Source organism: Sarcophilus harrisii, chromosome 2 (genome assembly GCF_902635505.1).
Source record: "Sarcophilus harrisii chromosome 2, mSarHar1.11, whole genome shotgun sequence".
NCBI classification, from domain to species: Eukaryota; Metazoa; Chordata; class Mammalia; order Dasyuromorphia; family Dasyuridae; genus Sarcophilus; species Sarcophilus harrisii.
Window position 1 is genome coordinate 324,011,831 of NC_045427.1, and position 144,179 is coordinate 324,156,009.

The following is a 144,179-nucleotide window of genomic DNA, read 5'->3' on the forward strand; positions in this document are numbered from 1 at the left end:
TTTCCTCCATTAAATGTTATGCTTTATAATGGAGAATAGCAGCAGGATTGCCATGATACTTGGGTAGCAAAAGACTATCCTTCTCTATCCCTCATTAAAATCATATTGTGTCGCCTGAAAAGTGGAACGCAAGAGAATTCCAGTTGGATATTGTTTTTTTTTTTTTTAATAAATGCAATACCTTGTGCTCCTATTGTCATTGGGATAAAGGTTTTACCAAAGGAACTAAAGGTTATTATGTCCTATTAAAATGCCAAGACCTTTCAGTAGTAGGTTAACATGGCCAGAAACAAATTCAGAGTTCCAACATAGTCAACCAGAGCTAGGCAGAGAAAATCTGAGCATTTCACAAGAAATAGCACTTATTACACTTCAAAACTCACTTTTGCTCATTTTAATATATCAAAGTATTTGTGGAGGATTGTAAGGTTTGTAATAAAAAACAATAACAAAAATAAAGCTTTTATCATGAATTTTACTTTTTGCCTTACTGTGCTTATACATTAACTATTAAAGTCATTATAGACAGTAAACACTTGTCAAGTGTGTGTGTTTAAAAGAGAGACAGTCGGACAGACAGACAGACAGACATAAAGAGAGACAGAGAGAGATGCAGAGAATTTGTATGCACTTGTGAGTATATTTATATTTTGCAAAATATGTGATGACTGTGGGAATAAAAAATGTCCCATGGAAATTTGAATGTGACAAGTGAGTTTCTAGTCACTTGAATTTTCAGTGCTATCACTCCTAAAAACAGCTTATTTCTTGCTAGTTACCCAAACTATAATTAGTGTGAACTGTCATCATATGGAAAAATAGTACTTTGGTTGTAATCTAATGGTCCGATTGGGCTTCCCATAGATTTTATAAAATGAAACAAAGAGAAAAAGACATTTTTGACTTATTTAAAAACAATTCCTCTTTCTTAATTAAAACTACAATTCATAAATGTTTATAACTCATTAATTACCAAATTTAAAAATAACAGAAGAAAGTTTAAAGAAATACAAATACCTATGGACAATTAGGTAGCTCACTAGTTTTATTTTTATTATCATCAATAATTGCTAAGCCCAGTTTTCCCTGTATGTTTGAGTAACAAAAAAAGAACCTATTCTTTTAACTCATTCTAAATGTTATAATTAAGCTTTATTTGAAAAGATTTTGCTGATAGCTTCTCTCTAACTTGTTTCCTTATTATATAATTGTCACAAAAGATCCCATTTGCTCTACTTAAAGTGTTAACTATTGAGAGAGATAGTTGTACCTGATATTCCCAGTATTCCCTGGTCATTTAGGAGGACCTTATCTGGTTTCTGGAGAAAAGAGGAAGATCACTGACTTCCTTTCTGTAAAGGAAGAAAGGGAGAAATGAAATAAACATAATTACTAGTGGTATGATACTATATATTTGATTCACCATGGTGACTCTCCACACTTCCACCAATTAGTTTCCAAGTCTTTCCAACCTTTCCTTTTGATGGTTAACTAGACTTTAAGTAATGGTTTTTTGACATACATGCTCCTATACGTATGCTTTGTTGTTTTTCATCCTTTGTTTTAAAGTAGGACCAATGGCAAAGAGGACAGTGAATTGAATATAAGTGAAGAAGTGTTGCATGAAGTCATCAACTTCTCTCTCCCTTCCTAAGTCATCAAAGTCCAGTGGCAAAACAAAAATCAAGATGACTGGTGATGATCCAGGATGAAATGGATGACCGTAGTATCATTGATGTCCGATCAAACTCTAAAAGCTCCACAGTCTCTGTTTCAGATGCTTTCTTGGTTGTTAGAACAAATTGTTCCTATCTACTCATTCCCCTGGGGGACTCTTTATATACTTAGGGTAGATACTCCCTTAACTCACCAGGGTTTTGAAGCATCTTGATGACCTCAACTTGGTTTAGTTTATCTGCTGAGACAGTTTTACTGTGGTATAGCCACTGCACGTACTATAGCTTCTTGAAGCTAGAGGTGAGGAGTGGGTGACAAGTGGACACCAAAGGTGGATGAACAGCCCTAAGACGACTACACCAGAGGTGCTAGTCCTCCTGAACATTCCATACATCTATGATTAATATAGAATTAAATGTAAAACTTTTCTGTTAAAGGCTTTGGAATGAACAGGAAACAAAAAGCAAACTATCATAACAATTAAGTTGGCTCACTGATAGAGAACTGGGCTCAAAGGTATAAAACCTTTTGTCATTTCTTGAGATATAGTAGTTTCATAGTCCTGGACACATCATTTAATCTTTCACCAACCCCGAACAATTATTAAAAACTAAAAGTTTCAGATATTTGAAATTTCTCATCAGTAATTCCATACATCATTCACAAATCTGGTGCCTAAAAATTAGTAGTTGTTTGTCTCTTATACTTGAAGAAGATCAGTGACATCATGATATTTGGGTCAGAGTATATAATGTGTTCAACTGTGACTGAAAAATTGATACTATCACCTTTTTAAAACAATTGAAGCAGAGCAAAACTTTTTAACAGTTATGAAGCAATTTCCCTATATGCCAAGAATCCTATACTCATAGGAAGCTAAAGAAAAAAAAAACATATGTGAGGAAAGTATGTTTACTAAGGCAATAGGCAACTACTCTGAAATTTACTGCCTTAGACAGTTGCCTGGGGCAACTGAGTGGTTAAGTGTCTTGTTCAAGGTTACAGAGCCAGTATATGTAAGAAACAGTGCTGGAACCCAGATCTTCCCAATTATGAGACCAGCTTTATGTCCTATTGCCTCCCACATGAAGATATCAACTACAGAATTATGAGATTGGAGTAGATACTCTCTAAGGTTCCCTCCCCTCATCTAAAATCCTCATATCTATATTTATCACATTGTTTGCATTTTCCACACTAGTTCAGAAATAATCTACATGGTAGGTTGTCCAGTTTTGTAATCTCTCAATTTTTCTTGACTAAAGTCACATCTATGATTGACATCAAATCATACTCAATTAAAGGTTCTTTTCCTCTTTTGCTGCTGGCAAATATGACATTGATTATAGGTTATTAGCATCCCACCTCTTCAGATTGAAAATGTACTAGAAGGTTTTATATGAATACTAATGACAGCACTAACAGCAACAGTGCGTACTTTGAATTGCTTTTTAAAAATTTTGGGCTCAAGGTCAGTTCACAGTGTATTTTATTATAGCTATTCTTGGTCAGAGATTTCCTGGGAAGTTGAATAATTAAAAAACCCTACACAGGACCTTTTCTCATGCAGAAAATAATTTAATTCAGAGACTTAGTGGGATTATAATTATTAGCTGGGGATTGAGATACCTGGTTCATATTCTCATATTTTCTTCTTCTTATAATGGGTTACTTGAACCCATTACAGACAAAAGGTTCTGCAGAGCAACAGTCACAAGGCCATAAAATCCCAGAACTAGAAGGACTTTAGAGGTCAACTGACCCATCTCCCTCATTTTACAGAGGAGGTCCTTTTCTCATCCATTCCTTTATTCAAGAAGGACTTGTTGAAGAGAGTATGGAGTATTTAGGGAGGACTAGGACCTCCGGTATGAGGGCTTGCCATGACTTTTTCTAGGTTGCTCATTCACCTTTGGTGTTTACCTGTAACCTCACACTTACCTTTGGCCCTAAAAAGCTATATCATGCACAGAGGTCCAATTCTGTGCTACACCAGGTTGAGGCTAACCAATGAGCTTCAATTCTCTTGGTAAGTTAGGGGGATGTCTATCTCAACCATGTAAAGACTTCCCCAGTGGAATAGGTAGTTTAAGGAAATTTGTGCCAGTGGCCTTGAAGGTAGCTGAAGCAGCCTCTGTGGGGCTTTTTGAGATTTATCAGGCATTAAAGATACCAACATCATCCACTGCATTTCGCCCATCACCAGGCGGCTTGACTATTATCTTTCCACTGGACTTTGATGCTTCTGGAAGAGAGAGTGAGACTGATCAATTTGTGCCACATTGCCTTGCTTAAGCAGTTCACTCTCAAGCCAAGACATTTCCCCATGATGTCTTTGAAAATGAAGGACAAACAACATGATGAGCACATATTTGTGTGAATATAAGAAAAGTATAATATGATTATAAAACAATGAGAGTGATTTTCATAAGCTATACATAAAAATCCATGAGAGGCAGCATGGTGGATGCAAAGAGGGAGATGTTTGTTGTCAGAGGACTTATGTTTGAATCTCTCACAACTTACTGGCTGTGCAAACTTGGGGAAGTCTTACTTTCTAAGTATCAGTTTTCTTACTTTGAAAATGGGGATGTTGAACAAGATGATAACTGAAATCTCTTTCATTTCTCAGCTCTAAGTATGTCATCCTGTGATCTCATTGCCTTTATAGCATGGGTCCCTAGCCTAGGAGCTTCCTGTGATTGTGAAGTCCCATGTAATAGTATTTACTCTGTTTCTTGGGACTACTATATATCTCATACTTAGTAAACTATCATCTCCATTCACTCCCCTCCATTCTGCTGTAATACAGTCTTAGGGACCATTGGTGATAACCCCTTAGTGATATAAAAACTTGATGGAAATAAAAAGAAGCTTCTGCTAATGAAACATTTGGGGGAACTTGTTTAAGCAAGAACAGATGAGTGTTCCTGCTGCCCCTTTACATTTTGCCTTCTGAACATTTACTTTTTATTAACCAAACTTTTACCAGTTTTCTCCAGACACCAAAACTACTTCAAATTGCTTCCATCAACATATCTGATGGCAGTTTCCCTCTTCCTCTAGCTGGCTTGAGAACTGGAGAAATCCCTTTTCCCTTTAGTTCAACTGAAAGAACATTGGAATTTTTTCCAAAATAAGCTATACAAATATAAATAATAGCAAACCAAGGAAAAGGAAAAATGAGTTTATTCAATGCAGGTTTTCTCTCATCCTCATTCTTCTCAGCTTTTTTTCCTCCTCCTCCTCCTCATTATTGTTATTAACCTAAACCTGGCTTTACTAGCATTGGAATTAGGAAGAAGTATGAAGTTGCTTTCTTGGGCTTCAGTTTTTTTTCTAAAGAATTCTAATCAGAAATCTTATTTTATGTCTTAGAAGTTTTCCCCCTTCCTCATTCTTTTTTTCTGTGTCTCTGTTAGCCCTCGTCAGGTCTCCTAGATGTTGCTAGACATTGAAAGGTGACATGAAATAATGGAAAGAGAACTAGATTCACATCCAGGGATGTTTAGAATAGTAGAATATTTAGATATTTGGAATATTTGAATCTTTCCTCTGACACCTATTATTTGCAAGATCATAGAAATGCCTTACTCTATCTGAACCTAAGTTTATCTGCAAAATGGAAATGATAACATGGAGGAATACACAAATGAATATTTCTTGCAAATTTTAAAAGACTGTGTAAATACTAGTTATTATTAATTGTATTATTATAAATACCATAATCACAACAGTGCTGCTGCTGCTGTATCCAGAACAATTTAGTAAGGTATTTCCTTCATCCTTGTGAGGTTTCAAGGGTCACTATCTCGTGCCTAAGTCCCTAAAGTACAGACACATATCTTATAACTCGTACTCCTATCCTAAAGTAGCTTACAATCTAGTTAGAGATATTATATACTGACTCAGTATGTACCTTGGACAGCTCATGATATATTCCTTCCCCTCCCTGATATTGGCATGTAGTTTTTAGGAAATGATTCAGGAATCTTAGATAAAGGGTAAAAGTACTCTGTCTTCCACTTTCTTGAAGGCCTTTGTGTTAGTATCCATTAGGCAGAATAGTTTTTGCAGTCTATTTATCAGAAATGGCCGACTCTCTATAAAGATAGTGCTCAAAAAGGCACTATTTTTTCTTTAAAGAATTATTGTCAAGCTTGTTAATGGCTATTCTTTTTTTTTTTTTTTTTTTTCATATAGCACACTCAGGTTTCCCAAGGTCTTCTTTTGAAAAAAGAGTTTCTATTACTTTGTTCAATGACTCCCTCTGGGAGCTTTGCTATTTAATCAATAATGGTTATATGTATTTAGAACTTGAGGACACAGGTGGAGCAAGTAGTCAAGGTTGCATTCAAATTTAAGTCCTGTGACTCTAGAGAGTTTTTCTATGGCATCAGATATTTATTAACTGAGTGTGATGTACCAGGCCTCCTACTCAGAAAACATTCCCTGCCCTTGAGGAGCTTATTTTGTTGTAGGAGATCACAACATGTAAATATAAAAAAATAGAAAGATAATAATTTGCTGATGGAGAGAACACACAATTAGGGAGATCAGGAAAGGCTTGGGGCCCCATCAGAGATGGCTCATGAGCTGAATCTTGAAGGAAGCCAGGAATCTTTAGGCATGAAGATGTGGAAGGAAAGCATTCAGGCATTGGGTAGATAGGTTGTGAAGAGTTTTGGAGAGAAGAAATGAAAAACCAAGTTCAGGAAATAGCAGTCAGGCCAGTCAGAATGGAATGGGAAGTACTTGAAGAGGAGTAATAAGAAATATAATGAAAGGTAGACCACAGTAAGATTGTGAAGGACTTTAAAAACCATTCTGAGTATTTTTTATTTAATCCCAAGGACTGTAGAGCACAGATTCTTAAACTTTTTCCATTTGCAACCCCTTTTCACCTGAGACATTTTTACATGACCTTGGGTATGTAGGAAATAAAGTAGGTATACAAACCAAACATTTACTGATAATAAATCATATAATAAATAAAGAAAAATAAATTTAATGATCCCCACATTCAGTTATGACTCCTATATGGGGTTGTGAACCACAGTTTAAGAAGTTTCACATAATATAGAGAACCATTTACTGAATAGAGGTGAATGATAGGGGTCAGACTGTATCTGGCTTTTCACTCTCCAAGAAATGTGATATTTATGTTTCTGACCTTGGAAATGAAGCATAAGGAAATCTTCTTTAATGAATATTTAAATAGTATTGAAACATGAATAATCACACTTCTACTGACAACAGGTTGGAAATTTAGAGTAGATTAGATTAAAACAGGGGTTCTTAACATGTGGTCTACAGATCCCAAAGGACTCCATGGATAGGGTTTAAGGGATCTGTAAACTTACCTTTTAAAAAAATATTTTGATGATTCTTTGCTAGTATGTTTGGTTTATTTGTAATCCTATGTATTTTATTTCGAGCATTTAAAAATATTCTAAGGATAAACACACAAGCTTCATGAGACTTCCAAAGGGGACAACCACAGAAAAAGGTTTTGAACCCCTTAATTAAAAGGTCTTTTCCATCTCTAAATGTTTGATTCTATGACTGGACATCAGTTTAGAAAATGGAAAAGGACTTCAAGAAAATCCATCTTAAAAAACTTTATAGGAAATCCAGGATGCTTGAATAAAATGCTCAATTTAGTTAAAAAAACAAGTATCAGATAATTCTTATCCATAATACCCTACTAAGTAATCTATATAATACTGATTTACTGGGATCTAGGTTTCTCAGCCGAACATTGATTATCCTTTGGATAACACTTTTAAGATTTTATGGATTGACATTCAATGCCATTTTCAGGCACAGTAAATATTTGTCCTGTCAAACTACATTTGGTATCCCATGAATCTTGTTTAAGAGAAGTATGTCAGGGATTTCTTTCCCCTCAAGAACTACAAGGAAACACAATACACATCAATATTGTTCTCACTTCCCTAACAACTGTGAAACTCCAAGATAAAGACTAATATCTTCAGAGTTCTCATATCCTGATTGGGTTTGTGTCAAGTCAAAGGGAAATCAACCCTGGCCCCTACAATATACTGGCCATCAATATTGTAGCATGTTCCAGACCAGAAGCAATTTTTGTTCAGATGTGTCTCTCTTGCCATCTCTGTTATTAAAAAGTTAAGGAAAGGAGAGAGGGGAGGATCAAGATTAGATCTTGCACAGATGAAATTACAAAATGAATGGTGCTGAGCAATCTGTTTGGAGAGGTAAGGAAATCGACAATGACTTTAGCCCAGAGGGAGATATAAGGAGGCAGTGATTTGTTTCAGTGGAAAGGATTGAAAAAGGCAAAAAGAAAAGAAAAGAAAAGAAAATCTCTCTCCAGCTGCAAACTGACATCCTGTATCAAGGTTACAGGAGTAAAAGGCCACATGCCATTGAATTGCAAATGGGCAGTAGAAGATTGAGTCTGAATAGAGTTAAATTCTATTTACTGCTGAATGGAAATTAATTGAACATTCCTGGAACATCTTATGAACATCTCTCACAAATAACTATAAAAACATATTAGTGCAACTGTGCCCATTCTACAGACAGAAGAAAATGATTTTTTTTTTGAGTCCATTTATTTTTCTGCACAATAGTTTATCCCACCATAAGATGTAGATCCTGATCTCCTCTGGCCTTTGAGGGCTATTCTCAATTTTAATGAAATGCATAACTCTGGTGAGACAGTTGGAAATTTTTCAGATGAAAGGAATGCTTATTATATGCTCATCAGTGCCCTCACTATCACCATTATGATGAGAAAGGTCAGCTAGTGATGAAGGACTATATCTGAATTAAAACACAAGGGAGCCAGGAATATCAGATACAGATTTTCTGCTTTCAGCTTGAGTGACCTCATTTGGAAGGTTTAGAATATAAACATTTAACATATATTTATCAACTTTCTCATCTGGTAATTCTCATCTCTATCTTCTGGTTTCCCTAGTTTATTTCAGGTCCCAGCTAAAATCTTACATTGTCCAAGAAGCATTCACTCTTCAGTCTCCCCTAATATTAGTGAATTCTCTCTAAAATTGCCTCTATTTGATCCTATATATGTTTTATACACATTTATTTATATGTTGTCTCCTCATTAAACTGTAAGCACCTTAAGAGCAAGGAATATTTTTTTTGCCTTTCTTTGCAATCCTAACACTTAGCACAGTGACTGGCATATAGTAGGTGCTTAATAAATGCTTGCCTACTTGTTAACTTCCTTTTGTGTATGGATATATGTATCTCTAACTCTTAAATCAAAACACAGTTATGGCAGGGCTGTGGGGATTTTGCTGCAGGACAATTTATTTAGGCTAGTTTCGAGGGTGTCCACAACATTCTGACTTCTTGCTCAGTGTCTCTGAATTGTTTTTTCTCTTTCCTCCTCCACCCGAGGATTCTGCCTGTCTTCCACCTTAAATAGGGATGTGAGTCATGACATTTGAACCTAGCATGACTTGTGGTTTTTGCTTTGGGTGAAAAAATTTTAATTACAGTTTAGTGTCTAATCATTTCAGAATCTGAATCTCCCAGCAGTTTCATCTCTCCAGTGGTATGGTAAGCCACCATAAAAACTTAGGTGTGAAGGTAGAAGCAAAAACAACAACACTACTCCATATTAGCTAAGAAGGATCTTTGACCTTCAAGCAGCAAAATATGTTAATTAAAAAAATAACAAAACAGCACATGTATTGACTTTATGAGCCGCATCTTCTCCACCTGTGTATTAAGGTACAGAACACAGTAAGTTCTTAATAGGTAGGCCTTGTGCCTTACCCATGCTTCTTCAATACTTAGAGCAGTCCCTTGTGCCCAATAGAAGTTCAGTAAACAATTCTTGACGATTTGGATGATAAAATCCTCTTAGTCTTCTCATTGCTATGCAATAGCTCTATTTCTTTCCATTTTGTATTGATTCTTCCTTCCTCCATCTGTATGGAGTGGAGGTGAAGGCCGTGGTCCCTTGACATTAGCTTCCATTTGTTATTGTGTATGTATATGTGTGTGTATTTCTGTGTGTGTGTGTGTGTGTATGTGTGTGTGTGTGTGTGTGTAGGAGTTATGTGGCATTCCAATAGTCCTGAAGAAAAGAGCCCAGTATCCTTAATTACTTCTCATCCTTAGAGAGCTCAAGGATGTGGGTTGGATGTGGTTATGATATTAATAGGATTGCAGGGGGGAAGATTGAAATTTTAAATAGTTGACTCAGGGTTGACTCAAATGTGGATAAACAAAAATCCATAATGTTCAGAATACTCCTTATGGTTTCTTGTACTTTTTAGAAAAGTGATTCTATAAATGCCTAATCATCTAAAAATCTAACATGTAGATGAAGCTTATGAAAGTTTTTTGGGGGGAGTCAAATTGAATTGTGTTGGGGATGGGTTAGTAAAAGAAAGTCCATTTTTATTCGGAAGCAGGATTTTGGGGGATTCTGGATCATATGACCAAAATGGAAGACTACATATTTTCTCTGATCCTCAACCTGTCACAGCTTCCCAAAACAGAAATTATGCACCAATGTTAAAGCAACTTCAGCTACCTCCATGGTCTTGGACATATAGAATCTTTAAGAGAAAGTTAAATAACCCATGAATTAATGTCTTCCCTCAGCTCATGCAATACTCATTTCCTTACAGCCCACCACACTACTGACAATAAGGCTGCATTAGCCAACCAAGAATCTTGACCCTAAAATATTACCCCAAACTGATCTCTTCTCCCTCCTTCCAGAACCATGGAGATCTAGACTCCCAGGAAGTAGAAGTTTGCTAACCTCAGTGATTAGCAGAGCAGCATTCTTTGGGGTAAAAGAGTGGAGGAACAGAGGGAAAGGGGTAGGACACATGTGTAAGCTTAAAATCATGCTCAACCTTATACCTTCCCCCACCCAGAGCTTTGGAGATCCAAACTCCAAATGGTGAGACAGTTGGAAATTTTTCAGATGAAAGGAATGCTTATTATATGCTCATCAGTGTCCTCACTATCACCATTATGATGAGAAAGGTCACTTCTGGTTTCAGTGTCACTGTTGTGCCAACAGAGAATAGACAGGATGGGGCAGAATACTTTGTGTGTATTTGCATGTGTGTGTGTGTGTGTGTGTGTGTGTGTGTAGGAGTTATGTGTCATTCCAACAAGTCTGAAGAAAAGAGCCCAGTATCTTTTTGGGGCCAGTTTTGTCAACTTAAGAGTCATTCAAAAGCCGAAACCTAGGCTGGTGAATTACAAATTGCCCAGCACAAGAGGAGGCAGAGACACTTTGAGATCCAGCCCCCAGGGAAACCACTATTAGAGAAGAAGGAGTCAGAAAGTGAGCAATAGGTAAAATGGGATGGGGAAGGGGTGTGAGACAAAGAGAGACTGAATTTAATCAAAGATTTTAGGAAGATTAAAACTCAATAATCTTGAACAGAAGCAGATAGTTCAATAGAGAAAACATTATTAGAAGAAGAAAACATGATCTCCAGATTTAATAAACAAGCTTGGGTATCTATGGATAAATAAAACAAAACAAAGAAAAGCAATTCAATACCTGATGAAAGAAAGTACTCTGTGGAACTGGAAATACTGTATATAAGTGATTTAAAAGAGAAATGAGAATAAATAGAACTTATTTCTTCACAGCAAAAAAAAATTGTCTGATAATGATGATGAAGCTATGATAAGTCTCACCAAAAAAAAGAGAGAACAATTGATTGCTAAAGGATAACCCAGAAGAGGAGGGAAAGAATAATAACATTAAAAGAAAATGTGCTCTGTAGCCAAATAAAACATGCTTATCTTGAAGACAGGCTTATAGATCTCCCAGAAGAATACAAGTCCAAAAAATCTGAATACTACAACATAAGAAATAACATAAAAAACAAGAAAAATAATGTAAGAAATAAAAGGATATATGAATACAGAAATAGAAATACTAAAATATTTATAGACTTCCCTCACCCTCCCCCCAAAAAACCTGAAGCTTCAAATTCTAAGACACATAATTGTTAAATTTAAAGATTCTATTCTGAAACAAGAAGTTCTGAAAGTAGTCAGGTGAATGACTTTCAAACAGAAAGGAAAGGAAATATGATAAACACAAGACTATTCTGCCCCCATGTGAAAACACAGGAAGGGATGGAATAATGGGTTCCAAAGATTAATGGACCTGAGGATGCAGCCAAAGATAACCTGTCCTATAAATCTGAGCTTAACCATAAATGAAAAAAAAATGGATCTACAATAAAGAAGTCTTTAAAACATTCTAAGAAAAGAAAAACAGACCTGGATAGATTATTTGGTGCTAAATATCTTGGTCAACAAAAAATGCAGGAAAAATGTGAATGAATGCAGTAGCTAAGGACAGCAACAGCAATCAAATGACAAAAGAAGTACCAGTAAAAGACTTCTTCCCTAAATATACACATAAATATATACATGAAGACAGAGGTGAAGTTTGAAGTGAAGAGACAGGCTTGACCTTTGAGACTCTTTCCCTTGAAATGAATTGATATTTTGGGAGGAGGACTACTATATTTATGGAGAGGATTGCTACAAATGGAAGGATGCATGAAAAGGAGAAGGGAAGAAGGATAGAGAATGTATGATGCACTTAGGTGAAACTGAGGGATAGTAATAAGAGATCAGGGATTCTTGTGGTTTCTTGAGAAGAGAAGAGCCTGAAAAGAAATGGGTAAGGAGGAAGGGTAAAGGATTGAAAATGGTGGTGGTAGGTGGGAAGGAGGCTTTGCTTTGGTGGTAGTATAGGGTTCCATTGATGAATAATTCCACACAGGTGAAAAGAGATATTCTATGAAGGAAGGCGAAAACCTTATGCTAGGTGTTGTATGGAGGATTTAGTACTGAGTAGGTATTCTCATCCTACCTCAGAAGAGGAGAAATTGGAACTCTTTGAGTCAAATAAGGCCTGAAAGAGTGGAATGACATGGATGAAGGGCTATATAATCATGGACATAGAGTGGGGTATCCTAACATAGGGAAATGTCCTCTTTGCCACCAGAAGGCTTTGGTATTATTCTGGGAGGGAATACATAGGGTAAGGTCTACAAAGAAGAGGCAGAAACTATCTAGAGGGAAGAGCCCAGAATGGATAATTTAAAAGTTTTTATTTCATGAGGAATACAGAGGGACTAGATAACTTTAGGAATCAGAGGATGAGGTTGGATAATTTTTTTTTCTTTTATTTTTAGTAAACATTTATGTTGGGAGAATCATGAGACAAATCAAAAGTAAAGAGAAAAATCACAGGAGAGAAAAAAATATTAAAAAGAAGTGAACATACCATGTGTTGATTTACATTCAATCTTCATAGTTCTTTTCCTGGATGCAGATGGCATTTTCTGTCCAGAATTTATTGAAATTGCTTCAGATCATTGATCTACTGAGAAGAATCAAGTCTTTCATAGTTGAACATCGCACATTCTTATTATTACTATGTGCAAGGTATTCTTAGTTCTGCTTGTTTCACTCAGCATCAGTTCATGTAAATCTTTCCAGTCCTTTCTAAAATTAGCTTGTTAATTATTTTTTATAGAACAATAATATTCCATTACTTTCATATACTACAATTTATACAGCCATTTCCCACTTGATGGATATATACCCATTTTCCAATTCTTTGCTACCACTAAAAGAGTTGCTATAAACATTTTTGCACATGTGAATTCTTTTCCCTCTTTATGATTTCTTTGGGATACAGATCCGATAGTGGCCCTGTTGGGTCAAAGGGCATGTGCAGTTTTATGGTCCTTTGGACATAGTTCCAAATTGCTCTCCAGAATGGTTGGGTTATTTTACAATTCCACCAACAATGCATTAGTGTTACAATTTGCCCACATCCCTCCAATGTCATCTTAACTAATCTGAGAGGTATGAAGTAGCACCTTAGAGTTATTTTAATTTGCATTTTTCTCTAATCAGTAGTGATTTAGAGCATTTTTCATATGCTATAGATGGCTTTAATTTCATCATCTAAAATTGTCTGTTCATATCCTTTGACCATTTATCAACTGGGAAATGACTTTTACAAATTTGACACAGTTCTTTTTATATTTTAGAAATGAGATCTTTATCAGGAAAAACTGGCTATAAATTTCTGCCCCCTCCAGCTTTGTATTTCCCTTTTAATCTAGTTTCTTTTGGTTTTGTCTCTGCACAAATTTTTTAATTGAATGTAATCAAAGTTGTCTGTTTTGCATTTCATAATGTTCTCTAGTTCTTCTTTGGTCATAAATTTCTCCCTTCTTTAAATATCTGTTGTAAATTATCCCTTGCTCTCCTAATTTGCTTATGGTATCACCCTTTATACCAAAATCATGTACCCATTTTGACCTTATTTTGGTATGAGATGGTAAATGTAGGTCTATGCTGAGTTTCTGAACATATTATTTTCCTGTTTTCCCAGAAATTTTTGTCAAATAGTGAGTTCTTGCTCTAGAAGTTGGAGTTTGGTTTTTTGTTTGTTTGTTTTTTTATCAAACACTAGCTTACTAAAGTCATTGATTATTGTGTCATGTGTATCTAACCTATTTCACTGATCCACCACTCTGTATCTTAGCCAGTATCAAATGGTTTTGATATCTGTTGCTTTATAATATAGTTTAAAGTCTGGTACTGCTAAGCCACCATCAAAAAGATGGTTACTTAAAAGAATGAGGAATCTGGAAAGAGGTATCAAATGAAATTAAACCAACCAACAAACAAATGAACAGGACTAGTTAAAGGGGAAGAGAGAAAGGAAGAATCTTTTGATTAATTGAGAGGAAAAAAAGGGAGAAAAATTGAATAGCCAGACAAAAGCAGAAAGGAAAAAAGAATTAATAAAGAAATTTCCCCAAAGGAAAGGGGTAGTAAATGAAAAAGATGAGATCAGAGATGAGGGGGAAATAGTCAATGGGAATAGCATCATTTAAAAAAAAAGATTAAATTTAAGTAATTGAAGAGACATGATATCATGTTTACAACAGACAAGGAAGGAAAAAATAGGTTGGAAGTAGGATTTCGGAGTTTTATAAATAAAATATGCTAGGTTAAGAGAGGCAATAATAGGATAATTTAATAGCAATTTAGGGCTTGAAGGAACCTTAGATATGATCTTGTCTAAGTCCTTCATTTTACAGATGAGGAAACTGAGGCTCAGAAAGGGAAAGTAACTTGCTTTGATAGTTCTATGTTCTGTAAAATTCAAGTCTCACCTATATAGCTTTTGCTTCTAGAATATCTTGGCTTATTCAGGGACCTATATGACACCAGAGTCGTGGGATTTGGTTATGATTTCCCCATTGTTGTATCCTTTCCTTGAACTATACTATGGTTACCATTTTTTCTCTCTGCCCTGAAATTTTTAGGTTCAATTCCTTTGCTGACAAAGGCAAGTTCATAACATAACAGAAACATAATGCTGGTATTCATCCAAGTCACTTGGAATCAATTAAAATCAATCACCACTTTTCCCCTTTCTAGACCTCATTTAGATTACCTTAACTTGTTTTGATATTAAAAAGTTAATATTGCTTACTGAGTGTCATGCAGAACACAATAACTATGCCCCCAAATCCTTGTTCCTGAAGCCTAGGGGGAAGTGTATAGGAGGTGCTTCTGCTGAGTTTCTCATTTCTCATAAATGTTAATGGCTAGTTCATTTTGTTCTTTCAGAAAAATACAACCAATGAACCAACTTTATTCTTACTTGTTAGTGAGCCGATACTCTCATTTTATAGATGGTGGCATAAAGGGAATATTGAAACCAGAATGGCTTAGTACAATTCTGACTCAAGATTTTAAGGATGATATTTTAGGAAGGGACATTTTGAAATTGGAGCAACTCTGTAAAGGGCAGGAACTTTGTATGACTGATTTAATCCTATAACAAGGTGTTAACTCAGTGGAATTAAGATGATGATTCTCTAGTTTACATGTTTTTAGTACTTAGTATAGTTCTACAAGATTGACACCTACTATGATGTACTCAGAATATATGAGAGTTAAGAGATCTGGGAGGGGAGACAGACTGGAAGATAAAGAAATTAGACTTATTCTGAGTAAATTATTCAGTGGATAGAGTAATAGACCTGGAGCCAGCAAGATTAGACTTGAAATCTGTAGAAGGTCACAGTCAGTGGGGAAAGTCTGGGTGAGGTTTAAGACCCTTCAGCCCAAAGGGAACCTGCTGACAATGTCTAGTTCAGCTCCCCATCTCCCCTAAGGGCTCTCTGCCTTCCTGAGAAGTCAGGGGGTGGTGACAACCTGTTGTGATTGAAGCAGAATGAGACCAGGTGGAAGAGTGATACCAGGTGGCAAATTACATACAATAGCAAGTTGTTTATGTGGTCCCATGTGCACAGTGTTGTTTTTGTTACATAATAAAAAGGGGAAAGCCCTTGAAATAAACGGACTCCATTTTTCCACCCTCCTCAGGAGTCCCACTTCAACACTTCTCCACTAGGAAGGTATTATTTTAATCATACCAGTGTGGGGGCTCTAGAAAGCAATGGTATGTTTTGTCACCCCAACTTGGGGGCTCTAGAAAGCAGGACACAACACAAATGAATTTCAGATATTTAATAACTTTGTGACATTGGGCAAATCATCTAATCCCTGTTTGTCTCAACTTATCTATCTGGAAAATGGAGATAAAAATAATATCTCCCTCCCAGGGTTTTTATGAAAATCAAATAAGATAATTTTGCAAACATTAAAGTACTATAATTTATTATTAAACATTAGTTATTAATTATTAAACATTATTCTGGTTGACTCTAGGGGGATACAGGGCCAATAGGGAAAAATGACAGGGGGCAAATTTTGACTGAATAGTAAGGAAATAACAATAATAAGTGTATAAAAATGAGATGGGCAATTTTTTTGGGAAGGATGGATAGGTTCTATTCTGTGCTGGTTTGAGGTTTTTTAATAGATAAGGAATAGGTAGCTTATTTCTATATAGAAAGAAATGCTGATTATGAAAGTATCACACCTTTCATCTCATTAACAGAATTAATTAGTTTAACAGGATTAACAAGATTAGGAAAGAGTAAATTTCTTGTTACTGGAGTGTTTTAAACAGTGACTACATGATTATTAGAGATGTACATATGGTAAGGGTTGGATTCGATACCCTCAGAAATCCTTTCCAACTTTGTTATTCAGAGAATCATAGAATCTAAATCTTGGAAGGTAATTTAGATGATAGCCAGTTGACTCCTTAACTAATAGAAAATTCCTTCTCCCAAATTTCCAACAAGTAGACATTTCATTTTTGTTTGAAAACATCCAAGGAAGGAGAATCCACTATCCCAAGAGGCATTACATTCTTCTTTTGGAAAGTTATAATTGATAGGAATTATTTTCTACATCAAGACTAAATTTACTTTCTTCCAACTTTTACTCATTACTTCTAGTTCTGCCCTGTGCTGCCAAGCAAAACAGATTTGATTCTTTTTCCATATAATAACCCTTCAAAACTGTCACCCTTAAGTCCCTACTATACGTCTCTCTGTCTTCACTTTTTCAGGCTAAATATACAAATTCCTTAATTTTATCCTTTAGCACATTCTCCAGTCAGTCATCTTACCATTTTGCTTGTTCTCTTTGAGATGTGCCTCCCTATTAATTTCCTAAAGCATGATGCCAAAAAAAATTTATTATAATCTTTATTAAATGGAATTGAATGTAGTTAGAGTGCAGATTTCTTCTGACTTGAACAAAATATAGTGAAACTATTTTTTATTCTGGGCATTATTGTTTTCAATGAAATCTAGTGTATCATATTTTGAGTGGTCATTTACTAGCTAATTATCTCTTCTCAAGAAATTGTGCTCTAGCTCTATCTCCTCCATCTTGTGCTTGCAAAATATATTTTCAAAAAACATCAAATTGTAGAATTTTACATTTAATTTTATTTAATTTGTCTCATTATTTTGGATTTTCAAAATGTTTGGCTCCTACGCCATCAATCTAATGTGTTAGGAATCCCTCCAAGACTCGTGTTACTTGAAAATTTGATTGGCACAGATGCCCTTTATACCTTCATCCAATTAATTGATAAAAATATAAAACAACATAGGGCTGAGGACAGATCTCTGGGGCACTCCACCAGAGAACATCTTCCAAGATGAAATCAATTCATTTTAATGCTTGTCTTTGATTCCAGTCACTTAATCTGTTCCAAAATCATCTAACTATGTTACTATCTAGCCTCTGTCAGGTCCACTAAGTGGCTTGAAAAAAGATGTTGTCATGATTCCATACTTCTCTGAAGTATATTTTCTCAAAGTTGAGCAACCACTAAGCCCCAGAGGACAAAATGTGTTTTAGAAAACAGATTCTGCAGAACCATTTGGCAAGGTATGCATTGATTACGTAATAGGAAATTTGCCCTGACCCAACCTCCTGAAGTTTTGGTCTACAGAAGACACTTTGCTTCTTTTGCAGTTTCAAAAATAGCTTCCCATCTGATTTTTTAAAAATTATTTCTTAATTTTATTCCCCTGCCTTTAAAAAGATTGTTTCATCAAGACCTTTTTTTATTAATTTATTTTATTAAAAAAAAAAAGAAAAACAAAAGGAAAACAAAACAGAACATTGTCACATGCCCAACAGAACATCAGGGATGTTTCAAAATATATACAATAAATGAGCAGTTCAAGAAAGGATATATAATAGAAGAAATTATATTCATGAGTGTCCATCTTTTCTTTACTTCCTTGTAAGAAGTTCTTTAGTTCTCTGCTTGTACTTTTAAAAAATTCCCTTTTCCTCCTTTCATCCCCCCCCCCCTTCCCCCAAGGAAGCTATAGTCGAGAGGATATATTTATATATACATATATGGATAAATATACATACACATGCACACCTGCCCTCTTTTCCCCCACATATCTTTCCTATCCCTGATAACTCTTTACTAATTCTCCTCCCTAACTTGTCACACTACTACCTAACTTCCCTTTATCCATGGATCCCATCCTTCCTTCTTCCCCCACTCATTCTACTTTATTGATGATGTCAATATTAAACATATGTTATACATTTCCATGCTTAAAAACATAAAGAATTTGTCCATGTGAAGTTCCTTGAAACTGTTCTTTGTTATTGGCTCTTACATATTAAATTTTCTATTGAGTTTGGATTTGATTGATAGTCCTGAAAATCTGTAAGTTCGTTGAAGGTCCATTTTTTTCATTCAATATTATGGATAAATTTGCTGAACATGATATTTTTGGCCACAAGCCTAGTTCTTTTATTGCCAGTATGGATGATTCTAGGGCTTATAGTCTTTTATTGTGTCTTCTGATTAAGTTCTATACAATTCTGATTATAACTCCAATGTATTTGAATTCTTTTTTTCTTGTTTCTTGTAAGATTTTTCTCTTTGATCTGTGTTTTTAGATATTTGGCAATAATATTTCTATGTATTTTCCACAAAAATTTCTTTGAGGTGTGATGGGTGGATTTTCTTTTTCCTATTTCTACTTTCCCCATATAGTTTATGACTCCAGGACAATTTTCTGGGATTATTTTTTGCATTATTATGCTCCTTTTTTCAGGAGCTCCTTTTTTGGGCACAGCTTTCAGGTAATCCAATTACTATTATATTTCCTTTTCTTAAGAGATTTGTTCTCTAGATCTGTTGTTTTTCTTATAAAGTATTTTGCTTTTTTCCCCTGAGGCAATTGGGGTTAAGTGACTTGCCCAGGGTCACTCAGCTAAGCCCAGTTAAAGTGTCTGAGATCAGATTTGAACTCAGGTCCTCCTGACTTTGGGACTGGTGCTCTATTCACTCTGAGACCTAGCTGCCCCCAAATTTTTCACATTTTGTCCTGATTTTTCATTCTTTATATTCTATTATTTCTTGGTCTCTGATAGCTTCCCTGGCTTCCCTTTCTCAATTCTAATTTTCAAAAGTTAATTTCACCTTTAAAACTCTGCATCTTCTTTTCTAGTAGTTTAGCTTTATTGTTTTTATCATAATCTTTTTGTTTTTCTTGGATGGTTTTAATTTTTTCTCAATCTCATTTGCTTTTAAAATTCTTTTTTGAGCTCTTCTATAAATCTTCTCTGAGCAGGGAGAGATTTAATGCTATTCTTTGGGGTAGAAAAAGCTTTTTATTTTTATTTTTTTTACTTCAGTGTCCTTCTCTGAAGATGAACCCCTGTCTTCCCTATTCCCATAGTAGATTTTTGTGGTTGGGTTCTTTCTTCTCTCTCCTTTCATTTTGTTTTTTAAAATGAGAAGTATTAGTTTAGACACTTATGATTGTGTGTGTGGGATGATGATATCTCTAGTTTCAATTTGGCTCTTTTCTCTGACTTGGAACCTCAAACTATGAGCTCCACTCTCCAGCAAGTGCTCCCAGCCAGCAGTGTCCTTGCCCCACTGTCTCTGCACTCACTGTGTGCTGGTTCCTTTTTGCCCAGAGCAGTGACTCTGCAGTATAGCTAGGCCTGGCATTCCCAATCAGCTGCGATTTATTTGGTTTTCCTGCACTCAGATTACCAGTTCTGCATGCAATCTGGGAAGTGAATGTTTCTGTGATTCCTGCTGAGGCTCCAGACAAACTCAGCTCATCCCTGCTGTCCTGGGGCATGGAAACATTTGCACTTTACACTGATTAATCTCCAGTCTGGGGTCTTTCCTTGGGTCTTCTTAGGTTGTATCAGGAGGGCTCCAAGTTTTCTTGATTTTTTCACCAGTCTATGTTTACCTTGAGGTGCAAATTTGCTCTTTTTTTTTTTTTTTTTTTTTTTTTTTTTTGAGGGGGAAATCTGGAGAGCTTGAAATTTATTGACCTGCTTCTCCATTTTTCCAGAATCCTTCTCAAGACGTTTCTTATGTAAATCACTATGTCAATTATATTTCCCACTCTTTCTATCCCAAGTCAATCTTTGACAATTGTTTAATGGATTGTACACACAAAGGCGTAAGAGAAGGGAAAGAAAGGAGATGTTATTAGGAGACTCTAGGATCCTTTCCAGTCTTTCATTCTTATTTTCATATGACTGGTTGAATAAGCATTGAATATATGGAAAAATATGGGTACCAGGGAATAGGAGAAGAAAACAAAATTAGAAATATGTATTTTAGGAGAGATATACAGAAAAGGCAAAGGCCCATTAGAGCTTACAAAAAACCAGAGAGAGATCTGAAAAGAGTCAGAATGTGAGAGAATATAAATGACCTAGACTAACAAATCATAAAACAGAAACTCTAAATAACTTCATCTTAGAAAAAAAAAATTGAACAAACCATTAATAAACTCCCTGAGAAAAAGTCCCCAGGGCCAGATAGGTTTCTGAGTGAATTCTACCAAACATTTAAAGAACAATTAATTTCAAAACCCTATAAACTCTCTATATAAACTCTACTTGGAAAATAGGTGAAGAAGAAGCCTTAACAAATTCCTTTCGACATAAATATGGTGCTAATACCAAAATCAGGAAGAGCTAAAACAGAAAAAGAAAATTATATATAGACCAATTTCCCTAAGGAATATTGATGCAAAAAATGCGAACAAAAAATTAGTAAGGTGATTATAGCAATAGATCACAAGTATTATACACAAGATCAGGTGAAATTTATATCAGAAATGCAGAGTTGAACCAACTCTTTTTTATTAGTAAAACTATCAAAAAATTGATCATATGAATAACAAAAACAACAGAAATCACAGGATTATCTCGATAGAAGCTGAAAAAACTTTTGACAAAATATAGCACCCATTCCTATTAAAAAACCAGAAAGCATAGGAATAAAAAGAGTGTTCCTTAAAATGATAAGCAGTATTTATCTAAAATCACTATAACTGATATCTGTAACAGGAATAAGCTACAAACCTTCCCAGTAAGTTAAGGGTGAAGCATTGATGACCATCATCACCACTATTATTCAATACAGTACTAAAATGTTAGTAATAGCAATAAGAGAAGAAAAAAATTAAAGGAATTAGATTAGGCAATGAAGAAACCAAATTATCACTATTTGCAAATGATATGATTTTACTTAGAGAACCCAAGAGCATCAATTTAAAAATTACCTGAAATAATTTAACAACTTAAACAAAATTGTAGAATATTGGATAAATTCACATAAATCATCAGCATTTCTGTATGTGACAAGCAAAGCCTAATAGTAAGAGATAGAAAGATAATTTCCATTTAAAATAACTGAAAAAAATATAAAATACTTAGAGATATACCTTCCAAGACAAACCCAGGAACTATATGTCAGATACTGTGTAAGTTTTGGGGATAAAAAGAGAGACTAAAATAAGGTCCTTGTCCTCAGGCAGCTCACATTCTAATGAGAAAGACAACATAAAAATAACTAGGTACATACAAGATTTACTGTGTAGATGAGATGTAATATTAAAGAAAAAGACTTGAGAATCTGAGGAGACTAGGAAAAAGTTGGAAAGGTTTGGAAAGTGGGATTTGAGCTGAAATTAAAGTAAGAAGTGGGGGACAGCCAGTGGAAAAGTACAAAAATGGAGTTTTATGTATAGCAAGCAGCCTGATGTAGCTGGATAACAAAGTGTGTACAGGGGAGCCAGGTGTGAGAAAGATAGGAAAGGGCCAGGCCACAAAGAGCTTAACTGCTAATTCTTTCAACAAATCCGTACATAATAGAAAAAGAAGTATTTGATTATCCAAGTTCTCCTCTTCAGGAAGCCATCCTCATTTTATTAGATTCCTTCCTAAAATAGAACTGAATTCTCACCTGTGGTCTGACCAGGGAAGAGTCCAGCTGAACTCTCTACTTTAGCTCTAATCATTCTTGCTCTCAATGTAGCCAAAGACTATTAGTTTTCTTATGTGATGTGTCACACTGTTGACTCATAACAAGCCTGTAGTACTTTAATAGTAATACTAACACTTATAGAGTACTTTCTATGTACCAGACACTGAGCTAAGTAATTTACAATTATTAATTCATTTGATCTTCACAACAACCCTGGAAGATAGATGATATTATTCTTATTTTACAGATGGGGAAACTGAGGAAAATAAGAGTGAAGGGACTGGTTAGGATCCCACAACTTTTAAGTATCTGAGACTACATTTAAACTCTGGACTTCTTAACACAAGGCTTGACACTCGTAGGGGTCCTCCAACTATGGCCCATGGGCCAGATGCAGCAGCTGAGGAAGATTATTCCCCTTACCCAGGGCTTTGAAGTTTCTTTATTTAAAGGCCCACAAAACAAAGTTTTTGTTTTTACTATAGTCCGGCCCTCCAACAGTCTGAGGGACACTGGCCCCCTATTTAAAAAGTTTGAGGACCCCTGAGGAGTCTATTTACTCTATTGCCTTTTTAAAAACCCAATAATCTTTTCAAGCAAATTAGCCATCCTTATTGTTTGCTTATGAAACTGATTTTTTAAATTAATTATAAGATCTTGCCTTCATAGCCATTAAATTTATATTTGAGAGGCAGAATGATGAAATAGCTAGAAATCTAGTTTCATTTTTAGATTTAAGTTCTCCCCTGACTCTTGTAAGGTGATATACAGGGCAAGTCCTTTAAATTCTTATTGTCTTCAGGCCATTCTGTAAGAATAAGTTGCAAAAGAGGTGCATGTATGTATTGGTAGAATTTCTGCAAATGGAGTTTCTCATGCTAGTTAGAATCATAGAGTTTTTCCAAAAGGAAAAAAAAAACTTAATAGATTCAATTTAATGTTTTAGTTTTAACCTCCTTTCCCTAGAGCTACCAGTCTATTTTATAAACTGCTGTGCCCTTGGAATTGTTTTTTAACCCGCAAGATCTTTATTTTTTCTTACAATATGGAATTCCCAAGGCACCCTATAATCTTAGTTTAGATGCAATAATTTATAAATTAGCTTCATCAGTTTCTTTTAGATGTGGCAATTCACAAAGCCAAGAATTCACTTCACAGTGTGTGTTCAGCTGCAAGGAACAGAGCTTGGTTTAGTAACTGCTCCATCTGCCCCTCTGGTACAGGTCATAGAAAATTAAGTCTGTCCCAATAAAGCCTGATTCTCATCTTAGATATATTGGTCAGTATAAAGGACAAAAATGTGCTTCTCCTTTACTTCTCTTTTTTTTTTTTTTTTTTTTTTTCTTGCAGCCCTTTTCTTTTTTCTCCTTTACTTCTCAAAGAGAACTTGTCCCTTGAGCAGAGAAAAAGAATGACTTTCAAGGACTGGTTGCCATTTTAGATTGAAAGCTGAGAAAATGCCCCAGATTGTTGCTGTTTAGTTGGACTGCCCGTGTGCTCCTGTGATTTCATTTGCTGCTTCTGGCAGTTTCTGGGGAGCAGCTGCATTCATAGTTTAGTGTATGAATATCTCTGAGAGCATTATTCAGTGACTGGGGAAGTGTGAAATGATAGATGTGGTACTAAGGCACCAGGGAAGGGAGGGCCAGGATAAGGTTTCTTGAGCAGATAGGAGAAAACATTTTGTACTGATTTGGAAACGCTTTTCCATAGCACCAGGTCCCTGGTGGCCTGGCATAGGAAAGCTTCTTACTGATGAGCAGGATGCTTCTGCCCATGCACAAAACACACTGGGATAGACACTGCTGGCCATACCCACCCCCATTCCCACTAAAGCAGAAGTTTCAAATTTTTCTTCTTTTAGAATGGGGCTGCACAAGCCTGCTCCTCTAAACTCCAGGTAGTTTAAGGAGGGAGGGACAGCTGAAAAAAGTCTGGTTGAGGATGAAGGGTAGAGACCTGAGTGTGCACCCCAAACAGCTTAGAATGTGCATGTGTCCATAAGGTCCTTGAGTATATAAAGAGAATTCATGTTATTTCTTTGGAAATCAGAGGAGCTGAATACAAATCTTGATTTTTTCCTCTATGATCTTATAAGTCAATTAACCTCTCTGAGCCTCAGTTTCCTTCTCAAGAGAGAAGGGAGATTTACCTTATAATCTTTAAGGTTTCTTCTAGTTCTAAAACTATTATCCTAGGATGCTTGTGGATTTCTGATTTTGAACCTAATGTTGCTTCTGTGCTACATACTAATCTTGGCCCTTTTCTGCTCACTGACTTGCCTGCCCTGTTCCTGGTATTGGTTTACTAGATTATGTCTCTGTTCTCCATTTGAGTCATGTCCACTTGTCCTCCCTTATACTTTTCTTTTCCAGAGGGAGATGGTTTAATTAATGTCCTACATCATGCCATAGTCCTTGCTCAGCCCAGGAGCCAGTACATTCCTTTTATAAAATTAATGGTATTTTTTTTAGAGTGGTTTAAAATATGAATGGGAAAATTTCAAGACTGCAGGTAAGATGGACTTTGGAAGTTCAGAAAGAAGCAATAGAAAGAAAGATGGGGGACTCAGAGCAAACTACCTTCTTTACCAATATGCAAATCTCTGAATCCCAAACAAAAGATTTGGTAGCAGTACAAGCCAGGTTTCTCAAAATGTATCACTTCCTTTTCCATATAATGAAAAAAGCTAATATTTTTTACTGTCATAGTCTTAATGATAGTGAAGAATGAAAGGGCTGTACATGGGTCATGGGTCAGGGAGTGGAGCTTAGGTTAACCTTTTCTCAGTATAGATTAGTATACCTGATCATCTTGGGGTAGAGTAATTTGGGGGCCTATTAGAAAATTGGTCTTAAATGAGTGATAGATGCAAGATGAAGAAACTACATGGATTATGGTATCATAGTATGGGGATATAGAGGGAATGTGACTTAAGTTGACCTTTTCTCAGTATAGATTAGTAGACCTGATTATCTTGGGGGAAAGTAGCTTGGTGACCTTTTTGAAAATTGGATCTAACATGCTTAGCATTCAATTGCCTCAAAAAATTTATTTCAATATCTATCAGGCAGAGTGATCTAATCAATGGTTAATCAAGAAAGATGTTCTTATTCAGGCTTTTTTTTTTTAAATAAAGAGTAGGAAGACAAAATAGTATTGTAAAGAGATCATTGGGGATTGGGCTCATTCCTGTCTCTGGGAATGAGAGTCTTGCTGAAAGATTTTGGATGGGGAGAAGCCCCCCTCCCTTCTTTAGGACTTTCATGTGGTTCATAAATACAGGGATTGACTCTTTTCCTTTTTGTATTTGTTCTTTTCTGTTCTTTTTAGGTGAGGGTTTATTGTAAATCACGATTTTATGTTTCAGAAGGTCAGAGTAGTGGGAGCTGGATTCCATGCTAGGATTTGCCAGATGTCAAGCACAGGTAAGGCAATAGCAGAGGCCTTGACCTAATGCATCACTAGGAAGTGATGATAACTATATATTTGGAAATAATTTGGAAAAGAAACTGATGAGTGAATGCTTGAATGGGTAAACTGCTTTAAGTTTAAGTCTCTTATTTCCCAGGGACCAACTTGGTGTAGGGGATGTTTGCCCTAAGCATTTGGGAGCCAATGTTTGCAATCTTATTATTGTTACACCTTCACAGTAAATAGTCCTTTATAAAGGTTGTTATTGCTTTTAAATTGAATTAGGAATCAGAAAATTTGCATTCTAGTTTTGAGACTGTTATTAACTTTCTATATGATCTTAAGCAGGTCATAACATCACAGAATCTCATTAATATTTGTGGACTTTAGCTTCTTCAACTATTTTGCTATCTTTTGGATAAGGGCTCAAGATTATTGTTTTAGGGAAGAGCTTCCACCAATAAAATTCAACAGCTCCTAGGCAAATTCTAGTCTTTGAGAGTTGCCTAGAACATTTAGAGGTTACATCAATCAATCAATCAACAAGTATTATTGGACATGGGCTGTTGCTATAAAAAGATGAGAATGTGATAATTTATACTGTTAAGGACTAATAGGCCTGGTATTACTCAGACCTGTTTGGTAGTTCAGATTCAATATTAGAACAAAATGAGACACTCATAGATGGTTTATTGGTTATCAAAAGGATATTGCTTAGCCATAGCTGGGAATGGATATTCAAGAAAAGGATGTCAAAGGATATAGTAGTGGCTCAACTGGGTATAGCTTCCCTGCTTTTCTTTTGCCCATGTTGGTCCACCAGTCAGAAGCTTGAGGGAGAAATGGAAAACTCCTTATGTCCTCCAGTTTTTGTCCCTAACTATCAGGAAGTTTTATTAACAGCCCAACTCACCTTTGAGCCAAATAAATATAACAGTAAAATACTTTTTAAGGAAAAGAATATTGCTTCTGCTGAAAAGAACAAGGAACTCAATTATGTTCTATTCAGAGAAACATGCACACTGATAGGTTGGAACAATATCCCATAGGGCCATGTCATTTGCTCTGGATTTGCTTTTCCTAGGTCCCTATTCCATGAGGATTAGAAAATTAATTGATGCAAGGTACTAAGGCTTGAACTATTAACACTAATCTAAGTACAAAATCTAGCCCACAAAGAGTAGGGAGTGCTTGATAACCAATTGCTGAGTCAGGAGTGTATATTATCAAGAAAGTCAGCATGGTTAGTGCAGAGGCAGAGGAACTTTACCCAAATGAATTAATGCTATATCCTTGTTAAATATCTTTTCCATGCTTTCACTACGTAAATTTTCTTTTGTTAGATTATGTATGAACATCTCATTTTGTTTCAATCCTGAACCTGGACCATCAATTTAGCTTAAGTCATGTATGGCTTCCAACTACTTCCAAGCAAATACAAAATAGATACCAAGATAAATACAAAATAATTTTTTGGGGGAATAGTTAGTACATGATGATTGTGGAGGGAAATCAGGAAATTTCTCATTTTGTAAGAGTAGATACTATATATATAATATTTGAATCTCAGCAACTAGCACAATGCTTCTCATCCAACAATTACTTAATAAATCCTTATTGATTGACATAGGAAGTTCAAGAAGCAGAGATGAGGAAATAAACTCAATTCAGTTCAATAAACATTTATTAGGCCCCTACTATGTGCCAGGAATGGGGATATGAATTTGGAAAAAAAAGGACAGTCCCTATCCTCAAGAAGCTTATAATACAATGAGAGAAAACAACATAAAAAAGAACGTTGGAAATCAGAGCATGACCAACCAGAGCTGCTGTGGATGCAGAGGAAGCATCCACGTCCAGTTTCTTTCTTCCCTAATGGAAAGCTCTGGGTGGAATTTAGTGCTCTTATTAGAGAGTAGAGGAGACTGAAAGAGTTGGGAGGTAAATACATTCCAGGCAAATTAAACAGCATTTCAAGGAAATTTCTGATTTATCCTAGGAGAAGCATCTTGGAACAGAAGTGCAAAGGGTGGGGTGGGATGGTAGAGCCTGAACAAAGACACAGAAATGGGAGATAGAATGTCATGTACTAGGGTAAGTAAGGAAGGCAGTTTAGCTTGTTGTTGAAATCCTGTTTGACCCTCTATAACCATGGGGTTTTCTTGACAAAGATACTGGAGTGGTTTACCATTTCCTTTTCAAGTCGATTAAAGCTAATTTTAAAAGTGATTTGTTCAAGGTGACATCCTCTTGACTTCAGGCCCATACAGCTCACTGAACTACCTAGTTGCTATGAAGGTGAATGATGTGGAAGAAGTCTAGAAAGGTAGATTGAGGCCACATTGCAAAGAGCTTCAAATGTCAAACAGAAGAGTTTCTATTTTAAACCAATGGCAATAAAGAACCTCTGGAACTTCTTCAGTAAAGTGATAGCACAGCAATATTAAGCAAAATTAAGCTATTGTTAGTAAAATTAATGGAATTAAAATATAACCAATAATATTAATATAACATAATAAATGCAATAATTATTCAGAATATTAGATAGCTGTACAGAATAGAGATTGGATGGGGATAAACCCGAATCAGGAAGACCAGTTAGGAGGTTGTTCAATCATCCAGGACAGAGGTAATTAGGACATTCCTAAGATGGTTGTTTAAAGAGGATATGTGCAAGATATGCAGCCAGAACCACTGGCTAGACAAAAAGGGAAGGTGAAGGAGAATGAGGAGGTGAGGATGGCTTTAACGATGAGAACCTATATGGCCAAAAGATCATTACCTTTTGGGAGCATAGATTTAGAGCTGGAAGGGACCATAGGGAACATCAAGTTGAATCTCCCTTTACAGGTGGGGAAACTGAGGCACAAAGAGGTCTGAATAAAAGAAATGGTTCAGAGTCATCAGGATGGGTTATTGGCATCCTTAGGGGTTTGGCTTCAGGATGGAGTCCTTCAAGGGCTGTAGGCAGCTCAGGTGAGGGGAATAATATGGAGAGCTGATGAATTGTCATATTTCTCCTTTCCTTTCAGGAAGCTAGGCCAGGACACATGTGGAAGGAACACAATGTAATTCTATTTTTCTCTACCTTCGCAGACATGAAAGGGACAGGCTAGGATAGTAGTACAGAATGGCATTTCTCTCTACTCCTTGCAATCAAGAGACTCGCAGGCAAAGAGACAGGTATGAGATGGATCTGAGGGGTGTGTGTGTGTTTTCCTGTAGATATTCAGGGTCTCTAGAAGTCAGGAAGGCGCAAAGCCAGTATGCATTGGAATAAGGTACATTCCACTCCATTCCCTTCCATTTATGAATTTATTATCATCATTAAGCAATCACTGAATTCAAGATCCTACATGAACTTAACAAACCTGAGAAACTCACTATTTTTCCTCCTCAGAAGTCAGGTAAGCAGTTAAAAAAACCAAAAGAAAAATGAGTCCTTTGGTTGGTAAATGCCTGTGTAATCAACCCAAAGGCCTCTGAATTTGCTACAAAGAGTCAATCTGGTGGTTTAAAAATATCCTTTTTTCCTGAATATTTAAAGAACTTTTGTCAGTTTACAAACATTTGTTCCAAATAATCTACTCCTCTTGCCAATACTTTCTGGAAGTAATAAAGTAATAAATTCCTTATGGAATGTGTTTAACCTTGTGATGGAACTACATACTTTAATGTTCAAATTTGGATTGTACAAAGTACTGTATTCACTTAGGAAGGATCAAAGGATCACAGATTTATAGGCTGAAAGGTCCATAAAGTCTATCTAATTCAATACCTTTATTTTACAAATAAGGAAACTGAGTCCCAGAAAAGTTATGACTCAAGATTATGTAATAAGTGGCAGTATGGAAAATTTGAAATGATGTCTTTTGTCCACCTAAATACAAGATGTTATCTATCACACCTTGGTTGCTACATTACTTTTGCAAACATCTCTTTTATTTTTCCCCTTTTCTCCTCTGACACTGTCACTAACCTGGTGCTTATCATCTCACATCTGAGCAATTGCATATCTGTTTTATGAATTAAGTTCGGAGAAGAAAAATCAGAGCAAAAGGGAAAAACCATGGGAGAGAGAAAAAACACAGAAAAAAGAAGTGAACATAGCATGTGTTGATTTACATTCAGTCTCCTTAGTTCTTTTTCTGGATATAGATGGCACTTTCTGCCCAAAATCTATTGGGATTGTTTTCAATCACTAAACCACTAAGAGGAATCAAGTTTTTCATAGTTTATCATTGCACATTTTTACTGTTATTATGTACAATGCATTCTTGGTTCTGCTTGTTTCACTCAGCATCAGTTCATTTTCCAAGCCTTTCTATAATTAACTTATTCATCATTTTTATAGAACAAGAATATTTCATTACCTTCATATACCACACCTTATTCAGCCATTCCCTAATTGATGGGCATTTGCATTTTCCCATTCTTTGCCACTACAAAAACAGCTGCTAAAAACATTTTTGCTCATGTGGGTCCTTTTCCCTCCTTAAAGATTTCCTTGAGTATTCCACCCTTTACAAATCTGATTAGTTCTCTATTATCCCCAGGATCCCCAGGATCAAATACATAATTTGGCTTTTAAAATTTTTCCTAACTTGGCCTCTCTTACCTTTCTAGTGTTCTTACACCTTATTGTCCTACATGTATTAATTATGCAATCAAGTGACACTGGTCTCATTGCTATTTCCTGAACATAAGACACCTTACTTCTTGACTTGATATTTTCACAAGCTGTGAAAAATCCCTGGTTTTCTGCATTTCCTGATTTCTTCAAATCTTAGCTTAAGTGCCATTATCTGCAAGAAGCCTTTTCTGGTCTTCTTTTAAGGAATATTCTCAATTTATGGTATGCATATGTTGCTTGTGTGTAATGGTTTGCCTGTTGTCTCCATAGTAAGACTGAACTACTAAAGGAATTACATCTTTTTTCCTATCTTTGTATTCTCAGTGCTTAATACACAGTACTTAATAAATACTTATTGATTTGACTTCTCATGTCATAGCATTCAATATGTATTTAACTCAGGGGTTGTCTCCCAGTGATAAAAATTTCTTCATTGTATTCTTCTTTATTGCTCTATAGACAAAATGTCAATCTTTGTGTATACTATGTAAACAAATGTGTTTTTATAAATTAATGTGCAATTAATTATGGGAAAAAAGAAAATCAAAGGCCTAAGCCTTTTATAACTAGCTGGGATAGTGAGACAATGGAGGAAAATAAATTCTAGTATTTGTGTTTTGCAGGGGAAGTGGCAAGGCAGAGAATATTTTGAATCTAACAAAAGAAGATGCTCAGGGACATAAGAATTGGCAGATTGACTCAGTGAACAGTGGCAGAAGAAGGTAGACTTGAAGACAGGAATTTTTATGACTACACCAAGGTGATGTTTTTATATGGATGGAGGTATGAATTTGAAGGAAGGCCACTAAATTAGACAAAAGGGGTTCTCCTTCTTTACTGTCTTATTTCTTTGGTGAGAAAGTTGGAGTAAGAGAGAAAAAGATTGAAATAGAGAAAGATAGAAAAGGGAGAAGAAAAAAAGGAGGAGAGGAAAAAAGGGGAAGAAAGAAGAAGAGGAGGAAAAGACATAGGAGAAGAGGGCCAGAGAAGGATCACAGAAAGAAAGGACTGATTCAAGGAGCCCAACTTTGGGTGTGTGCATAATATTACAACTCACACCTGAAGTCACAATTATATTTTGATTTATCTCATATTGTCAAACCCCAAATACAACAAAACAATTCTACTTCTGAGCCATTACTTGGCTCCCACAGGCTCTTTCTAATTGATCAGTTGTCTTTTCCCCCAGAGTCCATGTGGTTATTTGCCCATCATTTCCCTTACCTTGTATATAGGTATTATGACTCACTTCCCTAAGGCGACTATTTTCTGTGAATTATTTTTGCAGGGATCCAATCTCTCACTGGAGTTATTCTGTAAATAGACAAAATGACTCATCTCTCAATTAGTTGGTATAGAAAGATTTTTTCTGCTAATTTGTATGTTTGCTAAACACTAAGGTTTTTTCAGCAAGACTGTTACCTGCTAAAGTTCTTAAAAATGAATACAAACATCACACCATTATTTGTTTTTGTTATAGCTTTTTTTTTTTTTGAGAGGAAGTCATGGTTAGTGGGAAAGGTTTTTTTCAGAGAATTTTACTTTGCTGTAAGAATTTACATCTTTTCCATTTTCTTGGATTCCAAAGCATAAATCAATAAGCAGGTATGTTTCTTGACCAAACATCAGTAAGTATTGGATAAAGCCTGTGGTATAATTTCTGGTGGAATTGTACTCATGTACTAGAAATGCCATACACTGACTATGCTGAATTTTCTGAAAAGGTCTCAGTGTCTCTGGCATGTTAATCAATGTGTGATTAAAAAGTTCAGGGGATAGAATTCCTTGGTGATGATGTGGATAAAAATTGCCTTCACAATGGTATGCTATAGTACTAGACATACTGATGCCTGTCAAAGCTTTTTTTTTTTACCCTTGCTTTCTCTTGGAAAGGTTAGGAGTCAGTAAGGTGAATTTATGAGTTTCTCCTTGGGTACATATGACCTGCTACTATTGCAATGAAAAATACACTTATCTTCCTGCTAGACTTCTTTCTCAACTAATGCTTTTATTCTTCAGGCACTGGAGGATCATCAAAATAAAACTTTTCAAGATCTAGCATAGAGCAGTCCCCCCTTGAAATATTTGGCAACTATTAATAACAAGAAGAAAGATTGTAGCAAAGCACTAATAATAAGAGAAAAATCAACTAACTGAAATTGTATCTCAAAGTAGCAAACAAGACAAAAATGAGAAAATGAATATTGGAGGGATTATGGAAAGACAAACATATATTTAGGCTATTTGTGGAACTGTACATTACTTCAACCATTTATGGAAAGCAATTTGGAAGGAACCTAAGAAAGCAATTAAAATGATCATGTTCTTGGATCCAGAGATTTCAATGCTTTGCTTATATTCCAAAGATGTCAGGGACAGAAAAGCCCTATATTCATCAAGACATACTTAGCAATACTTTTATAGCAACAAACAAATTAGATGCCCATTAATTAGGAAATATAGGGATAGTAGAATATGTATAGTATATATGAAGGAAATATTATGATGCTGTGACAAAAATGAATGTTAAAAAAAAGAAAAGCATGAGAGGACATATGATTTGATGCAAACCTAGGTTAGTATAACTATTAAAACAACATATCTAGTTTACATGAAAAAAAGCAATAATGAAAAAGGAAACTAGATGCTGTTTAATTATCTGAACAAAGAACCTAAAGAAGAAATGAGAAAATGCTCTCCCTGTCTTTTTCAGAGGAGAGAGACCAGTTGGAAAGCTACATATATTATCAAATTTGATAGTTTGCTTTGCTGACTTGCTTTCTTTTTCAAGTCTTTTTTAAATAGAACACTTTATTGGATAGTGGAGAGAATATAACATTCAAAGATGAAGGTAAAATAAAAAGCTATCAACAATAATTTTAATATCCCCAAACAACAAAGATTTCTTTAAACTTTTTGCACTAGCTCCATGAATGGTCAAGATATGCAGATGTTAAGATAGATCCTGCTAGCTCTTGACGAAACTTGAATTGATTTCAAATGATAACATTTCAGAGACAATTATCATATCAGATGTATCAGAGCCATACTGTTGGACTCCATCATTAATATCAACCACTTTATTAAGAAACTTTAACATTGCAGACAGAAGCATATTTTTAAAACTTTATTTTTCTTGATTTTTTTTTGCACATAGCTAATATGGAAATATGTTTTGCATGATTGCACATAACTAATATGGAAATATGTTTTGCTTGACAGGACATGAATATAATGTACATGAAATGCTTTTTTTCTCAACAAGGGCAGATAGGAAGAATGGAGAAAGACAATTTAGAATTCAAAGTTTTTAAAAAATGAATGTTAAATTTTTTTATTTTTAATTGGAAATTGTAAATTCAAAAAAAAAAAAAAAAGAAACCTTCACATTTACTTGGATATATCTCAAATATAGGTACTTTAAAAATTACTCAGTCTAAGTCTATCTGTAGTTTGTAAAGATATTTTCCTCCATTGTTTTTAATATAATTATTGGAATACAGTAATAACTATCATTTATATAACACTTCTTACATGCCAAGCACTGTGCTAAGCAGTCTAGTAATGGTAGACTGCTCTCATTCAGATGAGGAAATTGAGGCAAAAAGAGATTAAGTGACTTGTCCCAGATCTATAGCAAAGTTTTTGAGGGTGGATTGAACTCAGGTCTACTTGATTCTAGGTCTAATACTACCCAGCTATCCCTAGTCATTTGAGATCTGAAGAATGGCCTTAAATATGTTTTATAAAATTAAATAAAATTTTGTTTTTATGGCATCTAGATTTCTCACTGTACTCTTTTTCGTTTTCTAGAGAACCATATAGTTCTGTTATAGTATAGAATTTTTTAAAAAAAGAAAAAAGGGAGTAGAGAAAAAATCCATAAAATTTGTCAATGCTTTGAAAAAAATTGATATTATATGACACATCCATGGGTATCCCCCTCCCAACTCCTATCTTTTATCCCCACACTTTTATAAAGAAGCAGAGGAAGATTCCCTTTCTCCTCATACCTCTTCTTTGGCTACACATATATTCTTTATAATTTTGCAACATTTAGTTTTGATTTGATGTTATTATTGTTTTTTAATTTCCCTTGTCATCATTTTATATATTCTTTTTCTGGCTCTACTTGCTTCACATCGCATTATTCTTTTAAGTGTTTCTATGCTTCTCATTTTCATAATTTCTTACAGTAAAGCAATATTCTAAGACATTCATGTGCCACAGTTTGTTTAGCTCTTCTTCAATCTATTTTGGGATTTCTTGATCAATGACTTCTTTTTGCTATAGGCCTGCTACTGGAATCTTTGGGTCTAAGAATTTCATTGTTACTTGTGCATGAGACCCAATGAATCTAGAATAAATGAATTTATAAACCACTGATGCTGTCAGTTTTTTGGGGAAAGATTGATCTCTCTATCTCTGGACACATCTCTGTTGTTTAGAATTCATCTTCTGGTCAATAAACTCTATATTCTTTTTTAAAGAACATCTACCACTCAAGGGCACCTATCTATTCAAACTATAGCAATAGCAAAAGATAGTTCTGAATTTTTGGTTGTTCTCTACTATTATTATATCAAATTGTGATAAATTCTATCTCCCAAATCCTTTGCCTTTTCAAATGGAATAGCTTTGTCAGTTTCATTTCTCAGTAGGTTTTCTGTAGACTATTGTCTTGCAGTTTTTGAGATAAGCAGAGGTCTTTTGCTTTAGTTTAGTGGTCCATGAAAGAGAAGATGTTTCAGAGGTAGTTGAAGTTAAATTTTCCTGAATCAGAAATCAGTTCTCAAAATTTTCTATTATCTTTAGGAACTGGACACAATTCAACTTTCATAATATCTAGCAAATATCCTTCATAGATTCTTGTGTCCTTTTTAAAAATTTTAGTTTTAATTTATGGAATAAAACAAGTATTTCTATAACATAGTACAATAAAAATGTGATTGAAAATGAAACTGCAAATCTGTAATGAAATTTTCTATGCCTTTCAAATATACAACAAAATTATCATGTAAATTTCTTTTTGTTTTTCCCCTTCTCTTCCTGCCTCCATCTTAGATATGGCTATCATTAGACACAAATAGGTATATATACATAAAATTATTCTATTCTATTTATCAATTCTTTCTCTGGATGCAGACAGAATTTTTTTATAAGTTCTTTATAGTTATTTGGTTTTTATAATAGACAAAATGACTTCTTTTGCTCAGTTATTCTTAAAACAATATTGTTTTTACTGTATACAATATTCTCTTGGTTCTGCTCATATATTCTTTATTATTTTATACAAGCCTTTCCATGTCTTTCTAAAATTATTGAGCTCATCATTTTTATAGTACAGTGGTATTCCATTCCAATCATACACCATTCTCCAATTTATTTCATATTCATATTCAAAATTATAATTGCCATTGTGAATCTCTCTCCACTTTATTTTCACAAACTATTTTCCTTCTTAGTCTCTCTTTTCACCCTCTTCCTATTATCTTTTTCCTTTTGCTCTTATTTCCTTGTTTTGCCCTTTCTTTTAGAAATCATTCCCTTATCTATATACTCTGCCATCCTAATTTTAATTAATATGCCTTTCTAAAAGTTTCCTCTTTCTTATCCCTCAGTTTTCTCACCTCTCTAGAAGCTTAGATATAATTGTTTTCTCCTATTCAAACTAGATAAAAGTAAATTTCCAAAATTACCAGCCCCCAACCCATCTTCTTTCTCTGTATTAGTTCTTCTTTTATGCCCCATCTTTATGAGCTAATTTCTCCTTTTTATACCCAATTTTGTTTTTTTTTTAGAATTATCTCATTATACAAAACTTAACTTCAACATTTCTTTTAAACTACCTTAGTAATGATAACATTTATTAAGAGTACTATTACTAATAAAATAATGATAATGGCTAATCATATACATAAGTAAACAGTTTGATCTTAAAGAGTGCTTTATAAATAGTTTTTCATGATTTCCTTATATTTCTTCTGGATCTTTAATATTGAATTTTCTATTGAGTTCTATTTTTTTTGTTATAAATACTTGACTTTCAGTTCATCAAATATTCTTTTTTTTAAATTCAGAATTATTCACAACTTTACTGGATAAGTTATTTTCAGATGCAACAGTAGCTTCTTTGCTCCTCAAAATATAATGTTCCATATCTAGTAAGGAAAAACCAAAAACAAACAAAAAAAAGAATCTGACCATAGAAAGTTATAGTTACAGGGAAGTTTAAGATACAACCTCACAAGAGGATAACAGTCAAAATACCTATGGGCAAAACCTCTAAGAAAAGCAGGAAAAGTTTTTAAGCCTAGAAAGAACTCATAAAAGAGCTTTTTTTTTTTTTTTAAAGCCTAAAAATCATATAAGAGAATTATAAAAAAAAGACTAAACAACTTAGGAAAAGAAAAGAATTGCTTTAAAAAACCACATGGAAAAGACAATACAAAAATATGCTAAAGAAAACAACTCCTTCAAAAATACAATTGGCCAAAAAGAAAAGAAAATACAAAAATTAATTGAAAAAACCAATTCCTTAAAAGTTAGAATGGAGAAAGTGGAAGATAATGACTATGGGATATCAAGAATCAATCAAATAAATTCAAAAGAACAACAACAACAACAAAAAAGATCCAGAATAGACAGTATAAAATCATTAGTTTACCCGACAGCCATAATCAAAAGGAGACCTTGGACAGCATCTTTTAGGAAATTATCAAGGAAAACTGCTGTGATATTCTGGATTCAGAGGGAAAAATAATCCTTGAAAGAATCCACTAAACACTTAAATAGAGCCCCAAATAAAAATACCAAGCAACAATAAAGCCAAATTTTAGAACTATCAGATTAACAAAAAAATACTTCAAGTGGTCAGAAAGAAACAATTCAAAAATTGGGGAGACACAATCAGAATTACATAGGACTTAGTAACTGCAACATTAAAACATCAGAAGTCATGGAACATAATATTCTTGAAGCAAAGGAGCTAGGACTACAACCAAGAATCTGGTGAAATTAAGCATAATACTTCAAAGTGAAAAAATGGTTTTTTAATGAAATAGGTAGATTTCAAGATTCCATAAGGAGAAGACCAGGATTAAAGCAAAAAAAATGATCTCTAATATCAAGACCCAAGAGAAGCATAAACAGGTAAAAATGGAAAAGAAAACATGAGGGATTTAATGGAAGTAAACTATTTACATACCTACAGGGAAGATGATACTTGTAATTCTTAAAAACTATACTGCTAATAGTACAGATAGAACATATATAGACAGAGAGTACAAATATAAGGTGAAATTGATGAAATGACCCTTAAAAAAGAAGGAATGAGAAAGTAGAATGCACTGGATGCAGAAGTAAGGCAGGGATAGAATGGGGGAAATTATTTCTTGATGACAGGAGGATGAAGGGCATTGCTTGAAACTTACTCTCATCAGTATTGGCTCAAAGAGGGAATAATATACACAATCAGTTGAATATAGAAATCTATCCTACTTGATAAGGTAGGAAGGGAAGAAAATAAGTAAAGTGGAGGTGGGTACTGACAAAATGGAGGGCAGATCAGGGGAGGTGGTAGACAGAAGCAAAATAATGGTGAAAAGGAGAGGATTGAAAGATGAAAGAGCACAAACAGGAGAAGAATAAGATGGAAGAAACTACTAAAGTTAGTAATTATAACTGTGAAGGTGAAGGGAATGAATTGTCCCATGAAATGGAAGCAGATAGCAGAGATGATCAAAAACCAGAATCCTGTAATATTTTGTTTACATGGAGTTGATAAAGACCCAGAATCTTAAAATATGTTGTTTACAAGTAATATACTTGAAGCAGAGAGACATATACCAAGTCAAGGTAAGGGGCTGGATCAGAATATATTATGTAAAGTAAAAAAGTAATAGACATAAAAAGCAGGGGTAGCAATTCTGATCTCAACCAAATAAAAGCAAAAATAAAACTAATTAAATGAGATAAGGAAGGAAACTACATCTTGCTAAAAGATATCATAGACAATGAAAAAAATATTAATAATAAACATATATACACCAAATTCTTATGAAATATAAAATAGATAATTTCAATTATATCAAAATAAAAAGCTTTTGTACTAAGAAAACCAATGCAAGTAAGATTAGAAGAAAAGGAGAAATATAGGAAACAATCTTTATAGCAAGTGTCTCTGATAAAGAACTCATTTCTCAAATATATAGAGAACCGAGTCAAATTTATAAGAATACAAGTCCCCAATTGAGAAATAGTCAAAGAATATGAACAGATAGCTTTCAGATAAAGAAATCAAAGGGCCTATGAAGCAGGATTCTAAATCATTTTTAATTAAAGAAAGGCAAATTAAAACAACTCTGAGGTACCATCTTACACTTATCATACTGAACAATATGACAAAAAAGGAAAATGATAAATGTTGGGGAAGATATGGGAAAATTGGTGCACTAATGAATTGTTAGTGGAGTTTTGAAATGATCCAACTATTCTGGAGAGCAATTTGGAAGTATGTCCAAAGGACTATCAAACTATGAATACCCTTTGATCTAGTAATACCACTACCTTATATCCTTATAGGGGAAAGAATCTAGATGTGCAAAAATATTCACAACAGCATTTTTCATGGTGGCAAAATATTGGATATTGAGTTAATGCTCATCAATTGGTTAATGGCTGAACAAGCTGTATTATATGGATGTACTGGAATCCTGTTGTACAATAAGAAATGATGAACAGGGAGATTTCAGAAAACCTGGAAAAGAACTGATAGAGCAGAACCAGGAAAACATTGTACACAGGACCAGCCATAGTGTGTGATGATCAATTATAAATGATTCAATTATTTTCAGCAACACAATGATCCACGTCAAGTACAAAAGGACTCAAATGCTATCCACATACAAATAAAGAACTGATAAGTTCTGAATGCAAATTAAGACATTTTTCCCCACTTACTTTATTCTTTCTCCTGCTTTTTTCCCCTGCTTTATCTGTTTCTTCTTTAACAATTGTAATTAATATGGAAGCATATTTTATATGATAACACATGAATAACATTAAATTGCTTACCATTTTCAGAAGAAGAGAGGGAAGGAAGAAGGGAAGAAGAAAGTTTCAAAATTCACAATTTTTATGAAAGTGAATGCTAAAATTGTTTTGACATAATTAGGAAAAATACTATTAAAATTATTCAAATAATTTATTATAATATTGAATCTAGATTTTTTTGACTATAACTTTCAGGTAGTCCAAAAGTTCTTATATTGTCTCTCCTTAATCTATTTTTCTGATCAGTTATTTTTCTAATGACATGTTTCAGATTATCTTCAATTTTTTCTAATTTTATTATATCTTGGTATTTTATAACATCATTTGATTCCACTTTCTTAGCTCTAGTTTTCAGACTTATTTTCTTTTTTTAAGATTTTGTTTCTCCTTTTATAATTGATTAACTTTTCATAATTTTCTTGGATTGCTTTTACTTTTTCCTAATTTTTCCTCATTTTCTTATTTGATTTAAAAATATTTTTATTTTCTTCCTTAAAATTTTGTATCTCTTTTTTTAATTGGTTAACTATTCATGATTTTTTGGAATTGCTTTATTTTTTGTCTATTTTTCCTAATTTTCTCTTATTTGATTTTTGAATTTCTTTTAAAGTCTTTTCAAAATTTCTTTTTGGGCTTTTGCCCATTTGGCATAATATTTTAGTATTAGAGTAGTTTTTTTTTTCAACCTCATTCCTCTGAATATGACCCCAGATTCTTTTTTACACCAAAATAGCTATCAGTGGTCTGATTCTTTTTTTTTTTTTTGGCTTGTTCATTTATATTTTGGATTTGTCTTATTTTCTTTTTAGCAGCTTGGTATTATTATTATTATCAAGCTTTAGTCTTAATTTGTGGGTAACTGTCTAGAAGCTCAAATTCAGGAACTCTTCTTTTCCTAAGATCCAGCCATGCTGCCATGGAAATGCTCTTGCTCGCTGCATTAGCATACTCACTAGGCTTGTGCTTACTCTTCTTCACCAAAGCTAAATTGGAGATTATACCATTAGGTTTAACTTTTGGAAACAGCAGGAGGTCCTTCAGATCCCTTTTGGGATCTGCTATTCTTTAGATGAAAGTTGGTGAGCTAAAAGTTACATGAAAGTTTCTGTGGCTTGAAGCCATGGGGCTTCAGGAGAGTCACCCTTTAAGTGTTTACACTTCACTCAACCAAAACTCAGTCCCAGGAGTCTTCTCTGATCCTTCCAAGATGTCTTAGGACAACTGCTTTATCCCTTCATTTTTGCTTTCTCATGTTTGTTTTTGGTGGTTTTTCTGTCTGTGGAGAAAATCTGGAGAGCTTGGAAATTTCTGATCTATTTTTCCATGTTTTCAAAATGCATCCTTGTGTTCTTATAACTTTTACTCATTTGTCTACTTGATTGATTTATGTTTTTGCTACTAACCTCTGTCATAGGCTGCTCTACTATGTTATAACCTTAATTGGCATTTTTCCTTGTTACTATTTGGCATACACACACACACACACACACACACACACACACACATTTTATCTGCCTCTAAGATTTTGTCTTTCTAGAAATTGCAAGCAATACTGATCTATTATTTCAGGATTTTTGGTTCAGGCTCTGAACATATGCAAATGGTCTCTTTGGTGATTTATACCAAAATTTTCCCCTACATCAGTAAGTACCCTAGTTTTACAGCCTCATGGACCATCCAAGTTTCTTCTGATTCTTCCCAGGGAAATTTGAGAAATTTCCCAGCTTTCAATATTTACATCCTTGCGAGGGAGGGCATTTAGAGTCAGTATTCTGTGTAGTTAAAGTCGTCTTTTCTTGATTTAAGCAAGCCCCTAAGTTTTCCTACTGGAATATATTCTATGCCCATAAGGGCTTTAATGGTTTTTTTATTTTTAAATTAATTACTCCTTCTTGGTGGGAAAAGGGCAGGATGCTAGAATGATAAGATCTGCTTATTAATTTCTAGGCCCCATCACCTACTGTCACTGTATCAGGAAATCTTGAGTGATCAGCTGCATCTGGTAATTCACAAAAAATAGACTGAATGTGTCCCCTAGTCTCTCCCTGCTATTAATCATTGTTCAGTTTTCCAAATCTTTTGCAGCTCTCTTCAATGATCTCACGCAGTTTTTATTTTCACACTTAGGGTCTACTTCTAGGATCAAGAGAGACAGCCATTATATCAAAAACTTCCCCAGCACTGTGGCCTTCATTTTATTCAAGTATTCTAAATTTGCATTTAAGAAATCAGTAATACACCAAATACACAGAAGCATCCAGTAAAGGATCAGGCAAATGCAATTAAAATAGTTACAAATAAACAAAATAAAAGTATGCAAATAAGTGATTTTATAAAGCAACAAAAAAAACCATGCTGCTATGAATAAATATAACATACAAACAATTGACATATGAATAGGCAAATACTGTCACTGTTACTAACCTTTTGGAATCTGTTTCCTTATTTTTAATTTGAGTATATTAGTAGCACAGATTTATTTTGAAGATCAAATAAAATAACTTATAGGAAGTGCTTTGTAAACTTTAAATGCTACTTTCTGGTAGAAATAGTAGCAATAGTAGTGATGGTGGTGGTGGTGATGGTGGTGGTAGTAGTAGTAGTAATAGTAGTAATCCCCCCCCCCCCCAAAGAAATTCTCATAGAAAAGCAATAAATGAAAAAATCAAAAATTGGGATTCAGGGAAAAAAAACAATTCTAGTGAATGAATAAGACATTCAAAATGTATATAACAAAAGGAAAAGGGGGAAACCAAAGAAAGCTTTCCAAGGGGGAAAAAGGCTGAAATTACATTTAGCTCAAAATTACAAATCATCAAAAAATTCTTTTCAAGGTGACTGTTCTCTTAAGATTCCAGAGACCGTAGGTTTTCCTGAGGATGAAAATCTCTTCCTGAGCATTTTAACTATCTCCAGGTGGAGAAATGTTAGTGAGGGAAGGGATATTAGCTTTGTCTGAGATTCTTTTCTAGATTCCTAAGCCTTAATCAATTGGGAGAAAGTACCTCAAGGTCCAAGGGTGGAACGGTGCCTTTCCTTCCCTTACTGACTAATAAGCATTTTTTAGAAATTGCTAGTTCAGGTGCTCTAGAAAAAAATCTCTCTTGCTCTCTTTCCTGAGAAATCAGCATGCACATCTAGATTTGCCACTCAGCTCTTGTCCTGTCTGGGCTGCTGCTGGAGGTATGCCTGAAAATATCTATTTGAGCACAGGGAATGATTATTTTCTGTGGCTGGCATGGTCCAGAGTATTCACTATTATATCTCTTCTCTCTCTTACTCCCCCAAACTTGCAGTAGGGAGTTGTTTAAAGACAAAGGAATCTAAAACTTTAAATTTTTGGAGAGGTGGGTGGGGCAGGGGCTTTTAGCTTTCCTATCATTCCTTCAGTTCCTCACCGATAATTTCCTAGAAAAAATATAAAACTTACAATATATCAATAATGCCTGTTAATATATACAGCTGAAGAAGGGAAGAGAGGTTTTCTAATTTAGTTCAAAACCTTGGTCAAATTTGGGCATTATAATTATATAATATTCAATTTCATTTTATTTTTCTATTGACATTGTTTTAGTCAGTGGAGCCATATTGAACCAGCTCTCCTGATCTGGTTGTTAAATTTTCAGAGTGAGCATTTATCCCTCAGAACTTGGCAAATTTTACAAATCAGGGCTTAATATATGGTTTTCTTGATTGTCAAGGCTTATGAAAGTGATGGAGAAAATGTTAGTAATGTTAATTCAATTAAAAAATGTTAATTCAAAGTAAAATTCAATCTTTTAGTAAGATTTTCAAATATGTCTCAGAGAATTAATTATTAAACATTTACCAGCACAACTCTGGTTGTAACTCTAAAACAACTTTCTTGGTTCTGTTTACTTCATTCTGAATTAGTTTAAATAATTTTTCCTATGCTTTTCTGAATCACACTGAATTTGTTAAATACCAATACTGTATAAACCATGCCTACCACTCAGAATGCCATTTGGTTCATTTGCTGAAAGATTTGTAAACCAAGAAATTGAGTACAGATCATGGCATATGCTTCCTACTCATTACACTTAACATTTTCATTGTACACTGTCCTTGGCAAATATGAGAGTGTTAGCTATCTGTTACTACAAATTTTTATGATTGTTTAGACTTTAAAAAGTGACAGAAAAATCTTAATAATGCAAATTAAATTATCTTTAAGTACCAGCTAGAGATCCTTTTAAATTTCTTAGCTTCCTAGGCATAGTTAAGTTCACTTCTTTCATTGTGGGGCAAACTAGCTTGGAAGAGAATTGTTATATCAGAGAGAGTAATTAGTGTAACAAACGAAAGATTTTCATTTGCTTTTGTCTGTCCTTTCCAGTCAAAAAGCCTGTGGTAAGTGCAAGAAAAGTCAGACTTGGCAAATTATCTGTCCTAGTCCTTTCTGTCTGGAAGAATACTTACAATTCTAAATGTAAGTGGAAAAACTACAGGAAGAATGAAAAGCCAACGTAATCCCAAAAGACTGACATCAGAAGTTTTAGGGTCTCCAATTTTGGCTAGTAACTCACTGACAAAAGGATGAAGAAGCAAAACTAACAGGAAGAAAATTATGTTTGTCAGTATTTAGTTCCTGAAAAATGCAAAGAAGTTGATGCTTTCAAAATATCTCCACGAAATGCACATTGTTAAAATAGAAGTACAATAGTTACATATATTTCTCAAACAGGTCATTTTAAATTTCTATTTTGTGCTTGACATACTGTTTGATGGAAAGAATTTTATGCTTGTTTCCTTGACTCATGAACATGACTGCAATCAAGTTTATTGTAAATACCAATTCCTAGTAATTCCTATTGCAATCTTTCATCAGATGTCTCTCAGAACATTTGGCAAACCCTTGGTGATTAATTTTCACAACAATCTTTCAGATTGAATTACCCTCCTTATTTCATAAATAGTAAATAGAGGATATGACTTTCTTGGGGGGTATTTATGAAAACAGAATTTAACTGCTTGAATACTGGGTTTCCCAGATATCTTGCTAGCTTTTGAGCTGGCAAGATCCAGAGATTGATATAGATAGATTATGGATAGATAGAACATTTGTTAAGTGCTTATTGTTTGTCATCTTGAGAAATATGAATTTACTTTGTCACAAGATCTTGAAGTGTCAAACAATTCTCCCTAAGGAATTTGTGTGCAGAGGGATTGTGTAGCCTAAGTTTGGATGGATGTTTCTATAACTACTGTCTTTATGATATTTAGTAAATATACCTTTTGTGACAGCTAATTGATGTTAAATGGATGATTACAATTGAGAAGCATAGCAGCTGAGGGCTAATAAGTGACAGTTCTAAAAACCCTAATCATTTGGGGCTAGCCTTATAATTTTGTAGGGGAGAAAAATTAATCAGCCTTCTGGTGATATAACCTGCTTGTTGGAATTAGTTGGGAAGGTGAATACAGAGGGAATGTTAGATAAAGGATAGTTCACAAGGATAGTGAAAAATGGAAGGATATGTTCAGAAATGAAGATGATATCTATATGTCTATATCTAGATCTCTCTCTATATAGATATATATATATATATCCTTGATGTTAAAAATCTATTTTGATTTCAAAAACATCAAAATTTTTTAGTGAGAATATAAAATAATTATAAGGCAGACCATAAATGGTGAACTCTAAAACATAAACCAAGCATTACAGGATTCTCCTATTCCATGTGCTTGCTTCATGAATTCCTGTCAATTAGAATGCAGATTTAGCAGCTAATTCAAGAGGATACTCTAACTTTACATTGAAAAAATGAAATGTGTACACTGGCAAGAGCAAAAAAAAAAAAAACAACAAAAAAAACAAGGGGGGAGAGACAAAAACAAAAAGACAAGAAAAACTTTGATGAAAAGTCAGGCTAGGTTAAAAGCCTGAATAATTTCTTTTTGTTAAACAATAGTTTTTTATTTTCAAAATACATGCAAAAATAGTTTTTTCAACATTCACCCTTATAAAAGCTTGTGTTCCAAATTTTTCTCCCCCATCTCCCTCTCCTAGACAGCAAACAATGCAATATATGTTAAACATATGCAATTCTTCTACATGTTTCCACAATTATCATGCTGTACATCAAAAATGAAAAAAATGAGAATAAAAGACAAGCAAAGAACAAAAAAGTGAAAATATTATATTGTGATCCACATTCAGTGACAATAATCCTCTCCCTGGATGGACTCTCTCCATCACAAATCTTTTGGAATTGGCCTGATGGATCTCATTGTTGAAAAGAAGCACATCCATCAGAGTTAGCTATCACAAAATTTTGTTGCTGTGTATAATGTTCTTTTGGTTCTACTCACTTCACTTAATATCAGTTCCTGTAAATCTCTCCAGGCCTCTCTGAAATCATCTTGCTGATCATTTCTTATAGAACAATAATATTCCATTACAGTCATATACCATGACTTATTTAGCCATTTCCTAACTGATGGGAATCCACTCAATTTCCATTTCCTTGCCATTATAAAAGGGGATGCTCCAAACATTTTTGCACATGTGGGTCCTTTTCCCGGTTTTATGATCTCTTTGGGATACAGACCCAGTAGTGGCATTGCTGGATCAAGGGGTATGCACAATTTGATAGCTCTTAGGGAATAGTTCCGAATTGCTCTCTAGAATAATTAGATAAGTCCACAATTCCACTAACCATGAATCAGGGTCCCAGTCTTCCCACATCCCCTTCAATATTTATCATTATCTTTTCCTGTCATCTTAGCCAATCTGAGAGGTGTGTAATGGTACCTCACAAATATTTTAATTTGTATTTCTCCAATTAATATCACTCATTTCTTTTCTCACTTTTTTCTACTGCTCTCATTTGATTTTTAAATTCTTTTTAAAGCTCTTCCAGGAATTAGTGTTTTAACTAGAAATGGTTTTAATTTCTTTGTTTGAAAATTGTCTGTTCATATCCTTTGACCATTTATCAATTGGAAAATGAATGTCTGAATAATTTAAACATTTTATCAGTGTTTCATTTTTTTGATTTGTTTTAAAATTTAGTTTGTTTGATAATCTCCACTCAGGATTACTTACAGGAGAAGTGTGCTGTTTCTTTTGTCAGCTGTGTTTTCTTGTAATTGGCCACAAACTTTCTTTTTTATTGCTTTGACAATTGATTTTGAATGGAAAATGCATGAAAAGGTTTCCATTTTGATAAAGAGCAAGAAGAAGAGGAGAATTAACTTAAGAAACAAAATTTTTTGAAAGTTGTGTGCCTTTTTAGGGTCACTTAAGACAAAAACATTTATTAAATGCTTACTATGTTTCAAGCTGGGTGGCTAGGAGCAGTGGATAGAGCACAAATCCTGAAGTCATGAAGGTTAAGTTAAAATCCAACCTAAGACACTATTTGTGTGACTTTGGTCAAGTCATTTAACCCATATTTGCTTCAATTGCTCATTTGTAAAAATGGGGACACTGGAGAAAGAAATGGCAAACCACTCCAGTTTCTTTGCCAAGGAAACCCCATGAATAAAATCCATGGGGTCAGGTAGAGTTGGACTATGATATCATTCTTTATATCTAAATCATGCATCCATTTTGACCTTATATTGACATATAGTGTGAGATGTTGTTTTATACCTAATTTATGTCCTATTGTTTTTTAGTTTTCCAGTTTTCCAGTGTCAAATGGTGAGGTCTTATTACAAAATCTGGGGACTTAGAGTTTATCAAACACTAAGTTATTCTTGGTCATTGACAATTGTATTTTGTGTAACAAGTCTATTCTGAACAACAGCAACAGCAGCAACAATCAACCACAACTATGATAATGTTCTAAGCTCTGTGCTAAGCACCAGACATGCAATAAGAAAAAAAAGGACAGAAGACAGTTTTTGTCCTCAAAGTGCTCATAGTGTAATGGGGGAAACAACATTTAACAAACTATGTACAAACAAAATATATACAGGATAATTTGGGGATGATCTCAGAGGGAAGGCACTAAGATTAAGGAGAACTGGGAAAGACTTCTTTTTATTAATTAATTTAAATATGTGCAATTCTTTTAAACATATTTCCATATTTGTCATGTTGTGCAAGAAAAATGGGATCAAAAGGTAAACATCACAAGAAAGAAAAAAAAACAAGCAAAAAACATAAAAAGGTGAAAATACTATTCTTTGATCCACATGCAGTCTTTCTGAATGCAGATGGCACTTTCCATCATATGTCTATTGGAATTGCCTTGAATTACTTCAGTGTTGAAAAGAGCCAAGTCCATCACATAATTTTGTTGTTACTATGTAGAATGTTCTCTTGGCTCTGCTTATTTCACTTAGCATCAGTTCATGTAAGTCTTTCTAGGCTTTTCTGAAATGAGCTAGCTCATTATTTCTTATAGTACAATAATATTCCCTTCCATTAATATACCATAATTTATTCAGTAATTCCCCAACTTCCTTTTTTTTTAATTACATAATTGATCATGTTCCAAAGGAGGAAAGTCCATGAAAAAAAATACAGAATGTATGATACAATCTACATTGAGTCATTGACTTTTTCTGGAAGTGGACAGCATTTTTTGACATGAGTCCTTTGGAATTGTCTTTGATCATTGAACTGCTAAAAATAGTTAAATCACCTATAGCTGTTCACTGTACAGTATTGCTGTTACCACATACAATGTTTGTTTGGTTCTGCTCATTTCACTTTGCATCAGTTTATATAAGTCCAGATTTTTTCATAAAAAATAATGCTATACATATTTTTGCAAATGTTGATCCTTTCCCCCATTTTATGATCTCTTTGGAATTCCTGTCTAACTGTGGTATTGCTGGGTGAAAGAGTATGCACAGTTTGTTTGCCCTTTGGGCATAGTTAATTGCTTTGAAGGATTGTTGTATCAGTTCACAATTCTCTCCATTAGAATCTCAATTTTTCCATATCCTCTCCAAAATTTGTCATTTTCTTTGTTGTCATATTGGCCTATGTGATAGATATGTGAGGTGATATCTCAGAATTGTCTTAATTTGCATTTCTCTAATCAAAAGTGATTTAAAGCATTTTTTGTGACTATAGCTTTGATTTCTTTATCTGAAAACTACCTGTTCATATCCTTTAGCAATTTACCAACTGGGGAATGGTTTGTATTTTTTGTGAATTTGACATAGTTCTCTATGTAATTGAGAAATGAGACCTTTTATCAGAGATACTTAATGTAAAGATTGTTTTCCAGCTTTCTGCTTTCCTTCTAATCTTGGCTGCTTTGCTTTTGTTTATCCAAAAGTTTTTAAATTTAATATAGTCAAAATGGTCTATTTTGCATTTTGTAATACTCTGTATTTCTTGTTTGGTCATGAATTTTCCCCCTCCTAGAGATTTGACAGGCAAACAATTCCTTCTTTTAATTTGCTTACGGTGACACCCTTTACATCTAAATCATGTATTTGACTTTATATTGATATATAGTGTGAACTGTTGATTTATACCTAGTTTGTACTCTATAATTTTCTAGCTTATCCGGTAATATTTGTCAAATAACAAGGTCTTATCCCAAAAGCTGGGGACTTTGAGTTTATCAAACACTAGGTTATTTTGGTCATTGACTATTGTGTCTAGTATTTATATAGTTCTTGGGTTTGTCTTGGCAGGAAGACTCCTAAGTATTTTATGTTGATTTCAATTATTTTGGATAAAATTTCTCTTTCTATCTCTGACTTCTAGGTTTTGCTTGCCATATAAAGAAATGCTGATGATTTCTGTGGATTTATCCTATATTCTGAGACCTTGTTAAAGTTGTTAATTATTTCAAGTAATTTTTAAATTGATGCTCCGAGGTTCCTTAACTATATCATCACATTGTCTGTAAATAAGAATAGTTTGATTTCTTCATTGTTTATTCTAATGCCTTCAGTTTCTTTTTCTTTTCTTTTTTGCTATTGCTAATATTTCTAGTACTAAACTGAATAACAGTAATGTACTTGTTGTTACAAAATAGAGTCATCAGTACAATACAGCCAATATTTAGTTTACATAATTGTGATATTCATGACACATTTGGGAGACCATCTTTTGAAAGTGAGATTCATACAGGAAGGATAAGACTATGAACACCTTTCCATATTTCATTCTCAGCTTTTCAGTTGTAGCATCCTTCCTACTTCCCCTGACTCATTCTCCCTTTCATATTGGTGGGCAATGTCTCTAGACAATGTCTGATGACTTCTTTCCCCAGGGTTCTACAGATAACTTTTAAAGTTTGAGGTATTCTACTGCTTTTGTTCATGGGCCCTCATCAGATATACTCCTCCAATATCAATAATGCAATTAGCATAAATTAATTTTTACAGAAATTATTTACTGAGAAAGTCTAATAAGAATAGAAATTACAAAAACAATTCCTTAAATTGGGAGGCATGCTCTTTTTTTTTTTTTTTTTGAGGTGATAAATTGAATACCAATGAGTGACATGGACTTTCCTATTTCATAGAATTTTGCATTGCAAAAAAAATTCAAGGAAGAAATTAATTCAGTGTTTTAAATGATGCATGCTAACTTGCTTTGTATATACTCATAAAGGCTTTTGAGAAGAGAAAGTAATAACAAAAGTTATAATGACCCCAGGGTCAGCTCAAGCTTAAATTAGAAAGTAAGGTACCCATGCAGGGAATTTATGTGACAGAGAAAGACCCTCTGGCACTAGATGTCCTTAAGTGCTGGAATGAATGAAAAAGATAAGCAAATAGGAAGTAGCAGCAGGACTATGTTGTAGTGATATTTTAGGTTACATTAGTTAATCTAAATTTAGAGTGTCAGCACAGTTTTATAATTCTCCCCAGTTCTGAATGTTTTCTATATGAATAAGAATGAAGGAGGTAGATAATAGGAGTAATGAGATTAAGGTTTGGCAAAATGCTATGGTAAATATGATGAAGGAGGAAGAGATTTGAATAGACATTTTGTAGAGCTAAAAGTATTTCACCAATGGATCAAGATTAGGAGGGGAGGAGTGTATAGCCAGAGGAGGTATGATAATACTAAGGGATGGAATAAATGGTAGTCATGATGAAAATAAAAAGTAGGAAGAGTGAGGTATAGGGACATATTAAAAGGTAAAATACTGTGACAAGATGAAGTAATTTCAGATTTCTTGAGCATGAAAGCAGAACTCTTGTGGTTGATGGTAATGTCAGGGATATTTATATATGAGGGTAGCAGAGATGAAGCATAATAGGTGTTGTAAGTTGAATAAATTGAGAATTGGAATTAGAGTATATGAGGAACCACAACCTTGTGCATTCAAGACCCTAGAGTAGGGAAGGAAGTTGGGGGCAGTAAGAGAAAGGTTGTGACCAGGCAATGCCATTAAGAAAGGAAGATATACTTGGGGTGTATAAATAACAGCTATCAGAATATAGATTTGTTGATAAATTTGGATTTAAAGTTCCTCAAAGGAGAAGATGTGGCTGAGTGATGAAAGAAAAAGTCTAAAAGTGGCAATGGAGAGCTAGAAGCATTTCAAAAGTGAATGGATTTGGGGGGATGGTGGGTATAAATAAAAGTGCCATTGGTACTGGAGATTGTGGCAAAGAAATCATTGTCATTAGTGCAAAACCAATGCTAAGATAAAAGGAAAACCATTAAGTGGAGTATCTATAACCCTATAACAAAGGGTAAGAGATTTACATAGAGAGAATTAATACAAATATCTAGGAACAAGAACCATTTTCCAATGAATAATTGTGGAAGGATATGAAAAATTAGTTCTCAAATGAATTGTAAACTATTAACTATATGAAGAATTGTTCTAAATAGATCAGTAATAATAAGATAAATGCAAATCAACATAATTCTGATGTTTTTCCTCAGAACAAATTGGCAAAATGACAAACAAAGGGAATAAACAAGGTTGAGGGAGCGAGGGAAGACTTTTCTGTTGGTGGAGCTGTGAATTTGTCCAACTATTCTGGAAAGCAATTAGACAGTGTGCTTAGAAAGAGATTACCATGCCCATACTTTTTGACCCACAAAACAACTTACTACTGCTATTAAGTTTTACTACAACTACTATATATATAACATTTACTGTGTTCTAGGTACTGTGCTGAATACTTAACAATTATTGTCTCATTGGATCCTCACACCAACCCTACAATGATAGTTATTTTTGTATGTTTTTGTATATTTGTATGATGCTTTTAAGGTTCATAAGCATATGGAATAAGGAAGTGAGTTTCATTTTGTTTAGCCCTGATCTCAGCTGTACTTCTTTCTTTGGCAAAAGAGGATAGTCATTAAATTCTCAAGCCTCCCTGTCCAGGCCAAACAAATCCATATAATGGCAGCCTATTAAATAGAATTTCCACAGATGGCAGACAATTGATGATTTATTCTCTCCTTTGAGTGGTGCAAAAGGACACATTGTTCCTATAGACCATAGCTTGTCCTAATCTTTCTTTCCTCCTATTTCTCCTTAGATTTCTGACCTTTAACTTTCTTCTCTTCTTTCCCTTCCCCTCTTCAACTCCTGTGGGTTTGTTAATGTTAAAAAAACTTCTTAAGGATAGGAAATTCTATCCTTCTGTATTTAGTTTACTATTGATCATCATATAGTATTGATAAAAAGATCTATAATTATGGCAGTAATAATTGTGTCCCATGCTGAGATAAGACATTTGAACTCAACATCACACTCTGAAGAAAACTACAAAAGAAGTAAATACATATATAAAGTAAATATTTTGATGATATATTCACAGTTTAGTCCCAAACTTGCTTAAGCAAAAATCCAGAGGGAGATATGAGAAAAAATATAATGACATATTGTCTCAAATACTCAAACCCCACAAATATCTCTCTTTCAATAAAAAGTAAATTAAGCGTCTTTCATAGATTAAGAGAGAATACAGGGTGCTTCTCTACTGTAAAACAAACTTGTGTTTAATTACTTTTTTGGAAATCTCCTGACTCCTCTAAACTGTGACTCTCTTGAGTACTGAGTTTATTCATGATTTTAATACCTAACCAAGGAGCAAGATGGTAGATCCAGGTCTCTTTAACTCTATTCATTCAAAAAATTGTTGGAGGGAAGCTATGCATAAGATATAAAGCAATTATAGGACAAATCAGAGAGAGTATCTTGACAGGATAAAACCCTTATGAATGAAAACTGGAGAGTTATAATTCTAAAAGTATTCATTTAGCATTTCTTCCTCATCAGCTTGCATGGGATGCAACAGGAACATAAGTGTTCTCATAAGTTGACTCAAAAACTTGTAACTAGGGCACCCTTTTTGAATCTTTCTCCCCCATACTACTTATACCTCAGTGACATCTCTCTTCTACCTGTATACCAGTATTGCCTTGATATCAGAAAAGAGGGAAAGGCTAAAGATGTGCTGATTTCTGTTTGGAACCTATTCCTAGGTTTTAGACCTTCAAGGCAAAATATAATCTATTTGGGATACCTTCCTTTCCCTCAATATACCTTACAAAAACAGTAGAAGAGGCTGATTAAGCCCCAAAAGAAAATGAAAGGAGGAAAACTAAAGGAAGAATTGAGATATGGTTTTTTTTTGTGTGTGTGTGTGTGTGTGTGTGTGTGTGTGTGTTGTGTCCAATGGACCTGAAAGAAAAGGGGACTTATATATATTTGGGAATCAATCCTATACATCTCCAAAGAATATTTCTGGTAGAGAAATGTTAGTGAATCCTCCAAGGAGGAGATTGAAGCCACCTGGTAGCTGGTGATATACTCACCTGCAAAAAGGGAAGAAGCAGAAAATGAGTGACAGGGAAACATATGCACACACACACCATCAGTGAACCACCAAAGATTTTAATGGGAAAATCCTCAATAAAATTCAGAGTACAAGGAAGTAAGTCAACAAAGCCAAAAGAAAGGATTTATAATAAATTCTCAAAGAGAATATAACAATCTTTTAACAAATACCACAGAGAAAATTAAAGTGAACCAGTCTAATGAAATTTGGAATTTTGTGAACTCCCAAGAAAACATGTAACAACAATAACAAGAAAATCCAGAGCAGTTCAAGAAAGAAATTAAATCTATAAAAGTGGGATTAAGTATATTTGTGAGAATTTAGTGAAGATTTAAAAAAAAATCTCTCAATTGTCAAATTAGGGGAAAAAAAGGAATGTGGAATGGAGAGTTTCAACATTTGGATGATTTATGAACAGAATTGGAACACAAAAATACAGAAGTGGAGGAAAATCTGGCAGCAGGGAAGCAAAAAGCAGTAACATTAAGAGAATCCATAAATTCTTCAAGGAAAAATAGTTAAAAACAGAATATATAGATTAAATTTAAGGTCCTAGGTATTCTAGAGGATTCAGAAAAATAAAAACATCCTGAATGCCAAAATATGGGAAACATAATAAAACTGCCCAGAACTTCTATGTTCTGAAATCAAAACACGGATCAAGAAAACCCATAGAGTCTCTAGAAACAAATGAACAAAAACCTCCTCCTTCAAAAACAAACCCCTAAGAAGTGGTTAAGTTTAGCAATTTCAATGATGAACAATGAATTCTGCAAGCAGTCAGAAGACTTTCATATATAAAGGAAAGGAAATTCAAATAATAAAAGATTATTCTGTACCCATGAGAAACTGCAAAGGGGAATGGATTTATACATTCTGAAAAGAAAAAGAACTAAAGCTGAAATAGAAAACGACATGTCCTGCAAGGCTGAGTCTAATCATCAATGCAAAAAAGATGTATGTTCAACAAAAGAGGCATTTAAGGCATTCCTGCAACAACAACAACAGCAACAACAAAACCAAAGCAGATGTGAGTAGAATATTTGACTTGCAAATATTCCAAAGAACTGAAACACAAGAAAGATAAGTACTATTGCTAAGTAAAGAATAAGAAATAAAATAAGTTATTCCACTTTTAGAGGTTTTGAACAGAGAAGAGGAGGGTAGGGGGAAGAGAAAGAGACAGACAGACAGACAGACAGACAGACACACACACACACACACACACACACAGAGAAACAGAGAGACACAGAGACACAGAGAGACAGAGAGTGATAAAGAGACAGAGAGACAGAGACAGACAGACAGAGAGACACAGAGAGAGAGAGAGAGAGGGAGAGAGACACAGAGACTCAGAGACACAGAGAGACACAGAGACACAGAGAGACAGAAAGTGAGACAGAGACAGAGAGAGAGACAGAGAGACAGAGAGAGAAAGAGAGAGAGAGAGAGAGAGAGAGAGAGAGAGAGAGAGAGAGAGCTATTGAAGGAAGATTGACCTTGGGATTTATAAAAAATCAAAACAGGATTATCAAGAGATAAAGAAAATATACAGAGTGATAAAAATGTAAGAACTCAAAGAAATGGGAGAAGTGAAATTGAAGGGACAGAATTCATTCTTCCCACATTAAACACTATGGACCCCTACAGGTGAATCAATGTTCTTTGTGAGAAGAAACCTAAAGTATGAGGATATCTAAATGGGGAAAAGAGAGGTAGGTGACAGAGGGCAATAACTGATGTACTCCTATGAATTTACAGGTGAATAGTAATATGATGACTCCTTTAGTTTCTCTGCAAAAAAGAGAGACTTTAGGAGAATGGGAAAGGTTGGAAGAAAAAAAAAGATTAAATCTTGGAAATTCAAAGAGTGGTCTCAAGTCAACAGTAGGGAAAAAAATAAATTGAACAGTGAATCCACAGAGGAAGAAGTATATGGCTGTAGTATGAGGTAGGAAACCCATGATGAATTCATTGTGGGTTAGAATTGGTACAATGGGACACTAACTTCTCTGAGAGATTGTTTTGTTTCCATGGACAACATCTTAGTCAGAGAAGAGTTGTATGATTTTCTAGAGACAGTTGGCATTCAGAAGTGGGGAGCATGAAACTAAAGATGAAATGGTATAATCAGGAGGACATGATCATAAGGCAGGCTGGATGAAGAATTGGAACACATTATTGAGGAAACAGGCTAATTTCTATCTCGTGGTTCTACTTTATTCCACATTACTTTCCTCACAAGTTGATACCTTTAAGGGTGAGGCACAATAGAACAAAGACCTATAAAAATAATAATATAGAAACTGATTAGAAGAGAAAGCTCAAATCCAGTACTTCAGAAGCCTTGTGAAGAACACAAAGAGATTAAATAAGAAATAAATTCATACTGGAAAGTTTAGCTTACTTTCAAAATAGACATAAACAGTAACACAGAAATATAGGGTACTTTAATATTCATCTTTCAGAGTTCATAAATCCAATAAAAAGATAAAGAAAAAAATTCATCAAATGTAAAGAATTTAGAGTAAAAAGACATTGCATCTTCTGAATGGGAACTATATTATACATATATATATATGTATACACAATATATTTAGATATAATATTAGTAATATGTATCATCTTTACAAAAATAGACTCACACACAAAAATGGCAAAAATTTTTAAAAAACAGAAATATTAAGCACATATATAGTACTTTTCAGATCATAATAAGATAAAATAATTATCAAAGAAGGGAACACAAGCAAAGGGCATAAAGTTAAATGGAAACTTAGTAGTGAAATCTTGAATAATGATTGGGAAAAAGAACAAATCATAAACAAAGTTACTAATTGTGTTAAAGATAATGGATTAAAAACTACACAGCATGCCAAAGTTTCCAAATTCAGCTACAGCTGTCCTCAGGAGAAAAATTATGTCACTAGGAAATATGCAATAAAAATCAGAAATCTAACAAATAATTAAACTCCAAATAACCACAAAAAAGAACATGTTGAAAATTAGAGTAGAACTGGATATGATAGAAACCAAATAAGCTACAGAAATGATAAACAAATATAATATCTGGTTCTTTATAAAGACTAACAAAAATGCTAAAATTTTGAACAAAATAATTTTAAAAAGGAGGGAAATAAAATTCACAAAATAAAAGGACAATTATTAAAACCCAATATATGCAGTTATATGCCAAATTGGATAATGCAAAAGAAAAAAGAGGATTATCTATAAAAATATAGAATATCCATACTAACAGAATGCCAGAATTATTAATCCAATTGCAGAAAAGGAAATTGAACTACAAAATAGGAACTAAGAAAAAAAATCAGGTCCAGATAGACATATAAGGTAATTATAGCAAACCTTTAAAGAATAAGTAATACCTATATTACAAAAACTATTGTCCAAAAATTTCAGAAAGAAGTATTCTACCACAATACTTTTGTGAGTCAAATATAGTCTTAATACATAATCCCTAGGAAGGATAAAGCAAAGAAAGAGAATTGTAGAAGAGAATATCTCTTCCAGATTCCAAACTATCTCATAGAGCAGTACTTATTAAAACTATTGACTAAAACCAGAAAAGTAAATCAGCAAAAATGACTAAAGAAAAAAAATCAGAAATAATTGAATTCATTAGCACAGTGTTTAACAAATATGAAAATATATATTATAGGTTTAAAAAAATGTTCCTTCTTTGACATGAATTGCTGAGAAAACCAGAAAGCAATCTGGCAGAAATTAGAGTTAGACCAGCATTTCAAACCATATACAACAATAAGCTCAAAATAGATGTGACTTGAATATAAAACTCATTTCTTATCATTCAAAAAATGAGAGAACTAGATTAGGTATATTTCAGTGGTATGACTGAGGCAAATAATAAGAGGTAAGTACTTAAGATAAAATAGAGAATTGCAATTACACAAAATTATTTTTTTGTATGAACAAAATGAATAAAATAAAGAGAAAAAGGGAATATTGTGGTTTGAGATCCTTAAAGGTTTCATTATAGCAGACATGAATTGATATTTAACCTTGAGGCTATAATAGATGAAGCAGCAGCTTCAGTGTCTCTAGTCAGCTGGTTGATTATGGCAAGCCATCCTTCAAGCTTGGTAACTGTGAGTGGCAGAGTCATTTTTTCCTCCTCTACTTTGCATAACCATGAATGTGCTTGATTGCCAATGCAAAAGTGGAAATGAAGTTACTAATAAAATCATGCAAATGCTTGAATTCATGAAAGTTAAACTTGAATGTTGAGAATTGACTATGTCTCATAACTAAGACATATAAGGAACTCATACAAATATATGAGAGAAAAAATATTTCAAAGGACATGAATAAATAGTTCTTAAATGAAGATTTATAATCTATTAACAATTTTTGAAAGGATGTTTTAGATATCTAATAATAAGAGAAATATAGATAAAAACAATTCTGAGATTTTTTTTCTCAAACCCAGCAATTGATAACACTGAAAAAAGAGAACACAATTAATGTTAGAGGGGAACACTAATGTATTATTGAAGGAATTGTGAATGATTCCAATCATTCTGGAAAGCAATTTGGAATTACACAAATAAAATTTCTTTATCTTTTGACTCAGAGAACTAGAGAAATTTAAAACATTTTAAAAACTAGAAATAAAAATTTAAAAAAATTGTGTACATTAATGTAGTGGAATATAACTGCTGGGGGAAATAGTGATTTTGATGAATGTAGAGAGTGGAAGATAAGATGATAAGAAATAAAGTAGAACCTATGTATACATGTATATAAATAATATACACATACACACATCCATATATATATATATATACACACACACACAATGATTATAATAATAAAGATGGAATAACCATGGTATAATAATTGGAATTGAATATGAAATTTTAATGATCAAAGGTAGCTAGGTGTCATAGTAGATAATCTGGAGTCAGGAATTCTCATCTTCTTGAGTTCAGATTTGGTCTCAGACACCTACTAGCTTTGTTACTTTGGGTAACTCAGTTTCTTCATCTGTTTCCTCATCCTGATATAGAGAAGGAAATCACATATTTTTTTCTAGTATCTTTTGTCAAAAAAAACCTCTTGAAGAGCTGAACATGACAGAAACAACTGAACAATAACAAAAAATAATGATCAAGTTTGGTCCCTGTTATAACAAGAAAAATAGTACCAATAATTATGACTGTTAGCATTTAGGTAGTTCTTTAAGGTTTGCAAAATACTTTACACTTGTTATTTTAATTGAATCTTATTTGGTCCTCATAACAACCCTGTGGGATAAGAAACTGAGGCTACAAAGATCAAAGTAAGGGAACCTTCCTCACTTCTTTGCAAAGATGTGGAATTGTGTTTGTGGAACATTGTCTCTAAAACACTTTATACAATGTCATTCTTTCAATATGCTGTTTAGTTTGGCTGAACTGTTGGGAATTTTCCCTGTTTTTTCTTTGTTGCAGGACAGATCTCTTTGGAAGTATGAAAGGGTGCTATACATTGGGAAATAAAGTGATGTTAAAACAGTATCTATAATTTTATTGAAATAAAGGTTTTAAAATCCAATAGTAGCTATTAATTAAATTCTAATGGGTTTAAACTAATGATTAAATTTTAAAAATATTTGGTTGTTTATCTTTCCTATTAATACACTGAATACTTATCAAAAAAGGTAATTTATTCTGAAGTTGCTTTGATGAGCTGTAATTGACAATTTTGGTACCTGGGATAAGCCAAGTCCATATAGGGGAGAAGTGGGATATTGGAGAGATCAACAGGCTGCCCCTAGAGAAAGACATTACTGTTTACCTTTCCTACTATGCACAAAATAAATCTACTATCTGGTAGCTTTTTATTTCAGTAATTACTCCTAATATCTAGGTACTGCATCCAATTTTTATGTTACAGAAGGACTGCACAGCTCTTGGCAGTAATGTTGAAATTTCAATACCTGAAAAGAAGTCCCCCTTGCCCTCCCTGAATAATAGATAGGCTATTTAATAGGAATTCTGTTTCTTCAGCCTTTCCCCCACATATCTATGACAATTTGGGCCAGTCACTCTTCCTGAGAGCATTCTGTGGAGCTTAGGGAGATTCACCAACCTTCTTCTAGCGAGGAGTTGCAGGCAGGTCTGGGCATTCTGCCATTTGAAATGTGATTCTTGAAATTCAAGTTGACAAAATCTTACAGGGTTACCTTTCTCTTTTTTTTTTTTTTTTCTCTCAGTGAAGGAAATAGAAATTCCAGTATTTATTTTGGGAACAATGATTGTATTATTCTTAATTGCATGCTGAATTTGCTTTATACTTTCCTTTTTCCTGTCTTATTTTCACCATCATCGAATGGATTAGGATTTGAGAGTCATGTGATCTAGTGTTGATATTGTGTAACTTTAGAAAATCACCTATTCTCTTTATTGTTAAGTAGTTCTACCTATATGCTAAAGATCCCTGCCCTCATCAACTATTAATTTACTTATTTGTTTAATATGCTGTGACTTAATCAGTGTGGACATTCTTCCAATAGATACAGATCATAACCTTTTTATGCTTTCCTTAGCAGATAGCTATCATACATTGTTATACAACCATGAATCAATGTTATTAGTAAATACACACATACACATGCATATAAACACACACACAGACATTGTTTCAAAGAGATTTCAATTTGGGTATCTATTTTATGTTTGGACCAATTTTATATTGGGGTATGACCCAATTAAAAAGGGGAATTGCTTCTCAAGGAGGGGAAATTACCAAGCAGCTATCTTGCGCTCTATTCATTAGAACCCTTTTCAAATTGTCTGGAATAGCCACAGGAGGCAGTCCTCCTGACACCTATTCCATTTCCGACCTCTGGACTCAAGCCAATTTAGAAGGGACAAAGAAAACGGTAAACAATCCAGGCTGTCCTCCCTAGTGAGATCAAGCAGTTAAAGAAACAAAGTCAATAATTTGTGACTTGAATATGGGAGATCATGGAGGATGAGACTGTTGATCCACTATTGAGGACCTTTGAAAGATGATGGAAAAATGGAAAATGTGTTCCAAGACAGAAAAAAATAACATTATCTCAATTAAAAAGAAAAAGGTGGAGAACTGAACATGCAAATTATAAGCCAAACAGTTTAATATTGATTTTTGGAAAAAAATTAGAATATAGTTCTAAGGGAATAGCTAATGAGCATCTAGAAAAAAAAACAGTGATTTTAAAAAAACGTTGGATGGCTTCATGAAGCAGAGGTCAGCAAACAGTGGAATGTATATTTTCTATGCCAAGGAAGGGGATAGTATCTAAGAGGAATCAATAATCAACATTACCAAATACTACAGAGAAAAATCAAGAAAAGAGAACTCTCTTTCTTTCTTTCTTTCTTTCTTTCTTTCTTTCTTTCTTTCTTTCTTTCTTTCTTTCTTTCTTTCTTTCTTTCTTTCTTTCTTCCTCTCTCTCTCTCTTTCTTTCTATAAAAGTAATCAATCAAAACAAATCCATACATTGATCCTAATGTGAAAATCTACATCTCATTAACAATTTTATATCCACCATCTTTTTTTCAAGTGATGGGTAACATGCTTCACTATTGATCCTTTGGAACTATGGTTGATGATTCTTTTTCAAATTTTTGCTTTACAATATTAGGGTAATTTGTGCAAATCATTCTTCTCATTCTGATCATTTCATGTTATATCACTTCATTCAGTTCTTCCTGTGTTTTTTGACTCACTCTCTTAAATTAGTAATAATATTTCATTATATGCACATATCATAATTTGTTGACATAAACCCTGAGGGTACCACTTTATTTTTGTTCTTTGCTATAATAAAAACTACGTATATTTGTACTTGCTGATTCTTTCCTCTGCAATACAATACTAGTAATAATATTACTGGGTCAAAGGGTATATACAGTTAATGACTTTTGGAACTCCAAATTGCTCTCCAGAATGTTACAGGGGTCCTCAAACTTTTTAAAATAGGGGGCCAGTTCACTGTCCCTCAGACTGTTGGAGGGCCAGACTATAGTAAAAACAAAAACTTTGTTTTGTGGGCCTTTAAATAAAGAAACTTCATAGCGCTGGGTGCCGGGGATAATCTTCCTCAGCTGCCGCATCTGGCCTGTGGGCTGTAATTTGAGGACCCCCGGAACATCTCCCTGCCTTTCCTCCCACAATTTCTCCCCAAAATGTTATTTTCTTTTTTGATATCTTTGCCAATATAAACTTATCTACTATTATCAAGGGTACCATCATCCTCCTGGATGACCTGGGTCACCTGGATAACATTTTCTACCCTTAACTTTCTCTCAACCTGTCTCCCAATATCCAATTTGTTGCCAAGGCCTATTGATCTGATTTTTGTAAAATCCCTACATGCACTTCCTTCCCTCCTCTGCCATTGCCACTGATCAAATGAGAAAATAACATAGTAGATACCACTTAAATGCTTATTCCCTTCCCTGATTCCCTAGTGCAGACCCTTATCATCTCACTCTCGAACTATTACATTAGCCTGCTGATTGGTCTGCCTGCTACAAATCTCTTTCCACTTCAGTCCATACTTCACTCAGCTGTCAAAGTGATCTTTCCAAAGAGCATGTCCGACTATTGAATAATCTCCCTATCACCTCCAGGATCAAATATAAAACTCTCTGTTTGGTGTTCAAAACCCTTTATAACCTGCTCCCTCTTCTCAACCTTTCTAGCCTTCTTTCACTGTATACCTTGACAAGTGCTCTTCAATCCAGTAACATTGGCCTCCTTGCTGTTCTTGGAACAAGATGCTCTTTCTCTTGACTCCAGGCATTTATTTCCTCTGGCTACATGATTACTGCTTTCTTGTATTATTTGATATCTGCTGCCATTAAGTACCTTTATCCCCACTTTCTCTCTGCTATTTCACTTGATATTTTTGGCCTTTTGTTCCTCTAAGTGAATTTTGTTATGATTGCTTGCAGGTTTGCAAAATAATCCTTTGGTAGTTTGATTGGTAGGCATTGAAAGAATAAATTAATTTCAGTCGTATTGTCATTTTGAATAGCTTGGGATGACCTGGCCAGAAGGTATCAATATTTCTCTGATTATTTAGGTCTATCCTTACTTTTGTGGTGTGTTTTTGTATTTGTATGATATTCATTTTGTACAGCATAGTTATATTCATGGTTTTTCCATGTGTTTTGGTGGTAGGCTCCCAAATATTTTATACACTCTATAATTATTTTGAATTTAATTTCTTTCTTATTCTTTCTGCTGATTTGAGAGATAATTTTAAATAGTGAAGTAGGAGTGGTAGTTAGCTTGCATGAAGTCAGGGAGAGGCTGGATGGTGGGAAAGTGGAGGCACTAAGTATAGACAATTTTTCCACCTAGAAACTGAATAGAAAATTTAGGGCAGATGTGGTGGCTGTCATCAAGTATTTCTGAACAAAAGATTTTAGTGTTGGAAAGGACATGAGACCTCATTTGGTCCAACGTTCTCATTTCACAGATGAAAAAACTGAGGACAAGAAAAATGGGTAGTCTTGTTCATTATCGCAGAGGCAATAAGTAACAAAGCTGAGAGTCAGTTCTAGAACTTTTGGTTCTAAATCAAAGGCTCTTTCTGATATACTGTCTATTTAATTTAGTAGATAAACAAATTTAACTTCACTTTTTTTTGTTAAAAAAAGTACGAACCATATAAAAATAAACAAACAAAAGAAAAAATCAGAAATAGTGGATAAAATAGGAAGGTAACTGCACTGAGCATCTGGAAATTTTGACTGACATTTTAAAAACGTTTGCAACCATCGACAATCCACTTAATGAGAAATGCAAATGAAAACAACTGTGATCTTTCAGTGCATAACTCTCTAAGTAATAAAGATTATAAAAAAGCAAGTAGTCAGTGTTAGAGGAGCTTTGGAGCACAGGAACACTAATACAATGTTAATAGAGCTGTGAATTGGTCCAAACATTCCGGTAAATGAAATGAAATGATGTGAGAACCCACTATTGGGCATATGACAGAATTATTCATCAAAATATTCATAGAAACACTCTTTGTGGAAGTAAAAGACTGGAAATAAAGCAAGTTTCTATCATTTGAAGAATAACTGAACAAATTGTGATGTATAATGTTATTGTACCATAAGAAACCAAAAATATGAAAAATTAAGAGAAATATAGGAAGAGTTATATGAAATGATTCAGTGACTAAAGCACTACATAGGGAATAATATAAACAATGACAAAATAATTTAAATGAAAAAACTACAATATTGAGCTCAGATCAATTATAATGATCAGTCTTGGTCCTAGAGAATAGGTGATAAAACATATTTGTCTCCTATTGGTAAACTTGTGGGGGGAGTAGTATGAGTGCAGAATGTTGAACATTGTCTAATATGACCAATTTGAGATTGATTTTACTTTATTATTTTTCTTTATTACATGTCTATGAATTTCACTGGGAAATGACCATCAATTTTTTAAAAAGAAGCATTAATTAAATTTTAAAAATGTATTTAACCTGTTTTAATGTACTGACATTAAATTAATCAAACATATTATTGTTTATGAAACCAATGTAGCAGTTCCTGTAAATACTAGATAAGTATAAACTTATTTGTATAAATATAAATTTTAGGTAAATGTAAGCTTTATTATTATATATTATTATATTATATATTATTATTATATTTATTTTAATTTTACCTCTGTCACTGACTAGCACAAGTATTAATATCTTTGACTTAGCTGTAAAATAAAATAATTGATTAGATTAGGGGTTTCTATACTGCAATCCATGAACTTGGTGTATGTATATTAGTATGCATGTATGCATATATGTGTGTTTATATGTATACACACACATACACACTCTTCTCACTAGAACTACTTTCCTTTATAAACTTATGCATTTTCCACAAAATTGCTAAAAGGGTCCATGCACAGGTTTGTGTTCTATAACCAGCTCTTGGTGGTTGGCAAGAGCTGAATGTTAAAATTTCAGCATGAATGTTTATATTACTGAAGTCAGCAAACATTATAAATCAAAGCTTGATTTATTGTCTAGATTGAAGAAAATAAAAGAGAAAAAATGTTAATTATGCAGATTAAACTTTAAAATCTCTTTATATGTATATATTTTCTTAGTTGGGGTTGGGAGGGGAAAGCCAATTGTTAAACATTTACCAGCATATCATTTCATCTACGTCAAAAAAAGATGAAGCACTCTTGAACTAGATGACCTCTGCATTCTCTTCCAACTTTGAATCATATTTTGTATTGTTTTCTATCTGAAAGGCTGTCATGTTAAAGAGTGATTATGCATGTTCGAGTAACCTCAAAGGACAGTATTGAAGCAGTATGTAGAAGTTGTACAGAGAGAGATTTAAGTTTGATATAAGGCAAAACAGCATAACTGTTATAGCTGTCTTGAGTGGGGATGGATTGCTTTGGCAAGCAGTAGGCTTCTTATTCCTGGAAGCCCCCCAGAGGAGGTCAGATGTCTGTTTGTCAAAGCTGTCAAAAAAGGGATTTCTGTTAAGACTTGGATTTATCTGGATGACCTCTAAGGTTCCTTTGGAGAATAAGATTCTATGATTCTTAGACTTTGTTAAACTTTCCTTACTTCACTTTTTTTTTTTTTAACAAAGTTACTAGAACCTTGTTAGATCACAGGAATCTAGTAGATATAGCTTACTTTGATTTTATTTTTAAGTTTTATTGATATATAATTTATGTGATATTTGACATCACTGAAATTATCTCTTACTATATGTATTCCCCAAGCATTTATATAATCTTCGTTATGTGCCAGGTTAACGAATATAAAAGGGTTCTTTGAACTTGTCTTTTTGAGTTGCCATATTTTCCCATCTACCCTGACTGTGTAAAGGAGTCCTCAAACTTTTTAAATAGGGGGCCAGTTTACTGTCCCTCAGACTGTTGGAGGGCCGGACTATAGTAAAAACAAAAACTTTGTTTTGTGGGCCTTTAAATAAAGAAACTTCATAGCCCTGGGTGAGGGGGATAATCGTCCACAGCTGCTGCATCTGGCCCAAGGGCCGTAGTTTGAGGACCCCTGGAAGGATACAGCCTTCCCCTCAATAGCAACTACCCTTGCCTTGAGCTAACATACTGTATTGTTTGCATCCCAAGTAGGACTCCCTGTGTGTCCTTGGTAGTCAAGATAGGCGCCAGTCAGTCTGCACCTGACTGAGAAATTGCTTGTGCAACTAGAACCCTGGTAGATAAGCATGGTCTATCATATCTTCATTGTCTAGCCATTCTCAAGGGAAAAGACTGTTGCTTTTGTATTGTCTTACTCTTCCCTTTGGGAAGGCTTTTGTTCTTTTCCTACATTTACTGCACTTTTCTCTCATTTGTCTCCCTCTCATGCCACGTGCCTTTAGTTGGAGATTTGTGTTTTCGCCTCCTCCCTTTATTTTACTGTTATAAATATGCAAACGTATTTGGCTTTCTATTGTATGCTCATTTCTTTTGTAATTTTTCATATGTAGCTTTCATACAGATTTTATGAAGTTGTAATTGCCTGTTGATAGTCACACACTGTGCTATGCACTTTTTACAAACACTATCTCATTTGATCCTCAGTGATCTATGAGGTTTAAATGACTTTCAGAGTCGAGCAGCTAGTCAGTATTTGAGGCTGGATTTGAATTCTGGTCTTCCTGATTCCAGTCCCAGAGTATCATCATTTGCCTCAGTAGCTGTGGGTAAACACAGTGTGATTCTAAAAGAGAGGAGGGAATATCCTTTGTGGTTGTTCAGTCATTTTCAGTCATGTACAATTCTTTGTGACCCCATTTGGAGTTTTATTGGCAAAGATACTGAAGTGGTTTGCCATTTCCTTCTCCAGCTCATTTTGTAGATGAGGAATTGAGGGAAACAGGGTTAAGTGACTTATCTAGGGTCACACAGCTATGAGTGTCTGAGACCTGAACTGACCACAGAAAGATGAGTCTTCCTGGCTCCAGGCAATGCATTCTATCCATTGCTTCACCTACCTGCCAGTGTTCTTTAATTTTGACCAAATGGTTCTAACAAAGACGAGTGTATTTGGTCAGAATATTTTGGTCTCTTCATGTAGAATTTATTTCTATTGTTAAAGTCACAATAAATTGTTCTTTTGTCATTGTATCACTTCATACACATTTACTCACATTTCTCAGAATTCTTCATTCTTCCTTGAGGTACAATAATTTTCCATTATACTTCTAACACAATTTATTCAGTCTTTTCCATTTGTTCAAGATATATTTTGTTTTCAGCTTTTTGTTTCCACAATGTTCTTATGAGCATCTTTTACATATGATCCTTTTCTTACCATCAGTAATCTCCTTGATAAATGGAAGTATGGCATCTCTGACAAGAAGAAAAAAGTATGAATAATTTAGTGACCTTTCTTGAATATATTTTTAAATTGATTTCTGGAACAGATGAACCAATTCATGATTCTATCATCAATGAATTGATAGGGCCATCTTCCGACAGGTCTTCCAGTGATAACAGTGATAAGTTTTCTGATTTTTTTGCTAGTTTAATGATGTGAGAAGATAACTCAAGTTTGTTAAAATTTTCATTAGTGATTTTGAACTTTTTTTCAGATGGTTATTGATAGTTTGCATTTCTTCCTCTTAAAAATGTTATTTTTCCATATCTTCCTGCCACTTATCCATTGGAGAATGATTCTTATTTTCATATATTTGAATCAATTCCTTATAGATTTTATGAATGACACTTTTATCATAGATATTTAATGTTATCCCCCCATTTTCCCTTTAAATTCCAACTACATAAATTTCATTCATAAGTCTTTAAAATAATAAATAATATCTATTTTTCTTTGATAATTTAATCTAATTTATCTTATTAATGAAATTTTCCATAATTGTGCAAAATGACAAAATATTATGTATTTATACTATGGTATACTCTGGTGAAAAAGTATCTCTTAACCTCAAGTTCAGAAGTTCTTCTCTGTAAATTGGTTGTTTCAGGTTGGTTCAAGCTTTGTCCTCCATGATCAAGAAGAACAAGTCCACTGCTTTCATGTAAAAGTGTGAGATGTTGATTCAACCCTCTTCCAATTTCCTCCTGGGTCCATTCCTGACTCTCTGGATTCTGCACCATATTGTCCCAGTCGCCTTTTCACTCTGGAAGATCCTGCTGTCCCTGAGAATGCCCCCTCTGATCTGCAAGTTTCTCCCAGAAACCACAGCTTGAGGAAGAGCCCAACCCAGCCCCACTTAGTCCTTTGCTTCTCTCCCAGCACTACCTTTTCCACCATGTTTTTCTAGTAGCTTTATAAACTTTAGAAGCCTAGAGGTCTCATCCTCTGACTGGTGAGTTCCTCTTAGAACTTCCACTTTGAGGAAGTGCCCAGGTCAGCCATGCTGAGTCCTTTACTCCTTTCCTGATTGTTGGAATTGTAGGAATTGGACTTCCTAATTAATCTGGCAGGTTTTAGTCCAACATGTGTTAGCCGTGTGAGATGTCTGCCAAAAAAGCTAATGTGGTCTCAGGTTGCACTAAGAGAAATATAGTATGTAGGACTAGAGAACAACATTAATATGCTGATTATATATTATATATGCTAAGCCTTTACAATGAATAATAATAACTCATATATACATATATTTAATATTTCCTATGTACCAGGTATTGCGTTAATTGATTTATAATTATTAGCTCATTTGATCCTCACAACAATCTTGGAAAGTAAGTACTATTATTTTCCTTATTTTATAGATGAAGAAACTGATCCAAACAGAGGTTAAGTGACTTGTCCAGAGTTATACAGTTTGTATGTATCTGAAGCCTTATTTGAACTCAGGTCTTCCTAATTCCCGGTTCAGTCTTCTATTTACTCTGTGAATTTTGTTATACTCTCCCTTAATCAGACCACATCTGGCATATTACTTTCAATTTCTGAGTGCCTAGAAATGAAGGCACTCAAATTTTAAATATCAACTACTTTGCTAAATTAAAGAACATGTAGTAGAATGCTTCCTGGATGATTAACACTCAAGTACATGTCATATAAGGACTAGCTGAAAGAAGTAAGAATGTTTATTCTGAAAAAAAGAGAAGATTAAACTTGGGGGAGGTAGTGATGATATCAGGGAACACATGTGTGTGTTCAAGACTATAATGAGGAAAAGGAATTTCTATTTATCCACTCACATGAGTATATATATATATGTGTGTGTGTGTGTGTGTGTGTGTGTGTGTACATATAATATATGAATGTATATGAAATAAAATTTTCTCCCTTTTTGCACCTACAGGACAGGGCTAGGAGCAATGGGTATAAGTTATACAGAGGTAACTTCAGGTTTGATATAAGGAAAAGTATCCTATCAAAATTTTTGTACACTAAGCAGAAAAAGGGAGTTGGAGGTGGGAAATAGAAAAAAAGCACAATTTATTAAATGCCTTCTATGTGCTAAGCTCTGTGTTAATTGCTTTGACAAATATTAATTGATTTGATCCTCACTATGACCCTGTGAAATAAATGCTGTTATTATTTCCATTTTAAAGCTGAGGATGAGGTAGACCGAGATTAAGTGACGTGTCTAGGGTCAAAGTTAAGTCTGGTTTTGAAATCAGGTCTTCCTGATTCTAGGCACAGTGCTCTACCTACTGTGCCACCAAGCTTCCTCAAGAGGCAGTAGTTTTGCCTTCAGCATAGGTCTATAATCAGTAACTGAGAAGATTTCTGAAATAACTGGAGGGCAATAATATTTTGAGACACAGCCTAGCACGGTATATAGAAAACCAGCTTCATGAACAAAAAGGCTTTTCAAGTCTAATCTCTGATCCATACCAACTGTTAGAATTTATACAGGTCATTTAATCTCTTTGTGCCCCATAATTCTCTAAGAAAGTGTAAGCTGCAGAGTAGTTGATGATCTGAATTAGTAGAGTAGACTCTACTAATAAGAAATTCTCTACACTCATAAAAACACAGAACTCAGCAAGAAAATAAAAAAGAAAATTGCTCTTTTCTAGTGCTAAATTCCTTCCAAAAATCTGTCCCAATATTCTTTTCATTAGATCTCCTTTTCCCAATAGGCTGAGGAATTCTTTTCTCTTTCCCCATCTGTTTCTGTCCTTAAAAACAATTTCTACTTCCCATTGTTACAATTGGGGATTTTATTTTTTAAAGATGGAATATCCTCTGTAGCTTTAGATCAAACTGCCCTGGTCTACTTTTCTTCTCCCATTGAGGGAAAGAGAAAGCCAAAAGAGAGGGGGTGGAGGGAAGGGACAGAGAGGAAGAGAGAGACAGAGAAACAGAGAAACAGAGAGACACACAGTAATACACACACAGAGGCAAAGGACAGAGACAAAGAAATAGAGAAAGAGACAGAGATACAGAGAGAGACACATGCACATAAGAGACACATAGAGAGAAATATAGAGAGAAACAGAGACAGAGACAGAAAGACATAGAAAGAGAAAAAGATACACAGGATTGAAGAGACACAGAGATGGAGAGACAGAGAGAAAGACACAGATATACACAAACAGGTTTTCAAGGAAAAGAGAGAATAAAGTCAATTGTCTTTCAGTTTTCTCTATCTAAGTCTAGATAACTAAAAAAAAATCAAGATTTGATTTGTAATATTTGCTAATTTCTGAAATATAAATGGTGACACTGAAAATTTTATTATCTCTTTCAATTCTTTTTAATCTGACTCCAGCATACTCCTGTCAGAGAAAATGCATGAGACTACTGCTAACTTAAACATAGTCAGCTAAACTACGAATGTTATAATTCATTCCGTATTACCTGATTTGTGGCCATTATGATCCTCCTCAGTATACATAGTATACCATAGTTCTTATGCTATTAAGAACTTTTTTAAGAACAGAAAATGCTATTTTCTCTTTGTAAATATGTTAGCAATGCTGACTAAAACATGTATCAGGCATCCACCCATTTATACACTGTTATTTTGAGAACTGTGGCTATGTTCCCCCCATATTAGGATTCTTATGTATTAGAAGTTTTTCTCCTTTATGGAACAATAACCTAAGTTACCTGTTTCCATAGCCTAGATTATAAGGAAAGGCTATAAAGTTATAAATCCAGAACTTTTGTCCTTTCTCTTGAAAAGACATCCCAAGGTCATTTTACTGATTGATGGTCTATCAATTTAGAAAAAAGAGCTCCTGGGAGATAATTGCGTTAATGAAATGTTTGTTATTCTTCATACTTATGGAGCTTTATTGCTTCTTGCTATTTTTGCCTTATGTCTCTAAAATGACTGAAAAAGTCATTTTAGACAGAGGCCTATCTCTAAAAATGATAATTGTATAGATAAATTCTGGATGGAACCAAATGAATCTTTATAGCCCCATAACACATCATAGGATCTTAAGAAGTAGAAGTGGAAGAGACTTAAGAGGTCATTAAGTCCAAATTCCTCATTTTGTAGCTAATGAGTGTCTGAAGCAGGTTTTATACTTAGATCTTCTTAAGTGTTCTATCCACTGTGCCACCAAGCTGCCTCCACTTGAGATCACAGATAAAGAAATTGCTCTTTTCTGGTGCTAAATTCTTCCCAAAAATCTATCCAAATATCCCTTTCATTAGCTCTCCTTTTCCCAATAGACTGAGTTTATATCTACTACACCTCCAGCCCATTAAACCAATTTAGATACTCAAACATCCCAAAACAGATCTGGGAATGGAAGTCAACACATTGCACTTTGGTTTCACAACAAACATTTTTCTAAAATTCCTAGGCACCAAGAAATTGTGTTAATAGCATTAATATACCTCAGAAATGGCATCATTATATATAAAGGGAGAAATTAGGGAGCCATCTTTCTCACTGTCTACCCCTAACCACTATCCCACACAATCTAATCTGACACCACAAGCAGTCATCCAAATATCCAGTGAAGTTCTATCGTGAAATGTACACTTGAGAGAAGCACTGCCCCCACTCCTACCTCTAGTCTATATAAGGAACATCCTTTAATAAATATCATTTGAATATGTCAGTTTTGGGTATGGATTTGCTTTTTTCTCTTTCTAGTCTGAATGTTAATTAATATACACAAACATACATTTAGAAAGGCTTTTGCTGCTATATAGGAAGTAAATAGGATAGTAGAACTTAATCTTTTCTTATTTGTTTCATTTTAAAGAAAATCCCATGCACCCTAGAAATAGCATTAATTTCTTGAAACAGACACTAACTACTTTTTATTAATAAAAATATTGTATCTAGCTGCTCTAGGACTTATGCTATTTTTAGTAGTGGAGACTGTTACCTTTTATCTTAATATTTACCTTAATAAGAATTATTGCTACACTATACACTGATTTCTCACCTTGGATCTCTATCTGTATATTGATGTACTGTCCTGGTGAATTATTATATCATTCTAAATTGATCAGGGACTCCAAGATCCCTACTACCAAGGGTTTAGGCCTTACGGTAGGGAGGTAAGAGGGTTATGGACAAAAGAGTCTTCCAAAGAAGAATTACTGCAGGAAATGGAAGGGCCAAAATTCTTAATTTTGTAAAATTTATTTTTCTCATCAAAAATTTTATTCCTAAGTGACTTTCCTTACATTCAGAACTCTCATATCTCTCCACACTATTAATACAGGGCCTGCTCAGGTAAAGCATAGTGCTTTGCATTTAATACATAATTAATGAATATCATTCGAATTTGGGAGTAGGGTAGGGTCTGAAATGATAATTTCATCAGAGTAAGTAACTCTACATTAATGTTGATTATGTTGACAAAACTTTTGTTTTAGAGATTTGTCAAATACACTTAAGTGACTCACTCATGGTCATACAACTCACTGTTTTTTTGTTGTTTGGAAGAGGACCAATGATATCAGGAAAATGATGTCTTGCAAGTAAATTGGATTTAAGTGAGGTAGAGCTGTGCAAAGTCATCACCCTCACTCCTCCAAGGTCACCTGAGTCCAGTGGCAAGACATAGGTCAGGATGATTGTAGATGACTCTACATGCAGTGGGAGACCAAGGTTTTTTTTAAGCTAAGATCTTTCCTGGGTTTTTCTTCATTAACTGATTTAAGGCTAGGGATGAAATAAAGCAGAAGATGACCTAGTTTACCTACTAAAAGAAAATCAATAGGAGGGGGAAGATCACCAGGGTTTCTGACCAGAACAGAAGCAATTGCTATTTACACTCATTCAGAGCCATCAAAACTCCCCCCAAAAAAACCAAGCGAGGCTTGAGATGGGACTTATTATTGACCAGTCAGTGAGAGTGATTTTCATTTAAGGAATAGTCAAGTAGCTTCATTTGAATCCCAATGGACTTGATCAAAGTGCAGTTTTCCAGTGTTCTGTTTCAAGAAATCATGACTCACTATTGTTCCAGAGGAAAGCTATTAATTCACATCTTCCTAAATCTAAAGGGCAACTACATGGTACAATGGATAGAGTGCTGAATCTGGAGTTAGGAAGACTCATCTTCCTGAGTTCAATGTGACCCTGAGCAAATTACTATCTTAATGTGTCTCAGTTTCCTCATCTCTAAAAGTAGTTGGAGAAGGAAATGTCAAACCACTCTGGTATATTTGCCCAAAAACCCCTAATGAATATGCAAAGAATTGGACACAGCTAAAAAATGACTGAACAACAATCCTAAATTCAAAATCATTCCAAGTAAGTTTCAAGTTGAATTCTTAAATTCATTTTATTTTAGTTAGTTTACTTTAGTTATAGTAAATAGAAACTTCATTTAAATAGCAAAATTCTTGCTTCCCAAATCATATGCTTTCTTTGTGCATTTTAAGAAGTATCTGTTATGAATAAAAGACATTTATTTATCTATAAAGATACAGCTGTTCACTTATTTAGACTGTTCCCACACGTAATAATTGTTTTTTTTTTTTAAAGAAATTTTGCTTCTTGAACTCAGTGTGATATATTGTGAAGAACAAGAGAGAGAACAATGCTTTGAACTCTAGGGTTTCAGCAGTAGGGAATAAGCCCCCTTCCACTGGCTGAGTTGTCTTTAGAACAAACAGTGAAGTTTTTTAGGCACTACAATCTAAATTGCCCCCAGGGGGATCTGATGGTCTTTTCAAAATGTTTTCTCAGCACTTCCAGCATTTTCCCAAGAATCTAACAGATGGAGATAGATGTATACCTTTTTTTCAGTTGCCTTAATATCTCAAACCCCAAAAGGACTATGCTTTTCCTGAGAATTGTGGTTTACCTTAGTCATTGTCTGCCCAGGATGCTTTTGTTTCAGCATGTTAATGACAATGAAATGATTGTGTTGTCAATAGAGCAAACTGTTCTTCTCTGAAGCTTTTTAGTATGCCCTACTTAGTTTCCTCTCCAAAGAAGGTCACCCAGCTCCCAAGAAGCTATTCAGTCATAATGGATATTGTTAAAATGATAGCCCAGAGGCTGGAGGTTATGAAAACACATTTATTAGCAAAAGCCCGAGACCGCAAAATAATTAAGTGACATGAATGAACATAGCCAAATGAAATCTCAATCCCATTGCCTGGGTTCAAACTGTATTCCCCTACCTCTTTGGGTAAGAGCTTCAGGCAGCCTCGCTGTTGGAGAAATGTTCTGAGATGATGACAGGGAAGAAAGAAAAGGTTCTTATGAAATGTGGACATCTGAGAGTATAAGGAATTTTAGGAAGGAATCTTAAGTAAGTCTTGTATATCTTCTTTTTGCTGAGAACATGTTTGCAGTTATCTGGTGGAATACCAGGAAAATACAAAGAAAGATCAGTCACCCTTCTGGTGCCTTAATTAATGCGTATACTTTATGATAGGCTGTGTTTACTTTGGAAACTTGGCCAGTTCCTGGAGCAAAACATAATCCTAAAGGAAGAAACAAATCTTCTCCTTGGTAAACCTCTTGTGATGGAGCATTCTATACTTAGGAGGCTGCTATGTCTCAAGACTCATGTATCAAATGACAATATTTAATGCAGTGCCATTTTCAACCTATAAAAATCCCTTAGTGAAATGGACGTTAAGGATTTGGGGCTAGGAAGTCTTTTATAAACTTGCCTAGCGAGGGCTGTCACTAGAAACTCTGAATAATTGTGACCATGAGTCCTCCCAGCCAAGGAATTCAGATGTTGGTGCTTCTTTCAAGTGGTGATGATTTATTTGTATGTTGTTTGTGTGTTTGTTATAGTGGCCACTGTTTGGTAATTGGGTATTACTTTTGTGCTATGAGTTTCCTCTTCCTTAGATCTTATTTAAATCAAGGTTCTGACTGGTAATAAACTTGTACCCACCTTTTTTTAAGACTATACCTGTTGAAATGTGAATTCTGAACCTAGATTAAGCTTATAGAGGGCTTCCTAAAGTCTTTCTGCAAAGTCATATCTAAAGGATGAGAATTAGAAACAAATGATTAGGATTTCTAACTTCTATTCCCTTACTTTGTTGTTTATTTACTGGGTGACCTTGCTTTCCCATATCTCTGTTTCATTGTCGATCAAATTCAGAAGCCTGACGACGAGGAGGCTTTGAGGTATGACTAATTTAAAAACAACAATGACCTCCCTTATAAAAATCATAATGCACTTGAGAATAATGGAAATTTGAGATACATATAAAGAGATGTGGCCAAACTAAAGTTAACCCTTCCTAGAGCAAGGAAGAGCAAAGGGAGATGAAGTACTATAAAACAAAGCATGGCATCCTGCTGATAGATCTTGGGTTCATTCTTCTCTGCCACCAATGAAAGGTATAGAAACAGAGCCCCTACTATCTCATTTTTAACCCATGAACACTTTCCTCTGACTTTGTCTTCTGACATTCAGAACATTCAATTGTTTCAGTTAACACACCTGTGTTTTATTACCACAATGAGAATAATTGTTATTCTCCTCCTTGCCACAAAATGTACTCTGGCTATAGTGTGCCCCATGGAATGGGCATGGAGCTGAGCTGCTCCCATGTATGCTCTAGAGTAGGGCTAGAAGTTCTGAGATGTCTCTGTGATGGCAACAGGAGAGGCAGGATGCATCAAAGCTAATTGGCCACTGAACCAAGAAAAACTACTACAACAGACTTTAAGGAGAAAGACAAGTTCAATTTTTCCTCTCTCCTTTCTTATTTGGAGAGACTGGGAGCAGTCTGTGAGACTTTCTCTTGGACTTCCCATGGTAAAGGAATAATAATAATAATAATTAATGTTTACATGGTACTTATTAGGTACCAAACACTGTATTAAGCACTTTACCATTTATTATCCCCATTTTAGAGATAAGGAAACTGAGGCAAACACAATTTTATTGACTTATTCAGGGATAGATAGTATGTATCTGCTGCCAGTTTGGAAATCATGTCTTCTTGACACAAGGTCAAGAACTCTATCCATTGCACCACCTGGTTGCCCCAAGAATCGCTTCTCCCTCCTGGTGGTTGTGGTGGGTGCTTTTATAATAGCATTAGGCAAATAGGTTTCTTGTGCAATCCTGAAGCCAGATCTCTGACCTCTGACTTATATTTATACCTCATATTTTTCTTTCCTTGAATAGAGATACTGAAAAGATAGCTTGAAATGAGTGTTTTCAGCTTTGGAAGAAACTTTATAAATTCAAGAGGTTGGAAGTCTCTTGAGTCCCTTACTTGGAGCTGAATGACAGAAGCAGGAATTTTCATCTACCTCAAAGAAAATGACCAATGACAGGAAGATGAATCAAAACCTTGGCCTGGCTGGTCAGAAGACACAGACCTTGAGAGAATTGTTTGGACAATTCAGGGCCAAGGTGAAAGTGAAATGGCTATTTAGCAATTCCATAAAATATTTAGTCTTTAATGTTTTAACTTCCTTTGAGAACATAACAACCATTATTGGTTACTGCCTCATACTTTAAGTCTTTGTCAACATGTGCTTATGAGTCTTTGATGGTTTACGTATTTATTTTGTTTGGAGGAAATAAATCACTGTCCTCCCTCTGATCTATGTAGTATACTGAATACCTTTCTATTGACTTTTGTGGAGGTCCTAGATGTGAACCAAACCAAAGCTGTAAAGGATTTTCAATGAGGCTCTAGAATAGGGACTTAAAGATCCAGAGGTGATGAGAACAGAGGTTCTCTCTTTAGAATCCAGCCTCTCCTCCAGTACAGAACCTGCCTCCACATGTGTGCACAGATCTGGAGCCCCTTAGTGAGAAAGGGAGCCTTTTCACCCTGAGCCAAACCAGTCCATTACATTATCAGCAAACTTAAAAACAATGAACTATATCTATCTATGGTATATCACAGCTATAAACTTATATTCCTCAGGTTGGTACGAGGATAAATCATTAAATTGACATGTCCATCTTTTTCTTTAACCAGAAGTCTTATCCTAATCTAAACTCTAACCTGTAATGTTCTTTCTCTAAAGTGTAATATTTTCTGGGAGCAGGTTTCTTGCAGGGCTTCTGGAGGCAGTCTTCATTTCAGTTCAGTGTAATCACCCCAAATGCAGTCAAGAATTTAAGGTCCAAATCCTTTATTGTCTCCTTCAAAATCTTATCTCCCTTCACTTGGGGCTTGGCTAGTTTTCTGGAGCCCTTCTGAAGCCCTTCTGGATCTTGGTTTCATTGTTCTCCACCGGACAGCCTGCCACCACTTTTCTGTCTTCCTTCATTCTGCCTGACTGCTGTCTCTGGCTTCTGAATCTCCCGGAGTCAATCCTGGTTGAGGTTCCTAGCTTATATATGCTCTCTTAAAGGTGTGAATCTTGTAGAACTCTAGTAAATACTAAGTACATAATCATTGTTTCTATCAATTCCAGTGACTTAGCACCTTGTAAGAATCCTAACACTAACCCATGGAATTCTGATTCTTCTAGCTACTTTTTTGAACTTTCCAATAGAAACACTGTAAAGCTATATGCTATTAATTAGGAAGTGTAAAAGAATTTTACCTTACTGCAGTGAGAGTCCATTTGAAATTCATCATGGTTTCATTATTTTCTCTGGCTCCATTCAATAGTACATAAATAAGAGTAGAAGGCTGCAGATGGCAGGAATAATCTAAGGTTGGACTTAATAAGGCATGATTAGTAATAGGATAAGTATACAGGTACCTGTAGAGTTTAATTGATTTACCAAAGAATCAAGACAAAACAGGGAGGAGAGAATGGGGTGATAGCCTAGAAAAGATCTGAAGGAAGGATAAAAAAAGGGAATATGGCTTATAAAGCAGAGAGAAAGATGGAATGACAAAAAATTATAACCAGATAAAGCAATGTTGAAGTTCAAGAGCATTGAACTGATTGGCAATGGAAGGTATAAATGTGTCAGGGATGGTGGGCCTATTCTTCACAAAGGCTGCTTTCAATAAATAATGGTTTTGGAGATTTCCAAGCAGATTTGGTATCCTGAATATGTTCATTCTATGGGAATGTTCCATGGATTTTGTACCTATCTTGGGGTCTCAATGAGAGTCTTCACATAATCAAAGTCTGAAACAAAAGCTTTATCCCTATAATAATATTAACTCATTTTAGCAACATTTAAAGATTTACAAAGTGCTTTCCTTATAACCAATCTATGAGATAGGTCTTATTAATAGCCACAGGCAGCTTCCTTCAGACTGGGATAACTACTGGCTTCATGCACATGCTAAGTAAGATATCACCTTGGATCAAACTAATGATTTGCCCTTTTGGAGGTTGAAGACATGATTTAAATCCATTAAAAGCTATGTTTAGTCCCTAACATCATGGTGGTACAGTGGATAGTGTCTGATGTGAAGACAGGAAGACCTGAATTCAAATGTGACCTCAGACACTAGCTGTGTGATTCTGGGCAAGTCACTTCACTCTGTCTCAGTTTCATCATCCATAAAATGATATGGAGAAGGAATCTTTGCCAAGTATCTTTATCCAAAAGGGGTAAAGGAGAGTCAGATATGGCTGGAAAAAAAGTGACTGAACAACAGCAACTAAATCATGATAATAAAGTTAGCCATTTAGTATTGGATGTTGAACTTTATGATAAAAAAAATCAGAGTTGGAGGACATTTCAGAGATCATCTTATTCAAATCCTTTAATTTGAGGAAGATAAACCTAAAATGGATGCATGATTTGCTAACAGTGGATAAGTAGCAGTCAGAAATCGATCCTTAATCTTAATACAGTACCTCAGAATATCACTCTATTGTTCCATTATGCTGGCAACAATGTGTAATTTATTGACCCTGGCAGTAACCACTTTCTGTCTTGAAAACAATGTTTACTAGAGCCCTGGTCTTGGAGTGCATATGGCATCCAATGCTGCTCTGAATATAGTTACTGTGATAGGTTATGGCTTCTCTCATAGGTAGGTAGGATTCCCATGAATTGGAATTTTCCCCTGACCAGAAGCTACAGAGGAAGCCCAGATTTATCCTTCCAAGACTGCAAAGGTTTTCAAAAGCAATTTAAGTGTGCTATCCTAAAGACAAGAATCACTTCTCTCCTCATAATTGCAAGCATCCTGAAGAGTTCATTATTGGTTCTGTACTCCTCCCCACAACATACTAAAAAAATATCAGGGGAGATATTCCTTGCAGATCCTGGTGAGATTTATGTTGTCCTTATTTGTAATGGTTATCTACTAAAGCCTTTGTGATTAATGCCTTATAGAAAGATTGTATTGAACTTACTAGAGGCAATAGAAAATCAATCGGTTAAAAACAGTGGATTTTTTTTTTTCCTCTTATGCTTCTCATTTTTGTACCTTCCTCCCTCAACAAACTCCTCTTGTAGGAGAAAAAGTACACCAATTATAAAAGTGGAAAAAAGTCCCTGGAACTATCTTTGAAAGGGAGGGGGCTTCCTTTTCTCTCCCCCCCATTTCATTTCCTACAGTGACAAGTACTAGAACTCTGATTTGTCTTTCAAAGAGATTGTGGATTAGAGACAAGTAGTTTGATGGAGTGCTAGTGATATGGTTTGCAGTCCAGAAGACCTGGGATCAAATAAAGCCTTTCAAACTTATTCTTTAAGTGGACAAATCATTTAAATTCTTTATGTCTCAGGTACTTTTCTAAGACATCTCCTCAGTCGTATAGGTAAGGTGGTTGTTCTTCAAGTATGAAAAATCCTTCTCTAGAAGCACTAAGCCCTGAAAACTCGGATGGGAAACCTGAAATGCTACACACTCATTCTTTGAATGCTTAACAAGAGATTTGACTTAACTCTTTACATAGTCCCATTGAAAAATCCCAGTCTCCTCCCTTACAGTGTAAGTTTCCAGAGGGGAAAGATTATTTTTACCTGTCTTTAGATACCAAGTGTTTAGAACCACATAGTAATCCCTTAATAAATGCTTTTTGGCTATTTGAAAGAAACAACATTGAAAGGCCAACCACAGAAGAGGCATTTCCAAAATGATTCTGGTGCAGTGTTTCAGCTCACTCCTTGCTGTTACCCTCTCAGAAATTGTTTCTTCATCTTTAACTCTTCCTTTGTAGATAATTTACAATCTGGTGTATGGTAAATAGACATTCTACAAAATTACCATCATATAGTCAGTCTCTGACTTCACTTATAAATCATTCACTTAATCTATTCTATGATTTTTCGCAACAAATGCAGCTACTCTTTTAGTATTCTCAGCCTATATTCTTTCATCTCCTTTCCCTGAGACTTGAGAGATTCCAGAGAGAAACAGAGAGGCAATATACCCTAATGCTTGCTATGAGTTTTTTTTTCCTGTTCTGTAGCTATCTGCCCGTCATCATTTTTCTTTCTTTTTGCTTCTTCTAAGGCAAGAAGTCAACTTGCAGAAGGCTCAATTGAGCGTCATTTGTTTCTACAGATTTTTTCTTTCTCCAGATTTAACAATGTTCTCACTTGAGAGGACTAGGAGCACACTGGTGTTCAAGGTGCACAAAACTGCTGACCTGGGTGAGGCTACTCATACTTCAGCTCCTTAAACTGATTTATCTGTTTTCTTCCTCACTTGACTTGACAATCAAGAATTCAGCCTCACAAACCATATCTTTTGTTCCCCTCAGTTCCTGTATCAGCAGCTATCTCCTACCAACTCTTGGCAATCTGGTCAAAGGTGCTGCAATCAGGCAGACCACAAATTTGTTGGTTGATTGTTTCCACCATGAGATTCTTCTTTCCTAATTGGTAACTCTCTCCCTGAGAGGGTTATTTCAGAAAGGATCCAAGCCATCCTTCATTTCACTGAAGTCAGGCCTGGACTCTCTTCTGTCTTCTTCTCTTGGCTAGCATTGTCCTTCCTTCACTCCACTTCCATTTTCCAGCTCACTTTTATGTATTGCCTTTTTTCATTAGAAAGTAAGCTTCTTATACATAGGGATTGTTTTGCATGTTCTTAGCACAGAGATTATCACATAATAAATACTTAATAAATGCTCCCTTGATCACTCTATCTACCTATCTATAAATCTTTTTGTGTCATAGATCTCATTTGCAGCCTGGAAAAATCTTTTAATCATTTCTCAAAATAATATTTTAAATACATTAAAATACATAAGATCTCATAGGAAATCAAAGATTAAGTGAAAATAATGATGTAAATATTTTTTCTTTTTTTTTTTATTTAATAGCCTTTTATTTACAGGATATATACATGGGTAACTTTAAATATTTTTTCTTATCCAAATTCAGGGACCCTCTGAAATCTGCCCATAGACTTCTTAGCCCTAAGGTTTAAGAATCACTTGTCTAAAGTTTTCCCCTTGGTATGGATTCCCTAGAACACATATAGCATTTAAAACCACCGTAATCAGGAAAAGAATGTTTTTGGCTTACATGAATAAACTGCATTTCATTAAAGCAGCAAAAAGTATTAAGCAGAAAATATTAATGCTATACAGTTAACAGATGTAAAAATACACACACACATATCTGTGGCTGAGTGGATATTCATTGTTTAAATGAGTTTATAAGGCCCTGGGGACTTAGAAACCTCCCAGATAGTCTTGGATGCTGGATGGAGAACATGGCTCTCTGAGTTGGCTGACAGATATATGACATTTCTGGCTGCTGAAGAGAATGACAAAACCCTACCCCTTTGCACATTACTTATTATTGGATATATGGTGAAATATACCATCTCTGGGAAGAATATGAATGGTTCTGTTGTCTAAGGGCAAATCTTCCCTAGAAAGATTACACAGAAAGTTAGAATTGCAGAGTTGGAAAACCTTCAGAATCCATCGTCAACCCCACTTCCAGAGAATGGATCCCTGCTTCCACTTCCTTAACACCTGGTCATTCAGCTTCTACTTTAGCTTCTCTAATAACAGGAAAATTGTTATCTCTCAGAGAAGCTCAGACTAGTAACAGTACCTAAAATCAGACACTTCCAAGAGACTCTAGTATCCCAGTCCCTCTTTGGAATATGATATCCATATATTTATATCTACATCTCTCTCTCTCTCTCTCTCTCTCTCTCTCTCTCTCTCTCTCTCTCTCTCTCTCCATACACATGCCTATTTTTTCTTATATATAAGCTAGACCTGAGATTTTAATTTTCAGAGATCATGATTTCCCATGATTCTCAGACATATAGCAAGAGTAGAGAGATAGCATTAAATAGATGGGCTTTTGTGGCACTGTGGAGTAAGGGATCATTGAAAATACTCCATAATTTCCAAAATTGGAATCAGTTTATTCTATTCAATTCTGGCCCCAGCTCACCATCCATCTGTAACATTTCTCCAAGATTTAGGTACTTATAAGCTTGAAGGACAGTTGAAAGACATATGGTAGGTATAAGGGGGCTGTAGCATATACTAACAGTAATTTCTTGTAAGAATTGGCAAGATCATAAATAGAGGAGTTCTGATCTTGAGTCAGGAAAGCCTAGGTTCAATCACATCTCAGACATGTACACAGTCACTGTGAAACCAGGGACAAGACATTTTATTTCTCTTATCTTCAGTTTACTCATTTGTAAAATAGAGATAATAGTATTTGTACTTACTTTTCATAGAAAGACAGAGACAGATAATTAAGTTATTATTAATAAATTATTAAGGGCAATAAATACTTATATCAAGTGCTATGCTAAGCTCTGGGGATATAAATTCAAGCAAAAAAGAAAGACCATTTTTGACCTCCAGGAATTTATATAATGGCGTAAAACAACATAAAATGATTCTAAAAAGAGACTGGAGCAAGGTCTGGGGGAATCATGGTCAAGTCAGGATTGATGCTATTTAAATATTAGTTATTATTGCTATACATAACCAGAAAAAAAATATGGACTGCTCATATAGTGAGTGAAAGACTTTAAAAGAAGGGCTATATTGGTAGTGGCTCTGGTATCTATAAAATATGACCAAAAAACAGGAAAAAAAAACCCTAATAGTGTTGGGTTGAATTATGGAGGAATTATGAAAGGCATGAAAGAATCAGACAGAATGAGAAGTCATGAATGGGTTTTGTTCTGAAGAGGTAGAAGGAATACCCTCTGCTAATGAGATTATGGGTCTTCTGAAATATTGAAATACAGACCAGGCTCTCTCTGGTACATTATTTTCCAGGTGCCCTTTGAAAAATTCACACATGAAATTGTCAGTTCCAAAATAGTTCCTGGTACTTTCAGAAGCACAGTTGGCACAATGTTTTCCTGGCTATGTTCAGGTCACACAAGGTCAGATTGCATTGTGAGATTTGTGAAATAACTGAAAGGATCTCTCAGCAGAGTCCTCACCGCCTCAGCAGAAGCATAATTTTGTTATTAAATGGTTTTGTTACTACTTTCAGAAATAATCATGCATAGTGATATTCATTTTGTGGGAAGTCATTGCTGAAGTGGGGAAATTGAAGGCCAATTCTCTGTAGGCTGTCACTGCCTCAAAAAATGCTTAAATCTTAGAGGAGAAACAGAAAGTATGTCTAGAGAGGTGATTAGATTGGGAGTAATTAGATTGGGAATTGGGTGAGTAAGAGGGAGAAAGTAGGATGGAGGCTGGAGAGACAGACGGGGCTGGGGGGTGACCTATTTGGTGGCAAGAACAATTAGGTCCCGTTATTGCCACTGGGCCTATTCAGACAGGACAGGGAGGCCAAAGACTGAGGGATGACCTTCTACTAAGTATTCACATAGCTCTTTTGCCTCCCTTTCTCCTGCCCCCTTCTTTCCTTCTCCCCAAGGACAGTGTATCCTTTCCCAAGGCTTATCTCTGTTGTTTAAAGTTAGATTTATCATTTCTATTTGATTAGTTCAAACTAGCTAGATATATAAAGCAATCAATTATAGCTGTTTCTGATCTCGGTTTCATTGTTATGAAGTCAGAAAAAAAGAGGCTGTGACAGTGAAACATAGAGGCAACAGTGAAAGGAACAGAGAGGATAGAATCTCTTACTCTAAATCATCTTGAAGGAAGTTTTTTTTTCCTACTTCCTTCTACCCCCCAATACTACTTAAGGGCTCAGAAACTAAATGATGAAGAATCTTATTGATACTGACTTTAAGATCTTTATAAATTTCCCAGAATAAGACACCATGAAAACCCAGACTTCATAATAGCCCCCTGGGTACAATGAGTTAAAATAGTCTTAAGAGATTGGAGGAAGCAGGAGCTTGATAAGTATGAGGGTATCCCTAGCAAGTTTATTTCCTTCATCATTCCCTTCTGGAAGATTCATGCCTTGTGACCTTAAGGGGAAAAAGAGATGTGAAGAAGCATAAATATGTAAGTATAAAGCACCTACTATGTGCCAGGCATTGTGCTAAGGGCTCTATCTCATTCGATCCTCACAACAATCCTGGGGGTAGGTTCCATTATTATCCCTATTTTACAGTTGAAAAAACTGAGACAGAGATTAAATGTCTTGACTAGGGTCATATAACTAGGAAGCATCTGATGTCACATTTGAACTCAGGACTTCCTGACTTTATTATAGATAAAGCTCCTCAAGGAACAAAATAAAGGCATTGATCTTCCTGCCTATTAAGGGAAAAATTGAGAACGGATGACTCCTCCCAGGTGAAGGTGGGAACCAATCCAAAGGGAGGAAAGCTGATCTGCTGACCTAAGTACCTCCAACCCCATACCCTGCCCTGGCTGCTATTAGCCCACTTGTCAATAATATGGCTTACTTTGAATTTTTTTTAATAGTAGTGTTAGTGTATTTGTTCTAATCTCCCTTACTGGGTCACCCTTAAGATTCATAGTATACATTTCAGTCATGAGTCAGTCAATAAAGATTTATTAAATGCCTACTGTGCACCAGACTCTGTGAGAAGCTCTGAGAGACACAGGCCAGGATCAGATGTGCAGGGCTGGCTCCATGATAGAGTGAAAGGACGAAGATCAAACTCAGAACTTGGCTTAGCAGGGATGCTCCTTAAGCAACTGATCTAAAATTGGATCATTCATTAGCTTCAAGTGGGTCTGAGCATGCACTGAGCTTATAAACCCCCATTTACCCTGTCACTGAAGAAGTAGCAAGACACCCCCTGACCCAATCCTGTCACGGAGATTCAATAGCCTGTCTTGCCCTCTCCGAAGAGTCTATAACAAGTGATCTTTAAATGCCATAAGAACAGGGTTGGGGCCCTTGACAGACCACTTTTGAAAGCCTGCCAACTCTTGTCCCAGCACACTACCCACAGGACTCAGAGTGCAATATAAGGACAGCAAGTTCAAATGGGAAGAAATTGTGGGTCTGTGATGCCATGTGTCAGAAGCAGCACGTTTGCCTTTTCCAGGCTTTGTGGCATGTGGTTGATTGCCTTCCTGGTTTAATCCTCAGGAAAGCAATATTGCTTGGCTCCTCCTCTAGGACCCTCAAATTCCCTTTAATCCAGTTACACAATTGATTTTTCAGAGCTCCTGAGTTACAATGACACCAGATCACCCGCCTCCATCCACTCCATTCCCACAATATTATGGACTCCTCATGGTACATAGTAAGCTAATCCTCAAGGTTCCCCCTCGGCATCCTCCTTCCCTTTGAACAAAAAAGAAAAAAACATAAAACTGAGAAGTTGTATATTTCCCATCTTATTTCATCAATCTGGAGGGTCCCTGAGGGCAGACTAGGTTTTGGGGTATGTTTTTTATTACAGTGCCTAGTTCTACAAATATTAAATCAATAAATCTTTTTCATGTTCTTCCTTTCCAATATCTGATTATCTCTCTCTCTCTCTCTCTCTCTCTCTCTCTCTCTCTCTGATACCTCGAGAACAAATGTGATAGGTACTTTGGGTATCAGGAATGATCTCATACATAGGTCCTACATCCACAATTCATGCAACACACACACACAAACACATCTTAATTCTACAGCTCTCACCACCACTCAAACCAATAATAGTTTTCTTTCTTTCTTTTTTTTTTTTTGCAAAATAATATGTAAATACCAACAAAAGAGAACAGAATTTGTCCAGCATGAATGTTTGTAAATGTACCCCAGGATCTTGCACAATAAATATATTGCAAAGGGAAAAGAAAGGAAAAGGAGAGAAGAATAAGGTCTTACTGTAAGATCAGGATATCTGAGATAGTAGTGTCTTTGCAAAGGACCCCAATAACCTCAGAGCTATAGTGTATGGGAACCTGAAATCTGAGGTGACCTGGCTCTACTGTGTCTGAGTTAAAAAAGGCCTCTGTCACTTATGTGTCTCGCTCCCATCTCTGGAGAATTCTTCTAATTTAGCTAGATTTGACCTGTTAGAAAGAAACTGGCTAGTCCTGATACATTATGTTACAGTGGCTTCTCTTTTCTTCCCCTTTACCAAACTGGGTCAGGATTCATGGAATCAGGTGAATGAACAACACAAAAGGGACCAGTTTTGGATAGGAACTCTATCTTCCCCCCTGGCCATAGGCTCTGAGGTGGACTCCATTCTTCTTAGTACTGCAATATTTTTGCCAGTAACCTTGGGGGAAGGGAACCACCTTTTAACTCTGCTCATGGGGAATCTTGTTAAGCTAATGGAATCTATTTCCTGTGCTTTCCTTTAGCTGAAAAAAAAAGCAGTACATCACATTTCGAAAGATTAGCTGGGCCAAATCATTTTCCTCTTAAATAACATTTTTCCTCCTGGTTGCATTTTGGATCAGTAGCTAATGCACATTAGTTTCCAATTTTCCCACAGCCATTCTCCAGTAGTGCAATATTAGCTCTTTGTCTTAGGGATATTTCATTTCCTCAATCAGGTTAGATCAAACAAGCCTCTCCTGCCAGCAAACAGAAAGGCAGTAGTGCTGTGTCTCTGAACTAATTTGCACTAGCAAAACTGATCCAGCCTTCCTCCAGTGTCTTAATTAGGAATCCTAATCCTTTTGATTTAAAACAGAAGAAATAGGGGACATGGTAAGGGGCTCTGAGCATATTTACTTAACATGGACAAACAGAGTTTTAGAAGGTCCACTCAATATACAATGTCAACACAGATATTTGTTCCATTCTTCCTAATAATTTTTACAGGATGAAGTGTGGCTCAAGGTTACATTTTGCATTCTGTTTCATTTAAAAGAGATAGTTGTTTCAAGTCTAAATATTGAAAAACAGTTTCCAACACTTAGCTTTCATTTTTCTTGTGTGATTTAAGTCTTGAGTTGCCCAAAGTATGATCACAAGATGGATTCCACTTTACTCAATGCTATTTTTAGCTTTCTCACTGGCTATGTGAAATTGAATTAGCAAGCATTTTTAAAGAATATACTACATGACAGGCATCATGTTCTAATAAAAGTTTTTATAGAGTACAGGGAGAGAGGAGGAAAATAATAATCGGGAAAATCTTTAAGCATACTGAAATATTCTTATCATAATCATATGCCACAGTTATGATTTCACAATAATATTGAGGACCAAAACATGATTAGGATGAACTTGGTCTGTCTTTTTTTTATTGCCCATCTCTCTTTGCCCCTTTTAAAAACCAGTGCTAAAAGCCCTAAAATATTTTCAAGAGTCAGAAGACCATCTGGAGTGAGATTTTATGCAGAAATACCCCAATACCAGAATTCCAAATCCTATCTAGGATTTTATGGGTAAATTTATTCTGCAAGTCCTCTAAGCTTTAAATTTTGCAATCAATTAACCAATCAGTAAGCAGTGATTCAACATTTACTCTGTTTTTACATCTGTAGAACAGAGGATACAAAGGCAAAAATGAAACCTTTCCTTGTCCTGAAGGAGCTTTTATTTTGCCAGAGAAGATCTCTTAATGCTAGAAATGATGCAGAGAAAATAATATATACAATTATCCTTTCTACACTGTGGCTTTTCCCATAACAGTTTTAATATATCACTGGTCAGCATAAGAAATTAAATGGGTATTTTGGGGAGAGTTTTGTGGAAGATGAAGGTTTAGAAACTCAGAAATACATAACATATATATATGTGTGTAATATATACATATATGTGTATATATAGTATTGTATAATATCAACACATTTATCTTTTAATTATTAATAATTCAGACATCTGTGGTATGAAGAGAAAGCTGAAAAATTTTATATCTTTTTCTAAATGGAGTGAGGTGCTACCTCCTTAATTCTCATGATATGTGTGGTTTCAAATTGTCCTCCAAAATGATTGGATTAGTTGAGCATACATTATTAAAAAAGAAGAAAGTGCATAAAATAGGGAAACAGAGAAAGGATACTTACTCAGGGGCAAGGCAGCTGGTGAAGATAAAGAAAAGTGCAGAGAACTAAGCAGAAGTGAAATGGAGCCCTCCTAAAATAATGGCTCTCAAAAATGGAAGTAGCTATCAAATATATAGGTATATATGTGTGTATAACAACCTATCAAATTGCTATTATGAGTGACTTATATAGAGGCTGAACTGTTGCTGACCTAATGTCTCTATCAAAGAGCTCATTAATAGTTGAACAGTTTGTATTTTTAATTTCTCTCTTGCTGGTGTTAGTCATTTTCAGTCTTGTCAGACACTTTGTGATCCCTTTTGGAGTTTTCTTGGAAAAGATTCTGAAATAGTTATTTCCTTCTACAATTCATTTTACAGATGAGGAAACTGAGACAAGCAGATTCAAGTGACTTGCCCAAGGTCACACATTAAGAAATGTCTGAGGTCAGATTAAATTCAGGAAGATGGGTTTTCTTGATTCTGGACCAGCACTTTATCCATTGTGACTCCTCTATACAAAGAAAGATATAAATACTAAGTAATTTGGGCAGAGAGGAGAGTAGTAATTATTAGGGGATGGGGAAGGTCATGGATTAGGAAATGCTTCTTGCAATAGAACCTGAGCAGATCCTTGAAGAATACCAAGTATTCCAAGAGGTAGAGATGAAAAAAAGGACATTCTAGGCTTGTGAGACAGCCCAGCTGGAAATGGAATGTCATACATAGAGAACAGAAAAAAAAATCATTGTGGATGCAGTGTAGAATGGATGAGAAGGATTAATATGAAATTACTTAGAAAGGTAGGTAAAAGCTAGACCAATAATAGTTTAACATGCCAAATAGAAGAGCTTGTATTTTATGTTAGAGGTTATTGTTATTTGTCCTTCATTTTCGAAGACCACCATGATGTTAGATAATGCTGTGAAATGCAAGTGGATTTAATTGAGGGAGGGCTATGCAAAGCTTCCTGCTTTACTCTTTCCTGGGGAGCCATCTGGGTCCAGTGGCAAAATCAATTCCGTATCTGTGATTAAGGATAGGTATGAAATGAGGCAGAGAATGGCTTCTTTTACCTAGTTAAAAAAAATCAGTCTGGTAAAGGAAGACCCTCAGGGTGAAATCTGGGTAATGTAAAACCAGAACATATCAATGAAAACTTTATTTAAAAAATCTAAATGTGGTGGTTTTATTATTCATGATGGTGAAATACTTTGCTTAAAAACATTTTTACAGATTTGATCCATCTTGTTCTTTTCTCATTTTCATATTTTAATGACCTTGGAATGACTTTTCTTAAGTTGGTGCTTCATCAAGTATTCTGGAAACTTGTTTTTCTCTCTATTGCTTTTTGCTGTTTTAAGATGATACTTAGAGGCAATAGGAAATCACTAAAACTTCTTGCGCAGAAGATGACATTATTAGATTCATCCCCAAGAGATTTGTCTCTATCACTATGCCTGCATCATTTCTAGCACTAAGAGAATGCCTTGATGCTCTTAAATATTATTAGAAAATTATTGACACTTGGGAACAGTTTCACATATCATGAAGCCTCAGGCATTTCTCTATTACCATCATACCAAGAGTAGTCTAATACTCTTTTGTTATTTTTTACTTGTCAAATCAGATGGTTGGGTTTTTTTTCCTCTTCAGTCTTCATCCTACATATCCATATCACAACTCCAAATTATCCTGGTTTCCTTTCTCCCTTTGTTTCTCTTTCTCCCTTCCTTTCCCTCTTCCTCTCCCCATATCAGCTCCTATAAAATAAATTATTGTGCAGATGACTCCCAAATCTATATTTTCTACCCTATCCTCTCCCTTGAATTTCAGTCCTATAGAATCAATTGTTTGTTGGATATTTTAAATTGGATGTCCTGGAGACATTATAAATTCTACAAGTTGAAAGTAGAACTATTATTTTTGCCTGTAAACCTCCTCTCTTCTAAACTTGCCTATTTCTGTTTAATAATCATTCTTCTATAATTCTTAGAAGTTATAACCTTGACTTTTAACTTTCGCTCACTCTATATATACAGTAACTTGCCAAATCTTGCAATTTCTACTTCTATAACCTCTTTTCTGCCTGACTCCTTTTCACTACTCATATAGCTTTCACCTTATTTCAGATCCATAGCCTGTATCACCTAAGTTATTACAATAACTCTCTAAATGGTCTCACTGCCTCAAGTTTCTTCCCACTTGAGTCTGAATCCTTCACAATCTGTCAACTTGATTCCTTAAACATAGATCTAATCATGACACTCCCCTATTCCATAAACTCTCTTTTGATTCTAGAATAAAATACCAACTCTTCTTCTTAACTTTTAAAGACCTTTATACTCTGTTCTCAACCCATTTTTCTAGCCTCAAAGTATGTTGTTGTGTCTCAGTACTTTCTATTATCCAGCCCAATTGGATTTTTCTCTGTTACTTATACATGGAACTTCATCTTTCATTTCTATGCCTTTGTACTGGCTGTCCCCCATGCTTAGAATATATTCCATCTTCATTCCCATACTTCACAGAATCCCTCTCATTTTTTAATATACAGTTCAAGCATCAGTTTCTAAGGCTTTCCTGATCTCTCCCAACTGCTAGTATACATCTTTGTCATTAATTTAATTGTTACCTTGTAATTGTAATTATTCTATTTATAGTTATTTTATAGAATTGTAACTGTATATATACTCTATCTATGTATCTATGTATCTGTCTATTTATAAAACTATTGTCTCCCCATTAAAATGTAAGCTACTTAAGAATAGGGATAGTTTCATTCCCTTTATTTGCATCCTTAGCACCTATAAGAGTGTGAGACATTTGATAAATTCTTGCTGATTTATTATCAGGATATAGACAGGAATAAAGATTTTTAGTCAAATAGAAGAAAAAATTTTAAAATTGGAAAGATTTTGCTAATTGAAATTCATGAATAGGGAAATATATTCTTGAAAGAGCTTCACACACCAGTGAGGTTAAATTGGAAGATAGCCACACCACCATATAATGGATTCTTCTGGATTCACCAAAAGGTGATAGAGGAGAAAAGAAAGTAAAAGGGAGTATCAGGAGCTTCTTAGCTGGAATCAGGAATGCTAGGAAGGCAATTAATGTTACTCTTCTTATTAGCTTTTCCAGTCTAGGTAGAATAAATAATAAGATGAAGAGAGACTCTAGAATCACACTCATAACATAAACACCTAATGTTATGAAAGACATTTAGGAACTGAGGCTGAGATTAATTAGATAGGAGTAGTTTCATGGGTTCCAGGGACACTGAGCAGAATGGGAGACTATTATTTAAAACTTCTTCCCCCTATTGAATATGTGTAGTTGAATTTGAGTAAATCAGAGGTTCTTAACCTATTTTTGTGGGATGGAAGGATTTAAGGGCAAAGATCCATTTTAGACATCTTGAGTTTGGAATGTTTTGATTTGAATTGTCCAAGAAATTGGTGATATGGAACTGAAAATCAGGAGCGAGAATAAGGCAGGATATATAGATCTGAGTGTCATCTACATGACAGCTTATTCTATTGGACATGAATGGTGAGGGAGAAAGTATATCTCTGAGTGTGTGAGGGGGTAGGAGGGAGGGAAGGAGTAAAGGGGGTAGAAGAGACAGAAAGACAGACAGAGACAGAGATAGACAGAGAGACAGAGACAGAGAGAGACATAGAGAGAGAGAGAGAAGGGGGGAGGAGGATGAGGAAGAGGACAAGAAGAAGGAGAAGGAGGAGGAGGAGGAAGAGGAGAAGAAGAAGAAGAAGAAGAAGAAGAAGAAGAAGAAGAAGAAGAAGAAGAAGAAGAAGAAAGAAGAAGAAAGAAAGAAAGAAAGAAAGAAAGAAAGAAAGAAAGAAAGAAAGAAAGAAAGAAAGAAAGAAAAGAAGAAAAAAGAAGAGGAGGGAGAGAATGAGGGAGGAAGAAAGAAAGAGAGAGGGAGAAAAGGGGAGAGAGAGAGGAGAGGAAGAGGAGGAATTGGAGAAGGAGAGAGAGGAGGATGGGAAAGGAGGAAGAGGAGGAGTTGAGGACCTTAAGGTAGAACCCAATCCTGGCCTGCCTAAACAGAAGTGAACATAGGTTAATAGACAGAGACACAGCCTGTCTGCTTATTCCTCATAGCATTAGGGACTTCTCTAAGAGACAGAATTAATTCATTATTCTCTTTTGGATCCTTCCAGTAAACTTAAATCAGGGTGGTTTCTAGCATCTAACTGGGGTCTGTCAGAACTAAAGTAGAAGGTATTGTACAAAGAAAAAACAACAGAGAATCATTAAGACCACAACCCAGAAGGTGAGATGGAAGATATTGAATTGAAGTAGAAGGTAGATTCTAGTTCTAGCCATTCCAACCAGGATAAAAGGAACATCAAGATTGCAGAGGAGGAGGTAGGACTTGCCCAAGTTCTCCCCCAAACTTCTCCAAATACCTTTTAATAATGACTCTAAACAAATCCTAGAGCGGCAGTACCCAAAAAGATGGAGTAAACTGTTTTCCATCCCAGGATAACTTGGAAGCTGTATCACACCAAGGTGAGAGTGGAACACAGTCTCACACAGGTCTCCAGGTGCAGACTGGACCCCAGCAAACCAGGAATAGGCACAGGGGTAACCAAATCAGTAGCAGTTATAGTGGTTTACCCTCTCAGCCCACAGAAGTCAAAGACAATTTAGAAGGTTATCAGGAAAGATTGGTCACATCTGTGCTACAGTCTAGAACAGGTCATGTCAGCCCAGCCCCTGCCCCAGCAAACCAGGAGCAAAGCTTGGGAGCCACTGAATTAGAAACAGTAGTGACAGCTTTTGGAGCTCTCAGTCCATAGAGGGAAAGAGGCTGGACAACTGGTTAGAAGGAGATTAGGGGGTATCTTTTGAGACAGGACTTAGTTATTTTATGCATACTGGGATCTGGGTCACAGTCCTAGGGAGCAGTCCTCGATAAGGAGGAGCATTAGCAGCTTGAAGCCATAGTGGAATGAGAACTTCCTCACAGCTCCAGGGCATAAGGGTGCTTGTGGTCCATCACAGACCAGAACATAGCCAACAGAGTAGTAGACAGCTTTCCTTAGAACTGAAAACTTAACAGGTCCCTAGAAGTATCTCTGAGAACAGCTGCACAAGCCCCTTGAAACTTGGGACAGTATGCCCTCCACCCAGGAAGCAGAGCCCTACTATAACAAAAAGTTACAATTCAAGTAACAAACTGAGAAAGTGAACTAACAACAACAAAATTCGACCATAGACACAGTGACAAGGTAGATCAAAACACATTCTCAGAAGAAGATAACAAAGTAAAATCTGCCACATTTAAGGCCTCTGAAAAATAAAACTTGATCTCAGGTCATAAAAAAACCCAAAAAGGATTTTGAAAATAAGTAAAACAGACAGAGAGAAAATTTTGAAGAGAAAGGAAAGTGATGCAAGAAAATCATAAACAAGTCAATAGCTTGATAAAAAAGATCCACAAAATATTGAAGAAAATAACATCTTAAAAATAGACAAAATGGAAAAGGAAGTACAAAAAGGCAGAGAAGAGAAGAATGCCTTAAATAGCAAAATTAACTAAATGGAAAAAGAGGCACCGAAAAAAACTCCTTAAGAAATATAATTGGCCAAATGAAAGCACAAAAACTCTCTGAAGAAAATATTTTTTAAAAATAAGAATTCAACAAGTGGAAGCTAATGTCTTTGTGAGAAATGAAACAATAATAAGATATCAAAAAATGAAAAAAATAGAAGACTGTAAAATATCTCATTGGGAAAACAACTGAACTGAAAAATAGATCAAGGAGAGATATTAAAAATTTCTGGACTACCTGAAAGCCATTCTCAAAATAAGAACCTAGACATCATTTTTCAAGAAATTGTCAAGCAAAACAGCTGATATTCTAGAACCAAAGGATAAAATAGGATTTGAAAGAATTCACCAACCACTTCCTGAAAGAAATCCCAAAATGAAAACTTCTAGAAATATTATAGCCAAATTCTAGAGCTCTCAGGTCAAGGAGAAAATATTGTAAGGATTAGAAAAAAATAAAGTTTTGTGGAACTAGTGACAGGTTAATACAAGATTTAGCAATTTCTACATTAAAGGATGAAAAGGTATTGAATATGATATTCTGAAGGGTAAAGGAACTAGAATTACAATCAAGAATCACCTACCCAGCAAAACTAAGTATAATCTTTTGGGGGAAAGAATGGATAGTTAGTGAAATAAAGGACCTTCAAGCATTCCTGATGAAAAGATCAGAGTTGAATAGGAAATTTCACCTTCAAATACAAGACTTTAGAGAAGCATAAAAAGGTAAGCAGGAAGGGGAAACTGTTTACATTCCTTTAAAATATTTATTTATTTAAAACTAATTCCAAAATAAAAAACAAAATAGAAAAAGACAGAAATAGACTTGTTTTTTTTTTTTCAATAGTGAGGTGATTTAAGATAATTTTAATAGACTTGTGATGGAAAAAGCCATTCACAACCAGAGAACTATGGGTACTGAATGTGGAACAAAGCTCAGTATTTTCACCCTTTTTTTGTTGTTGTTTTTCCTTTTTTTTTTTTTCTTTATCTTGTTTCTTTCCATTTGGATTTGATTTTTCTTGTGCAGTATGACAAACATGAAAGTATGTTTGGAAGACTTTCATATGTTTAACCTATATCAGATTGCTGGCTGTCTGGTGATGGGGGAGAAGGAGGGAGAAAAATTTGGAACACAAGATATTGCAAAGGTGAATGTAAAAACTTTCTTTGCATGTATTTGGAAATATAAAAATCTATTTAACATTTCAGGGGAAAAATACAGAAAAGGAAAACAATAATAATAATGAATTATCATGTGCCCAGAAGAACATTAGGGAGGATTCAAAATACTTAACAAAAAATTTCCATCTCAAGAAAGTAAATGTAGTAATTAAAAAGATTATATATTCATGACTGTCCCTCTTTTCTTTGCTTCTTTCTTTTGTTCTCTGCTGTGTACTTTTTACTTTATTCTTTTTTTTCTCCTTTCCCATCATCATCTCCAAGCAAGCTATAGTTAAGCACAGGTATATTTATATATACATATATACGTACATATTCACACCCACACCAACACCTATACAATACATATATATCTATACACATACACACATAGACATACATGCATACATATACACACATAAAATATACATTTACATAGACATGCATCTAACACAATATTAATGTATTTATTATTAATTATATATTACCATAATATTAATATAATTTATATAATACCGATTTCTCAATTGATTGAATCTTTAAATTTGACTTTGTCCAAAATCAGTGATTACTAGCCCTATTTTTTCCTAATGAACTCTACTCCTAATCCTTGTTACAATGTTTGTGTATATCTTTTATTTCCTGTTCCTGCAAACTCTAGAAGAGTTTAATTAAATTAATTAATTAGTTTAATTAAGAATTTTAATTCTACTCTTTGACTAACTTTGCTTTTACTTAACTCCTACCACCTATGGATCCCTCCTTTAACTTTTCCCCTAACCTCTTCCCTTCCTTTCTATTCCATTTCCATTTATTTACACACCTTAGTCCACTCCCATTAATCTAAACTCCTTATTCTACATTACCATTTCCTTCTCTTTATTCCTTTCTCATTAATCTACACACCTTGTCCCACTGCCATAAATCTACACATCCTTCAATACCCTGCCTTATGCTATTCTCCCCCATTTTAAAAATAGATTTTGGAGAACACTACATCCTTCATGGTGTACACACACAAACACACACTCACATATCTATGTATATGTTTCCCATTTAATTCCTTCCTGATGTGAGTAGGTTTTCTGAACTACCAGTCCTCCTCTCCCTCTAATGCCTCTGTGTTGGTTCTTCCTCTATAGGTCACTCTTACATTATAATTATTATTTTTACCTTTTCCTAGACAGTTTTGCTTTTTAATGTCAGATCATACTCAGATCTGCCCCAATTTTTTTGAGGTACCTAAATAATGATGTCAATCTTAAACATATGGCAAAAAACAAATAGCATAACGTCAAATCTGGTTCACCTCACCTCATCTGAAAGTGAGATGGAGAAGGAAATGGCAAACCTATCCAGTATCTTGCTAAGAAACCCCAAATGGATTTACTAAGAGTCACTTATGACTGAAATGCCATATTCCAGTTTGTTCTTGTTGAGTCCCTTGAAATTAAATTTTGATGTTGGCTCTTATAATGTTAAATTTTTTATCGAGTTCAGGTTTGGTTGTGACAAAGACCTAAAAATCTGCGAGTTCATTGAATGTCCATTTTTTCATTCAATATTATGATTAGTTTCACTGGATTTTTTTTGCATATTTTTGGCCACAAGCCTACTTGTTTTGATTGTCAATATATATTATTTCAGGTCCTACAGTCTTTTGTTGTAATTGTTGTACAATTCTTATTGTAACTTCAGTGTATTTGAATTGTTTTTGTTTGTTTGTTTCTTGTAGAATTTTTTCATTGATCGAGGGTTTCCAAATGTAGCAATAATATTCCTACATAACGATGATATTTCATATAGGATCTCTTTGAGATGATGACTAGTAGATTTTTTTCTATTTCAACTTTCCCCAAAGTTCTATTAATTTAGGACTTTTTTTTCTGGTTATTTCTTGCATTATTGTGTCGAGATTCCTTTATTTTTTTTCTTAGTTATGGCTTTCAAGTAGTTCAATTATCCTTATATTTTCTCTCTTTCATCTCTTCTCCAGATCTATTGTTTTTCTTATATTTCACATGCTGTTCTATTTTTCATTATTTATATTTTGTTTTTGTTATTTCATGTTCTCATAGCTTCACTGGCTCCTCCTTGTCCTATTCTAATTTTCAAAGAATTATTTTCTTCTATAAGAATCTATATCTTTTCCAGTTGGTTAATTTTTTTTATAATCTTGTTTCTCTTGGATGGTTCTTATTCATTCATTCATCTATTTTTATTTGTTCATTTATTCATTTATTTATTATATGAAACATTCAAAGAATGATTAATTTCAATATTGCATACCTTATTGGCTAAAATACAGTAGGAAGAAATTCTTCCAAATTCCTTTTATAAAACAATAAAAATCCTAATAACTAAATTTTAGTGAATATTGTTTTTTTTGAAAAATATTGAATAAAATATTATCTTAGAGGCTATAGCAATACATTCTGAACATTGTATATTATGACCAGTTTGAATTTATGCCTGAAATTCAGGATTGGCTTAGCATTTTGAAAACTAGCCATAAAGTAGAACACATTATTAATAAAAAAAACAATACAAATCATTTGATTATAACAATAGATGGAGAAAATTTTTTTTGACAAAATGTAATACTTTAATGTTAATTACATTAAAAAGCATAGGAAAAAACGTACTATTCTTTAATGTGAAAAATAATATCTATATAAAAACAAGGGTGACTTTTCCTATGTGATTCCAGGCAGAATGGATGGCTTGTCAAAAGAAAGGTGTGCTATCTTAGATTGCTTGCTGTCTTGGGGAGGGAAGAAGGAGGGAGAAAAATTTAAAAGACAGTATCTTACAATGAGTGTTGGAAACTATCTTTATGGATATTTGGAAAAATAAAATATTATTGAGGGGAAAAAGAATAAAATAAAGTAAGATGCATAGGAAAAAAAGGAACTTTTTTTGCTAACAAATTGGTGACTAGGGCATATATCTCAACTTTCCCAAAGATTAATGCAGCAAACTTCAAAAAAATAAGCTTCCTGAGCTCTGAAGGAAACCTGTAAATTGTCATGAAAGAGATTGAAGCTCCAAAATACATATTGAAACCAGACTTAAAGCTGTCTAGACCAGAGAAATAAAGAATGTCTCATACTTTATCTAGCTATATTTGTCCAGAAAGTATCATGCAGATTAAAGGGGGCAGGGAAGCATTTATTAAGGGCCTATTATGTGCCAGGAACTATAAGAATAATCCAACAAGCTAAAAATTGAATACAGTTTATGTACAGAATACTTAAAACCATTTTCAAAAGCTTACAGTTAATGTGGATAAACTAAACAATGAATTCTCAATAGAAATAAAATAGATATAAAAGATCATCTGCTATTCTTGTTGTTAAGTTATTTCACTCATTACTGACTCTTAGTAAATCCATTTGGGGTTTTCTTGGGGCAAGATACTGACTGGGTTTACCATTTCCTTCTCTAGCTCACTTTCATAAGAGGAAACTGAGTTGACCCAGATTTAAACTTACTAAATGCTCACTGCATCACCTAGCTTCCCATAACATTCTATATGATAAATAATTGGAGAAGCAAGGAAAGCAAAACCTCCCCAATCCTCCTGGATGGAGAAGAGCTCTTGACCAAAATAGGAGATGGAGAATATGATTACACAATAGTGAAATTTTTTGCACAAACAAAATCAATGCAGTTAGAAAGAAAATTATTAGCTTGGGGGAAATTTTTTGTAGCATATTTCTCTGATGAATATTGAATATCCAAGATAAGGAACTGATACAAACATGTAAGCATAAAAGCCTTTTCACATTGTCTAAAGATATGAACAAGACATTCTCAAAAGAAGAAAGACAAGTTATCAGTAATTAAAGTTTAAAAATATTTTAAGTCACTAATAATAATAGAAATGCATATTGAAAGATTCTGAGGTTCTAACTCAAACTTCTCAGATTGGCTAAAAAAGACAATCACAATTGTTGGAAAGGTCATGGGATGTCAGACACATTAATCTAAGGTTGGTGGAGCTGAAAATTGATCCAATCATTGTGGAAAGTGATTTAGAATTATATTCCAAAAAGTAACTAAACTCTTTGACTCAGTTATACCAACTTCCTAGACACATACCCCAAAGAAAGCAAAGAGGGAAAGGATGTTAATGCAGGGGAAAAAAGTTCATCGCAGTAGTTTTTGTTGCTGCAATGAATTAGAATCTAAGGGCATGCCCATAAAATCGAGAATGACAGAGAAAATTATGACACATAAATATACCAGAATATTATTTTACTTTGAAATAATGATGAAATGAAATATTTACAGTGAATAGAGTATTGGGCCTGAAGTCAGGAAGATTCAACTTCTTGAGTTTAAATCTGGCCTCATATACTTACTAGCTGTGTGATCCTGGGCAAGTCATTTGTTTGCCTCAGGTTCCTCATGTATAAAATGGGCTGAAGAAAGAAATGGCAAACCACTACAGTATCTTTGCCAAGAAAACCTCAAATAAGTTCATGATGAATATAAATAGGACATGATTTAAATGACTCAATAATGACAATTAAAAGTGAATTCAACAAACTGGTGGGATTTTTGTGATTTACTGTCAAGTGAAGTGAGCACCACAAAGTGAACAATCTATGTAATAAATATAGTGTTAAAAAAGGCAATAATTATGAAATGATAATAAAAGACCCTGATAATCAATGAAATTACCAATCATGATTTCAAGAGACTGAGTGAGAAATTATACTTCCTGTCTCTTTGAAAAGAGGTGATGGAGTAGTGGTAAAGGAGAAGGAATATATTATTATTATTATTATTATTATATATTATATCCAATATATTATTGGATATGAAAAATGTAGATTTATTTTGTTACTAAGGAAGGTTGATAGTTTTGGGAGGGGGTTCTAAGAGTGGAGAAGAAATGATTATGGTACTCAAAAGTAATTTAAAATTAAGGAAATACTTAAATATATATGCATGGGTGCACATGTGTAAATGTACAAGTCATATAATATATAATATATATGTGGGTGTATATATACATAGTTTTTAATGTATACATAGATATATATTTAATACATTTACATAAATTTAATGTATACTTTAACAAAAGTTACATGTAATAGAGTTGTGCTATCACATAGAAATTTTAGTGGGACCTTATGATCTGCCTGTGTTCCATCTTCCAACCATGTCTCCTAGCTTCTTCTCTTTCTATAAAAGCTCCTGTTGTACCCTTCCTTGCCAACCAAGGGCATATTTCATGCATTATATGCCTTTCTAAAAGTGCTCAATTAGTGGATTTAGAAAGGTTGTGACACATCAGCACCCACAAAGAAAGATTAAGTGACAGAGGACTGTTTATCTAAAGAGCTAAGGAGACAATTGCTGCATTTAAGTACAGGCAATTATGCCATAACTCGACTCAAAACACCTGCTATGGAAAATCATCCACTAAAACCCACAAGTCTTATGGAGGAAATGGGGTTAGGCACACAGTGCTCAAAAACTCCATCAGTCTCTCTCTCACACACACACACACACATACATACACACACACACACACACACACACACACACACGGAACTGAATAGCATAGTCCTATATGTGTGACAAGCTTAAGAAATACTACAATGAACAATGACCAAGTCTGCAACTTGGATAAGGATGATTTAATTGTCAGAACCCAACTCCAGGTCATGGAGGAAGTGATAGAGTTGGGATGAAAGTGGGATGGAATGGGATGGTACAGTCTTTTCCTCTTCTGCCTGTAGATCCTTTGGCACTAGAAACTATATGATAAATATGGCACTTTATCTTGACAAGGAGCTGAAGTTTGCTTGTGGGCGTCCGAATCAGGGCTGCAAGCTGGCAAGTTATTATGAAATAGGGCAGTTTCCTGTATGAGGAAATCTCACAGAAGCAAACTCAGAATTTGCTCTATGTTTATAGTATTTCCTAATTATTAGAAAAAGGTGAATTCGTGTTTTCAAAACACATTTAAGATGGTCGTGGTTCAATAGCAAGGTGATTTACAGTTCCCATGGACTTGTGATGGAAAAAGCCATCTGCACTCAGAGAGAGGACTCTGGGGACTAAGAGTGGATCACAACATAGCATTCCCACCTTTTTTTTTGTTGTTTGTTTGCCTTTAGTTTTCTTTCTCATTTTTTTTCCTTTTTGATCTGATTTTTTTCTCGTGCAGCATAATTGTGGAAATATGTATAGAAGAATTGCAAATGTTTAACATATATTGGATTTCTTGTCTAAAGAAAGGGATGGGGGAAGGGAGGGAGAACAAATTTGGAACGCAAGGTTTTGCAAGGATCAGTGTTGCAAACTATATGTATATATTTTGAAAATAAAAGATTTAAAAAAAGGGAAAAACACATTTAAGCAGAGCTTATTATATAGGACTGGGGTTTCCTAAAGACAACAAGGAATAATTTTTTAGGTAGCTATTTGGCAGAGTGTATAGAGTGCTGAATTTGGATCTAGGTAGAAATGAGTTCAAATTTTGTTTCAGATGTTTAATAGCTATTTTACTTTGGAGAAATCATGGAATGTCTTGATGCCTCAACTTTCTGATCTGCAAACTGGACATGATAATATCATATACTTCTCAGGAACGTTGTGAGCATAAAATGAGATTTTATACACACATACAATGTTTTATAAGTTTAAAAGTGCTCTATAAAGTTAGCTATTATTAGCTATTTCCTTTTCTCCAAATTTGGTAAAAAAGAAATAGGTCTAAGAAAAAATCAAGGGAAATTTTGATTGGGCAACGGACTAACTTCTTGAGTTTAAGAGATATAATATCAGGATAATATACCCAGAGGGAATATGGAATCTCTCTCCCTAGATAAGTTTAGTAAGAAAATATGCAGTTCTTTGGTGTTGTTTATCCATTGTTCTTGAAGATAATCATGATATCAGGGAAGTGATACAAGTAAATTGGATTTAAGTGAGGGAGGGCTGTGCAAGGTCATCTGCCTCACTTTCCCCTCCAGAGTCATCTGGGTCCAGTGGCAAGATGTAGATTAGATGACTGGAGATGGTCCTGGATGAAATGGGACCCCTTGGCCTTTTTAAGCATCTCTTAGTTTGACTAAGGTCAGATCCAATCTCCTATTTCAGATTCTTTGCCTCAATTGCTACCAGTGTATCCCTGTGAGGCCAACTAAAACCCCACCTTAACACCTCTTAATTTTATGGCCTTCCATATGCTAATTATTTCCTATTATATTCTGTTTATCACTTCTATTGTATATATTTCTTTTTATGTTATCTCTATCATTACATGATAAACTCCTTGAAGTTAGGGATTTAAAAATTATTTATTTTAAATACACATTACTTTATGAATCATATTGGAAGAGAAAAATCAGAGCAAAAGTGAAAAACCATAGAAGAGAAAAAAAAAAAACAGAAAAAAGAAATTAACATAGTATGTGTTGATTTACATTCAATTGCTATAGTTATTTTTCTGGATGCAGATGGTATTTTCTGTCCAAAGTCTATTGAGATTGCCTTGGATCACTGAACCACTGAGAAGAACCAAGTCTTTCATAGTTGATCATAGCACATTATTGCTGTTATTATTTGCTTTGTTTTGTACTGCTTACCATAAGGTCTGGCACGTAGTAGGCACTTAATAAATATTGATTGATTGATTGATGCATTTCTTTCTTCTGGATGATTTAGAAATCAACTTCCTGAAGGCAGAGGAGAAAGACCAAATAATCTCTGTAAATTCCTTTCAACTCTCTGATTTTTCTGTCACTATTTTTAGGAAGTTTGCTGAGTTCAGGTCATGTAAGACAGAAAAGAACTATTCAATTGATGATGCCAAAGAAGAGATATTAGAAGATACCTAAACCTCCTTTGCAGAAATGTATGTGTGTGAATGCATGCACATGCTCATGGAGCACAGTGATACAGAATATTACATGCTATTGCATCAGGTTTTTTCAATATATTGATCAGTTTTGCTGAAATTTTTACAATCCATTGTTATAAGCAATGGCTCTCTAGGAGGAAGAGGGAAATGAAAAAGGAAGAAATCTATATAATATAAAAACAAAATATAGCAATAAAATCTATTTTAAAAAAGAAGTTAATTTCTGGAAAACGCCTTTAGGGTTTCCCTGTCTCGTTGTTAATAGCTTCTTTCAGGAGTAATCTTTATCCCAATATGGCAACTACTGGCCTTCTTCTCATCACCCCTTGAAGTTATTATCCAGAATTCCCAGAGGAGGTCCTGCAGAGAGCAGAAGGGAGGGTTCCCTTGGAGCTCAAATGGCTGAATCAGCAGTAGTTGGCAGCTAAGTGGAATGACACAAATTATTGTGTTTTCCCTGGGATAAGTGGCCTTTTACCTCCCTGGAGATGCCAGTAGGTGATATGCGGAGGCAGCCTTGGCATTTCCATTCTGGCTGATGCTGGGGTGGGATGAGGAGGGTGTATTTAAAATGGGATAAGGAGACAGTTGATGGAAATGACCCCAGGCAACATCTGGGGAGTTGCTGCTGCAAAGCAAGGGCAAAGCTTTCTGCAAAGGAGAGTGAGTGAGGGGAGAGGGGGACAGAAAGGGGGTGCAACAGAGACAAAGAGAGACAGACAGAGACAGAGACAGAGATATGGAGACAGAGATACAGAGATAGGGACAGAGATACAGAAGATAAATAGAAACATACATAGAGAAAGAAACAGCAAGGGTCAGAAATTAAGAGAGAAGATGGAAAAATTAATCCCCTCTCTCCCACGAGGTAACTGAAATATCAAATGTTCCACACGGAAATAGTACCTAACAGCTGAAAAAATACTGCATGTTTCCCTTGCAATAGATTTATTGACATGACAAGGTGTATAAATGAAGTCAAAGTCAATCTATCAGTTCTTGGGCTCAAGTACAGTTTTCATACAGTTTTCACAGCCCTAATGGGAGATGGGGGCATAAAATGTGTCCCACTTTCCTCTGCTGTCTTCCTCTATGTACACTCAAGTAGCCTGAAAAAACAACAAGCAACCAATGTTTCACATCTCTCTCAGACCCAATGAACTTACCTTGGCCAGGTGAATCCTCTCTGTAGTTCCAATTCTCTTATTTTTAGAATCATCAGGTTAGAGAAATGGAATCACAATTTTTTAGACCTTGAAAAGACTTTAGAGGGCATTTAATTCAATTGTCTTAAATTTATAGATGAGGAAACTGAGAACCAGAGAAATTATACTGATAGTATGTCAGGATGTGAATCCAGGTCTTTTGATTTAAAATCCAGGAATCTTTTCATTTAGAATATTTTAATTTCTTCTGAAAGTTATTTTGAATACAGGATTTAAGCAGCCATGATAATAATTTCATTTTTAACATTTTTTTCCTGAAATGAAATTAGTATATGTATATATACACACATATAACTAGAGCACTTCAAGTTGAAAGGGATCTATCAAATCATATGGTTTGACCTTTACAGGAAAGATAAGCCTTCTCTATATCTCCACAAGAGGTAATATAATCTTTGCTTGAAAATCTTCAGTGACAGTGAATTCATTACCTCTAGAGGCAGCTTGCACCATTTTTAAATAACTCATTATTTGAAAATAATTCTTTGTAGCAAATCAGTTTTCTTCATAGAATCTTTGAATCTTAAAGTTATAAAGGAGATCTGAAGTCTCTCTAACATCCACAAGTCATCTAGTGTTTACTAAAAGATTTTTAGTAATCCAGAATTTTTTTTTTAAACATCAGCCCTCATCTGCTTCCAGAGAGAACTATGGAGGTTGAATGTGAATAAAAGCATAGTATTTTCACCTTTTGTTGATGTTTGTTTGCTTGTTTTTTCCTTTCTTATATTTTTCCCTTTTGATCTGTTTTTTCTCACAAATGATGAATATGAAAATATGTTTAGAAAAATTGCACATCTTTAATCAATATTAGATTAATTGCTGTCTGGGGGGATGGGGAGGAAGAAAAATTTGGAATGCAAGGTTTTGCAAAGGTGAATGCTGAAAACTATCTTTGCTTGTATTTGGAAAAATAATAAAATAAATAATAAAAATAATAAAATTTGGAAAAAAATAAATGTATATATATATATATATATATATATATATATGTGTGTGTGTGTGTGTGTGTGTATGTATGTATAACCATCAGCTCTGATTATGAGGGAAGTTTTTTCTTTGTCCAACTGATGAAGCTTTGTTTTTTGTAATTTCCACGGATTTATCTGACTTCTATACCATGAAGCTAAAGAAAACAAATTATAGCAACATATAATTCAAGTCTTCTTTCTTATACAAATATTTTAGATCACAGGTTTTAGAGCAGGCAAAGAAACTGAGGCCCATAAAAATTAAGTCACCTATCAGAGTTCTCATAGGCTACTGCCTATGATTGAGCCAGAATTTCATCTTTGATCTTTTGATAGCAAATCCAATGTGCTTTTCTCTAAATCTTCTCTAATCCAGATTAATGCACACACATTTGAGTTGGGAAATCAGCAACTGGGGTCTGAATTGAAGTACTCTCATATTACCATTTGACATATGTTGTTTGTTTCATGTCCCTGGTCCCATGAGAAATATCAAGCTCTTCCAGTGCTTAGCATAACGCCTGGCACTTGATGATTAATTGGTTTTCCTGAGGCTAACATTGCACTACCTCTGGGTTTACTCTCCTATTTACACAGGCAGTTTGAGTGCCCAGAGGATGATTGACTATAGATCCACTCAAAATTCTAGGGATAACTAATTGTTCATTTGATTGTAAGTTTCTTGAGGGGAGGGATTATTTTTTGCCTTTCTTTGTATCCCCAGAATTTAACATCGCGTCTGGCACATAATTAGGTACTTAATAAACATTTGTTGATTGACAAAACCCACAGAGTTTAAGGTTTATGGTTGTTGATATACTCCAATCTGGTGCTCTCCCCTCACTATTGATCAAACAGCTGACATCAATTAGCTTTTATGAATAAATATTTGCTGAGAAGGCACAGCAAGGATAGAATTTACAAAAACTGGGGGTGCTTAGGTCCTGGGGAGAGTAGCTCAAACTAGGCCCCTGAGGTATGCATGTAGGGCATATGTGGGTTTGAGGAGTGACTATAGATTCCTAGTCCTGGGAGTCTTTCTCTCTTTTTGGAAAGTTTCCACTAAGTTATTTTCAGTACACAGAGTCAGTAATGGATTCTTTACTGAACTTGGTGCTGAACTGGGTCAAGAAAGTCTCTTGTTTACTGCTGCTGATTTCTGCAAATGTCTACCAAAAGTTCCTCCAACCTTTATAGTTCAGAAGCTATATATCTATATTGGTTAGAAGGTACTGACCAACTTGGTCAACTGTGTCTCCAGATACTTCACCTAAGATAAGGAAAGAATAAACAGAGAAGAGATAAATGAAATAGCGGCACATTGAGTTCATAGATACTTTGTCCGCCGAGCAAGGAGATGACAATTATTCCCTGTCCTTCACTTAGCAGCTCACATTAGTTCTTGCCTCACTCAATATGGGAAAGAAACAGTATGAAAATAAATGACTGAGGGAAAGGCATATTAATCCTTTTGCATCTGAACTCAGTTCTGCTCCTTGAGTCCTGATTCATCATCAGTTCTTCCAGCTGCTCAGGTCAATCAGGATACTCTCCAGCATTAGCTTTTCAATCATTCATGATCTGAGTCACCAAGCCTCCAAATCATTTTGGATTAGAAGCAGGCAAGAAAATATTACAAATGCTCTGCATAACATCAGGAAAGGCAAATCCAAGCATACACCACTAACTGTGCTCTCATTGGCCAGTTTCACAATTATCTCATCTCTTTTTCCCCATGAACAATTTTGTTGTCCTCAGGAAACCCACTGGGGTTCATTTTTTTCCCCTGCAGTTTTCATGTATATTAAAAATCCCTCAGAAAAGTTCTCCGGGATGTCCTTTTCCCTTGCTACCCAGTGACCTAGAGGAAAGAGTCTCCAAACAGCAAAAGTGGTACATATCTTGTATAGTTCTAAACTTTCAGACAGTGATCACAATTACCTTGAAAATACAGAACGAGATAGATTCAGTGAAAGCTTATCAGAGATAACTTTTGTAGAGTACCCATAAAGCATCTGTCATGTCGCTTGAAATAGCCTTCCTCAATCCAAAGTCAATAAAGAAAAAAAAAATGCATGGTAACTATTTCTTTTGTCTCTTTTGTGTCAATTCTTTCCTAATCTTAACTGGAAGAATATACAGAGATGGAATTGATAAAGTTATGCCTTTATAACTTTGTAAGGTACTAAGAGCCATCAGGAATTCCCCTGAGCATCTGAGGTTGGGGGTGTCAGCAAGTCTGGTGAGGAATCAGCACAATTGCTAGATAGTTTGAACCAGGCCAGCAGGTGATTAACCCATTACTTGAGGCTCTAAGGGTAGCAAAGAGGAACAGGCTTGGCTAAGCAAGGGAGCAACTTGTACTCTTACTTGTATTGTATTTTTGATAGAACACCCCAAAGAGAATTTGGTGGGGGGTTCTGTATGAAGAGAAAAGTACTCCTAGGGAGTCTCAAGGATCCTTCATCCTTATACATTTTCTCAATGTATCCCTCAATACCTTTGTGCATTAAGTTTGAGTCCATTTTCCCAGGAAACAGTAGTATTAGAAAATCAAACCTTTTAGGATTACCCCTAGAGTCCTATATTCAGCAGCTCCCTGGGGCCCCATCCTACCAATGCAAGTGGAAATTGGGAAAGTGAGCCCAGAAGTGGGCTTACACCATCAATCATGGCTAAAATCAGCTTGGTTAAACTATGTTGTGCTGATTGAATGGAGTTATGGTGAGCACAGCAACTGTTGAAAACTAAGTTATCAGGAGAATGCAGAGTTTTATACATATATATGTAGCTCACAAGTGTTTGTGCCTTTGGTATGATCTACAGATGAATGAGATTGTCAGAATAATTACAAGTCAGTATAATGTGTGAGTATTTGGGATGAATCAGTGCACATAGCTGTATATTGTTCTTCTGTTCCCCCTTTCCACCCACCATGAAGCATTCTCAAAGCTGCTCTTCCTGACTCTGGCTAAGCTTGGCAGATTTGGGACTAGTTTCTGGCCATTCAGACCTGGAGAATTTACATTTTGAGATTATTATGTATCCCCTCACTGGTTGCAAAGAAGGAAGCTGTCTCTTTTTTAAAACATATTTTCTCCAATTACATGTTGAAATAATTTTTTTATGATTTTTTGGGATTTTTTTAAGTTTCAAGTTCCAAATTCTATCCCTCTCTCCCGTCACTCAAACCTTTCCTTACTCTTAAGGAATCAAATATAGTTAATACATATACAATCAAGTAAAACATTTCCAAATTAGTTATCTTGCAAAGGAACACTTGAATAAAAGAAAAAGAAAGAAAAAAGTAAAAAATAGCATACTTCAGTCTGTATTCAAACAATATCAGTTCTTTCTCTGGAGGTGCATAGTGTGTTTCATTATTATCACTGCACTGAGTCATTGGCTCTTCTGGCTCTGAAACCAATCAAGGGATTCCTTGTTCATATAAAAAAAATGAGCCCTTTAGTCTGAAGCCATACCCAAAGTTCATATATAGTCTATCAGAACCAGGAAGGACACTTCTGAGAAAATAACCCTTTTCATGTAATATCTAAGTATATCCAGGGAATCATGTTGTTCATGTTCCGAGGATTGCTAGTGTTCTTCCTAAAATGTGGTGCCCAAGACCAAATCCAATACTCTCTAACCTTCAGTTAACAGCTAATCGGCCTTGTTTTCTTTAAAAGACATTTTATCTATGACTTTAGACATAAGGCCTTTTCTTTCCCTCCACCAATTTGAAACTGCACTGTATTTATTCTGTATCACTTTTGCAACTAATTACCTGTTTCCATGCTATTTCCACATAGCAAAATGTAAGCTTTTTGAGAGCAGGGATTATTTAGTGTTTGTTTTTATGTTTCTAGTAATAAGCATTATGGTTGAAGATGTTCTGTAAATGCTTATTGGATTGAATTAAAAAGTAATTTTTTTTCAATTCAACTAAAAATTTCAACCAGCATTTATTTAATGCTTACTAGATAAATATATGTATATGTATATACATATATATGTACATCTATCTATCTATCTATCTATCTAAAGATGAAAGTCAGAATTATACCAGACCTCAGAAAACTTATATTCTTCTAGGAGAACACTGAAAGTTCACACTTACTCAAACATGAATATAGAATGTTAAATGTAAACTCTATGTAATGCTATTTTTGCCACATTTCCTGTAGGTATTGTTCAGAAGATCAAGAAGCAGGAAATGGATACCTATAGATTGTTGTTGTTTGTCCTTAGTTCTTTAAGAGGATCAATGATATCATGAGGATGATGTCTTGACTTGTAAATGAACTGGATTTAAGTGAAACAGAGCTGAAGAAGAGTTATCAGTTCTACTCTGTCCTCTAGGGTTATTCAGAATCCAATGGCAAGACATAGATCAGAATGATGGGTGATGGTCCAGGATGTAGTGGGGAGATTTGGCTTTTTTAAGCTAAGTTATTTACCAGGCCTTATTTTATTATTGGCCAATCAGTGAAAACCTGAATGATTTGGGTTTAAAGGCATAGTCAAGTAACTTCATTTGAATCTCAATTGGCTTTATCAAATCTTGTTTTTTAAGAGCTATATTTCAAGATATCATAAATGAAAATTACATGAAAGAAGAGTTAATTGTCCCAGTTTTTATCAGTAAATTTATTTTTCTTTTAAAATTTATTTAATATTTTCCTACGGTTACATTCAAAACAAATTTTTTACATTTGTTTTTAAGATTTTTGAGTTCTAGGTTCTCTCCCTTATCCCCACCCACCCCAGATTTTTAAAAAAAGCAATGCTAAAATAAGGGAGAAAAAAAATCTAGGTCCCAAACTCCAAGATATATTGGGGTGGGCCCTCTATCCAAAGATCCAAGCAGAAATTTCCTAGTATCATCCTCATCAACCTTGTAGAGACATTTGCTCTAACCTTTTAATAGAAAGGATTTATGGTAACAAGAAGCAGGAAGATGAGAGGAACAATGGAGGCAAAAGCCAAGTTAGTGAGACATGGAGAAGCAAGCATGGAAAAAGGAAGAGACTTCTGATGGAGACCATGAGCTGTGACCTGAAACCTACTAGTAATTGTGAGACATCTGAGCCAGAGTAGTATGTAAATGATATATATTTAGGGCAGAACTTGTGCTGCTGAATTCATTGAGGCTGAAGGAAGAAACCAAATGCCTCCATTCTCTCTTCTTTCCTTTTCTCTTCTCAGCAGATAGGGATGATAAAAAAAAAAAACCTGGAAGTAAAAGATCTCTAAACCATACTATAACAGTGTTTGCTGCCTGGGGGCTCACATCAAAGACAAAAGAAAATTATTGATTTAACACTTCCCAGAATGGAGGGAATACTTGGGGGTTTATTTGGGCATCAAATGATAGGGACTGGAAGTAGCGGTCATCAATTTCTTGAATTTATGACTTGGCTAGAAAGGAATCATACCCTGAAGATAGGATGAATGAAGTAGCTAATCATAATCCTAGGAGTGCTCAGGTAGCTCCCAGACAAAAGTGGAGGTAAGGAAATTGACAGGTAGCACAGTGGATAGAATGGTGGTCTTGGAATCAGGAAGATAGACTCATTTTTTTGAATTCAAATCTATCTTCAAGCATTTACTATATGACCTTGGACAAGTCACTTAATTCTGTTTGTCTCACTTTCCTTATTTGTAAAAGGAAAAGGAAATGACAAACCACTCTGATATCTTTGCCAAGAAAACCCCAATTGGGATTGTGAAGAAATGAACATGACATGATTGAACAATAAGTAGTAATTTTCATATACAAATTAATATCTGCTCCTTGAGTCCTGATTCATCATCAGTTCTTCCAGCTGCTCAGGTCAATCAGGATACTCTCCAGCATTAGCTGACTGTGAGACCTAGCGACTGAAGTTCTCAAGAATGGCTTCCTTAGGACACCTAGATGGTACAGTTAATAGAGCAGCAGCCCTGGAGTCAGGAGAACGTGAGTTTAAATGTGGGGTCAGATCTTTAACACTTAATACTAGTTGTGTGAACCTGGGCAAGTCACCTAACTTCAATTGCCTTTCAAAAAAAAAAAAAGAATGGCTTCCCTAAAGAAGGTGACTCCTTGAAATGAACTTTGAAAGAAGCTAGAGACTGTATAAGGCTAAGATGAAGAAGGATGGAGATAAGAGACTTTATGTCATATACAGAGATCAGAAAGCAAATCGTTTGACTAGAATGTAGAATGTTCTAAGCATAGAAATTTATAATTTTCTGGGAAGGTAGACTAAAGCCATATTGTAAAGGTCTTTAAAAATCAAATGGAAGAATTTTTATTTTGTACTTGTGTGACAGAGGAATGGGCAGATGCAAATATGATCATTAGAATGGGCACAATAGGTGTTCCCTGGTATTAAGACTTGGTGAGCCTATTTCTAGAAATCTTTGATACGATGGAGGAGCCCTCCCTGAATTATGAGCATGTACATATATTTCCTGATTGCTAAGAGAATTTTAATTGGCTATTATCTAGAACTGAGTATGCATACAAAAGGCTAGGAGAAGAAGCTGAAGAAGAAACTCTCTTAACCCAAGAATGAATGCATGAACATTTCTGTTGCTTCTCTGCCTGATGTGTTCATTCTTTCCTGCTCTTGGGTGAATGAAAGTCAGAAATATATTGTAACAGGGTAAAACTATGAACTTTATAAGCTTGGAAGAGCCTTTAGATATTCAGCAAATAGAATTCATAGCAGGGTTTGTTAATAGCTACAGCAGCCAAAATCAGTGAGGAGTCAGCCTTAAGGAACCTATCTCACACAATCAATGAATCTTACCCAACAGCTGAAATTCTGTGTCTTGTAAGCCAAGTGACTTCATGTCACAATCAGAACTTGGTAAAGGGAGAGCCCCTCCAGAACTAAATGGGTATATAAAGGACAGACTGTCCCTGGTTTGGGGAAGAATTTTTCTAGATTTTTTTTTTTTTTACTATACTTTCTATAAAAATATACCTCTGTAGAAGCAAAATAAGTCAGTTAATATTGTGATATTAACAGGTTAACTGATATGTGGAAGATAAAAAACTGACAATTGTTGGGAAGATGATAATTAGTGATTGATATTGGGGCAAGAGAGCAGTTGGGGGGAGAAAGGCACTCCCAATTCCTCAGGGATCCCTAGAATCCTAAATGGAAGATATAGCCATGCACTGGGACCCAACTTGCACTCTGGGACTGAAAGTAAGTCCCAGAGACTACATGTGCTACATTAGAGATAGAAGGGAACACTGGTGTTTCTTAGATCATGGGGAGACATGAAAAGGGCAAAAACTCATTCCCAATAGTGTGTTAACTCTTTCAGATATTTGCATTTAGGGCATGTATGACTAGCAAAGTAGGGGATGAGGGAAATGGGGGAGAAAGCCCAAAAGGACTTTTGAAGAAGATAAGATTTGAGCTGAATCTTGAGGGAATCCAGAGAAGTCAGGAGACAGAAGTGAGAAGGGAGAGCATTCAAAATATTGACATCTTTTGTTTTTATATTGCCTAAGTATTAGGACCAGATGATAACATCCTTAGTGTTATATGGCTATCCATGAAATATGCATGATTTCTAAAAGAAATGGAAAAGAATCATAAAGAATTAGAATGTACAAAGAGATGGTGATTTATTCTGATAGAGGAACATCACATCAACAAACTCAAAGAGCCATCAGAATAACGAAGTAATGGGGTATCTGAACTGCTCATCATTTATCTCTCATTGCTATTCATGTGGATGACAATTATGCACATCATTAAATATGTATAAGAATAATTTTGCCATAAATTCTGTTTGATTATAATAATAAAACCTTTATAAATTGGCTTCTTTTCATAGCTTGTTGGTCATGAAGCATGCTCAAAAAAAAAAGAGAGTAAACAGATTTCTAACATGATTGTTTCTGCCAATTATAGCAGTAATGGTGATATCCCTTCAATGCTTTCAAGATTTTTTTCCCCCTTTTCCTTTCTTTTCTCTCCTTCTCCCTCTCTTCCCCTCTCTCTATAACTCCTTAAATATTTCTTGAAATAGGATACCTATTTCATAATCATAGCATTCAGGTAGTTCAATGATTTTTAAACATTTTTTTCTCTTCTATCTTTTTTTTTCTAGGTCAGTTGTTTTTGCTGTAAGATACCTTGCATTTTCTTCTATCTTTTTTCAGTTTTTTGACTTTGCTTTAATATTTCTTGTTGTTGTATGGAATCTTTGGCTTCTATTTGATCTATTTTAATTTTCAGGGAATTTATTGTTTGATAGTTATGTATCTTTTATAGCAAACTGTTAATTACTTTTCCAATTTCCTTTCCTTTCAGATTTTTTTTCTACAGCACTACCATTTCATATATAAAAACATTCCCTTAATTCTTTAAAGATATTGATATCTTTTGCTTTTATATTGCCTACCTTTCTTTGGGTATCTTCTTTCTCTCCCTTTCACCTCCCTTAGAGCCATTGTTTAGAGCACTGATGGCTCTTAATTTTTTTTTAAATTAGGAAAAGTAATAGAGCTTTTCCTTTAATTCTAGTTACAAATGTCCAGGCTTTTCATTCAATTTGCCAATCAGTGAAATGAAAGGTCCAGGTTAGATTACCTTTAAGGTTCCTTTTAGCTCTAAGATCTATGACTTTTGAACAGGAAATAGTTCATTAGAATGATTAGAAGTTGAAAAGAAATAGTTTTCCCAAAGAGATCAAAGAAATGGATAAGGACTCGTATGTACAAAATATTTGAAGGAGCTCTTTTTGTGGAGTCAAAGAATTGGAAGTTAAGAGGGATGTTCCTCAATTGGAAAACAAATTGTAGTGTATTACTGTGATAGAATGTTATTGTTCTATAAGAAATGACAAAGCCAGAATATTTTTACAGAAACCTGGGAAGATATGAATTGATGGCAGAATGAACTGAGCAAAGCCAAATGAACATTCTACACAGTAATAACAATATTATAACCATTAACGATTTTGAAAGACATTTTGATCAATACAAGGATCTAAGATAATGCCAAAGGACTTATGAAAAATGCTATTTAATTCTAGAGAGAGAACTATGTTATATTTGATTTTATATATAGTTTGCCTTCTCAATTGGTGTTGAAAGGGTGGTAGGGAAAAAGTAAATTTATAACTCAAAATTTGAAAAAAATGGTAAAAATAAATATCTTTTTAAAATAAAAAAGAAAAGAAGATCTTTTACTTTGAGCTGAGTCTTGAGAGAAGTCAGGAGGCAGAAGTGAGAAGGGAGAGCCTTCAAAGCTTAGGACAGGGCCAGGGAAAAGACAATAAGTAATTGGGAGATGAAATATTGAATGTGAGGGATACAGGAAAACATTGTGGCTGATTTATTGAGAATGAGGAAATAGAAGGAGCAAAAGTGACTGGAAAGGAAAGGTAGGCAGAGGCAAGGCTGTGAAGGGTTTTAAGAACCAAAGATTTTATATTTAATCCCGAAGATAATAGGAAATTACTAGCATTTATTAAATATGTATTTGGGATGGGAATGGAGGGAGAAAGGAAGAGGGGGAGATGTGGTCAGTCCTATGTTTTAAAAAAAAATCACTTTGGTAGATGATCCAAGGAGAGACTAGAGTGGGAAAAGACTTGAGGCAGTGAGAGCAATCTACAGGCTATTGCAATAGTGCAGGCTTGAGATGATGAGGATGTGCACCAAGATGGTGGCTCTATGAGTGGAGAGAAGGGAGCATATATGAGAGATGTTGTGAGGGTAGAAATGATGAGATTTCAGAATGCAGAGAATATTTGGGATAGGAATGAGGTGTCAAGCATGGTTTTTAAAGACTCTAGCTATTACTTCTTAATCCCAATGTGTGTGTGTGTGTGTGTGTGTGTGTGTGTGTGTGTGTGTGTGATGCAGAGGGAGCTGTTCCTCTGTGATTCTGCTTGTTGGAGATCCTGTATATGTAACTGCACAGGACTGCAACATTACCTTCTTAAGCCAAGCCATATTTCATTTAGAGCTGAAGTAGAGCTGCAAGAATCTCTGTTTAGAAATAGAAAAACAAATAGATGTTTGCTGAAGGGATAAAGACAAAATTCATCTTGGAAAAATGTTATTTTTAAGTTATGAAAAATGATTTAGTAATGGAAGAGATTAAAACTTTTGCCTACCAAAGCAGGTATCTGATGGTATCCTTGTCTGAATTTATTTTTTGCTAGTTATAAGTTAACTTGTTTATATTCCTCTGTTCTCCTATCACTACTTTATATTCTTGACTGAATTTCAGTATTTGAGGAATTTTAAAAATATTTTTATTTTTCACAGTTACATGTAAAACAATATTTTTTACATTTGTTTTAAAAACTTTGAGTTCCAGATTCTTTTCCTTCTTCCCCACTTCCATCCCCTTATCCCCTTTTAAGAACTTACCTTTGAAATTATACAAAACATTTCCATGAAAGTCACATTGTGCATGAAAAACATAGATTGTCCCCCCAAAAAAAACCCTTCAAGAAAAATAAAGTAAAATAGTGTGCTTCACTCTGTATTCAGACACACTCAATTCTTTTTTGGGGTATAGATAGCATTTATCTTAAGTCCTTCAGAGTAGTCTTAGATCATTGTATTGCTGAGAATGGCAAAGTCATTCACAGCTGATCATCCTACAACATTAATATTACTTTGTATATAGTACATTTCAATTTCTTTTGTTTGTTTATTTGTTTCTTCCTTCCTTCTTTCATCTCTCTCTCTCTTTCTTTCTCTTTCTCTGTCTCTTCTTTCTTTTTTTGTTTTCTATCCAGAGTTTATTGGGATTGCCTTGGATCACTAAACCACTGAGAAGAACTAAGTCTTTTGCAGTTGAACATCCCATATTCTTGCTGTTATTGTGCACAATGTATTCCTGGTTCTGCTTGTTTCACTCATCATCAATTTGTGTAAATCTTTCCAAGCCTTCTCAATTGATGGTGGAAGGAATCTCTTTTTGTTCATCATTTTTAATAAAACTATAATATTCCATTACTTCCATATACCGCAACATATTGAGGCATTCCTTAATTGATGGTATCTACTCATTTTCCAATTCTTTGCTACCACAAAAAGCTACTACAAACATTTTTGCACATGGGGGTCTTTTCCCCTCCTTTAAGATTTCCTTGGGAGACAGACCTAGTAATGGCACTGCTAGGTCAAAGGGTATGCATAGTTTTATAGCTATTTGGATGTAGTTCCAAATTGGCCTCCAGAACAGTAGGATCATTTCACAACTCCATCAACCATGCATTAGTATCCTAGTTTTCCCCACATCCTCTCCAATATTTATCATTATGTTTTCCTGTCATTTTAGTCAATTAGAGGTGTGAGGTGGTACCTCAGAGTTGTTTTAATTTTCATTTCTCTAATCAATAGTGATTTAGAACATTTTTTCGTATAACTATAGATGGCTTTAATTTTGTCCTCTGAAAATTGTCTGTTAATATCCTTTGACCATTTGTCATCTGGGTAATGACTGGTACCCTTATAAATTTGACAGTTCTTTATATATTAGAAATGAGATCTTTATCAGGAACACAGTGTGAAAACTTTTCCCAGCTTTGAGCTTCTTTTAATCTTGTTTCTGTTAGTTTGATTTGCACAAAACCTTTTTAATTTAATGTAATCAAAGTTGTCCATTTTGCATTTCATAATGTTCTTTAGGTCTTCTTTGGACATAAATTCCTTCCTTCTACAAAGATCTGATCTTGCTCTCCTAATTTGCTTTTGGTATCACCTTTTATGCCCAAACCATGTACTCATTTTTGACCTTATTTTGGCATATGATATGAGAGATGGATCTATGCCAAGTTTTTGACATATCATTTTCCAGTTTTCCCAGCAATTTTTGTGAGGTAGTAATTTCTTATCCCAGCAGCTGGAATTTGGGGGTTTATCAAATACTAGGTTACTATAGGCATTGATTATTGTGTCATATGTATCTCATGTATTCCACTTATCTACCACTCTATTTCTTAACCAGTACCAAATGAAATTTGATGACTACTGCTTTATAATATAGTTTTAGGTTAGGCATTGCTAAGCAACCATGCTTTGTATTTTTTTCACTAATTCTCTTGATATTCTTGACAGTTTGATCTTCCATATAAATTTTGTTATTTTTTTTAGCTCTATAAAGTATTTTTTTTGACAGTTTGGTATGGCACTAAACAAATAGACAAATTTAGGCAGAATTGTCATTTTCTGATATTAGCTTGGCCTACCCATGAGTAATTGATACTTTTCTAGTTGTTTAGATCTGACTTTATTTGTGTGACAAGTGTTTTGTAATTGTGTTCATATAGTTCCTGGGTTTCTCTTGACAGGTAAATCCCCTAAATATTTTATTTTGTCTACAGTTATTTTAAATGGAATTTTTCTATCTCTTACTGCTGGGCTTTGTAAGTAATATATGGAAATGCTGATGACTTGTGTGGGTTTATTTTGTATCCTATAACTTTGTTAAACCTGTTAATTGTTTCTGGTAGGTTTTTGGATGATTTTCTAGGATTCTCTATATCATCATATTATCAGCAAAAAGTGATGGATAGTTTTATCCCCCTCATTGCCTTTTTAATTTCTTTATTTTTCTTTTCTTATTGCTAAAACCAACATTTCTTGTATAATATTGAATAATAGTGATGCTAACGGGCATCCTTTTTTCACCCCTGAATTTATTGGGAATGCAGCCAGCTTCTTTCCATTACAAATAATGCTTGCTGTTGGATTTAGATAGATACTGCTTATTATTTTAAGGAAAGCTTCATTTATTCCTATGCTCTCTACTGTTTTTAATAGGAATAGGTGCTGCATTTTGTCAAAAGCTTTTTCTGCAATTATTGAGATTATCATATGATTTCTATTGTTTTTTCTCATTGATATGTCAATTGTAATAATAATTTTCTAATTGAACTAGCTCTGCATTCCTAGTATAAACCTCACTTGATCAGAGTGTATCATCCTGCTGATAATTTGCTATAATCTCTTTGTTAACATTTCATTTAAAATTTTTGCATCAATATTCATTAGGGAGAATTGGTCTGTAATTTTCTTTCTCTGTTTTGGCTCTTCCTGCTTTAGGTATCAATACTTTGTGTTATGAGAGGAATTTATCAGAACTCCTTTTTTATCTATTTTCCAAATAATTTACATAGTGTTGGAATTAATTGTTCTTTAAATGTTTGGTAGAATTCACTTTGTAACTCTATCTGACCCTGGAGACTTTTTGTTAGTGAGTTCATTGATGGCTTGTTCAATCTCTTTTTATAAAATGGGTTACTCTTTGAAATTTCCTCTGTGGACATTCTTTCCTCATCTGAGTTGATGCTTTAGTCTTCTCTGTCACCATAGTAGCTTTCTCTTTTTTTTGTAGTAAGTTTATTTTTAGTACACATTGCTTTATGAATCATGTTGGGAGAGAAAAATCAGAGCAAAAAGGAAAAACCATGTGGGAGATTTAAAAAAAAAAACAGAAAAAAGAAGTGTTGATTTACAGTCAGTCTCCTTAGTTCTTTTTCTGGATGCATTTTCTGTCTAAAGTCTATTGGGATTGCTTGGGATCACTGAACCACTGAGAAAAACCAAGTCTTTCATAGTTAATCATCTCACACTTTTGCTTATTGTGCACAATGTATTCCTGGTTCTGCTTGTTTTACTCAGCATCAGTTCATGTAAATCTTTTTCAGACCTTTCTATAATCAGCTTGTTCATCATTTTCCAAAGAACAATAATATTACATTACCATCATGTACCAGAACTTGTTCAGCCACTCCCCAAGTGATGGGTATCCCTGCCTCACAGGAAATCAGGCTTTTCCAGAGTTTGCCCTCTGAGCTGGAACTGGAAGCTGCCCCCATATGTGCTCCTCTGCTGAGCCAGGACTGAGGGTTTCAGTTACTGATTTGCTGTGATTAAGACTGTCTCACTGGCTTTCCCAGATTCAGTCTAAGCTGGGATCACCGTTTTCACTCCAGTGATTTTGACCTTTATTGAATTTTTTCCAATCTAACTTGAACTAGAGTGGTTTCATTCTATCAGACTCTGTTCAGAAGGTTCATTTCATGTGGTTTTCAAAGGAAACTGGGAGAGCTTGAGGAGCTTCTTTTTCTTGTTCACATTTATTCATTATTTTAAGATCTTAAATGCTTTGAAATTCTTTGAAGTCAGTAGGGCATTATTATAATTCCCATTTAAGAGACAGTGAGATGGAGGCTCAGCAAGATTAAGTGGTCACACAGCAGAGCCAGGACTCAAATTCAGGATTCTCTCTCTCTCTCTCTCTCTCTCTCCCTCTTTTTCCCTTTCTCTCTCTCTGCAATTGAGATTAAGTGACTTGCCCAGGATCACACAGGAAGTCATAAGTGTCTAAGGCTGGATTTGAACTCAGGTCCTTCTGACTTCAGGACCAGTGCTCTATCCACTGTGCCATCTAGGTACATCACAATATCTCTTTTAAAGGCAGATTTAGTTTATTCTGTAGTTAGAACTAACAAAATTATTTTCATTAATTGGTAAAGTTAGTTAAGTATTAACCTTACTGCTTACAATATGCTTCAGCTCATTTGATGTGATTTGGAAAGAATACTGGATTCAAGAGATGGGTTCTAATCCTAGATGTACTGTGAAATATAAGTAAGTGAAATATCACTCATTGAGCAAATGTCTTAATCTCTTTATATCTCAGTTTCTTTCTCCTCAAAAGAGTTTATATTTAAGATCCTTTCTCACTCTCCAATTTTATATCCACAATTTTCAAATCACTCAATGGAAATTATCTCCATTTTATAAGTAGAGAAACTGAGGTTCAGGAAACCAAGCAATTTACTCAAGCTAGACAGCTGTCAAGTAGTAGAATCAATTATTTGAACCAAGATTTTCTGACTTCAAGCCAATACTCTGTCCATTAAGACATTTTTACTAATGAGGATTATAGAAGAATAGTCAAAGCAGTCATCGAATCATGTTGTCATTCATATGTCACACATGCCCTTTATCACTCCTGAACAACTTCTTCCTAAGAAGAACTAGGAGGAATTTGGAAATCCAAAGTACAGACAACAATGTTTGATCTTAGTTTTTAGTTTTACTTTCTTGATTGACCATTCTTTGCATGAGCGACACACAGACATTAGCTATACCTGCCATCTCTTTGACATATCTTACTGTCCAGCTGGAGTACAGTCACCATTGAACAGCTAGGGATTTCCAGTTCTGCACTCAACCTAGAATTCTCAGTCTCTCTTTCATCCTTTTATTTTACCCCAACTATTTGTTATTAGAGAGTAAGCTCCTTGAGGTTAGGGACTGAGTAGATTTTTTTTCATTTTCAAATCTAGATCAGTATCTTTCATTTAATAAGTATGTGTTTACTTTAACATAGATGCACCATTTGGGAAACCATTGCAGAGGTATGCTCTAGCCGGTTTTTTTGATTTATTGTTCTGTTGTCTAGACTCCTTCTTTCTTTTTTTCCTTCCTTCCTTTTTCTGATCTACCTAAGTCTTTCCTCTTTAGGAGCTATAATTAAAGAGTAGCCTAGTGAATCAGAATGCCTTGGGGCTATCTTACTGTTGAAAATCTGGAATCATGGAGTTTTTGCTAGGAGTTTGTATTTGCAGGGAGCTGAAATACTGTGAAGCCAAACAGGAAAGAAGGAATTCTTCACCTGAGACTGGAAAGGAAAAAGAAGTATATTTAAGAGCACTATTTAGCCTCCTGTTTGGTGTTAGGCTAGTGAATATTTAGAGACTATCCTACAGATAGTGATCAAGCAAGTTGAGTACTAGGGTTGATGTTTATGGGAAAAGTGCTTGGAGAGTACAGCATAGGAAGGAGAATTGAAAGAGGATACAAAAAGTGAATTTATGATAAAGTAAAGGAATCTGTGTTAAGAAGAAGTCAAAGGTTCTCCTGGGATGAAAGGAAGGAAGGAAGAAAGGAAAGAAAGAAATCGGAATGAAGGAATGGAGGTAGGAAGGAAAGAAGGAAAAGAAAAGGAATTAGAAAAATTAAAAAAAAACCAGATGTATGCTGATAAAAGTTTAACGAGTGGCTCTCTCTGTGTAAGTGTATGTGTGTATATGTGTGAGTATCTGTGTTATACTTTTAAATTTAATCTACACCATTAACATTTTCTCCGTTATTTTTTAGAGTCTAGACAACAGAACAATAAATCAAGAACTGAATTGACTTCTGAGGTGTCAATGAGCACACCAATTTTTTGCTCACACCAAATTTTACAATTGGATTTTAGGAGTCAGTTTAAACCGGCTAGAGCATACCTCTGCAATGGTTTCCCAAATGGTGCATCTATGTTAAAGTAAACACATACTTATTAAATGAAAGATACTGATCTAGATTTGAAAATGAAAAAAAATCTACTCAGTCCCTAACCTCAAGGAGCTTACTCTCTAATAACAAATAGTTGGGGTAAAATAAAAGGAATGTTGAATTTGGAACCTGAGTTCAAATCCCAGCCCAATTACTACCCACATGGTATCAAGCAACTTTCTTCACATTTTTGGTCGTTTTCTCATTTGTCAAATAAAGACCCTGGACTAGATAACCTATCAAGTTCCTTCTAGATCTAAATTTATGTCCCTGTTGGATTATGTGTAGAAGTAAAGCAATCATCCTGGCCACTTCTATAGAAACTCTAATGGTTAACTCTTCTATTTATTTTCATATGGTACGGAATTAATGTGAATTCCTGAATGGGGAATCAAGGGTCCCCTTCTGCTCAATCAGCTTGCTTAGAACTGCTGCACAGACTTGTGATGAGATGGCTTTTCTCCTCTCCCTGGAAAGTAGATGAAAATTAATAATGATTCTACTCCACTGTAAACTCCTCTCCCAGTGTTAGCCTTGTAATTATTGGGGAAGTTTGTTCTTTTCTTAAATACCAGGGTTCTCTTTGTTTTTTAACTGACAGCAGAAGATACAAAGAAAATCTTCAGAATGACCACTTTCATTTGTCACTGCCTTCAACGCTGCTGAGTAGGATCATGAAATAGCCACAGGAGATGACTAATAGTGGCTTAGAAAATTCCTTGTTGAAATATTGATGGCTATGTCCTATTCTCATTTTGTAATATTACTTCATTCAGCAAGGCATTGATGTGGGACATGCTGGGTTTTGTCCCAGTATATCTATAAATTCCCTTTAGCCTTCAATCCTGATTTTACCTGCTTTAGTTAGCATTCAGTCCTGTTAGCATCATTTGGCATGGGTTACTTTTACTGAAAGGTACTTCTTAGGCACAGATGAACTCTTAGATGCCATTTCATCATACTGCAAGAGCCTTCCTGACCTTTTAGTTCTTCTTTTTTCCTCCAGAGATCTGCAGACCTTTTAGATCTGGAAAAAGTCTCCTTAATCAGCTTCTATACTGTGTTCAGGGATTCTAATTCTTCACATTTTTTGTTAATGTTTTATATTGTTTCAGGTCAAAAAACACCAGATTATTTACTAGCAACTAAGTAATATCACTAACTATAGCACTTAAGTCATCTCTCTCTGGAACCACATGGCAGGAACACATTATCTCTGCATGCTTAGCAGGCTTGAAGGAACTAATTATAATAATAATGGGTAATGTATATTTTGCTTTACATTTTGCAAAGCACTTTACATGTTTTTTTCACTTTCTTTTTGCAATAACCCTATGAGAGAAGTGCTATTCTCACCATAATTTTAGAGATGGAGAAACTGAGGCTATGGGAGGTACAGTGGCTTTCCCAGGGTCACAATACTAAGTTTCTGAGGCAGAATTTGAGCTCTTAGCTCCAAGCCCAATAATATAAGTCTGATCCTAGTTTACAATGGTAAAGAACAGCCCGATGACAATGCTCTTAGGGAATAATGTCATGGACAGGTTTTATATTTCTTAGTGGATAAATGTGTAACTAGGAATTTTTATACCCAGAGCAAGAATAACAAATTGGGTCTCAGTATGCCAATATAATGTTTGCCTTTAGTTGGCAAGAAGCAGGATATCATCTGATAAGGGACATGGGATATAATCAGTGGAGTATCACTATTGTGGAGACCGACAATAGGAGGAGGGGGAACACAGAACAGAGCAAAATAGGAGAAGAACTAACAGCTCAGTGTCTAGTTGAGCCCTTTTAAAATTAATTATTCTTACCAACTACTGTTTTTATGCCACTGAAGGGCTTTCTAAACTTGGAACCATCAAGCAAAGTCATAGCCATATAACGCAGTTATGGTTTTGCTTTATTTCAAACCCTTCTGTTTCTGCCATTTTGTTAAAACAAATCCTGGGAAAGGGGAGTGTTCTAAAGGATAAGGAAAGGAAAATAAAGATTCTAGAAATAAAATTGAAAAAGTGAGTTTTATATTGGATCTATATACCCAACATACATACCCAATATGTATGTAGCCCTAGTCTCTTTCAGGAGCACCAGTATCATTTTACCAATGGCATTTTGAATATCTCAGATTGGATATCCCTAAAGCATCTCCAATTTAACATATCTAGAAGATATGTTAAAGAGAGCTCATTGCTGTTCTTTCCACACCCTCCTCTCATCCCAACTTTCCTATAACTGTCCAAGGTACCAATTTTCACTCAGCCACCCAGACTTACACCTTTGGTGTAACTCTTTTACTTTAACCCTTTACTTGATCTCACCCCATATATCCAATCTGTTGTTAATTTTTATTGTTTCTACCTTCACCACACTTCTCATACAAACATAGTTCTCTTTATTCACATAAATTCCACCTTAGTGCAGACGTCATCTTCTCTTGATTAGAATAATTGAAAAAAACTTTCTCCCTCATTTCACTGCCTTACCAACTGTCTCCCACTTCAATCCTTTCTGCAGTCGTATGATTTTTTCCTAAAGTATATACCTAATAATGTCACCTTCTCTTTTCACAAAACTCTAGTATTTCCCTTTTGTAATTTGTTATTCAGTCATGTCTTCTCTTTGTGATCCTGTCGGGATTTGGTAAAAGATACTAGAGTGGTTTTCCATTTTCTTCTCCAGCTCATTTTACAGATGAGAAAACTGAGGCAACAGGGATAAATGGCTTGTCCAGCTAGTAAGTGTCTGAGGTCAGATTTAAATTCTGGAATTCATGACTTCATCTATACAGGGGGAGTCCCTTGAAATGGAAACTTCCTTCATTAATACAGATTTAATAAATTCATCTCTAACTCTGAGAGCTTCTTAGGACACTGAGAGATTATATAATTTGCTCATAGTGGTTGCACAAATTTATATGTTTCTGAGAAACTTTTAATCCCATATCCTCTTGACTTCAAGTTTGGCCTTCCATCTACTAAACTATCCTGCTTCTTATGATGCTGCTGAATGAAAGGCACTGAGCTGGATTTGAAAATGAATATACTGAGGGCTAAGGGTAAAGATACAATAAATTCTTTATAATCCAGCATTCTGTCAACCCAAACTCTCAATGAAGCAGCTTTTCTGTGCTTCACCAGTTTAATAGCAACTGAAGTTCACAATGATGACCCTGAGTGCTGCAAGAATCAGACGAGATTTATGAACAATTGGATATTGTCACATCATACTCAGTATAGCTCTAGAAATATTTTTGGTCTAGATCTGTTATTTTTATTACCATAGGGGAGAAATTATTTCTAGTAAGGAAGGGAAGCAACTAGATTATAATTTTTAGTCTTTGCAAGTTGCCTGGTTTACTAAGAGTATTAAGTATATTTTATTATGCCAGCACATTGTTTTATGTCACTCATTGATTCTATGAAACCATGTTCACCATTCCAAGCCCCAAACCACATCACTTTATGGTGTGGTTTAAATAATAGTAATTGCAATTTTTAACCTTTTTTTTTTTTTTGGCAAAGCAATTGGGGTCACACAGCTAGTAAGTATTAAAAGTCTGAGGCTGGATTTGAACTGATTTCAGGGACAGTGCTCTATCCACTATGCCTTCTATCTGCCTCAGAAATGGCCAGTTTTATATCACTTTGAAGTTTGCAAATAACTTTACTTGTTATTTATCTAAATTATCGCATTTGAGTTAGGGAACATTCAATAAGTCTTTATTAAGTACTGAAAATGTGCCTGGCATTGTGCTCAATGCTGAGGATGCAAAAAAGAGAAAAAAAAAAAAGGACCCTGTTCTCGAGTAGCTCATAGTCTAATGGGGGAGTCAGCATGAAAACAACTATATTAAAAACATGAAATATATAAGATAAATGGAGAGAATTAACAGAGAGAAAGCAGCAGTAGTAAGAGGGATCAGGAAAGAATTCTTGTAGAAGGGATTTGAGCCGGGACTAAAAATTAGGGAAGATAGGAAGTGGGGATGAGGAGGGAGAGATTTCTAAGCATGGAGGATAATCAATGAAAACTCAGAATTTTAGTGTCTTATTTCAGGAATAGCAAGAGGTTCATTGTTATTGGATGGAAGGAATACAAATGGGAAGAAAGATATAAGAAAAATAGAAAGGTAGAAGAAGGTCAGGTTATGAAGGACTTCTTGAGAACCTGGTATAGAAGGATTTTTTAAAGGTTTGATTCAATTGTACAATTATTGTCTTCAGGGAATTTTGTTTTTATTTTTGTTCCATCATTTTAAATGACCAACCCTTTTTGAAACTATATAGAGTTTTCTTGGTGAAAATATTGGAGTGGTTTGCCATTTCCTTTTCCAGCTCATTTTACAGATGGGGAAACTGAGGCAAACAGAGTTAAGTGATTTGCCCAGGGTCACACAGCTAGTAAGTGTCTGATGCTGGATTGAACTCACAGAGTCTTCTTGATTCCAAGCTCAACACTTTATCCACTGCCTCATCTAACTCAAATAAGGATTTGTGGCCCCATTTATATTTTAATTTGACACCATTGGTGCAAAGAATTCATGGTGAATAATTCCTTTTACTAATGCAAATCAATTACTCTTTTACAACATATAGTAAAGGAGAGTTTTCTGAGGCACTAAAAGATTAAAAATGAGACTTGTTCATTGTCATATACCCACTAAGTATCAGAAGTTAAGATTTAATTCTAAGTCTTCTGATTCTGAAATCAATCTTCAATTCACTATAGTCTGCACCATCTCATGCGAGTATTATTATATCTATTTTACAATAAGGAAATGGTTTCAGTAAGGTTAAATGACTTGTCCATGTTTACACAAGTAGTATGTATCACTAAGGTGGAATTTGACCAGAACTTCCTGATTTCAAATCTAGCACTCTATTAACTATACTAACTTTTTCATTTTGTGATCTAGACACTTCTAGGAATAATGATGTCATTTCAAAGGGATGTTGCTCAGGACAACCTGCTATTTACTATACCAATATTCTAATTTTTAGGAATTTTAATTATTAATGTGTGATCTGTAGGGGAACGCTTTATCATGTTGTATTATATGCAATATACCATTTGCTTACCTTTCTAAATAATGGTTAACTTTTGGTATTTCTAGTAAAGAGAAATCCCACCTTCTTCCCTTTGTTTAATTTTCACAGCTCAAGGCAATTGAAGGAAGGTTGATAAAGGATTTTGCAATTTTCAAATGCAAGTTACATTCAAAGATTTCTCATTATCTATGGTAAAGAGCATTCAGAGCCATAGCTGACCTGACAAGGCCTTCACTTCTTCAGAACCTTGGAAACAATATCTTCTGGGCCACAAATGGCAACCTCCCCCAAGAACTCCCCATATTTTCTCCCTCTGTACTATTCTCACCCAGCTCTGTGATGTTAATATTCACAGATCTTAATACCCAGGGAACAACCAAGGCCATTGGAGATGCTTTGAACTACTTTTAATTCCAATCTGTCAGACATTAACATCTTGTACAGAGATAACTGTGAAAACAGTTCTTCTCTAACAACTAAGTGGTGAGCTAGGGATTTTGCAATCATTTAGGCTGATGTGCAAGATTGAATTTCACCTTTTCTCTGGAAATTCAGGTAGGGAATTTGAAGAACAAGACAAAAAGCTTGATGCTGTATTTAAAATAAATTATGTATAATATATGCATATTATCCATATATGTATGTCATCCATCATAAACATACACAGGTGTATAGACATATATTTGCATACATGTAAGTTTACATATGTGTATATCTATGTATATGTATGTGTCCTTAAAGCCAAGAATTTTATTTAAAAAGATCAAAATGGTTTTACACAGATATACATATTTATATGCATATATACATACATACATACATATACATATTTGTGCCTAATGTAGTCATATCTAGGGTGGGGGGAGGGAAAAAAGAAAAAGTTAAATCATAACTTTCTCATACATTTAAGAGGAAAAACAAGTTCTGCATAATAGATTTGCAATTTCCTGAGCAAAAAAAAATTTTTTTTGATTTATTTTTGCTTTTGATCAGGATAGTTGTATATCGTTTAGGATATCCACAATTAGTCAACTCAGAAGTATATTTATTAACTTCTTAATCATTTAAAATCATGATATATTAAAAAACCCAAAGCTGGAAGGGACCATAAAGATCAGCTAGTCCCTTTTCTACATATTGACAGGTTCAAGCTCAAAGAAGTAAGTGATTATGCAAAGTTAATGAAAAAGGAAGAAAGGAAGGAAACAGTTACCTATTATATGCCAGGCATTATGCTAAGAGCTTTATAAATATTATCTCATTTTATCCTCTCAACAACCCAGGGAGTTAGTTGCTATTATTATATCTACTAAACAATTGAGGAAATGGAAGCAGACAGAGGTTAATTGATTTGTCTAAGGACACATAGCCCGTAAGTACCTGAGGCAACATTTGGAACTCAAATCTTCCTGACTCCAGTTCTCATTTCCCATCCACTCTACCATCTAGTTGCCTTTGAATCCTCATCTCTTTATTCCCTTAGTACTTTTTCCATTACAACATCTTTCCACATGATATAAGTGACCTGAGATTACTTAGGGTTTTTATGAGCCCCTGATTCACAGAATCACAATATCTCAATGTTGTATGGTACCTTGATGAACACATAGCCCCAAATATACCTGAATAAAGTATTCCCTCTACAACATGTAGCACATAACAAATTATTATCCTTTCTGCTTGAAGCAATGAGCCCATCACTTTTTTTTCCCATTTTTTTATATCTTTTTATTTACAAGTTATATGCATGGGTAATTTTACAGCATTGACAATGAGCCCATTACTTCTTAAGGAATCCTATTCCATTTTTGGATAGCTATAATTTTCTCCTTACATCAAGCCTTTATCTCTTAGCAACTGTCACCTTTACTCCTAATTTTCCCTTAGAGGCCATGCAAAGTGGACTAATCCTTCTTTCACAGGACATTTTTTCCGTTCTAACATTTTATCCCCACATTTTGTACTCTTTATGCATGTGTGTGTGTGTATATATATATATATATATATATATATATATATATTCCTGATAATCTAAAATGGAGAATGATGAGCCCCCCTTTGTTTAGGAGAGAAACATGCCCAAAGTTTGAGCATAAAAAGTCTTACTTGGCTCTAGCATAAAGACAACTGTCTTGTACTTAATGCAGGTCACCACAAAATTTTTTTGCTTTCTGAATTTTCTAAAGGTAATAGGTTTATATCCTTGATTTTTTCAATAAGTCTTATTGTGACATGATTTCAAGACCCTCTCCCAACCTGGTGGCCATCCCATGGATGTTCTCTGTCTCTCTCTCTCTTCTAATGAGTAGATTTCCTCACTCTGTTATATCTTCTTAACATACAGCGATATTACATTCATTCTTCTATCCTTTCACCAATCTTCTTCCTTTTGAATTCAATATACACTGCCAGATTCTATCAAATCTTAGCAATTGCTACAATGTCATATTTATCTCCTTGTACTGAGATTTCAAGTTCGTCTTGCTATGTACTCATACTGTGGGCACTTGTGTTTAATTAGATAAAAGCTGGGTTTTATCTTTGAGTCCTTTTTTGAATTTGTTCTTCAGTGAATTTCTGGTCATTTCTATTGCTATTCTTCATACATGACACCTATATGATTTCTAGCTTGGTGAATATACAATGAAGTTTTCTACTTTTTCTTGTCTTTTTTGCTTAAAGTTCATTTGCGAGGTTTGCAAAGCTTGAAATAAATCCATTCTTAACAGCTTCCATTAAACCAGAAATCTTCCATTGCTATATTTTAAGCAGTAATCTAGAAAATCAGGCTCAATCCTCAGATATTTTAAACTTTTTTCACTTCAGCCTTTCCCTTCTGAAATTCTTGCCTTTGATCAGAAGTAGGAATGAAATCACCACCTGTATCCATAGGATATTATCCCTTGCAATGTCTTACAAATTTCATCAGCAACATCATTTGTGCCCATGAAAATCAACAGAATTGGCCAGTGTGTCATGACTTGGATGCATGTCTTGGTAAGGTAATAAGATTGAGAAATAGTTTCCTCATCAAGATGTTAACAAAAACTAGTGTTTTTTTCTTCTTTCAGGCTGAAAGTACCTTTGACACCACATTATCATTCTTTGGAGCACAAATAATTGCTTCCTTGTTTGGTGGCTTCCTCTTTGGGAAGACCTTTATATCTCTGACTTAGCTTGAAGGGTTCAATAGATTCTCCTTTTCACTTTTGATTCTATTATATTCTTTGACTCCCAACTTTCTGACATAGGTTAGGATTTCTTTATTTTTTTTTATTGCCTTTATTGTTGCCCAATTCTTTTGAAAGCAATACTATATAATCTTGATAATCTAAAGTGAAGAATGGTGAGACTCTTTTTCTCTGTGTTTAGAAGGGAAACCAGCCCAACTTTGAGCATTAAAAAGTCTTACTTGGCTCTAGCAGAAAGACAAATGTCTTATGCTTAATGCAGGTCACTATAGAATTTTTCTTGCTTCCTGTATTTTCTAAAGGTGACAGCCTCTGTTTTTGGCATTTTTATTGTATACTTTGTGGCTAAATTCCCCAAAGAACTCTGCAGATATAGAAAATAGCCATTCAACTCATGTAGAGGTCATCTATTCGAACTATTTTAGTTTGAATATTTTACACACTGGGGCCCAAAGAGGTTAATCATGTAGGTGGCAAATGTCAGCGGGAAAAATTGAACCCTTTACACCAAATCCAGCTCTCCTCAGAGTGCTCTATGTGGAATGCCATCTCCTTAGTATTTTGAGTCACACACAAATTTCTTTCTACTTCTTACGAGTGTATGGATAGCTTCAAGGCTAGGATCTGATTAGTCATATCTACCTATAAAAGACCAGATATTTGTCTAGACTAGTCCAAGAGACAATGACTTGATTTTCTGGCCTTAACTCTGTCTCTCTGCCTGCTACACACTCATCAATATGGGAGAATAGAAAGAATTCAGAAATTGGGGACCCTGAAATTTCAGTGTTTCGGCAGTAGTTGGATGACAACCAGGTATAAATTCATATTATAATATGTGAACAGAATGCTAACCACAGTTTAGAGTAAGGTTACCCACAGAGACTTTTGAAGATGAAATATATTACACATGTCAGATTAAAACAGAGGGCATTGGCTAACTGGGAGTACCCCACTTGATGCCTGAGGCAAAGATTCTCCTGCTAGACATGGAAGGCATTTTAGACATGATATTAGAAAGGAACAAACAGGCCATTTCATTAAAAAAAAACCCTGTAGGAACTGCCTTTCCCCCAAACTTCTTCCTCACCAATCCAGGGAGCTAAAAAAAAAACTTAGCTTTTTTTGGCCTATGATTGTTGCTTTTTGAAAAGAATTATGGAAAAAATCCTCAGAGGTTGGATCAGAGTTCATTCAAGTCTTCTTATGGGAGAAATATCTATAAATAATGACTTTACTTGAAGTCAAGAGTTGGAAGTAGAGAGGTGTCCAATGGGGCTATGACTGGCAATGTCTATGGAGACAATATAATCAGAAAGGCTCTAAGGGAAACTATTTGCTCTTTGGTACAACATGGAAGAGAGAAAGGTATGTTGGAGAAAATGTGGTTAGTGGAGAAAATGTACTCAGCAAACAAGAGAGGAAATCAGTTCCAGTGGAAGATGGCATAATGGCATCAATAATTTATTTACACTCATCTTGTAGCCCTGCAGATATGAGTTGCCTCTTCACACATATTCCTTGTACATACATTTCCTTTGGGTGCAATGGATAGCCAGGTGGTCTACAGTCCTAAGTCTACAGTCAGAAAGACTTGAATTTAAGTCTTACCTTAGACATGGGCAAGTTACTTAACTGTCTGTCTTAGTTTTCTTAATTGTGAAATAAGGATAATAATATCACCTAGTTGCCAGAGTTGTTGTGAGATTAAAATGAGGTAATACTTGTAAATTGCTCAGTGCTTGAGGCTTGTATTCTTCCTGACTGTTCTTTATGTATCCATCCTTCCCTCTGATGGTGTTTGTGAGACGGTGAACTCCAGATTCTTTTTAGAGTGGGAATGTTTTATCCCTCCTTTTTATACTCCGTTTTATTGCTATATAGCCATTTGTCTATGTATCCCTGGTGGATAGGATAATTCCTGTAACAGAAAACATTTAATAAATACATATTGATTTCTTGATTTTATCTTAAATATTCTTAATTCTTAAATGTAATTTAAATTCTTAAATATAATTACCTTCATAGGGGTTTGTCAGCTATGGCTTTGAATGGATACACACCCACCTAATAATTTTGAATCTGAGGTAGCTTTCTCTGTAGGACCCACCACCCTTATCTGTAACATAGCAGGGCTTTGTCCAGGTTCTTCCAACTTGTATGCTTAGCATTGCAAAGTTCCCACAGGAGAAAAATCCGTATTTTATTTTCAGTTCAGTAAGTGGTTTTATAAAAGGGGTAACTCTGTAAGCTGAATGACAAGGAGTATTTATACTTGAACTATAGCAGAGCAATCCTGAAATGCTCTAAGAAAAACATTGGTGTTATTAAAAAGTAAACACTCTGGCTATGTTCTGCCCATATCTAGAGATAATTTTGGAGGATCAGGATTGGTTGGAGTAAATTCTAGCCTATTCCAGGTACGAGCAACACACTACAAGCAACAAACTGGGACTTAGTATGTGTGCAATCTTATCAGAAGATAGATACAAGAGATTGTAGATCAAATAACAAATACACTCCTTCTTCACCTTGAAGATGGATCCAGAGAAGTTTGACTTCAATGACTCCCTAGAGCCTACCTGGCAAATGGAAGAACTATTTAATTGTGTGGGAGTACAAGCGTATTCTAATTATATACATGGGATATGGAATATGCCTGAAGAACATCTCACAGAAACCACCTTCCTGGACTCCTGACCTTTTCAAAAGTGGAATCACAAAATTCCTTTATCTGTGATGAAAGAATTCAGAGATCATCAGGAAAAAAAAATGCTTGTCAAAGGAATCACAGAGTCCAAAAATCTATATATTGCATGATATTGATATAGAAGTCTAGGATGATCCAAATCTGCGTAGTCCATCAATGTAAAAAATGAGACTTAAAGTGGATCAGTACAATATGCTAAATATTTACGATGTCTCGAGTTGTGTCTGAAGGCTTTCAGTATTGAATTTACAGTTTGCAACACTAGATCTTCATATAGAGGAAGACTAAGAAAAGATGTGTTCCCACAGGAATTATGAATATTGGCCATTTCTCAATAGCTTATAAATAATAATAGCTATAATAATAATAGTAATAATAATAAACAGGTAGCACTTGTATAGTATCATCTATGTGCCAAACACTGTGCTAAGTGCTTTATAAATATTATCTTACTGGATCTTCATAATAATCTTGAGAGGCAAGTGGTATATTATTACCCCCCATATTACAGTTAAGAAAACAGAGTTGAACAGAGATTAATTAAGTGACTTGCCCAGAATGGCACAGCTAGTGTCTGAGGTGGAATTTGAACTCAGATCTTCTGTACTCCTGGCTCAGAGCTCTGTCTATTGTGTCTCCTATTTGCTTATGGAAAAGGTAGTGGGAGATATGAAATATGTGGAAATATTGTTGTATGCAGATGACCCGATTATATCAGGACTGAGGAAAGTGTTTGATCAACTAGATGAAGATGATAATGATGATTGTAGTTTGCATTTATATAATATTTAATGGTTCATAAAATATTCATTTTATTCTAACAAAAATCTAGGATGTAGGTGCTATTATTATTACCATTTTGCAGATGAGGAAACTGAGACTGAAGCTAATTACATAACTAGTTAGTGTCTGAGGTTGGATTTGAACTCAATTTTCTGCTTCTAAATCTAGCAGTCTAAGTTGCCAGTTTCAAGCTTTCAACTGATAAGTACCAGCTTTTCAGAACCTCTTATCAGTACATAACTCACAAAATATCTCAGCAAAGATTGAGCATTGATTTAGAAAAGGTATAAGCGCTCGTCCACTGGCCACATCCAAAGAACTTTTTAAAAATTAAGGACTTTTCTAGGATTTGATGGCTATTATAGTAAATCTGTGAAGAATTAGATTGTTATTGCTAAATCACTCAGTGATTATCTCACTCACAGATGTATGATTAGAAAGAACCAAAAGCAGGCAGACAAGAAAGGTCAGATAGGTTTAAACCCTCTGAAGGCATCATTTGGAGATCTTTGGAATGAAAAATGAGAATAAGCTTTTTAAGGGCTTGACTGAGCTTTTTCAAATAGGCTTCAGGGTTGATTTATGCTGATTTAGTCTAGATGTCCTGTGAGCATTCTTACGCCAAAAACAGTGGCATTCACTAGATCTATTGCCTTTGCCTGTAAAGAAGTCAAGTCTATGAACAAATATTAACTGCCTGTTATGCAATAGGCACTGTGCTAAGCACAAGGGATACAAAGAAAGGTAAAAGATAGTCCTGGCTTTTAAGAAACTCACAGTGTAATGAGAGAGACAACATAGAAATAAATACTTATTCACCAATAAGATATATAAGGATAAATATATGTAAAAGATATATAAGAATAAATTGTAGATAATCAGTAGGAAGCAAGGACTAGTCTTACAGAGGATTGGGAAAGACAGAGAGTGGAATTTTAACTATTCAGATGTACCACCCAATCAGAATCTGGTACCTGTTTGTCTTTTGTTGTTTCAGGCATTTTTTTCAGATGTGTCCAACTCTTTGTGACCTCATTTGAGATTTTCTTGGCAAAGATACTGGAGTGGTTTGCCATTCCCTCCTCCAGCTCATATAACAGATAAGGGAAACTGAGGCAAACAGGATTAAATGACTTACCCAGCTCGTACAGTTAGTACATGTCTGAGGCTGGATCTGAACTCAAGAAAAATGAGACTTCCTGGTTCCAAGCCCAGGGATCTATCCACTGCACCACTTTGCTGTCTAGCTGTTATCTATAGTCCCCCCAGTTCATTCCCCTTTCTTCCTTAATGATTACCCTCAAGCAACCTAACCATTCAGTTCCTCAGAGTACTCAGTTCCTATAACCTACTGCTCTAGCCTACTTCAATCACATACAAAGATAATTTTGCCAATATTCATAAATGTCAAGTTTAAAAAGTCCATAATCTCTTTATTTGACTATAAACTATTGGCTTTTCACTTCTCCCTCTACAAAAGGCTACTTTAGGTCCCCACCGTGACTTCTAATCCCTGACTAGGTAGAGACTGTGAAAGTAAACTATTTAAAGAGTTATTGGCTTTAGATAGAACCAAGAAGTCTAACTCATCTTCAAAACCTTAGGGAAACAGATCTGCCCAAATATTGCAAACATATTTTGCTTTATATGCTAAAGATCCTGAGGCCAGAGGAAAAAAATTGGTTATGTTTTTAGCTCAGAAAACTCATAGATACCAACAACCACATGGTGCCCAAGTTCATTGTCAAGATCTTCATGAAGGTGATAGAATTATACTAAAAAAAATTATAGGGTAGGAAATGCAAATGGAAAGTACTTTATACCAAATAGTTGGGAATCCACAATAACTTATTTACAAAATAAGAGACTATACAATGTTCAGAGTCCTTAAGGGACAATGCGTTAAAAACACTTATTGCCTATTAGGCAAGTTAGCTGAATTTAGAGAACTTAGAGCAGATAAAAAAATGACAATGAACAGTCATCTAAACAGATGCAGAACCAGTTGCCAGAAGTAGTAGATGCAAGAAGAAGATGATGATTCTAATGACTATTCCACCAAAGGAGTCAGGAAACTCAACTAATTATATGCCAGCTCCAGAGTAAGGTCTATTTAGACAATCAAGAAAGGTTAAACTCAGAGTCAGTTTCTTTCCAACCTATTATTTCCTCTGAGGAGGCCTCTAGTGAACAGGGATGCCTATGGGAGTTTGTGAGAGCTAGACAGAATCATCTATAAGCCTAGAATTGGATGCTAGTCAGTGAGTCTGTGGATATTAAAATCAGCTTAATTGAGGTTCTGCTTATTCAGCCTGTGACCAAACTTAATTATGATGCATCAGGAAAAAATGGAAGTAGTTATTCATTTGGCCAGAAGTTCAGTGATGGAATTTATATAATGTATGTTTGACATCTTAAAGTTTCATTATATTCTATATATAGGGCATTCCAAAAATCTTTGACTTTTGGACTGAGATTTTTTAAATACCCTGCATGACAGGCATTTTGCTATTGTAGTATATTGTGAGGACCAAATGAGATACAGTTATCCTTTCTACATCTTGACTTTTCTCATCACAGTTTTGATGTATTGTGGGTTGGCATAAGAAATTAAAAGGGAATTTTTGGGGAGTTTTGCAGAAGCTGCAAATAGCATGTGAAGGCCAGCAGACAACACAGAAATAGTTTAGAAACTCAGAAATGTGTAAAATTTATGTATAGTGTTATATAATATCAATATATTTTATCTTTAATACCATAATAATTCAGACTTCTTCCTCAATGTAAAGGGAAGGCCAAATATTTTATACAGATTTTCTAGATTGTGAAGGTGCTGTATTCCTAATTCCCAAAATGTGGAAGGCATGATTGTAATGTGCTTTGCTAACTTTAAAGCATTACATAACTGTTAGCTATTATCATTATTATTTGTTATATCAGGTCTCGTTGATATGAATACAGTATTTCTAATTATGTAGACATGCAGTGTTCTGTATTTGTGCTTATTATTTATGCTTCTTTAGTTAGCTAGGTGACAAAGTAAAGAGAGCACTGGCCCTGGAGTCAGGGGAAACTGAGTTCAAATTCAGCCTCAGATACCAGATGTGTGACCCTTGGCAAGCCAATTACCCCTGTTTGCCCCCATTCTTCACCTGTAAAATGATCTAGAGGAAGAAATAATGAACTACTCTAGTATCTTTGCCAAGAAAACTCCATCTGAGGTCATGAAGAGTTGGGCAGATTGAAATGACTCAACAAACAATGCTTCTTTGACTAGTATTTCAATTTGTAGGTTTGTATACATACTATTGCTAACTGTGCATAAATGACAGTACATTAAACCAGTATACGTAGTTATTCAGTATTAATTTAGGAGGGTCTAAGTTTGGGGATTGCAAAGAAAATCATAGCCATGACAATCATGATGTAATGGGAAAAAGGAATTCACTAAGGACATAGAAAAGGTAAGAGTAAAAGAGCTTTTATATGTCTGTATGTGTATATATTATATATATGTACACACTGAGGAAATTGGAGCTAAGTGACTTGCCCAAGGTCACACAGCCAGGAAGCATTAAGTGTCTGAGATCAGATTTGAACTCAGGTCCTACTGACTTTAGGGCTGGCACTCTATCCACTGCACCACCTCGCTGATCCAGAGGATTATATTTTTAAGGAGAGGCCTGTTGAGCAAGATTCCTCTATGGGGAACTCCTAGAAACATCAGTTTGATCTCGAGAAAGTCTCACTGAACTAGGCCAACAGTAATACATTTAAATGAAAAAGAGATTTTTTACTTAGGAACCAATCTTGCACAACAGGTTTACTATAGTGGCTTAGTATTTGAGTATAAAGGCTGGTTTGAGGAAAACATCATTGCATGTTTAAAACAGAAAGGATGTTTGTTCGGTGTGTTTTTACATAAATAAACTTCTGCAGAAGATGATTTCTGCTATACTAGAGAACTCTGTTATATGTGTGTATTTTTGTTCTGAGTGTATTTTGTTTTTCACAAAATTGTCTGCATGTTGTCTCACCCATGACTGTGAGATCCTTAAGAGCAAGGACTTAGCTTTATTTTTCTTTATATCCCCAGGCACATTCTCTGGTAAATAATAGAAGTTTAACGTGTCCTATATTACAGGGATGTAGGGCATGTTCAGGGAAGACTAGTACACCTGAGGTGAGGGCTGCTGTCCACCTTTGGTGCCCCCCTGCTCCACCTGACCCTCACCTGTGGCTCCAAGAAGCTGTAGCCTGCACAGTGGCCATACCCCAGTAAACTTTTGCAGACCAGCTAAATCAGGTTGAGGTTAACCAAGGGACCTCAAACCCTACAGTAAGTGAGGGACTGTCTTCCCTAGGCATGGAAAGGCTTCCCTGGTGGAATGGGCATATGGAAACCATTTGTTCCAATGGCCCAGAAGGCAGGTCAAGCAGGTGTGGAGTACTTAGAGCTTGGTCAGACACCAAGTCCTCCACTCCATCTCCAGTCATCAGCAGTAAACTGATCCCTGTTCTGCCACTGGACAGTGGTGACTCTGCAAGAGAGAGTGAAGGTGATGACTTTGTGCAACTCTGCCTCACTTAAATCCAATTTAAACAAGAATCAAAAGACAAAAGACATATATTAGAGTTGACTTGTAAATTGATAGCCAAAGTTGTCATATATGCTGTGATTATGTTCCCTAATGCATTGCATGGGTTACATGAGCTATGGTTAAGAGTAAGCGATTCTAATGAAGATGTCATGTGTCAAGTATTTGCATATGTCTTTGCTGAATTTAACTGCATGAACTGTGTTAGCTGTATTAACTAGAACTATGTGATATGCTAATTGTGCTGCAGTGTAATTCAAATCACAGACCTCCACTTTACTGAGGAGAAGATGTGAGGTTCAGTTCAAATACTTTTTAGACTTTGACTGACATATGACTGCATATGAAAAATCAGGGATATGACTGGTTGGCTAAGAGAGACAATGAGCTTGCCCCATTGACTTAGCTTTGTTTCTATGCCTTTTTTGTAGCCACTTGCATACTTGGAAAGGTAGAAGGGGTTAGGAATACTCCAGTGTTTTGGGTGGATAGCAGAGGAATATTCTAGCCTTTGGAGATTAAAATTGGGAGGTATATGGAATAATTATCATAAATTAGAACCCACAGATTCTCAAGCCCAGAGATCAGGATGTTCAAATTCAAAAGACAAATTAAACCCGAGGGCATTAAGTAGGTTGAAGGACCTTGTTCTGTATCCTAATGAGATTAGTGCTTGGGGAAAATCAGCTGCTGGAAACTAAAAGTCTCTGGGTCAAGACTCTAGAGAGGAACAGAAAGTCCATTTCTTAAAGAAAAGAAGCCAGAAAGTTTTTGTTGTTCTTTTTCTTTGGGTAGTGTTCTAGCTGGACCAGTAGCTGAAACAAGAACTTTCTCAAGGATTTGTATAAAAAGATAAAAAAGTATCAAAACTTAGTATTCTTATGAGAAAGATATGTTAATATAACCAAAGATTTCAGCTAAAACCAAAAGATGGAAGTGAATAATTACATAGTCATAATCTAACATTATCAGGTGGAGCCTTCATATGCAGCAGAGTACCATCCCACCAATAAGTAACAGGAAGTACAGATAAGCTTCCCTCCAAAATTTGCCTACAGAAACCTAATACACCAGACTCAGTCCTGATCAGGAAATTCAATAAAAGTTATAATACATTTTTTTCTTCAGTCCACAATCACATAGGGAGAAAGAGGTCTATGGACATTGCGAATGGGAGTCTGCTGGAATGGTACACTGAACAAGAAGAAATCCTAGATTCTCTACAGAGGGGCCTGACCCCGTACAGGATGCAGAAATCACTAATATGAGCAGTTTATTGCGCATAACCCAGTTCTGCCATTACAGATGCAGGATAGACTGAGAATACTTGAGCATGAGGATGTTTTTTCAGAATGAGGAATGCGCATGAATTCTAAGCTGTATACTGACAAAACAACAAATACAGAAGCAACCAAAAGCTATGTGGCTCGATCTCAGAAGTAGAATAGGGTTTCAGGTCCACTTTTCAGCTCAGTCTGATGTCTACAGTAGAAAAACCAGGGCAGGAATTCTAGACCAAGGGGGAAACCTGCAATTTTTTTTTATTATAGCTTTTTATTTACAAGTTATATGCATGGGTAATTTTTCAGCATTGAGAATTGCACAACCTTTTGTTCCAACTTTTCCCCTCCTTCCCCTCACCTCCTCCCCCCAGATGGCAGGTTGACCAATACATGTTAAATATGTTAAAGTATATGTTAAATACAATATATGTATACATGTCCATACCGTTATTTTGCTGTACAAAAAGAATCAGACTTTGAAATAGTGTACAATTAACCTGTGAAGGAAATCAAGAATGCAGGCAGACAAAAATAGATGGATTGGGAATTCTATGTAGTGGTTCATACTCATTGCCCAGAGTTCTTTCGCTGGGTGTAGCTGGTTCAATTCATTACTGCTCTATTGGAACTGATTTGGTTGATCTCATTATTGAAGAGGGCCATGGGGGTCCATCAAAATTGATCATCATATAGTATTGTTGCTGAAGTATATAATGATCTCCTGGTCCTGCTCATTTCACTCAGCATCAGTTCATGTAAGTCTCTCTGGCCTTTCTGAAATCATCCCGCTGGTCATTTCTTACAGAACAATAATATTCCATAATATTCATATACACAATTTATTCAGCCATTCTCCAATTGGTGGGCATCCACTCAGTTTCCAGTTTCTGGTCACTACAAACAGGCTGCCACAAACATTTTTGCACGTACAGGTCCCTTTCCCTTCTTTAAAATCTCTTTGGGATATAAGCCCAGTAGTAACACTGCTGGATCAAAAGTTATGCACAGTTTGATAACTTTTTGAGCATAGTTCCAAATTGCTCTCCAGAATGGCTGGATGTATTCAAAATTCCACTTTAATGGATTTACAGAGTTGTCTTAATTTGTATTTCTCTGATTAATAATGACTTGGAGCATCTTTTCATATGGCTAGAAATAGTTTCAATTTTTTTGTCTGAGAATTGTCTGTTCATATCCTTTGACCATTTATCAATTGGAGAATGGCTTGATTTCTTATAAATTAGAGTCAATTCTCTATATATTTTGGAAATGAAACCTTTGACTATAAAAATGTTTTCCCAGTTTATTGTTTCCCTTCTAATCATGTCTGCATTAGTTTTGTTTGTACAAAAACTTTTCAATTTGATATAATCAAAATTTTCTATTTTGTGATCAATAATGATCTCCAGGAACCTGCAATTCTTTCATTCAGAATCTTTCCAGCTGAGTAATAGTGGCCAAGCAGTCTACTGAAACTCCCACAGCTATGTTTCCATAGGAATTTGTAAAACTCAGATCAGGAAGGCACTTGGGAGCACTGCAGGTCCCCAGACTAAGCTGTGCTTGAGATCTGGAATATTACAATACTCAACTCCCCAAGAAAACACCAGCAGAATCCCAAAGCACCCCAAATCGGCTCAATCATTCTCTCCAGAAATATACAGTGTCTGACCCTAAATGAAGACTGTAGTCAAGAAGTAGGCTCAAAGAATGACCAAACAAAAATTTTTTAAAAAGTTGTGATAACAGAGAGACACAAACCCAAAAGAAAAGAATAATTCCAAATTATCCACAAAATATAAAAGAAAAATTCAACTTGGGTGCATGTTCAACTAGAATTCCTGAAAGAGGATTTTCTTTAAAGAATTGAAAAGTATTTAGTATAAATGAAATGTGAACACCAGGGTGAACACTGGGAAAAAATGAGACCTATGGAAGAAAGAATTGTAAAGGGAATTAACAGCTAGGCAGAAGATATATAAAATTAAGCAACAAATCCCTTGAAAATTAAAGTGGAGTAAAAAAAATAATGACTTCATGAGGCAACAAAAAAATATCAAAACAGTCAAAATACAGAAGAGAGAAAATGTATATCTCATAGCAAAAACAACTCATCTGGGAAAGAAATCAAGGATAGATAACTGAAGAATCATTGAACTTAAATCCATGACAAAAATGGGCTAAATAATATATTTTAAGAAATAATAATAAAAGAAAACTATCCAGATATCTTAAAACTAGAGGGTAAAGTAAAATAGAAAGAATTCAGTAGTCATATTGTGAAACAAAACAACTTAAAATGAAAACTTTCTGGAATATTATAGACAAAATCCAAAGCTTTCAGGTCAAAGAAAAAACATTACAAGTATTCAGGAAGAAAAAATCCAAATATCAATCCACCACAGTTGGCATCACATAAAAGTCATAACTTTAAAAGAAGTAGGGAAATTGGAATATATTACAGGAGGCCAAAAAATATGTTAACTAAAATCGTGATTAAAACAAAGGGTAAACTGAGGCAAGATTCTACCTATTTACAAATAGGTTGATACTTCCACTTATACTAAAGATCCTGAGCAAGAGGCTAGTTCTTCTTTTATACATCTTGGGGAGTACAGAATGGAGCAGGGAAGAAGACATCATTGGATTAAAGGCAATGTAATTGATTATAGAGCTGAGACTCAGAAAACAAGATTGATTGTAAGTTTGGTAATGGAGGCTAGAAAAGACTTCCCCTCTTTCTTTTATGAGACCAAGAAGTGCTCTTTGACTTCAGTGTGAGTGACTCTGTCTTTTAAACAGCAAATCAGATATCCTTGAAGGATAGTCTGGTAGAGTAAAGACATTGGCTCAAACTGCCCTTCTGTTCCCACACATTCATCAAAATCAATTAAATTTCTTGAGGCAAAAAAGCTGTATTTTTAAATTTAACTTATTTCTGGCCAGTTGAACTCTAAATTAAGTTCAAGGAACCATGACTTAAGGAGTTACAGGACAAAAATAGTTACAGAACCAAATCAGTTAATTATAAATAGGATCAATAAAAAAATGATACAGGATCAATTTTAATCTTATTATTAACAAGAACAATTTATCCAGAAAAACCTAGATAATCCTATATAGGGAAAATGGATCTTTGATGGCAGAAAACTTCCAAAGCTTTCCTGATGAAAATACTTGAACTACATAGAAATGTTGAAGTTCTAACATAATAGTGAACAAAAACATAAATGGTAAAAAAATGTATAAATAATCATGACAGATTAAACCAGGATATTTACATTCTGATCTCTCTCTCTCTCTCTCTCTCTCTCTCTCTCTCTCTCTCTCTCTCTCTCTCTTTCTGTGTCTCCTAAGATCTTTATCATTAGGTTCATTAGTTCATAGAAAAAGGAGGTCTGGGAGTGATTCTGTTATGTAAAAGAGGAATGGAAAGGGAAGGGAGGAAGAATATACATTGGAATAGGGGAAAGGGAAAGGAAAAATGGAGAATATTAGCTCATATGATTGGGATGTACAAATAGAAGACTAAACAAGAAGGAATTGGTGGAAATTGCAACTAGGATCTGAAACTTACTTCCATTTGAAGTGAATCAAAGTAGAAAAGAAACAACCACACAGAGAGACACACATACCTATACACACAGAGTTTGGTATAGAAATATATTTTTATATGAATGAAATGTATCACTACTGTATGTAAGAAATTAAGAAAGGGATGGTTTCATAAACTAAAGCAGACTAAAGTAAGAAAAACCAGAACAATTTATATAATAATAACAATGTGGTAAAGATAAACAATTTTTAAAGACTTAGGAATTAAAGATAAAGTAATCACCACCTACAATTTCAGAAGATTCATGATGAAACATGATGCTTACCTCCTGACAGAGAAGAAATGGACTCAGAATATAGACTGAGGTCTAAAATTTTAAGACATGGCCAATATGAGAACACTTTTTCTTCTTTTTCAGTCTGAGACTTGGGGGTTGATAGAGAGGTAAGAGGAAGAAAAAGCAAATTTTATTAATTAAAAATTTTAATTTAGAAATATAATTTTAAAAAAAATTAGGCCTGGCAAGAACAATGTAATGACATCATTAGAAGACATCTGTAGTCCACAGTCTGGGAAGCATAAATTACCTCTTAACTTAGTGCATTTTGGCCACATGTATTCCTTACATCTGTACTTCCACATTCCTATTCCTCATGTCTACTTTTCTGACTGATGGTGTTTATTTGTGGGAGTGTGACACAAGCTTTATTGGCATTTTTTATTATTACTCTTTTCATTATCCTATTTGATTAAATGCTTGTTTTGAACAAATTAAGTCTTTCCACTGACTATTTAAGGTGTTCATGAGACATGGTTTGAGTGGATAAAGACATTTCATACCTTGAATATGAGATGACTTTCTTTGAAGAACTGACTCTTTGTTGAGAGATGCTGCTAGGTTTTTCTTCCTTTTCTCAAGTCCTTCAGCTTTTTCTTTTCCTCTTTCTTGAGTTCTTTCTTCTATTACTTTTTCTCCATGTTCTCAGATGTTTTAATTTATTTTTAAATTTTATTATTTTTATTAATTAAATTTAATTTAATCTACCTTTAACTCAAATTGTTCTTTTAATAAAGACTTTTTAGAAAAAAACTCTCTCAACTTCTCTTGAAAATTCCCCCTGCAAAATTAATTTCTGACTTTATTTTAAGTCTTTCCACATGTCTTTCATAATTTTTCTCTCCCTTTGCCTCAATCTTCTCATACTCTTGTTCTCATGAAAAAAAGGAAATAAATTGAATGAAAAATGTTTATTAATTACTTATCATGTGCCAGGCCACCATGCCCAAAACTGTGCTAAGTTGTGGGGATATGATTGTAAGAGTTGTCATTCCTGCTCTGGAGAAACTTAAATTGTAATAAGGAAGGATGATAAATAGGGAATGGTGACTAGAGAAAGTAATTTTGATTTGGGGAATCACAAGGATTGAGAATAGAGTTATAAGAAAGTAGATGATAATCTTTCTGAGTAATAATGGTTTTATTACTATTTCCACAGGATTTCTTTCTTCCAAAGGATTCAAAGCATATTTTGAGACCAACTAGAGATAAGAGGGAAGGTGATTTTACCTCAGTCATCAAAGAAGCCTGATACAAACTGATACTTCCCTCATACTACCTTTTAGTTCTCAATTCCCTGTTAATCCTGTTTTCAGAATTCTCAATTTCCTCAAAGTTCTTCCTGGGATTTATTTAGATTATCAATTCCAGTTGTGTCTGACTTTTCATGATTCTATTTAGGGTTTTCTTGGCAAAGATGCTGGAGTGGTTTGCCATTTCCTTCACCAGCTCATTTTATAGATGAGGAAATGGGGCAAATAGGGTTAAGTGACTTGCTTAGGGTCACACAGATAATAAGTGTCTGGAGGCTAAATTTTGACTCAGGAAAATGAGATTTCCTGATTCTAGGTCTAGCACTCTATTCACTGTACCACCTAATTTGATGCTTAATACATTTTTATTGACTT

At 34.9% G+C, this 144,179-nt stretch overlaps 1 long non-coding RNA gene across 1 annotated transcript; it reads left to right on the forward strand.

Moving 5' to 3' along the window:
- Positions 1-25,519: 25,519 nt before the first annotated feature.
- Positions 25,520-67,883, forward strand: LOC116421593. Its single transcript, XR_004232038.1, has 3 exons — positions 25,520-25,863; positions 28,946-29,032; positions 67,313-67,883. It is a non-coding gene; the product is annotated as an uncharacterized LOC116421593 (long non-coding RNA).
- The last annotated feature ends 76,296 nt before the right edge of the window (positions 67,884-144,179 follow it).